The sequence below is a fragment of the Platichthys flesus genome, chromosome 10 (genome assembly GCF_949316205.1).
Source record: "Platichthys flesus chromosome 10, fPlaFle2.1, whole genome shotgun sequence".
Taxonomy (NCBI): domain Eukaryota; kingdom Metazoa; phylum Chordata; class Actinopteri; order Pleuronectiformes; family Pleuronectidae; genus Platichthys; species Platichthys flesus.
Window position 1 is genome coordinate 21,485,147 of NC_084954.1, and position 144,179 is coordinate 21,629,325.

A 144,179-nucleotide genomic window follows, 5' to 3' on the forward strand; every position below is an offset into this window, starting at 1 on the left:
GTTTACATGAAAATGAACACGGACATGAACAAGCAGGTTTAACCTTCACGATTGTCATTCCTTTCGATTATATACACTCAATCATTTGTCAATCACCACTTGCTACACAGAATTCTTTACAGGCTGAAAAGAAACCACAGTTTGGTATGTTTTTCAATCATGATAATACTAAGAATGATAACAGTAATTTCACCCTGTATGTTTTTGGCTTCTTCCAGGTACAACCTCAGATGGGGGAACATTCAATATTCCTAGCTGCTGTGCTGACATCCGTGTATCAAATGTGTAAAGCTAACCTAACCAATGTTCTGACCTAATCAATAATTATTACATTGGTCGGTAATGCTTACATCTTGAGTGTGATTTATTAACTTTAATGTCAATGTTATTTTTCACGCCTGAAGAACTTTGTCAGCTGCTTAATTTCCACTTCACTCGACCTCTTCATTTTGTAAAACTATGCAAGCAAAACAAAATCAAAATGATTGATTTTAAGTGATGCTCTAACGGGATAAACATACTTGGATTTGGGAATGAAATGTTAAAGGGGACATATTATGCCCATTTCACCAGAGTTGATATGGCTCCATCCAGATAAGTGTCTTACTTGTTTGCACAAAAAATAATAGCGTCTGCATAAGGTGACACAAATGACTCATCACAAGGCAATGCATTGTCACCAAAGTTATCTTAATCCTATTTCTTTCCAACATATCAAGATATCTGCAAGGAATTTAAACGATAAAAAGAACTGTTCATACATTTTAACTGAATAATATCTTTATTTTGTTAAATTCAATCAAAAAACTTGCACCCAAAAATAATAATATTGGAAGAAAGAACTACCTCTGAAAACTGAAAGAGCATTACCCCAAATATAAAACAATTCTAATTATATTCAATCCAAGAGACTAGTTGTAAGATTTCACAAGACATGACAGTCACAGTAGCATTGTACAGTACGTGTTAACTACTGTATGCTAACATTATTGCTAAGAAGCTGATAATTAGCAGGTATAACATTTACCATACTCACAATCTTATTTAAGCACGCTAGCATGATAACATTGGCTAATTCCCCCTGCGTCGGACACATATTACTGAATCGTATTCATGAAATTACACTGTTTACATGGACACCAATATTCCGCCTGTTGACCTTCATACAGAATAAGACATAAGGTGATTAAGATTAAGATGCATTTACTGTATTAGTCCCAAACACATGCACAGACATGCAAAGGCACACTCATGCAGGTAGGGAAATGTAATCTCTGCCTTTAACCCATCTGGTGCAGGACACACAGAGCAGTGAGCGACCATGTACGGCGCTCGGGGAGCAGATGTTGGGGGAGTCAGGTGCCTTAATCATTTTGATATAATGTTTACATGAGTTGCTCATAGAATTCTATTCCTGTTTACATTTCACAGAACAGTCTGGTTAGGACTCATTACTATGTCCACTAAACCATTATGTCCAATGTCAATCCAACACTTTTAAAACCCAAACTTGAAATAGCATCTTGTTTACACCCATGCAAAAATGTCATCAAGCAGTTGGTTACTGCCGTATGCCGATGTCAGGAAATACACTGAAAACTCCAACAGGACCTTATAATGTTATTAAGACCTGATTTAGCTTGGAATTCTCCACATTTCTTGATTTTAATATTGCTTATTCTGAGTAGGAACTTATTCAGGTTAAGTAATCAATAATTTATCTTTATATGACATGCCTTATTCTATTGTCTTGATCAGATTAATATTGAAACTTTGCTGTCCATGTAAACATTCACTGTTAACAACATAGTAATCATATAGAGACAAAGGTGGAAGATTAGAGAAGTGATATGGCTTCATGGGTACCAGTGATACATGCACATTGTACATTAGTACATTGACTAGGGGTGTAGCCATGATGCACGCAGTGTATGATTAGACCTTTTATTTGCCAGTTTTCAGTGTAGCATTTGTAAAAATAATAAAATTCAGAGTATCTGATAGCATTACTATGTGTGTATCCCATTTGTTCTCCCACTCGAATTGCAATGGAGTGAAAGAAAGGCACTGTAGTTCAAAAAATAAAGAACAGCTTAATTGAAAAAGAAACTACTTTGTTTGTTCTTTTATTCTATTTGCACATTGTCTGCTGCAGTTGTTCCAAATGAGTCCTGCAGCTCATCTTCTCTGTCAGTTTAAGTGTACATGGAAAGGTACATCCACTGTAAATAAACATAAGAGATTATTTATTTGCTTCTGCATTTCTGCTAGATGCTCAAAATTCAACAAAACAAAGGTGATTACCAATAAGACATTTTCAAATCAACACATGTGCAGGATATGAAAAGATGAAACCATTTTGAGAAACTCTCAAAAACTAAGTAAGAATTCTATAGAGCTTGTGTTACCTCTGATTCACGAAGAGTCATGGCCGATCCATCAGACAGCTGCTTGAAGATTTCTATTGAGAAAAAGCAACGTGTTATTACTTTAGGCTTCCCATGATATAATCATAGCCATTAAAATGCAATGGACAACGGTACAGAGCAACTCTGGCTTGCTCAAACACTACAATTTCTCCAAATGGTAATAAGTGAAACAACTTATTGGAAGTTATTGGACTGCTGACAAGTAGTTGATAAAGTGGCTTAGGGGAAGGTGGAAGGACGAGGGGGACTGGGGGGGTCAACTTGGTTGGAAAAAATGGAGAGGATTCTTTGGGGGGTTGGAAAATGAGGATTGTAAATCCTGTTTGGTAAAAATAGCTTTTGGCTGCAGAAATATTGGCAGAAAAGGAAGAAAGAAGAGCTTAATAAGTGAGCAGGTCATCAGAGTTTAGAGTTTCGCCATTTCCTTTCTGATGGTCGCATAATGGCTTTGTCGGCTGTCCAAATGCACTTACGGGACATGCATTCGAAGCGAAGGATGAGGCTGATGAAACTCTCCAGTGTCATGTGTCCAGAGGAGGCACCGTAGCGCAGAGCCATCAAATTCAGCATGTCATCGCTGACACGCTTTCCTGAACAATAGACATCAGACAAGAGTTCAGAACATTATTTTCCTCACTGATTCATCTGCAGATTATTTGTAATAGGACTCTCATACTGTTGCATTTTGTTGCAAGGAGGCTTGAATAGAACAAACCCACAGTGAAAGGGAGAATGTTTAAAAATTTGCCAATTTTTTAATTCATAAATACAAATATAGGGGGCAGCATATTGCTAAAAAGCTAAGTTCTCCACTCGGTTCAACAGGATAATTCAGTATCTGGATATTTGCAGCAATGGAGTTAAATTCATTACTTTAATGAAAGAATGTGCTCTGCATACATTAAAAGCCTGTTTGTATGTGTTGCTGACCTTGCAGTTAAGAAATTAATGAACTTTTTTAATTAAAAAAGTAATTTGACAAATAGAAACTAAATAAAAACCTATATTTGAAAAGCTCAAGAAATGTAGCTCAAAACATTTTACAACAAATGAATTATATGGGCAAAACATGCCCTGACCAGCAGGATCCCTCTTCAATTCTTCACTATTTACTGTCCTCATTCCCCTTTTCTCTGCCGCTGAATTTCCTGTTTTCTCCATTGTCTCTACCAATTAAATACACAAAGGCCCCCAAAAATAACCCATTAAGAATTAACTAACCATTGTAGATACTGCTTATTTGTTTTGAGGGATGCTGGCGGGCGGATCTTGAGTCACCCCTGCTGATATCTGGCGAGAGGCCAGGTACGCTCTGGACAAGTCGCCAGTGTATCACAGTGACTAACCACTATTTACTCTAAATTAACTATTCTCACGGTTAATTTAGAGTCTCCATCTACCTATTCCCAATCTGAACATAAAGACCACAGCAAAACTGGGATCTGAGCCAAGAACCTTCTTGCTTTGAGACGACAGAGCAACCTATTAAACCACTGTGATAACAATGTGACACTAGACGGAAAATCCAAGTTGAAGTGTACTGCTTGGTGGAAAACGGTGAAACCCCTTTCACATGTCACAGTACTTTGTCAACATCTGGTGGATACCATATTTATTAGGCACCTGGTTTCCTAGCATTAATTTGTGTTAACATTTTTTGGGGTATTTTCTGTCTTTGTACACAGTTCATTTGTTTTTAAACAAGGGGAATTTCTCCCACAAGGCAGTGACGTCTGCCCACAGGAGACACAAATTACAAGTTTATCATCCACCTGAGGCCATGACAGCATTCCTGAGCTCATTCAGAGACAGTGTTCCTGTAAGTGAAACGTCTTTTTGGGTGAAAATGTCCTGTGTAAAAAAAACAACAGTTTTGTTAAATCATGAGGTAATCAGGTAGAGCACACAATGTTCAGAATATAAAGCAAGATGTATCCTAACCGTTCATTAGAGTAGTGATGTTATTATTATGATGTAACCAATCGTTGGGTCCTTTTACCTTGTACAGGATGACCTTCTTCCACAGACGGAGAAATTCCTCGCCATTCAGTTTGCCCGTGATAGACGTCTTTAACCCAACATTAAGGTATTAAGTCAGAATGCTGTTTCATGTCTACACCTGACTTTTAAATATATTCATGACTGTTAAATGAACAAAAGGGCAGACAGGTCTCTGTAAGTGGACACCGCTTATATCACTACATTCTAGTGTAGCATAAACATCACGTAGGATACGTCCATCAGAGAAATCATGCTGCGACAGGCATCGATGCTGAAGCCTCCAGATTTCAAATCTCCTGAACAAAAACAAAAGATAGCAAGAGTTTCAGTTCGGCCTAAACTCAGCAACTAAGCAATGCAACAAAAGATTATTACATTGGAATATTTTTAACCAAAGTTTTCAAACCTTTCAAGATTCGGTCATTTAGAATCGTCTGGAGCATGTCAGCATCCACTTCTTCATACTGGAAAATAAATCAAGTTCTTGGAAAGAAAGCAAATACAATTTCTCACTTTGTTTTGCTATTGCCTGAAGACACATAAACTACCTTGTCAGAGTATTGACGGAAAAATTGTCTCTTATTTTGGTCATCCACTCCATTTTGGTCTGGTGTTTTCTGAAAAAGATGCCGTGTAAAGTTCAAGATGGCTGAGGTAATACGTATATATATATATATATATATATATATATATACATAGATGTGTCATATATGATCAATACAATCAGTAAAGAACATGGATCAAAGCACAAACACCAAAATTATATTAACACAGACGGTCAATTAAAAAATCTTGTGCACCTCTTCTGTTTTGTTGTGTTCATGGTCATGGCCTCCAGAACCCTCACTGAAGAGGAAGAACATAAGTCGTCAGTACTCCTGGTCATTGCAGGGAATTATCACATACGCTACTTAAAACTTGAGATTAAGTAAGTAATAACTACAAACATTCACACGAGAAAAATAAAGATGTTCTTTTTTCAAGATGAACAATATTATTTTCTTATTTCAGAAGGAAAAATTGCAGTTTTCTTTTCGGTCACCAGATCCTTCCTCACAATCGCAGAATAATCTTGAATTTAGAATAGTTGGAGCAAACATGTCGCACCTGTGTTGAGTGGTCCTGTTTGATTTGGGTTAGGGTTCAAGACACTGGGAGATAATTGTCTCTTAAGTAAAATAGATAGAGAGCTTCTAGCAGAATTTTGAACAATCTTGTTAATTCACAAAAACAGAGGAGAATTTATTTCTCAATTGAGTTAATTACGTCTCAGTGACTTATGCCAGTAAAGCCATTTTCAGACATGAACCCCTTGAGAATGTCTGTAAAATAGCGTCCAGACTTTCTCCAGATGTTGCCTTAGATATCTTAATTCATATTTGACCAATATCCTTTGAGTCCAATGACTTCATTCACTTTATCACTTGAGAAGCGTTTTAGGTAGCCTCAGCAAGAGAGGACACACATGCTACTCTTGTAGAACTGCTAATAGACCAGCAGATGTCTTTGTGGTTGTGCTGGGAAGATCAATAATTGCTTTTATTATTAATTTGTTTTATTTTAAGTAGCTTGCAGGAGAAACTCCTCAGAACATTCAGAGATTCTCAATTTTTTTTTAAAGCAGCATAATATTAGACAATAGAAGGAGCAGACATTCGATTGAACGTTGACATCAGTTTGGTCTTTGCATGTACAGTGTTCAGACTGGCCCAGGACTTACTTATATGCACATGCCATTGTAATGTCTTGTAGGATATGCTATGTGGCATAAACAGATAAACTGTACATCTACAACACCTTGAAAGCTAATGAGTGAGATCTAAGTGACTTACTGCACTTCGGTCTCAGCCTTGGACAGGATGGTCAGGATGAAGGAGGCCGTCTCATTGGGATAGTAGGTGGACGGCACAATCAGGTATTCACCAGGCTTCAACATGACGAACTCCGTCACCTCACGTGCGTTCAAGTAGGTTTTAGTTTTGGCCACAACTTGGTTTCTGCCGAAGAAAGAGGCTGGGAACCTCCCTTTGTGTGCCTGGTACTGTAATGCCAATAATAAGTAGATGTTTAATTTCTATGCAGCTCAGCTCAATCTCCAGTATGGACAGGCAATGTGTGAGAAATGTAACTTACTTCTTCAGTCACCTTGGATGAAACCAGAGGACAATGAAGTTTTTGTTGAGGATAAAACAAAACATTTGACATTATGAAGTAAATAAAGATAATGCACACCATAGAATTTAATTTCCCACTGGTACGTTTAACATGATGACATGTAATGGCTGAACCCACAGAACTATGAAATGTTTATCTTTACATGACTATTTTCAACTTAGTTCAATGCATGAACTATTTCAAGTTTAATCCAAATGTGACGCAAACCAAGAAACAAATCTAAACTTACCTCAAATACGTTGAGTCCAATGTGGAGATTTTCGACCAGGCGTCTGTTCCTTTTGTCGGGCATTTGCATGAGAGACATCAGAAAGTTTTTTTCCCCCTGGTTCTCTGAACACTCACTGAATAATTTGCCGACCTTGATCCGATACTGTGGATTAGTTGAGAATTTTTCTGGAAGATTTAAGGAGAGAAAAACATAAAATACAAACTTAAAATTTGAAATTTGGAACGTGATCTTTTAACTGACAAATGATTAGAACCATCTCTATTTTCAGTCTTGTTGCTGTTATAGTATTCCATCTCACATTTGTCTCTGGTTTTACTATTCACAGTTTCCATTTGGAGTCATGTTTGTCTCTTTTAGAAAGAACAGAGCAGAGAAGTGAAACTGTCTCTGTATCTCTGCAAGATGCAAAAACAGTTAAACTTATTTACAGATATTTGGAAAGTACCAAAGTTCTGCATGCATCCTCCAGCCGTGGTTCCTGCAACCCATCTGCCCTCATAGAATGACGACTTCCAATGGCACGAGGAGCTTCCATCAAGGAAGTCTGGACACAGGCAGCAGATGTCAAGATCATTGTAGAACTCACAGAAGTCTTCCAGTGTCATCCTGTCCAAATCAGAAATGAACTTAGTTAATTATCATCATTGAATTATAAGTATGATGGAATTATTATTTAATAACACTTTGATCCACAAGAGAACAAATAAATAATTCTGTGGCTGTCACTTGAGCTTGATCCAAAAATATAATGTATCAAATTACCATTTTTGTTAGAACATACAACACACTTACCAAAACTCTCCATCATCTTTCACTGAAAGGCACATTTCACGATCCTGAAGACTCACAGTTTGCCACAAATGCGAACTTTAGTGATAGTTTGAAAATAAGAGAGAACGAAAGAAACCGTTATGAATTTTATTAAAAGATGCATACACACACTGACACGTGTCTCTCTATATTTGTGAGGACACTCATTGACGTAATGCTTTCCCTAGCCCCTTAACCCAAGTCTAACCATCAAAACTAAATGCCTAAGCCTAAACCTAAAAACCAAGTCTTAACCCTCAAAAAGTCAATATAATTTGTGACGACCAGCCAAAATGTCCTCACACTGTCAAAATGTCCTCACAATGATGGTATAGAACCAACGATTACCCTCATAACATATATGAATTTATTGACATAGATTAACATATACATATAAATACATATAAAATACAACTGCCTCCAAGGTATTAAAGCTAATTAAAGATACTAATAGAAAGGTTTCTTGTCTCTTGTTTCAGATACCCTCAATCCCTTCATATGTGTCTAACAAAAAAAGGTGACAGTGAAAACACAGGCAACATGTTATTTGGTGAGGGGAATATAAGTTCTATCTTTATAAATCTTCATAAAACATTTGCTGGGTAGTCATTCTTACTTATCGCTCCACTGTCCGTTCCACTCTGTTTGGCCCCAGGGGTTCCACAAACGCACCAGGTTAACGAGTCTCCCTTGGCTCATAAACTGACGAGAAATGAGCAGCAGACCAAAAATCAGGGATATTTATAGAAACACAGACTTCTGTATGCTGTCATGCCTTCAATGTAAATATGACTAGTTACCTGTTTCACACCAGTGACAGTATAGGCATGGCCTTGGACCAATCCATTTGGCAGCACATTGTTGGCAGATGTCTTCTACAAGATAGATGTATACAGTATAGAGAGATGTCACTGAAAAGGCATTGATAGACTCAACATATCCTGAAGGTACAGTTCTGAAATTTATGAGCAAACACTATGTAGTAAAAACTTATTTGCACTTGTCAAATAACATTAGACCTGAACTAAATTAACCTGTTAACAAACACAGCAAGGTAAATGCAGAAGCCTGAAAATAATGTACTCAACATCTAAAGGGAAAAAGCTAATTTGATGACATCAACAAGGAAATGATGTGAACTCTTGAATTGACAGCTGAATTGACTAGAATAAATGCTTTCATGCATTATCGGACCCATTCAAAACCCTGACCCCACCCTCTCGCTCAACCAAATACTTTAACTACAGCTTCGAGGACATAGGCTGTTAGTCAAATGCCAAAGGTAATTACATACAGTTGAACTGTTCTTATGTCCTACAAATCATTTTCTGAGTTACTGAGCCTTGGGAGCCACTGCTGGCCTTTTACGTTGGGGTAGATTATACTGGAATCTGAAGGGATCTATAAGGGATTGATCAAACTGTAAATGAAGTCAAACTACTGTATAATGAATTTAGCTTCCTGAAATGAAAAGATAAAATGCTGGAAGCTAGACAGGTCAATTAATTTGTCCATCTTAGATACTGCTCGAGGACAACCTTAGATTATCTAAGCCTTGAGATGCTTTGATGTTATGCTGTCAACACTGTGGTTTTGTGTTGTAAATAAATGCTTACCCCCTGAGGAGTCCCACAGCCCATCAGGGAATTCTTTTGTCCAGCTCTCATCATCAGCTCCCACAGGTCCGGAGGAGGTTCTGTGAGGTTGATGCACATGTGGACACCACCAGTGAAGTCCACCAAAGCCTCAGCAGGAGTTCCAGCATTCATGTCTGCGTATGAACCACACACCCTGACAGCAGGTGTTAAATTACTTTCACAAACTTTAAGAAAGTAAGATCAATGTCACTCTGAGACTATAAGGACTGTGTGACTGAGAAATGCATTGTCTTTCATACTTGGCATAGGCTTTCTCCAGCAAAGCAGGCCAGAACTCAGTTGGAGTTTTGGATTGGACGAAGATTAATCTGCCATCAACTGTTGGTAGCTTGTCATCAATGATAACATCCATCCATTTCCCAAACCTCCAAAACTGAATAGTTGACAATATGAAGAGGGTTATAGCAAAAGGAGATATATATATAATTGATCAAAAATTTTGGATGATGTTGGCAATATTTACCCTGAAGTGGAACAGCCCGCAGTAGTCCTCATTAAAACTTTGTTCAAGAGGAACAACTTGCTTTAATATTGAATCCTGGAATGTCAGAGCTCCGATAGATGCAAGGAACCAGCAGTTTCCTAAGTAAAATAGAACCGTTGAGTTGTCAGGACAGTATGTTAAGCAGACAAGATAGTAATATTTGTTTAATCAGGTTTACATCTAAGAAACATTCAAGTATGCTAACACAGCCAAAGGCAGAATACACGTTGGTACAGTGGTTAGTGTAGGTTCTTACTGTCCCATGAAAACAGATAATGCATAACCACCATTATCTTTCAGACTCGACTTGTTACCTTTTGATCTCGAGGTACCATGATTCATTGAGCTTTCATTAAATAAAAATTCCCTACTTCAGTATTACAAGTATTTTTATAAGTACATAATAAGTTAAATACATTATGTCGCTCTGCGTCCGTTCCACAGAGATAGAGAAAAAGTAGCAACTATTAAATCTTGAAAAGATTGTTGAAGGAGAGGCTTGAGGATTTTGGATTTGTTTTCTTCCCATCTTTTGAAGGGCTGTGCTCTGCGACATATGTGTCACACATGCTAAAAAAATGTGCAATGGACACAATTACCGCTGTTGCACCTGTGCGATAAAATTGTGTGTGTGTGTGCACTTTACACAAGTTTGTGTACTTGCTTGTAAGGGAGTTGGCTTGATGACACATCACTATTTTTCGTGCGATTTAAATTACAATTACTTGGCTATAATGCAACAAGTCATTGCTTGTCACATGCAGTACCTGTATATGGCCGCTACACCTGTTTTCAGATACCGATAACAGCACAACCCCTTGCCGGTGACAACATGGGTGAACATGTTTGAAACTGAACTACATTGGGCTTGTTTGGGCTCATAGTGCTGTTTTCTACAATTTCCTGAGGATGCAGTTGTGCCACTTGGCTGTGTGGGCATCTCTTAATGACACTGCTGTAGAACCAAAGTTTCCTACCAATCAGGCCTTGACCAAAGTCAAATCTGGAGACTCCATCGACAATAAAAGATGGATTGGAAACTATATTCTGAAACAGAGGAATTATTTACATGTTATTGTTGAAGCTTTTAATATATCAGCTGTGAGAAAATAATATTGCAATAAAATTATTAATTATTATATATCATACTAATATTATATTGCAATATTATTTTTGTCAGGTCGGTCATTCATCTGAGCTCTCTATCCTTAAAAAGTATTGGCAATGGGACTCTCTGCTACACGAAAGCTAACACAAGCTAACAATTAACAAGCGACATAGTAAAACACTTAACAGGAGAGAGACCAGGAGGTGACAGACCAAAGCAGGTCACAATAATTTGTAACTACAGTATGTTGGCCTGTTATTGCTTTGTCAGTAACGTGCCATGACAAAATAAATGATCACCAAAGTATTAGTGTTATCTTGTTTTTTGCCCTATGGTACAAAATTCCCATCGCAGCTTTTACCAGCCGTCACGTGAGTTTGCCTTTTTAACGACATGTTCATTTAACCATAAACTTGGATAACTGTAAGCTTAATCCCATCTTTTCAGCTACCACACAACTCACCCCTGGTCTCAGCCACACCACACGTTCCAGGTCAGAAGGTGTCAGTACCCCTTCGCCGATGGTGTTACTGTCAGGGGGGAACATCTCATCAATGTACCTTACTCGTCGGCTGAGGCAGTACTGTTTCATCTGCTCGTAGTCTTGGTTGAGGAAGCTAATGGGGTTTGTGATGGTCCCACGGCCACTTTTCTGATGCCGGGCATTGATGATGTTCATACAAACACCAGAGGTAGGCATTGCTGCAGTGGTTGAGCTCTGTTCAGAAAAAAAGATAAAATATCATCTTGGCATAAATCCAACTTTACACAAAGAAGTTTTATCTTACCACCTCTATGCAAATATAATTACAACAGCAATCTCTGATTCTTTGCATTAGACTTTACTCTTCAATTTGAACATGGGGAGGGTTCATTAAATCAAGTAGTATACATAGTTAAAGTACATCTCATGTTAATTTAGTATCAAGTAATGGGATCTGTAAGAAATGGTTACCACATTTAAATTAAGTGTGGGAATGGTATAACCTTGTTTTGGTCAACAGCATTAAGTGGTTAAGAAAATAGAGGAAAACTTATGTCCAGAAATTATGGCATGAAGAATACAGGTCCAGGCACTCAAAGTGGTTTGAAAAAAGTAAACAGCCTTTATTTCAATGGGCTTGAATTATTAAAAATACACTGCTGCATATCGGCATCAGGGTTTACGCAGAGACAAAGAGGGATTATTTGCATTTGATTTTGTCCCCACTCCTGGCATAAGAGTTGATTACTTGACACTTTTAAAGTTGTGTTGCTCCCATGTTGGGCTTCTATAGAGTGTTTGGTCATAGGATAATTCAGATTCCATGTATGTTGGCCACTCTGTCCCTCAGCCTCCTTTTAGTGAGGCCTACAATGAAACAACCACAAGAACATCAATTTGGTACTTAACTTGGTTCGTGTTACATTTTATGAAACTGGATACAGCTCTAAAAGGGTTTTTAACTAAATTGTTACAGCAGAGGTTGCTCTTGAGTTGGCGAAGCCAAGTGTTGGGTTTAGAAGCAAGAAGGTAACTCCTGACTAGTTTGTCCTTGGTAGTTGAGGCCCTTCTGAAACTGACCCCTGGGGTTCAATGAATACCTCCCGTAATGAATGATGTCCCAATTTGTCTTTATGATATGTTTCCTCTGGATAGCTTATTGGCTATATCGTGTAACAAAGTAAGTGTTAACCCTTTAGATCAGCGGTCACTAACAGGCCGACCACGGTCCGAGTCGGGACCCAGATGCCCTCTCGTACGGACAAATACCTATAGCCAAAACAGAAGGTTCTGATATATAACCTGACGGCGCACTTCTATTTGTAGCCGGTGCAGCTTTTGTAGTCTTTACGGTAGTTGTTTGCGGATAAGGAAACAACTTAACAACGGTAGGATGCAAGGTTAAGCCATCCCACGTGATACTACTCAGCCAATCAAGTGTTTGCATTACAGGCAGTTAACATTGCGACTCTACAGTGCAGACAGATGAGACAGCTAGAGGCAAGTTACACACGAAAAGACGGTAGAAAGAAAAAGAAAGACAGCGATACAGGTAGAGAAAACAAAGGGAGAGAAACAGATGACTGAGCCAGGGAAAGTTGAGATATAAGAGGGGAAGAAAGTGATTCTAAAACATTTTCATTTGTTAAGATGGGTTGAGATTTATTATCTGTAAAATCGGGTGAGATTTTTTAGTCAAGATGTGAAACAGAACACTTTTGCTCCCTTTATTTTTCTGAAGTTAAGTCCTTTATGTGAACAATTCTCACATTTTATTTATTTTCTCTTATTTTGAAATGCAACCCTATTTTATTTATTTAATAAGAGAATAATATACATATCTGGATTCATACATATACGTTAATTTCTATGTTATGTGACAATACATTTTGTCCAAACGTTTTTGAAACGTACTGAATTCATTTGATTTGACAGTCAGGTATTTAGTACATGCAGGTGTTGATACAACTACTCGGCTACTTAAATATATATCACACTAAATAATTAGACATTATGATCTTATGGACCTTTGCTTCAAGAAATGTTCTCCAACTGGACCTATTTAAATTTGAGTTAAATACCCCTGCTTTAGATAATAATCTTAGACGTCTTAAGTGTTCCTCAAATTAAAAAGTGGAAAGCAATGCATTAAGATCTATAACATTTGCCCATCTTTGTGATTAGATGAATCTTGGTAGTAACAGATGCATTTCTCAGCCTTTTGAATGCCCCATAGTCCAGAATACATAATATAGAAAAATACAGGCAACAGATTCAATTTCGTTTTTCATATTATTAAATTGTGAGGAGAAGTTGAAGAGCAAAGCTATCTACTATTGAGGTCACCTCATTTTTTTTTCAGTATAGGTTATTTAAGATTGCAGTAGAATTAAGTTAATTTCAATGTCTCCTGTGTAACAACAATTGTTCAATAGAGAAACTCAGAATGATAACACCACAAGTTACGTAAGAGACATTGAAATTGGCTTCTTACCTCAGCATCCATAAAGAGAAAGTGTTCGGGTGGATCAAAACATATGAGAGAGGAAGCTCTCATTCTAAAAACACGTGCAAACGCTTGAGGCCACCCATCTCAGTGTATAATTACGTCTACCTGCATTTTTACCTGGAGTGCAGACATGTATTTTCAGATCAAACAGATACAGAGATAGATTAACACCTGAGTTGATGATTGCTATTTAAACAGTCTTCTTAATGTGTTGTAGGAAGAGAATCGCTTTAGTCTGCGGCGGATGATATGTACATTTTCTGCTGTCCTGATGTCTATGGGGAGCTAATTCCACCACTTAGGAGCCAGGACAGCTAAACAGTTGTACTTCTGTTGAGGGATTAGCTCGCAGTGAGGGAGCAACAAGCCGATTGGCAGATGCAGAGCGGAGTGAACGGGCTGGGGTGTAAGGTTTAAACATGTCCTGGATGTAGACTGGACCCACTCTGTTTGCAGCACGGTACGCAAGTACTAATGTTTTTAAGCGGATGCGAGCGGCCACCGGTAACCAGTGAAGGGAGCAGAGGAGCGAAGTAGTGTGAGTGAATTATGGTAAGGTTAAGACCAGTCGAGCTGCTGCATTCTGGATGAGCTGCAGAGTCTGGATGGCTGGTTCTGGTTAGAAATTAAGTGGAAAATGTTTTACTTTTCTTTCATAAACAACTCGAAACGAGGTCATTTACACCGTGTTTTAGGCCTAAGTGTATACTGTAAGTAGACTAAGCTAGCAAACGTGGCCACACAATTGCGTGTCCGAGGGTCTGTGAATGCATCTCGTAGGAAGATATCAGAGAATATTTTGGCTGAACACATTGGCAAATGAATTTGAATGTCACGGCTTACGGACAGTTGGGTGACACACAGGAGCAGTATGGAGGCATGTTAATTATATAGTATCGTTTTTTTCTGTTGTTTTATTACGTCTAAAGTGTACGTATGTCTCCATTAACTTTAATTTTGTATTGGATTCTGGTGCCATAAAGTTTACCCCTGAAACTCCAGAGGTGTTTTGTTGACTTAAACAAATCACCCACACCTCCATTGGTATAGTGGTGAGTTTATAATGAGTGCATTTTCATTTTTTGGTGAACTATCCCTTTAAAGGGCTCATATGGTGTAAATTACATTGTCTGGAATTTGACTAACCGTATTTACTTTAAAGGGGTCAGTAGGGACCCTAAAAGTATGAAAATAGTCACTTTGCAGAAAAGCAGAGGAGGGGCTCAAAAGGCAGGTGAGAACAGCCTGTTCTGTCTGCAGCTCCAGAGAGAGGCAAAAGAGAGGACATGGAAATACATATTGCAGCAGTTCATTTGACTTTAAACCACTGACATATCATCTTAGGGGTCAATACCTCAAATTAAATCCAAGAAAGGTGTAAAATATGGGGCCATTAATGTCCAATCTTTTGTCGGGTTAGAAAGTGGAATCTGACACTTTCCAAGTTCCCAGAGAAAGGGCTTGTTTACGGTTAGCAGCAGCCGCCTGACTGATCTCCCCACGGAGAGGGGAGCGTTGACAGTGCGTGTCGCAGTGAGTGTCTTCAACTAGAAAAGCTGTTGTTTTGTTTCGGTAATTGACGGTGGCATGTAAGCTAGGTGGCGTTTGCCTCCTAGCAATCAGTGCCCGGCTTGCCGGCTGGCTTCGGCGGCAGCGGCAGGTACATGGGCGGCTCACTGCGAGGCTGGCGATGCTCCCGCTGACTTTACACACCTGAGAGCCGGACACGTCTCACCAGCTCAGGGTTCCCCACGTCTGCAGGGTATGTCTCATTTTCATCATTATTGATCTGTGACAAATCTCCAGCCTGTGTGTCCCCTGTGTGTGTCCCGCTACGGTTAGCAGAAGCGGGCTAACGCAGGCTTTCTGTTAGTTTGTGTTTAAAGTTGCAGCACTTTCTGGAATGGCTGCTTGTGAATGTATTTACAGCAGTATTGCATGTGGAACCCCGGCTGGGAAGCATCGGACTGGGAGGTGGGGGGAGATATCTGTTGCTTCTGTGTGTGTGTGTTTTGGCCCGGTTAACGCAGCACCTATTAATAGAAAACAATGCCCTCGGAGGCTAACCCGAGTCGTTGCTTCTGTGTGTGTCGCCCGGTTGAAACAGCAGGTATAGCTTAAAACAGCTGTTTGTGGACCTTTGTTAGAAAATAGCCCCTCTATGATCTCTTTGTCTATAGGAGGTCGGGATATCCGAGTTACCCTGATCGCAGCACAGCGATGTTGTTAGCAGCTGAACGGCTCGGTTTCATGTCCGCACACGGACCGTCAGTCCCCGCGGAGGAGAACCCGGACAGACCCGGGTCTGTGTGACCTTTAGATATGTGTGTATACACACACATATCTTTGTGTATACACAAATATCTAATGCATGTATTTAAATAATGTACATCTTTATCAGAAGATGTAGTAGTTTGAAAATTGTAGTTTGAAAATCTTAAAATGATTATAACAACCTTAAATAGGCTAAGGGGTGATTTAAGATGTGTGTGGATGTGTATCTGTGTCTGTGTGTGTCGGGGCGGGGCGGTGAGAGGGGGGTGGGTTGTTGGTGAGGGGGGGGGGGGACAGGGCTCTCAAAACAGGTCAATCTGAGGAGGGCTGTTTTAAATGATCCTTGTGGTATTTTGACCAAAAAATGTTAAAGACATTTCATTAAGACCCCAAGGAGCCATATCAACTGTGGTGAAATGGGCATTATATGTCCCCTATAATAAACAATCTGATGAAATGACACATTCTTTCAACATTAATAAACATCATGATATAACCTCTACCTGATAAACCCACTATGCTTTACATGAATATTAATTATGACTTTGTTGTGTACTTCCACAGAGATACACAATTTAATTGGTGAATAACAAAAAATAATACATAATAATCATAGGACACATGGGGCTCAAGAGAAGGATGACTTACAATTGTATCCATTCTCACCTAAGTGCTTGTTAGATTTCTATATATATATAGTGTATGCTATAGTGCCAGCATATTATAAATAAAAGCATTAGATGAATATCAGAAATAGTCATTGTAGCCTATTAGGTACTCAAAAAATGTCTTGTTATAACATATTAACAATCACACAATGTCACACATACTCACACACAAACATTCATACATTAAAAACTAAACATGTGAAGATCAGCTGCCTTGCTTCACTGCACTGTGCAGGATTAATGCTTGTATGCAGTCCAAAATTTTGAAAGTCTTACCTGATTGGCTTGGTGAGAGGCTCTGTCATGCAGTAAGAAGGACAGGTGGATCAGGAAGTAACAGAAGACAGGCTTCCACACTTATATATTGTCTGTAAATGCCTCCAGCTACCTGGGTTTGGTTGGTTGGAGTCCCTGCGCTTCTGACCAATCTTGTACAACTTAAGGCTGCTGTTGGACAGATGCCAAAAAAGAGAAGGAGAGTTTCACTCTCAATGAGGGTACAGCTGCGACACTGACAGCACTGGTTGCTTGTAGTATAATGCAGTGCAATGTTGTTTGATTGGACATCCTCAGTCACCAAGGCCAGTGCTTATAAAAAGTTTGAGATCCTCATAAGAGTCAGGCTCATTTATCTCTATGTGGGCCATCTGCACTGTGTTGTCATCGATAAACAAAAAGCATCAGCTTGGGGGAAAAGTGATCATAGTAATGGTAATTTACAGAATCTATATAATCTATTTTAAAAGTTATGTGCATGTGTATGTCTATAGAAATAGATTATTAATGATCTAATATACAGTGTTTGTCGTCTCTTTTGTCTCTCTGTGCAAAGAGGTAATTTTGTCTAATGGTTTCAAACATAGTGACCAAAATAACATGTAAATATGTAAAGATTGTCAAATAATTCTAAGAGAACTCAACAGGAAAAAACAAAGCTCTGCTCCATGATTTTTATCCCATAATATTAGCTTTCCAAGGTAATTGAAAGGGGCATATTAGGAAAATTACACGTTTGTAGTGCTTCTACACGTAAATTTGGTTATCTGGCATGTCTACCGTCCCAAAAACTCTGGAAAAAAAACAGCTGTTTTAGACAGGGCAAAAAGGTGCGGTTTTAAATGATCCTTGTGGTATTTCGACCAAAATATGTTGCAGACATTTCATTAAGACCCCCAGGAACCATATCAATTGTGGTAAAATGGGCCTATGCTTGGTCCTTTAAAGATATGGATACACATTCTGATGAGCCTCAACCCAAAACTAGATGGTATATAGTTTATTATATTAATCATAGTATCACAAAACTAAGTTGTGAGGACAAATACCACTTTATTCATAAAAGTAAATGTTCCCTCTAAATACAGAGCACTTAAAAAGGGATTACAGTGACTCCTCCCTTCTTCTTTGTAATTTTAGTCCCTTATATAACTGGGACCATCCGTCCCAGCATGTTTTTATCTGTAAAGAATGAATTGTAGACTGTGGTGATTGACAAATGATTGAGTACATTCAAATATAAAGGAATGACAATTATAAAGGTTAAACCTGCTTGTTCGTGTCCGTGTACATGTTCATGTAAACTGCTAAGTGAACCTTTTGAAGGGGGATGAGTTCCCACGTTCCCTGGGCGATACCAGTATATGCAAATCAGGGAGAGCTGCATGTGCTTGCCTTGAGTTAAAAAAACATGGTGACATGCCCCTGCACCCTGGTATTATATTTTCAGATTTGCTTGGTATAAAGAGAGAGAACACTTTCTGCAAAAGGAAGCACTTTCACTTTGTGCACAAAGTGAAAGTGCACACGATCTATTAGACCAGGGGCGGCCGGCCAATAGAGGGCGATAGGGCGCCGCCCTCCTTGAGTCAAAAAAAAAAGATAATATGCCTAATATTTTTTTTTAATAATATATCATATGTATATATTTTTTAGTTATAATGATGCTAACCAATACATTTTGTAAAAAATTAAGATGTTTTCCATTGAGCAGTTGTGTTTCATACCAACCGAGCGCTATGGGCGATTTCAGCCTGGCTGGAAATCGCCCCCAGCGCTCTCATTGACTTTCATGTAAAAGCTTTTTTTTTCAAACTGCAAGCCCTGCAATGCATTCTCTATGGGTTCCGGGAGTGCTTGCACTAACGTGATTCCGTCATATCATACGTACACTACATTGAACGTCACGTGGTGCTTTGCTGCCGCTGCAGTCACATTCACGATCGTCATGGCGAATATTACAGCTCAGAGCAACTCCATCATTTCATTTAGAGAATTACCATTTAGTCGTCGAAGCAATCAGGAAAAATTGGCTGTTAAACAATTAGGACCACCCCGACCAAATTTAAATATAAAACAAATATCAAAGTGTCAAGTTCTGTGGGTTTTCGTGACCACATCTCTGCCCAAACTTGAAAAACTGCTTGATCAACCATAGAAGGGTGCAAAGGACAACTCAATTCTTCTTATTCTTCCACTTTTTATTTTCTTGATGTTTGATTCTTTCAGTGGACATCAGTAAATCAAGGAATCGAATAGAATGAATAGGTTGATAACCTTTGAAACAGAAAAAGACATGCATTAGTCTCAAATAAATTAATAAACCAGTAAACATTTTCCTCTCAAAATGACCCCAGTTCCTTAGTTCTTAAACAAGTTCAGAATTAACAAACAATTCCAATTAACCTAAACTCTGAGTTACATAAAGTATCATCATAATTAATTAACCCCATCTAAAGTTTTCAACAAAGTTCAAATTAGCATGCTAAGGTTATTCAACTTATAACTGTAATTTAATAATAATAATAATTAACAACAGTCATGGAGAAGCATGATCTTACTGCACCATCCACATCAAAGCTGTTCTTTCCTACCAGTTGCGTCTTTCAGATTGATCAGGAGCTGTGGTCATTCCTTCTTCCCAGGAGCAAGTGCCAAGACTAGTTGACTGCATCCAAACATTTTGTGCCATGCCTTCCCAGTGGGTGCGCAGGCAAATATGGTCCCCTTTAAGAGTTCCTGTTGGGCTTGGGTTCCACCACCATCTGTTGTGTGGACGCCCTCTGCAGGTTTGGAGTGTAGAGTGCTTTATATGTGCTCTTGAAATGAATTGGGGTCTGACACAACACCTCCCACTTGACCTCCTGGTCCTTCAACCCAAGGAGGTCACACCAGTTCCATAATGTACTGGATTCAGTTGTTCCATCTTCAATTTTGTTGCTGCTCTTCAACTGGAAGCAAGACAACTATCCGTCTGACATCCCTGTGAAGAATTGTCGCAGGTAATTTTGATGATGGTTTTTTCACCTTTTGCGTGACTTTCACCGTGGAGACTGGGTAGCTGGGGAAGGTTCTGACATGCACATCCCTCACAATTCCTTTCTTGTCAGTGTTGACATCAACAACTCTGCCAAGCCTGAACTGACCTCTCAGGGTGTTCTGGTCAGCTAGCCAGACAACATCTCCAATAGCCACATTCCTGTGTGCTGTGTGCCACTTGGTCCTGACAAACAGGTTTGGTCCTGCTAACTGGCTCCATTTCCTCCAAAACCGGTCAACCTCTGTTTGGATGGCTCTTAGTCTCTTTTAAGAGTAGCCTTCAAAGTCAAAGATCCCTGGATCTCCGCTGGGTCCAGCTCTTCCAAGCAGAAGTGAATTTGGGCTGATGTATTCTACACAGTCCTCTCGGCTCTGAGTCCTGGCATCAATAGGTCTTTCATTGGCGAGGTTGGAAGCCATATAAAGGAAGGTTTGAAACTCACCCCATGTGAAGACTCCATTACCTCCCAGATTGTGCAAAGCACGCTTCACAGTGCGGACAGCAGCTTCAGCGGCTCCATTCCTGTGAGGTGAGTCTGCTGGATGGATTTTCCAGCTCCATTCTGTACCGTGTTTGGAAGCTTCATTTTCAAGCTTTGATTTTTCCAGTTGGTCCAGAAACATGTAAAGCTCTTTGAGGGCAGGTCTGGCTCCAACAAAGTTTTTTCCAGGATCCGACCACAGTTTCCTCGGATGCCCTCTCAGTGCTGTGAATCGTCGGTAGGCCAACAGGAAGCCTTCAGCTGACTGGTCACTGACGAGGTCTGTGTGTATAGCTCTGGATGCCATGCAGCAGAAGACAATTCCCCACACTTTGAGCTTCACCTTCTTTTTCACCTCATCTTTGACTTCGTAAGGTCCAAATAAGTCCATTGTTGTGTACTCGAATGGACTGGCTGGTGTTATTCGCTCAGGTGGAAGGTCACTCATGATCTGCTGGCATCTTCTGGCTTTGGCTTTTCTGCATGTTACGCAGTTGTCAACAATCTTTTGAGCTAGATGTGGACTTCTGAATCTCTCCCACTCTGTTTGCAAAAAAGGTTTGGAACCCATAGCTGTCCCTTTGGATTGCTCCTAGCACAGTTTGACTGTCTAGTAGATGGAGCCAACGTTCCATTTGCATCCGACTGTGCTTTTCGATGTATCTTCGGAGTCTTGCAGCGAAGACAGCACCACAGACCTCAGCCTTCACTGGTTCTCCCTTTTGGTCCAGTGGTGTGAGCTTTGCTTTAGACTCGACAAGCCGGACTAGGATGCCTTGTTCAGTCTCCCACCTGACATATGCAACAGCTCCATAGCTCTGGTCACTTCCATCGGAGAATGTTATCCCCCAGGGTCCTCCAATCCTCTTGACTGGTGTAAGGCTTCTGTGGAAGGTTATTTGGTTGAGACGTGTATATTCCTCAAACAGGTGGATGGCTTCTTCCCTCAGTCTTTCAGACAGAGGTCTGTCCCATGTGTCTCGTGTCAGAGATTTGCCTCCAGCTTCTTGAAAAGCTTTTCTGACCAGGATGGCTCCCTTTTGTTTGGCAGGTGTTGCGAGGCCTATTGGGTCATATAAGCTAGCTACTTGGCTAAGCAGTTGTCTCCTAGTCAGTGGGTTTGGAGTTTTTTCTCTCACCTCTTCTCCAAGGAGATTTTTGCTGACTCTCATCTTCTTTTTTCTCTTTGAGAAGTTGATTGACGTCATGAGGTACAGTTTGTCTGATTCAACTAGGTAGCCAACTCCAAGGGCTTTGTTGTCACCATCTCTCCTTTGGTTGGGAAGAATGAGGATTCGATCTGAAGATGCTGGATGTTCTGCTGCATCTTTCTGCCTCCCACTTTGGCCTGACCGGACCCACGGCTTGAGGAAGAATCCACCTGCCTTTAGGATTTCTTCAACTGTTTTGGTGGTTTTGTCTAGTTTTCCCAGGTCATTGTGAGATGTCAGGATGTCATCTACATAGGAATCCTCATCAAGGATCCTACGCTCCTCCTCCAGGCGAGTGAAAATGGGCAGCTTTGCTGTCTCTCTCATGGCCAGTTGTGCGATACACCCTGCTGGTCGATCGCCAATGTTGACCCTGGTGATGGCATATTCCTCAATTTCTCCATCTTCACTATCTCTCCAGAGAAATCTGTGGAGGTGCATCTCCAGGTCTTCAAGCCACACAGAATTATACATTTTCTTGATGTCACCTAGGGCAGCATGGACTCCTCTCCTGAACCTTAGTAGCACTGCTCGGATGGGATTCAGGACATCAGGCCCTTTCAGAAGGAGGTCATTCATGCTGATCCCTTTAAACTTCTGGCTGCTGTTCCATACCAGTCGCACAGGTGTTGTAATGGAGTGTGGGTTTGGCGCCACCAAGTGGCTGACGTACCATACTGGGCCTTTCCACTTGGCGATGGTCTCCTCAGTGAGTTTCTTTGCTGCCCTCCTCTCCACCATCTCATGGACTTGAGTTGTGTATGCCACACGCCACTCTGGTTCTTTCTTGAGCTGTCTCTCTGTCCTTAGAAAGGTGGCTTCCACTGCTCTCCTGTTGTTGGGCAGGGAACTTGGGACTTCAATCCAGGGATATTTTGTGTCCCAGTGAGGCTCCTGACTGTGAGCATCCGCTTTCACATAGGTGAGGCCTTGCCTGATAATCTCCAGCTCTCTTTCCTCACTCAAAGTCATGTCTTTGCCTCCCGGTTGACAGTTACCGCACCGGCATCCACCACACATGGGTTCGCAGGCTGCTCCAATGCTGTCCCACTTCCACCAGTCTAAGAACTCTCTGCCAGCAACTGTGCCTTTGGTTTCAGCTTGTTTCTCTGCAATTTCTTGATACTTCACTGCTGTGGTTCTCATCGATCGTGCAAAGTGAGTCTCAGAATTGTGCAGAGCCATGTCAACTACTTCACAGAGGTCTGGATGCGCTCCGCCAACAGTCTTCCCTAAAGGGCCCTCCCAAAGGACGAGGTCTCCTACTACCTTTACTCTTTGTGGAGCGAGTCTTCCTTCCCGGTGGCTGATGAGAAGCTCAACGTGCTCTGGTCTTTGAAGGTCTTCCAGGTTGGTGTTGGGGAAGAACTTCTTGAGCTGTTGTGGTTTGATTACTCTCTGCACTTTTGCAATTTCATCCAAGCCATAGCAGATAAGCTCATGAGCTCTCTCTGTCCCTTTAGGTGTCTTGACTCTCACCTTGAGTAAATATCTTTTGGTCTTCACCTTAAGGGCCATGCCTCCGACTCCATGGACAACAAGCGTGATCTTTTCACTCCGTAGCTTCAGACTCCTGGCTGCTCTGTGAGTGATGTAGTTGGTATCCGATGCCAAGTCAATGAGGGTTCCAATTCTCTGTCCTGCATTGGTGGTTACTTCCAGAAGCATAAGAAGAACTGGTAACTCACATGTATTTGAGTCCATCACTCCAGGTAGTTTTTTTTCAGTGCAGTATGATTTTGCAGCCATGTTGGTGAAAGCTTTCCTGAATTTCTCTGCCATGACTGGGGTGAGTTCAGATATTAATCTCTCTTGTTCCTCTGTGAATGCTTGCCTTCTGGTGCTGGATTTTCCCACTTTGTCGGATTCTTTCCCTTTGAATCCTCCCTTCAGGCAAAGAAAGAAATGGTGGTCTGAGGAGCTTCCTCTCTTGCAGTCTTTGTTCCTGCACAGGTAACTGTCCACACATTCCTCCTCCTCTGCATGACATAGGAGGCATCTTCTGCATGCTCCCAGTTTTTCAACAGCAATTAGCTTCTCGCTAGGTTTTAGTTCTTTGAACCTCTTGCAAAAGAAGATCTTCTCACTGTGTCTTTCATCTCCACAGACAACACATCCTCCTTTCCTTGTGGACTTTGTGAAAGCGTACTTCTTCTCCAGGTAAGTAGGCTTCTTCTCAGATTTTTCACTTACACCCAGTTGGTCCAGTCTCTCTAGGATATCCTCCTGAGTCTTTAAGAATGTGAGAAGGCTGTCGAAGTGGTTGTCAGGTGTGACTCCGTTTCTTGGATTGACCATGAATGTGAGCCAGTCTCTCTTCACATTGTCCGGCAGTTTGCTCTCTATGGATCTGATCACCAGGGGATTCTTGATGGCTCCAGTGCTTTCAAGCTCGATGAGGTCATTCAAAGCCTTTTCTACTGTTTGAATTAGGTCAATCACCCTCCTTGGCTGGTGTGACCTTACAGGTGGGATCCTCTCCAGGTCCTCAATTATTTCCAAGGCAATCGCTGGCTTATTTCCATACCTATTTTGAAGCACTCTAAATATGTCTTCAGCACTGTTGTATGTTGATAGGCGCAGGTCTCTGCATATTCTCTCGTCCATGCTGTCAAGGAGTTGGAACTTCTTCACTTCCACTGAGCCAGTTGGCTCCCCCTGCCTCTGCAGGTTCTCCCAGTCTCTCCTCCACCTGTGGAAATTCCTCTTGAACCCAGTGAATTTAGGTAGACTGGTTGGCTTTATCCTCATCACTGGTTGTTGAACTGTCACAGGTTGAGGCTCTCTTTCTCTTCTTTCCTCCTCTGTGACTCTTTGTGCAGTGAGGAATTCTGCCCTTCTGGCTTCGAGCTTGTTGCCCCATGCTCTCAGGTCTTTTACTCTGCTTTCCGGGTGTGCTGTCTGACCAGGTGGGATCCATCTTTCCCAGGCTTTCAGGCTCTCACTTGCATCATGGATCAGCCTCCTCACTCCTTCAAGCTGCAGTTCATAGCCGTCCCTATTGATAGCAGTGATGGGGCATGCCTGAGCTGTTTCACAGGCTACCCCTGCTACTTGAATTGCAGAGCTTACCTCCTCGTCACCATATCTTCGCCAGAGGTTGGATTGGACTGCTTTCCGAACTTCATCCAGTCTCGCATCACACTCTTCCATTGTCCTTTCAAGCTCATCCTGCTGGTGCTTGCCAAGCTTGACTTCTCCGCCCTCATCGGTTTCAGCTTCATTATCTGCCAGTAGGCCAGCCCTGTACTCCTCATTTGCATCGCTGATGTGCCTTGCCAGGGAACTGAGCTCGCTGAACTCCTCTTGCAGCTCATGCTTGATCATGCTATTTGCAGCTCTGCTCAGGTAGTTCGCTTGCTTGGTGAAGGCGGTTTTAGCTAAGGTCCTCTCTTGCTTCAGTTGCTTGACTGTCTTCCTGGGAGTTTCCTTTGCCATGGTGAAGGGTTTCAAGTTCTTTTTTATCTTTTCCCTCTGCGTCGACAGCTTGACTTCAGGCCTTTGATCCTAGTCTTCCTGCCACGCTGGTTATCAACTGTCAAGTTCTGTGGGTTTTCGTGACCACATCTCTGCCCAAACTTGAAAAACTGCTTGATCAACCATAGAAGGGTGCAAAGGACAACTCAATTCTTCTTATTCTTCCACTTTTTATTTTCTTGATGTTTGATTCTTTCAGTGGACATCAGTAAATCAAGGAATCGAATAGAATGAATAGGTTGATAACCTTTGAAACAGAAAAAGACATGCATTAGTCTCAAATAAATTAATAAACCAGTAAACATTTTCCTCTCAAAATGACCCCAGTTCCTTAGTTCTTAAACAAGTTCAGAATTAACAAACAATTCCAATTAACCTAAACTCTGAGTTACATAAAGTATCATCATAATTAATTAACCCCATCTAAAGTTTTCAACAAAGTTCAAATTAGCATGCTAAGGTTATTCAACTTATAACTGTAATTTAATAATAATAATAATTAACAACAGTCATGGAGAAGCATGATCTTACTGCACCATCCACATCAAAGCTGTTCTTTCCTACCAGTTGCGTCTTTCAGATTGATCAGGAGCTGTGGTCATTCCTTCTTCCCAGGAGCAAGTGCCAAGACTAGTTGACTGCATCCAAACATTTTGTGCCATGCCTTCCCAGTGGGTGCGCAGGCAAATATGGTCCCCTTTAAGAGTTCCTGTTGGGCTTGGGTTCCACCACCATCTGTTGTGTGGACGCCCTCTGCAGGTTTGGAGTGTAGAGTGCTTTATATGTGCTCTTGAAATGAATTGGGGTCTGACACAACACAAAGAAAGGAGGCAAGTCGTACACCAGGGGATTTTCGCGGTGCTGGTACGAGAGGAAAAACTGGCTAGCAGGATGCGAGCTAGCCAACGGACTCTTCTGCTACCCCTGCGTCCTCATCCACCCTGATGGCTGCACCACGGAAACACCTTGGACTACAACAGGTTTCAAAGATATGCATCATCTGTCCGAAAAAATAAAAAAGCATGAAACATCGAGGATCCACATTGACAGCTGCTTAAAACTGTCAGCGTTTGGGAGCGTCAACATTGCTACGCAGTTGGACGATGGCTACAGGCTAGCACTGCGTCGGCACAATGATGAGGTGGGAAAAAATCGCCACATTCTGGGCCGCCTGATCGACGGTGTTAAGTTCTGCGGTGTATTCGAGTTGGCCTTGCGAGGCCGAGACGAGAGCGAGGGATCCAGCAACCCCGGAATTTTTCGAGGATTGGTACAGTTAATTGCATCCCTAGATGAAGTTTTTGAGGAGCATTTAAAAACGGCCACCATCTTTAAAGGCACATCCAAGACCGTCCAAAATGAGCTGCTCGACTGAATGGCAGCTGTGATTAGGGCACGCATTACGGAGGAGGTGAAGTCGGCCAGCTTCGTTGCGATACAAGCTGACGAAACAACGGACGTCTCGACTCAGACTCAGATGGTCATGTAATTGCGATACATTGATGGGAGCCATGCTGTTCAAGAGCGTTTTTTTGAGTTTGTCCCCCTCTCGTCTTCAACGGCTGACTCGATTGCCACTGCTATTATGGAGAGACTGAACAGTCTATTCACCGAGGAAGAGAGGGGTAAACTCATCGCGCAAGCATATGACGGGGCCAATGTGATGAGAGGAGAGAAGGCTGGTGTGCAGCAAAAAGTGCGAGAGCATTACAAAAATGCACATTATTTACATTGCTATGCACACAAGCTGAATTTGATCATGCAGCAAGCCACTTCTCAGGTCCCAGCAGTGAGGTTTTTTTTCTCGGATCTGAATGGCATTTCTAGCTTTTTAAGTCGGTCACCCAAACGCACCACCATCCTCGACCAGGTTGTTGCACGGAGGTTGCCAAGAGCATCGGCCACAAGATGGAACTTCAACAGCAGGGTCGTGAACACAGTCTATGAGAACCTAGATGACTTCATAGAGTGTTTTGAAGCCATCAGCACAGACGGCTCATTTGACTGCACCACAGTGAGGGAGGCATCTGGCTACCTGAGGATGCTGCAGGACGATGACTTCAAGTTTTTCCTGCATCTATTTCATCAAATCATGCCTCACGTTGACATTATGTACCAACAGCTGCAGAAGAAGGACATTGATGCAGTCTTCATCAAACGTGCTCTGCAGAGCTTCACAAGCAGTGTTCAAGCCATACGGTAAGATAAGTTACACTTTATTGTCACCATGGGGAAATTTGTCTTGGGCACAGTGAATGATTGATTCATTAAAAACTATTAACTATAACTATTGCACTAGAACTTGGGAATAAGGTGCAGGTGCTAAAGTATGAGTGCTAAAGTTAAGTACTTACCTATTTATTGCACATTATTCTATTGCACGTTCTATTGCACCAGCTTAATGGATGCCAGAACAAATGATCATTTTAAGCGATTTGATTTGCATCTTAATACACATTCTTCTGCCTGATGGCAGCGTTTCATATTCAGGGAAACTATATTATTTGCCTTTTTCCTAACTGCCTTTTAATATAGGCTCTGTAATGGCTCGTATAGGATATCTTAAAACAGGACAAAACATACTATTATTACTGGTTTTCTAAGACAGGAACTGTAGGTAATTGCATTGACATACTGTATACGTTCATATACTAACACACACTCTCCTTGTCTGTCTGTTTCAGGGACCAGAGCTCATCTCCAGAGCAGCAGCAAGTAGCAGCAGGAACTACAGGAAAAAGGAGGGCCTTCGGAGAGCAAGACAAGCAGAGGCTGTCTAAGGAGGTAGATGATTTTGTAGTTTTGTTTGTTTATTTTCTTTTTTTGTTCTATTTTTCTCTCACTTCACTCTACCTTACTGTATTGTATTCTAAAGTCATGCAGACCTCCTTTTTAAGGCCTCTGGAACCTAGTGTTAAAAAATCACCCCTTCTGTATTTACAGTTACATTCAAGGATGGATGGTGGCAGTGTTTTTAACTCATAGTGTACTTCCAATTTGTGATATACTCTCTTTATTTTGACAGGTCTGTGACACCATCTTGGGCCATGCAAACGAGAGGTTCTCTTTCACAAGCCACCTTGTGAGTGCAACGCTGCTACAAGGAGACCTGTTTGAGCAGTACTGCCATGTTTTCCCTGATGAGGCTCTGAACACCACTGCCAAGGCATACCCCATGCTGAATAAGGCGAAGCTCAAGACTGAACTGTCCCTTATCTACGAGAGTCCAGATTTCAAGGGCTGCAGTGGTGCATTGGCACTCTACCAGGTTCTACAGAGGAACAACCTCCACGAGACCCTATCTGAGACTGTGGCTCTGTTGAACATCCTCATAACCACTCCCATGACAACTGCTGAAGCTGAGAGGTGTTTCTCGACCTTAAAGAGAATCAAGACATTCCTGCGAAACTCAATGGGACAGGATCGTCTCAATGCTCTGGCCATGCTTTCCATGGGGAGGGAACTAGTCAGGAACATGCCTGATTTTAATGAGAGGGTCATTGATCACTTTGCTGCTTTGAAAGAGAGACGAGCAAAATTTCAATACAAGTGAGAAATGTTGTTTTAATGTTGTTGTGTTGTTGCACTACTCAAATGTTGAATTGGAAATAGCTGTATTAATTGCATATCATCAGCCAATTTTTTTGTTTGCTTTGTAATGTACATGTGTCTTATGGGTAAATTCTTGTTAAATAGCACCCAATGTTTTGATTATCACCTTGGATCATTCTTGTGTTAGGAATACTGTAAATATTGCAATGAGTAGGCTATGCCACTAGTTTTTATATATGCTGTCATCAAGTTGTGTGATGAGAACTGTAAATATTATAATTACTAGGCTATGCTAACATCCATTTTTTTGTTAAATCAGAACACAACTGCTGCACTTAAAATAAATGTTATCAGATGGAGAAAGAGTATTGTGATTTACTGTAAAGCAGTCTCTTTTAACTTTCCGAGGTATTTAAGGAGGCAAAATGGTAGATGAAAATGTACCGTTAGATGACCACAGTGGGATAGTTCATTCATCAGCCAAAAGCATGTTAACATTCACTATGAACTTGATTTAGCTGTATCAAAAAAATCATATAGAACATGCAGTCGATGTCTGATGTTGCCATTTAGCTGTTCGATGAGGTAAGCAGAAAACAATCTGATTGTACCGTGGATCTAAGCCATCATCGCAACAATTGCCCCCCCTGAGAAATTTGTCAGGAGCCGCCACTGTATTAGACTGTAAATCACACATCCCCCAATTTGGGGTTCGGTCGTGATTGTGATGTGGAGCCATTGTAGCAAGGTCCCACAGATACTGTTGTCGAAAATTCTGTACACATTTATTCTTTGAAAGCTTATGTACTAATACCACATGTCATCAGAAACTGCAGGCATCCTGCCCTGAGACAAGATCCAAGTTGAACAGTTCAACAGGCTAATGAGGCTATAAATGACGGTGTGACAGCTTTGATTCTTCTCTTTGTAAAAGAATGAACTCTAATTATTTCGACAAACAATACTCTTAGTATCTGGCCCAGTATTAGACTTTTATCTCACGCAATACAAATTTTTGACCAATTATGAGTCAGTCTCAGCTGTCAATCATAACCTGCCAATAGTGGTCTTCAGCAGTAGTCTTCTTGGTTATCAGTCACTAAAAGTAACCACATACATTTTTTCGACTTCCCCTATGAAAATGTAAGTCTTTGTGAAATAAATGATTGATGCGTTTGAATACCCTAAATTTCCATCTTCTGTTCTACAAAGACAGGCTCATTCGTTCGAGAACAATACTAATTTCAACATCGATGAGTGGGGCTTTGTACTAGAAAAAGCACAACAAGAAAACACACCCGGCAGAGAATGGCTGTGGATGGATGCTTGACAGATTCTGATGACAGATGCTCAGTGACTCAGGAAATCAAATCCTCATTGCGTGACTCAGGTGCCTGAATGAAAACAAAACTCACATGAACTTCTTCTCATCCTCTGATTGGACTGGATTTTTAGCAAGGGATCTATCTCATCTCGAAAAGAAGAAGTGCGGAGGAAAGAGCCAGTGTGAGTGAGGGACGGGGGGAAAAGAGTGTGAGTTGGTCCAGCACTGTAGAAATGTCTGATTTAGTATGCTATCAGCAAGCGCTCAGGGGAGCATGAGCAGAGATTACTGGAGCACAAACACACATACACACTCACACACACACAAATACACAGTCATGAGATTCTTCATAAACCAAGTGGCAAAAGTGATGTATAGATATTCACGGTCTCCAGAGGCTCAGTCCTAATCAGCGCACACATTCGTGGTCTTGGCTAATACTGGTGCCTCATTGACTTTTCATCAAGCACCATCTTTATGGTAAAATAAAGGTTGAAATAAACCTTTATATTCAATGACATCACATTTTTAACGGGTCTTTGTGCCGATTAGAGTTGGTTTGTAAGTACTGTACTCCAGTGCAAATACCATGTACTACAGGCACAATCACCACTTAGTTGGTTCTGGTATGACCTTGATGATTTTGTTGGCTTCCATCGGCCCAGCTCCTCTTTTACTGCTCTAAAGAGGGGGATGGGGACTCTGTGTGCCGTGATCACTGCATAGGGCTGAGCCTTTTCTTTTCAATTTACCGGCTGCTTCACGTTAACGCTCCTCATCTCATTGTGTAACACTCTGAGCGAGAGAGTGGGGGCGGGCCCCCGATACGATGACAATTTGTGAGCGACGTTTACGCACACAGCTTATGTATGATGAAAGCACTTTAGTGTGTGCCCTGTCGGAAATTAGTGAGATTGCTATTGCAGTGCCTGCAGATGGAAAAAAACGTTCTTAGTCCGAAAGTCTTTGAGAGTATGGTTGATTTTCAACAAGGCTGAAATAGCCCGGTACTCTATTGAACAGGACGCGACGCTGCAGCTGATTGGACTAAAATATTCAGAGGCAGCAGGCAGAAAAAACATCATGAGAATTGTTATAATTTGAATAATAATAAAGACGATTATAATGATAATTAACTTAATTGATCAGTATAATATCATATTCCTTTTTCCTTTGGGAGGGCGGCACCCTATCCCCCCCTATTGGACAGCCGACCCTGCTCCACACGTATGGCAAACGTACCTCTGGTTTTCGCGTTGTACAACCACTTAAGTCAGTAACTGTCGTAAAACACATCTATGCAGGACTTACGTGCACTTAATTTTTGTTGGGAACAAATCTAATGTGTCCATAGAGATTCCATTGAGGTTGGCTGTATGTGTGTGTGTGTGTGTGTAAGAGAGTGTGGTGGAATGTGTTACAACTGCTACTTCCTGTGATTTAAGTTGGGGTGTATCCTCCTTTATACAAATACAGGAAACGTCTGCATGATGTACTTCACAACAACACAGGCCACCTAAAAACACAGCTCTTGGGTGATTTGTGATTCTGAATCAGTTTTTTGCAACAAACTAACCAGATAAGAATAAATCAATATCAATATATATATATTGTATTATATTATACTCATAGAGAAACTACAATTCTCCAAACACAGTCAGGACAGGTTATCCGTTCAGTTTAAAACACACACACACACGTTTGTACTTCTATTTTAGTGAGGACACTCATGACATATAAATGCCCAACCCTAAACCTAATTCTAAAGTCTTAACCCTCAAACAAACATTTGAAAAAGAGAGGACCAGCCAAAAATGTCATCAATGAAATGAGTGTTCTTAACATTGTCTTCACAAAGATATATAAAGAACACACACCAACATATTGTCCCATTTACCTCAGCTGATTTCATCCATTCAAACATTGAAAGGTTCAGCTTTTTCAGGAAATGTATTGTTTACGTTGACATTCACTTATTTTCAAACATTTATTATTTTATAAATATTACTATTAATATTTCTGCAGAGTTGTTTTCAACTCTTCAAAAACCATCAGCTCCTTGAACTATACCTATTTCTTCATACTTTTCGCTATAAACTCTCTCTCTCTCTCTCTCTCTCTCTCTCTCTCTCTCTCTCTCTCTCTCACACACACACACACACGCACACTCACATATACATTTTTGAAGCTATGCAAGTTAACAGCTATGTATTTCAGTTCATTCTGGAATTTATTTAAACTTCTTATTTCCAATAACTTTCAACTTTCACTCAAATTTGAATTCTTTTTGGTCTTCATCTAGTTTGCACTACACCTACATAACCTCCCAGGCTTGTCAGTCTATCAATGCTTTTAAGACCTATTCATTTTACAGCGTGCCAAGCTGTCAGTCACTTGCATGCCTGTTCAAGTTCACACAGGTCTGAGAAGAGGTGTAATTAAACTAGAGGCTCTCAGTGAAAGCGCCTGGGAAAACAGGTCTGAACTGAAGCTGAGGCATATTGCTTATCCTGCTGGTATTCCTGAACAGTATGTTCAAGCTCTTTAATAAAGCTAGCACAAATGTCATCAGACGGCTAAAATGCTGCAGCTGCTGCGGCTGGGAATCCTGTGAAAAGGGGTTGTTAAAATGTTCTTTGTGGCTATTTATCGTGCGGTGGACTAGTGGCACAATATTGGACTATGGCCAGAAAAGGTCTCTGGTTTCGTCTCTGGTTCGACTCCACGGAGAAACAACAAAAAGACGAACCTGGATTGATCTGTCCAAAAATCCAAGAGGATTCTCCATACCCTGTCTAGTGCCCCTGAGCAAGGCACCTTTCTCCCCCAACATCTGCTCCCTGGGCGCCGTACATGGTCGCTCACTGCTCTGTGTGTCCTGCACCAGATGGGTCAAAACCAGAGGTTACATTTCCCTACCTTCATGAGTGTGCCTGTGCATGTCTGTTTATCTTATATATATATTATTCTGATTGTTTTTTGTTTTAAGTCATTTAGTTTTGCTACTGTTGAGCTTCCCTACAAAAAGTCTTTCAGATTCTTGATATTGATAGACTTATGTCACATAGACATCTTGAATCTTGAATGAAGTTTACAAAAGGCACAACTTTATTTGATCACTTACAAACCATGTGAACTTAGGAAGGCAGTGTTGGAGCAGAGTTACTACTCCATCTGATGGATATTAGGAGAATGCTGAACTGCAGGAAGCTGGACTGCACACTGTTATACGAATAATGAGAAGAATTTGTAAAAGCAGTAAAAGAATAAAATATTGGGTTTCATTCTACAAGGAGATAATGACCCAAAACCTAAGAGGATATTCAGACAGAGATGTAAATCAAACAGACAAACGTCCATTCAAGAGACAAAAAAGTGATAGCAGAGCAAGTTCAACTCATTTATGAAAACTTCTGCAACAGCTGAGATGAACTTTTTGGAACAATATTATGGACTGCTAAATGCGTCAAACATTTGGATCAGGTTATATTTAGGATTTTAGATCCAACCATGATTCCTTTTTTTTTTTTATCCTTACCTTAAATCCCTAGTCATGCTTGTCAATAAAGGTCATCAATAAGTATTGCTGTTTATGAAGCTTTCAATATTCTCTGTCCATAAAGAAGATTTTGAACCACAGCCTTCGCTAAAACATCTGTCTTTACTGTGCCCATATCGCCCGGTTACAATTCCTAGTGTTCCTAATGTTTCTTCAATCTGTTCTCTTTTAATTTAGAATTATATTTTAAATTTGCATCTACATTGTATGTCCATGCATTTATACAAATAAAGATTATTATTATTATTGTTATTGGTGTTAACATTATTCATAGTAGTAGTGTCAGAGCACACATTATACTATGTTAATTTCAATAAGAACTGGAAAAATATCGAGAGTGTATGGAAAACATTGAACACATAACATGTGTCATTGTGTGAGTTTTCACATGGATGATGTCCATCTTGTTAAGTGTTTATTGTATGACTGTGATGTAGGATTTCAATGACATGGCTGTGTCTTGGAATTCCTAAAAAATGAAACCAAGTAATAAATCTGCAGATTAACTTTTTTAAGTAGATTCTATTTAACTGCCTGTGGGTGGAGAGTGTCTTTCACCCTTTCCTGTGATTGTAGTTGAGGTACTTCCTGTGATTAAAAAAATACAGAAAATGGTTTTTGGACTCACATGAATGTCCTTGGCAGTTATTGCCATCTAAAAACAGTGCACACAGAAAACACAATTTCACACAAATGTGTCCATGTTGCATTGTGAACCATCATTGTTAATGAGGTTTCCTCCCACTCATAGAAACTGTTTAAATCCTCATGAAGAAACAAATAAAAAAGTGACAAGAGGGATCTCACAGTGTAAATGTCAAAGTATTGGCTCAAATAATGGACAGTGTTTGTGTAAATTAAGCTGGGTGTCTGTGTTTTTTTATTGGAAAGTTCAACTGAGGTTTGCCCATAATTCCCACAAGTCAGGTCCTGTATCAGTCTTTGTGCAAGCCCCTCATATCTTACTTCCTACAGAAGAGACATTCACCATAAAATGAACCAAACGTATATTTTGTATCTTTACTCCTGATCACAACATTAAAGTAACTAATAACATCGCAAATTAAACTGTTAAGTGCCTGGCTATTAAAAAAAAAATGTATGGATGACTATCATATGAACACTACCTTTATCAATAATAATAATGTGTTTGTCATGGGTTCATTTTCTGCAGCAGTTTTTCGTAATGTCACTGTGTCTCTGAGGCTCTGACCCCTGCATGTGCATGTATTGTGAGGCACAACAATTAAGGGAGTAACTGCCCAAAGCCTGCTGGGGCCGGAGACATCTGGCGAACCAGTCATAACACTGTGGAGCCTGCCATTGTTATGTGCTCAAAAAACAGAACTGGAAAGAAAAGGGCAGGAAGGAAGGACTTACAACTGCTGCTAAACATGATTTCCGTCTTTGGTTTGTGCTGCAAACAGGATACTGGAGCTTGACGGCTAGTCTCAGAACCACATGACTTGTTTTTTTGGTTACGAATGGTTAACCACATATGAGTCTAATTTTTCTGCCAAACTTGCAGGGACCCTCTGGATATCAGCTAATTTCCAGTTCATTTAGTTAGCTAGATCATCATTTCAACAACTATGTTGTGGATTTTTCTACTGCAGCTCATCAACAGTGTGAGAGGTTTATCTGGAGCGGACCATGAGACTCTGTGCATGTCTAACACCTGCTTCACCATACATATGGACAAGGTGAGCTTTGCGATGGCCCAAGAGAACTGTGTGCACAACGGAGGTAATCTGATGACGATCAGAGACACAGAAGAAGAAAATGTGCTGCGTTCGCTTCTCTCACAGATCAAAGAACAACGTCGGGACAAGGTGCTGGAATTTTGGATTGGATTAAAACTGAACAGAGGGAAGTGTGTGTTGGCTGACAAGACTCTCAGGGGCTTCATGTGGGCATCTGGGGAGGAAGATTCCCAGTACTCCAACTGGGGAGAAGAACCTGTCTCCACCTGCACAGAGAGATGTGTGAGGGTTAGCTACATGGTGGGTCAGAATCAACTGAAGTGGACAGCTGGAGCTTGCAAAAGCCTGAGTTTCTATGCATGTAAGTTTTACTTTAAGGGAATGTGCAAACCTTTGACTCTGATGGGCTCTGGGGAACTAAACTACACAGTGCCCTTCTCACAAAGGCCAGAAAGAAGTGACCTGAAAATATTTCCACTGGGAACATATGCTTTTATTATCTGCAGTGACAAACAGCTTCACTACTCTGTGTGTGAGGGGTCTCGATGGACAGTCCCTGGTCCATTTTGCAAAAAAGGAGAGCAGAATTGCGCAATCAATAATGGCGGATGCAAAGATTCATGCCATCAAGATGGAGGGGAAGTTGAATGTTTTTGCAAAGAAGGTTATGACCTAGATGAGGATGGACTCTCTTGCAGGATAAAAGACCTGTGCAGGGTCGCTACATGTGAGCATCAGTGTGTGATGGAGGAGTCTGGATATTCCTGCAAATGTCCACATGGGTTCAAACTGGATGAAAACCAGCGCAACTGCTTTGACATTGATGAGTGTCAGTCACAAGCCTGTGGGGATCATTTGTGTGTAAATACACTGGGAAGCTTCACATGTGAGTGTAAAGACGGCTATGAAATGGTTGATGGTGAATGCATTGATGTGGATGAGTGCGTACAGTCAAGATGTGAGCACGGCTGCTTGAACAATATTGGATCGTTTTCCTGTTACTGCAATCAAGGTTTTACTTTATCCCAGGATGGCCACTCTTGTGTAGACATAAATGAATGTATCAGTAGTCCCTGCCACTACATGTGCATCAACACTGCAGGCAGCTTCTCCTGCTCATGCCCAGGGGGCTTCCATCTGGAGACTGATGGATGGGCCTGCGCTCCAGATGGGTCCGAAACATCGGCTGCTCCATCAGATGACCCAGCTGATGAGGGAACACATGAGAACTTCACCCGGTCCTTGACGAGAACCCCAGTGGAGCTCCAGCACCAGTCCCCTCATACCGACTCACCACTTCCAGACCTGGGGAACGTTACACACAGCGGCCAGCAGAGCAACGTGTCCCTGCCGCCAAGCTGGGTCAAGAACTTCAACTCAAGACTCATAGTCTGTGTCCTCGGCTCAGTCATCCCTCTGGTCCTGCTCGTCACAGTGACATTAGCTGTTGTAATTTTTCGATGCAGTCGCTCCAAAAAAGAAGCCAAGAACAAAACAACAACAGACGGTTACTGTTGGGTGTCATCGGGCCTAGATCCACGTCTAGAGAAACTATACGAGTCCATCTCCACTGATGACCTATGACCTCATTGTTTCGGAGAAGACTGTGTGCATTATGGTTATTTATCTAATTTATGTCTTTGCACTTTCTGTAAGTTAGGCGGTGTACTGTTTTTGTATTGATTACATATCAAATCACAAATCAGAGTAAAAAGATAGCAAGACAGAGTATAGAGAGGAAACAAGTTGGGTAAAAAGAAAAGTATGAAAAACATGACACAAAGTGTAAATACATGCAGGTTTTGCTTTAAAGGGTATGTGAAGGGCTCTGTGTTACCAGACTGACTATGTAGAGAACTGATGGATTGGTATGGCTGTTTGCTATTTGTTTACTGACATGGTGTAAATGTACATATGGTTTTAGGTCAGAGGACTTTATTTAATGCCAAAATCATTGTGCTTCTTTTGAAATATGTCTCATCATCAGCAGCCATATTTCCTACTAATTACTCTGATCCCATCGAAGCCCAGTAACAGGAGCAATATTCAGATGATCCCCCTGCCATTGTTATATCATCACACGTTTGGCTATTCTCACTAAAGCATTAAAATGTAAGCGTTACATTAACGCTGTCGCTGGTTGAAGTGATATAGTCCTTAGTAGTTCAATCTATAATTAGTAGTTTGTAGATGTTATGTTCCCATTTACATCTGCAATTTTGTGAAGACAAAGTGACAAAATGATGAAGTAATGTGACTTAAATACTGCCCTTGGGTAAATACACATTTAAATTTCTAAAAAAAAATGGGGCATTTATAGACAAAAGCAATCAAACACATTTTACTTAAAGGGGGGAGGTTGCACAGGTGATTGTGTTGCTGTAAAATAAATATGATGTATGATAAATGCACGCTGACTATCAAACCTGTGTATGTTGTATAAAATGAAGTCTCCACTGAACCCAGCACTGAATCCAACTCCAACTCTATCTCAGTTCCTTCCTGTCTTTAACCCTGAGGGGTGTTGCTTCCGGAGTTACTGGACACAGAATCTACTTCAATGCTTTTAGTCTGGCGACGTTATAAGATGATCTTCTGTGCGACATCATGGACTTCCTCAAACGGCCAATGATTATCATTATTTTAATGTCAGTTATTTTATTATTGTTTTTAAAGGCAGGGTGTGGCATGAAGCAGGCAGGAATCTGTAGGCCTGTTTGTACTGGTGGGGACTGTATTACTGTTAACCAGGACAGAGTTGACTTCAGAACAGCTGAGACAGCATGTCGAGATAGGAGAGGAGAACTACTGACATTTGATCCTGAGACAGATGGGAGCTTCCTCCACACTTTGAGTCGGGAGTTGTCTGGAAACTTCTGGATCGGACTGCGTTTACCAGCTAGCACATGTAGCAACCTCTCATCTCCACTCAGAGGCTATGAGTGGATCTCTGGTAGCACACAGAAGAGCTTCATCCCATCCTCCGACACCTGGAAACACAGCACTGAAGTCTGCTCTCCGCACTGTGTGTCACTTTCAAACGATCAAAAGTGGACAGAGAGACTGTGCTCAGAGGAAACTGATGGATATCTGTGCAGAACACAGCACAAAGACGCGTGCCGGACACAGGAATTATCAGATCCAACTTTCTTCCGAAGCTCTGAAGGCTGTTCAACAGGCCCTTGTGAGCAGGATTGCAAGAATGTAAAAGGAGGCTATATATGTTCTTGCTTCACAGGATACATCCGAGACAGCAAAGACCCCAGGCAGTGCAAAGTGCACTGTGGCGAGAGGAAATGCCCATGTGTAGGACATAGTGTGGACCAGTGCTTCTGTCCTGATGGCTACATCAAGAACTTGAGTTTCTGTGAGGACATCAATGAATGTGAGGAACGGCCTTGTGATCAGGAGTGTAGAAACGCATTAGGATATTTTGAGTGCTACTGCAGAGAAGGATTTGTAATTGAAAAAGGATACCAATGCGTCAAAGCAAAAGACAGAAAGATTGATTTCACCACGACTCCTGTAACCGTGCGTGCTACCAAACCCGCTGTTGATAATAACCTGAAGACGTCCTCTGCACCTGCTGGAGGGTTTCTCTGGGTATGGGTTTTTGCTGCTGCGGCTGTGGTGGTGTTAATCTGTGTGGTGAGGTTTTATGTTGTGAGGCGTCAGAAGCGCAGAGAACAAAACTCCACTCAACAGTCCCCTGCTCCTGTGGATGATAATGAGTGTTAATGGTGAGTCCACCAGATTTAAGTTTTTATTTTCTGAATAGTGCACCGTAAGAAATTTACGTGAGGAAATATGTTAACATGGATACATTTTAAATGAGAGCAGACATATGCATCATTAAAATAACAATAATAACGGGAAAGAATATTTTGAAAATCAATTATTATTATATAATTATTATTATATATTATATTCAGATTAAGTGAATTAATACAAATATAAGCAATTCAATTCAAAAACTGTTGGATAATTTGCAGTAGTTAACTGTGTTATGAAATGGTGATCAAATCTGATCAACTGGAAATCATCAAGGGTTAGTTCATTAAAATGACCCTGAAATAAATGTACCATGTTTCTTATGGCATTTACAGTAAATAGAGTAATCATTTGTATATGTGCATATCCATTCAATTTAATGTAAGATGTGAGTATTGACATAAATGTTCTTTAACCCTATTCCTAAATGGAACACAGAGGAGGTGACTGTACACGTGGTCATTCATGAGACATGTTAAATAATTAAAATCTGAATTAACGAATCAATGCGCTATTTCCTTCATCATGCATGCTCTTAGAGCGCCATCTACCGTTTTGCTCAACAAATTGCATTAACAGTTATCAGTTTTAGCTTGAAAGAAACTTTGCTTGATCTTTTTGTTTGGCTACCTGCTGAATGAACAGTACTTACTTCATGTTTTGTAAGCAACCAGTTTTATGAAGAAAAGTGGACAAGTTGTAGACAGAAAATATATATGTGTGTATTAAAACAATTTTCCATTGACCCTCATGAGGGCAGTAGTGTACACTTCTTCCTCCAGCTCTGTTCCTCCACCAGGGTCCTGGGAGTTTGAGGGTTTGCCCCGGTGTCTGAGCTGATCCTCGGACTGTGCTCCTCTAGACAGAGACTTCAGATACAGTTTCAGGAATTAGGGCTATCACCTTTTCTACATACACGTTTGAATGTAGTGGAATACTCGCCTGCGCCTCCTCCACTGCCTTCTCCATTTGTACATCACTGTCCATACTTGTTCTAGCTTCTCTCTCTCTCTCTCTCTCTCTCTCTAGTGCTTCAAACACTCCAGCGTCAGCGTGTAGTTTGACATGCTGAACTGGTTCACAGTCTATCTGGATTGATCAAGCCACAACACATGAACAGACAATAACATCCAGTGTTACTTCATGGTACATATGTGTCTTCTAGTTTTATGCTGAAACCACTAGATGTTACCAGAGAGATGTGCATGAATTTTACTGATAGTACCTAAACTCAGGATTGACCTCGTCCTGCCTTTGTTCATACATACACACACACACACACACACACGCATACACACACATACACACACACACACACACACACACACACACACACACACACACACACACATGTGGGTTTGTGCAAGACATGCTAGGACAAGTGAGTTGAGTGTTGATAAAACTGGGTGGTTCAAACCTAACCCGGCTGGCACCGGTTCTGGTGGAGGCACTCTTACCTCACCTGTGCCAGTAAACAAGGATGGCCCTCTGAGAACTTTATCAGCCAATCACAACAGGAGGAGTTCACTTTATGGGAGGGAACAGAGACACAGTGTTTTTTGCCAATGTGTGGGGGACAGCCTCTGAGAGAATTCTTTCATGTTGCTCATACCTCATTTCAAGTAGGCTATTTAACCAATCTTATATGTATTGATTCAAATGTGGGGACAATTGTTTATGATATATATGCAATCTGTCATTTACTATTCTGACTCAGGGTCCCTATGTAATCCAACATAATCCCATGGAATAAAATACATAAATCCACAACAAATGTTGTTTTGTTTTTTTCTGTCAGTTTTTGAAATAACAATACTGCGAATTAAGGAAAATACAGTAAAAAGAACATTTATGGCTGTTGCCCTTGCAAATAAATTATTATATTGGTTGAGCAGAACTTTTACACACATCATTTCTTTCATGCAGCTGTGGGACCATCTTCATGATGAAATGATAAGTTTCTCTGGATAAGTATGATAAGTAAGTCTGGGCGCTTTAGTCATTGAGTAAAGTCTTAAAGTCAACTGCTCTCTCTAAGGTCATTCATAAAGAGCCACATTGAGCAGTATTTGAATGACCCCATACATGTAACTTATTATAACGGCAACCATTACCTTATATACAATAATGTGTAACTGTATTATCTAAGAAGGCTGATTAAGGTGGGAAAGACGATTTCCGTAGTCAACGCTTGTTATGTAAAAGATGAATTTGGGGATGCATCTCTACTTTAATCCAATAGGAAGTAGGCCTCAGACCAAGCCAAAGCAGCGCGACCAGACTGTGCCATTCCTCAGGCTCCTTCAAATGCAACCTTCCATCCGTGAGAAATTAAGGCTCCAATATTTGAGTATCTGGCTAACCCTAACCCTAACCCCAAGCAAACAGAAAAATAGTTTAAAAATAATTAAAACCGAGGGGCAACTTCAGCTCTGTTGCTAGGCAACAGCATTAAGGGTGGGATGAGCTGGTGATGCCAGACCATCCCATTCCTGGTCGGTCTTTAAAGTCTCAACTTCCCAAAAAGTAGATGGTCTTTATGACCTGCGTAGACAGCGGCATTTTGAAGGATGCAGCCCCTGAATTGAGACCCTGCTCTGTGGTATTGGGTCAAAAACATTTTAAATGCATGGACTAGTATTGTGAATGGACTAGGTCTCTTATTAGATTCAATGAAGGGAAAAAACTATTCAAAAGTTAATTCACACCTGTATTCATTACGTGCATCTTAATCCAAAATTAAATTAGCAATATTAAGATACAGTAAATATTTAATGTTGATGTGCCAGGATGAGCTGAGGACTGTTTGAACATCCTGCCTGGTTGTTCCAACATAGTAACTATTGTCATTTAGTAAGTAAAACCTTCATCCAAACTGCAATCACATGATTTCAACTATCAAAAATATTTACTGTTTCTTTTTATCCAACGCTAAATGATTTGTTTTATTCTGAAAAAAAAAAAAAAAGAAGCAGGTTCCACTTCCTGTACGTAAACATTAACTCGGAGGTGGTCTCTCTCATCCAATCAGAAAGTAGGCGTCAGTCCCCTCACTGTCTCATTGGGTCAAAGTTTCTCCGCCTATAAATAACAACAACCTGGATGTGGACCCGCACGTGGACAGGACGACCCGCAGCCCACTCACTGAAACACTCGGAGCACTCACAGCGGCAGCAACATGTCGGTCGATAGCGTGTTCAGGACCCGCTCCCTCGGTGTTGCCGCCGAGGGTCTTCCTGACCAGTACGCCGATGGCAAAGCGGCCAAAGTGTGGCAGCTGTACATCGGGGACACGCAGAGCCGGACGCAGGAGTACAAGAGCTGGGTGGTGTCTCTGCTGAGGGAGCAGGGGGTGCGGAAGGTGCTGGATGTCGCTTGCGGAACCGGGTAACATGAGGCCGACTCAGCACTTTCACACTGGCACGGTTCACTGGTGGTTTGGCCGGTGTGGCGGTGAACGCCTTACCAAACCGCATTCAATGTGGCCTCATTTTGAAGTGTAGCCGTGTATAACAACAAATATAACACACTTGCTTGAATGTCACGTGGATTGCCTGAATCTCTAGCTTCCAATGGGCCATTCGGCTATGAAATAAAAGGCCAACTCTGTTTTCATTCCATAAGTTCAAGTTGTATTTAGTCCACCAGCCGGAAGGACTATTCTAAAACCATCAGGTTTGAGTCAGGGTGTGACGCGACAGTGTATTTATAAAGATGATTTGTCACGTGTCAAATATGAAAATATAACTAATATTTCATTTATTCCCACATGCAAGTTGTGATAATTCAACATTTTAAAGATATGAGAAAAATGGAACGAATACAAATGAATAAAGACTGATAAAAATATATGAAATATCTTACGTTTTGGACATTATGCATCCTCTAAGGCAAATAGTTTGGTTTGACTCTGTGGAATTCCAGCCGACTGGCCCTGTTTTACCCTGGAATGAAATCCGGATTAGGTCAGGGAATAATGAAAGAAAGTGCAGAGTTGCACAAGCCAATGTACCAGTTACTGCTTAAAGCAGCAATCTGGGGGCTTGGATCACAACTTTACTGAGTTCATTCAATTTTCTCGTATGTTATAATATAGAAGGCTCATGTGCAGCTTTTCAGCCACCAGTTATCCACGTTTGACATATGTTCTGCCCCACATAGGGCCACTGAGTGAGAGCTGGGGGTTGGGGGGTGTACTGTTTATTCAGCAAAAATGGAAGCGCACTGTCTCTTGCGGAGGAGCAGCTGTAGGGTTCAGTGGTTGTGCAGCTGGTGCCGGCTTGTTGCAGTGGGTTTTGACTGGTTCCCTGCAGCGTGTTTACTTCCACTGATAGTGTATCAGGGCTCTGGGACAGCAACAAGGCCATTGGCTGAACTCAAGACAACAACACCAAGCCCCCCTTACCCCCGCTATACTCAACTGGCCTAATCTTAGAAATGTTGTGCAGGAGATGCAACACTATCACCTATAAGACGAGGGTCGACCTTTCCTCTTTCAGCACGGCAGTCATATACATTTCAAAACAAACATTGTGAGGCTCCATATCTCACAGAACACAGGTGGTGTGGAGAAAATAAGCACACTAACTTTGACCCTGTTCCATAGTAGCATTGCGTATCACTGCAGCACAACCATCTTGGGTGATGTAAACACGATCATAGTGGAATGAGGTTACAAACGGTACTGCTATTTTTGGCCAAGTGTGCGTCTGATGCCAGGCTTTCCAGGTCTGTCATCACAACTAGCCGCAACTTATGGAATAGAAGAAGAGCCTGCAAAGTGCGAGATGCAAGTTATTCCCTGAACGTCAAGACCTGTATAAGTCGAACCATGGAGGACTTTTAGTTTTGCCTTCAGATATTAGCTGCACAGTTGCACGTGAATCAGAGAGCTTTTTTACAAGCTGTGCTCAAGCATGAGGTTTAACTTGAGTTTGAGTCATAAAATCAAACTCTGCATTAGTCACTGTCATCATACAACATATACTTTTAAATTCATTAAAATAATCATCTGGGTGCTTTGTAATCTCACTTTACCTTGGCTGGCCTCATGGATTCATTAGCTAGTACTTAGAAAATCGTCCGTAGCTGCTCTCAATAAAACTAAAGTCGAGATAACTGTCATCATATTTTTTCCAGTTTACCTGGTTGGGGCTTTGCATCACTTGATGATTTGACTGACTTACATAAATCTGACATGATTGCTAGCTAGCAGGCTACTAAGCTTGAAGGCAGCAGGAGGGGCACACAAGTGCTGCCTGAGGGAAATTTAGGTGATGTGTCACAATCATATGTGGGAGGTAATAATTGCCACAATATGCTCCTTATATTGGTACAGTGGTACTTATCTGTATTTGTGCTCTCTTTTAATGATGTGGCTTAATTTTCAATTGATAACAATTATTACAAGAACCTCCAAGCTATGGGCCGTGGTCCCCTGCGGGTCTTGGATCCCCACTTTGAGAAACTCTGTTATAGTTAAATGATGGATGGAGGTACGCTGGTGGTGAACAGCGCCTTTTCCACAGGTAGATAATGTAACTTATGACTGATGTGTATCTAGAGAGGGAATGTTCAGGTTATTGTTTCGGAGCTAACTCGACTGAAATCCTCTCAACGTTGAAACTTTCTTAATGTTATAGAAAGTGTAAAAGGTGATTTGTGCGTCAGCTCCTTTGTCCATAACCCCACCAAATTTAACTTCCTGAGCACGAATCTATCTGCTAACTATCTGACAGACAAACGTATATAAAACTACATTACTTTTCTTGTTGGGGATAATAGCTTCTACCACTGTTGCAAGATTCAATCCTATCAGGCAAATCAGTAGATAGTCAACATCAATAAAGATTTCACAAGTTCTTCTTTCGCTGAGCTTGAGAGGTTATGCTGTTCTTTTTTAAATGCAGCACTTGTGTTTACAGTGTTTTTTTTTTTTTTTTGCAGAGTGGACTCCATCATGCTGGTGGAGGAGGGCTTCAATATGGTGAGTGTGGATGCCAGTGACAAAATGCTGAAGTACGCGCTGAAGACAAGATGGGACAGAAGAAAAGAACAAGCTTTTGATCAGTGGGGTAAGAAATATTTTATGTTGTCAAGATGGAAATGAGACTTTTGAATATTCAAAACATTTGAATTTGAGCATATGTGCCTGTGTCCTTCTTCTCTGCAGTTATTGAAGAGGCCAACTGGCTGTCGTTATCAGAAGATATTCAGAAGCCAGGGGATGGTTTTGACGCTGTCATCTGCCTGGGCAACTCATTTGCCCATTTACCAGACTTTAAAGGTACAGTCAGCTACTTTCATTCCTTTTTCGAATTAGGTCGGCAAAATACAGACGTAATCTTTTAATCACAAATTTAGGATTTTGTGATACAAATTTCACTGATAAATAGATGTGTCAACAAAATGTGAAAGTCTAAAGTGTGCTGCACTTTTTACCACACCCATCGGTGCTGTGACAGTGTACTGACACACTCAAGAGTACACTTGTACATCAACACAGCAGGGTGAGAAGTTGTGGGCAGCAAAGTTCCACTTCCAGTTAAAACTCTTATTCCAAGTATGTCATTTGAAGATTGTTCTCTTAATTTCTACCTGATCATATTATGGATTTGTGTTGTTCTCAGGGGACCAGAGTGATCATCAGCTGGCCCTTCAGAACATTGCCAGTATGGTCAGACCAGGTGGGATCCTCATCATTGACCACCGAAACTACGACTACATCCTTGAGACTGGGAAGGCGCCGAAAGGCAAAAACATTTACTACAAGGTACTATAACATGACTCAAACAGGAAAGTAAGAAACTAATCAATGACTAAAACTAGCTGCCTGAAGAGAACATAGATATGAAACTTTCTTCATTTCTCTGTAAGGAGGACAGACACTTTTGACAGACACTACTGTGTATGAATGCTTTACTGACACAAACACTCGCAGCTGGGTTTAAGACCTTTAAGCTCACCCAGAGACTCCCGGATATTGAGAGATTTTCCATGAAACTGGCACTGATGAAAGAAGGAAATGTGCATGAAATAACAAACCTGAGAAAACCAACACAGATAAAGTTTGAACATGCAAACTCAACATAGAAAGACCTCGGCCGAATGGGGATTTGAGCCATGAAATTATTTGCTGTGAGGCGTCAGTGCTAACTGTGTTGAAAAGCAGGTGATGTCCGAAGCACTGACTTACAAATGATATTTTGGAGAAAAAATGCATGGATCAGCCGACAACATTAAAACTACTTTTTTTTATTTAATAGTATAATTGCATTTATTTATTTTTGACGTGTTGTGTATGGTTTATGTTGTGGTGTGTATGCATATCCCATTTTAAGTGTGATACATATATCAGGGGTTGCACTTTTGTACTTTTTTTCTCTCATCCTGAACTTTATGATTTGGATACCTTTACATAAATAACAAATCCTCGAGGAAATATGAGCTCGAAAGAGACATGACAGCAGGTGCTGACGGCAATGAGCCATTTTCAATTAGCAATATTTTCCTCATAAAAAGAACCATATTCTTAAATCCAGCCAAAGCGAGGACTATCCAGCTGGAATGCCTGGATATAAATACTAAGTCAACAGCAGCGTGTTAAGAGTCAAATCCATTTCTGATTCCCCATAATCCCAGTGTCTGCTCTCATGGTCCAACTCAACAATCCACAACAGTGAGAGCAGCTTCCTGGTGTTTTTGAGTCGCTTCTAAACTGCTCACATTTGGACATCACTGAAGAGTTATTCACCAGCGTGCTGTGTAATCGCGTGTGTGTTGTGTTGCAGAGTGATTTAACTCAGGACATCTCCACCTCGGTGCTGTGGGTCAACAGTAAGCCTCATATGATCACTCTGGATTACACCATCCAAGTGCCCAAGGCAACTGAACAGAATCTCCCTGAAGTCAGGTATGGCTGGTTGTTTTGCACAGATGTTTTAATGCTCACTGTAGGGCTAATGTGAACAAATATTGGCTGTAAATAAGGACTAAAATACATTTTCTTGATTAACCAATTAATCATTCGATCCAATTACTTAAATTCAAGGAGACGTCATCAAATTGCTACTTTAGTATAAGTGAAATACCGTCCATACAGATCACTGTCGCATGAGACACAGGGAATGACCCAAACAGTTATCAATTATTGATGTTGTGTCTGAGCAATAGATCTTATTTGAGCGTTAACTGCATGTATAGGTACTTTTTGTCCTGAAGGTTTGATGAGAATTCAAACTTTGGTCTCTCGTCTGTTTGCTGACTAGAAGCAACAGTCAGATTTGAAAAAGTTTACACAACTACACGTGAGATGACGTAACAAGCACTTCGGCAGAAGATTTTAACATGTTCAGTAGACGACACCAACCCTGACTCACTACATGTCTGCTATGCTTGAAGACTGCGAGACAAACTTGTGAGAGTGATAACCCTGTATGAAATCAGAAAGAGGGAGAAAGATTCATGACCCTGTAGTGACTGTCACATAAAGCATCTATGACACATATTGTGTTTTCAAATTGCACCAACTCATAGATATCAGTCCTATTAATATGTTGCATTTTTCATTTAAACTTTTTTTTCTGTCAAGCTTATTTTCTTGGGAAATCTATGAAAATGTCAAAAGACAAGATAGGTGGATAAGTCGTTTTTGAATGAAAGTATTTTTGAAAAGGCAGCAATGAAATCTTTGAGCATATTCTTCATGTTACAGTGTGTATTGCTTTGTTTCACCCTGATGACCCTCTTATGCTTTTGTGTGCTATCCCACACTGTCAAGGTCGAGAGACTCCTTTCCAAGACATGGTAGACACATTGGGGAGAACATTTGTTGAATGATTGTGGGAATAGTAACTTATGTGTGCTCTGTTTGTCTTGACCAGTAAATTCCGTCTGTCCTACTACCCTCACCGTCTGGAGAACTTCAAAGGGCTGCTGAACAAGGCCTTCACCGGCAAAATGGAGCACAGCGTCTATGGAGACTTCAAGACATATGTCCCCAGCCAGACCGAGGCTCCCTGCTACTTCATCCATGTCTGTAAAAAGTCCGCCTGAGAGTCTTATACCCCTAAAAATGAAACAGTTCTGTTTTGTCAGCGACAACAATTACATAGAGGCTAGTAGATCGGATATTAACCCAATTAAGCAAATATTCTGAATAAGACACTACTGTTCTGATTACCTTTAACCGAATAAGGTCATATTCAGAATAAGTAATATTTGAATTAGGATATGAGTAGTATTTCCTCCATGTTCACATTATCTAGACATGTATACGTCTTGATCGCAGTATAACGCCTTATTAGAATTTTTACAGCATTTTGCGACATCAACATTTGTAGCTATAAAAAAATTAGGAAGAAAACACGTAGCAGACGGTAGCATTGTACATTCAGGTTGGGATTTTAAAACCAGAGGAGCATAATCGGGAGCATAATCGGTTTCTGCTATGTGACATGGAATATGTATGGAGAATTCTCTTAGGAGCTCATGTCAACATCAAAATCGCAATAATGTCTTATTCAGAATAAGGTGAATTGTCCGAATTTTGGTGTCCATGTAAACGGCGTCATTGACGAAAACATAGAGACTGTACATGTTCCTGTTAGACTGTGAATTATTATTGGATAAATAATATGATTGGCCTTTTAAGAAAATGTATTGGTACATTTAATGACCTTGAAATTTGTTTATCGTAGGTTGTTTATCGTACAGCCGCTAAAAGTTTCCATTTTCTCTAATAACTTTTAAATTATGAATCTAAACTGTTGGAGCGGCAGAGCCTTTTTTCTTTCCAAGGAGCAGCTGGTTGATTTTCATCTCAATATGTTCTCACAGCACAAGCTGACACATCCTGGAACTGTCTTAAACAGGTCAAACCTACTTTGAAAAATTGATTCAATATGTATCGGACCACTGTTTTTGTCCAGATGTGCTATTTTCCCAGAATGCAGTGCTGTGTCTGCTGTGGCATTTCCCCCATTTCTTTTTGCCCTTCTGCTTCTTGCCCTTCACAGCTTTGATATTGACAATGAACATAATTTCTAAATGTTGCTGTACATTAGTGATATTCCTCTTGATGGAATACTTGATTTTTGTTGCAAATAATGTTCAAAGTTCTAAGATTTACCATATACTTAGTCATTTGTATCCTGTGAGTTCATCACACGCGTCTTAATAACACAGGTGAAGCCTTTATTGTCAAGCTGATTTCATTCTGTGTTCATTTCTCAGTTCATTTTTTCAGGGAACAATCACAATGTCAGAGTACAGCCAGTGAGGCCTGTGACTCAAATTAGTGTTCGACGCCTTTCAGACGTGGTATTAACATCCAACCTGAGAGCTGCAATCTCAAGTGGTCAGTGCTAAGTTCAGGGGTTAACAGACCCAAATGTGTCCTGAGATCTGATCTCCAGAGCTATTTGACCGCTGACCTTTCATGAACCTTTCATGACCTTTCATGAAAAACACTTGCATTAGGTGAATCATTTCAGTCTTTGTTTCACCGATTCTAAATTTTCTCTTGTATTTTTTTCTCTTATTTTGTGGTACTGTTAACTCATTTCTGGTTGTTACTTGCAACAGAACAGCAGTGAGTCTCTTATGTTTGAGGTAAAAAATAAATCTGAATTCCTGCTGAGGATTCAATCCAAAACTACTATCTGTTTCATTTCAGGAAAAATCTGCTTGGTTTAGTAAACTCACAATATATTGCATGACTCAAATAAATCCAATAACCCCCTTAAAAAACATTTTATCAACCAAAGATGTTAAAAAAAAATTGTTTTGCTCTATCTTGTAATTTTTGTGTGACAGATTTTTTTTGCAGGGTCTCAAATAATTGAGTTTACCCAAATAATGAAGGGGAACGTGATGGATGAATAGTTTATTGTGTTTAAAAAGTGTTTTACTTTGAAACTTAATTAGAGTTTTTTTGATTAGAAGTAGTCAAATATTATCACTGCCTTTGACTTTGCTGTGAGAGATAGTTTGTGATTAACAGCATCAGAGAGGTAGAATGTTTGAGTAGGTTCATGTAGAAATAAAATCATTTCAGAACATTCTTACTGTTATATAATTATTTTAAGACGTTAATGTTAACATTTTATACATTTTATTGCTGATACAATTATTGGAATTCTTTTGCATGTCATTAAAGTTTTAAAAAAGTAACCTTGTTTTCATGTGTCTTTAACTGTATTTGAAATGTAGAAGCCTAGACGGACTGATTGATCCGTGGTACAGAGTCACCGAAATCAGTTATTCATATAGTCAAAGTAGCAAAGACCAGATTAGTTGAGTTTGAACTGGAATGTTTGTTGTTTGCACAGTTAGTCATTCTTCAAGACAGACTGGCTACAACCAGTGATAAATAAACACATGTCGCAAATGTTTGTTCCCTTACCTACAAGCTCATAGGTCCGAGCATTGAGGAATGTGTCGATAAAGTAAAACTGTCTCACAATACTGTGATGTCCAAATTCTGCCTGGTCTGCTCTAGTTGACCTTTGACAGTCTTTGTGTATTCAGTGGTTGTCTTATGGTTGCTCCTGAACCACTTGGCCCGCCTTCATCATGTTGGTGATTTGCAGTGACACAGGGGTTTTCTAAATCCTCCTGATTAAATTACTAAGGGCTCTCAATGAAATGTTGGTCTTTCTCTTGTGGCCAAGCAGATTTGCAGCTGTGCAATACGTTTTAAACTTCCCTGTACTGCTCCCAATGGTGTCTCTTGGAATGTTCAATTTTTTGGAAATCTTCTTAGGTTTTAAAAGCATCATTATTAGGGGTGGAATTGAGATATGGCCATGTTAACAAAATATCCTGTTACATCCGCATACTACACAATTCATTTCATATATCACTCAACTGATATTCATCTAAAGTTAAATCAAGCTCCCTTGGTTGTATTGTATGTTTGATTGAACTATGTATAACACACATTTTCTGTAAATTATTTTATAAGAAGTGCAACAGACCCTTCAGTACATAACAAAATATTTCCATCCTCCCCTGTTTTTTCCAAAAGTGTTCTATCACTGACAGAGGTGGGTTTGAATCTTAAATGCACCTCTAACAAAATATGGATGCTTTTTATGTATGTGGGATACGCTCGGACAGATGCAACTAGATACACAAAACAATTAAAAAACAGACAAAACCATGCTTGGAATACAGCTAAGGTAATATAGGTAAAGATAACTAACCTGTCAAATGCACAACAATTTAGAACTTTGTTGATTCAACCTTGGTAAAAAATTTAACTGAAGGATTTAATTCAAAAGTACAGAACTGATCATTGGTTACATGAAACATTAAACAGATATTGAACTTTAAAGTAAGAACCAACAAATCTGAGCCAGGTCTCCGCTGAAGTACATCGGGACCAAGTTCCAAGGGTGCACTGCTGGTATCAGAGTGGTATCACCGCCTTTGAGAGGCGGTGGTCTAGTGGTAGAAACTTGGACTATGGGCAGAGAAGGTCTCTGGTTCGTCTCTGGTTCGACTCCATGGAGAGACAACAAAAGACGAACCTGGATTGATCTGTCCAAAAATCCAAGAGTCTCCCTACCCTGTCTAGTGCTCCTGAGCAAGGCACCTTACTCCCCCAACATCTGCTTCCCGGGCGCTGTACATGGTCGCTCACTGCTCTTTGTGTCCTGCACCAGATGGGTTAAAAGCAGAGGATAAATTTACCTACCATTGCATGAGTGTGTTGTGCATGTGTTTGGTATGAATAAACGAATCTTAAGAAGCTAATAGTAGAAAACAATGCCCTTTTTTTCTTTAAGCTTATTATCAAGGATTGTACAACATTTTTGGATGTATATTCTTATTAAAATTGGGATAACTAATATTGAGTTTTACCGTGATAGATTAGTTAAATCTGTATTGAGGTTATTTCCGTTTAATTATTCTTAAATGTTTTCCATGAGACATTTTCATTATTTCCGAAGCTGAATGTTCCTATATGTGCATAGTGTGATTGTCTGTAAATGGTCTGTATATTGTATTTATATCTAGTATTGATGACCACTCAACTTTCACTTTCACACACATACATACAGTGCATCTATGTGCAGCAATTTGGGGTTCACTATCTGGCCCACGGACTCCTAGGCATGCGGAATGGGGCAGAATGGGATCGAACCGTCGACCTTCGGTTCAATGGATCTGGCTATTGGAAGTGTGGAAATACTCTTGTATTGGAAATTAAGTCAGTAATGGTTTCTAGAAAACAGAAAAAAGTGATTTCTTTACTGCTGTTGTCCTAAAAAAAACACTTTAATCAATACGTTCAGAGAGAGACTGATATGCCTGTGTTCAGGACCTCTCTGATTACCTACAACCTGAATATCAAACATATTAATTGTTTACATTAAGATATTTGTCAAAGTAAAGTCCAACATTTTTACTGTATAGATTATGAGATTTTTCTAAGTAAAGCCCATTTTCACTGTGGAATCGATCATTAGAGGATACTTCGAAGTATTTTAAAAACACTTTGCTCAATAAGTTCAGAATGAGACTGATATGCCTGTGTTCAAGACCTCTCTGACTACCTACATACTGAATATCAAACATTTTTACTGTTTAGATTAAGATATTTTTCAAAGCAAAGTCCAACATTTTCACTGTGGAATAAATCATTTCAGGATACTTCAAAGTACTGTAAAACACTTAAGTCTATAAGTTCAGAGAGAGACTGATATGCCTGTGTTCAGGACCTTTCTGACTCCCTACATACATGAATATCAACGATTTTTACTGAATATATTTGGAGATTTTTCAAAGTAAAGTCCAACATTTTCACTGTGGAATAGATCATTTCAGGATACTTCAAAGTACTGTAAAAATACATTTCAACTGTTGAATATATAATTTCTGGATATATCTGGTATAGATTTGGAGATTTTAAAGTTCTATAAAAACTCTTTGCTCAATAAGTCCAGAGTGAGACAGATATGCCTGTGTTCAGGACCTCTCTGACTATCAATGTATTGAAGACCAAACATTTTTACTTTATACATTTGGAGATTTTTCAAAGTAAAATCCAACATTTCAAATGTGGAATATATCATTTCTGGGTATTTCAACGTACTATAAAAACACTTTGCTGAATGAGTTCAGAGTTAGACTGAAGTGCCTGTGTTCAAGACCTCTCTGACTACCTATATACTGAAGGTCAAACCTTACCACTGTATAGATTTGTAGATTTTTCAAAGTAACGTCCAACATTTCCACTGTGTAATGGATAATTTCTGGATATTTGAAGTGCTTAGTGTTTAGTACATAATCCAACTAGTATTGAAGGAAATGCTGGAGATAACCCTACAGCTGGGCCTTATAGCGGACACACAGCGCGTGTTAATAACAGAGTACCGACGTAGTCAGTGAGTCCAAAGAGTAGGTTTCTAATTAATTAACGAACAGTTTGAAGTTAAATTGATGGTCCAAAGCAGTTTTTTCAAGTTAAGGATGATATCTGTCTCTGCTTTCCTCTGTGTGTCTGTGTCTGATGATGGCGGGTTAAATTCACTTCTGAGGTGTCACAGCCAGGTTCAGAGGTTAGAGTGGAAGGAGCAGAGTTCATACATTTACACTTAGAAATTTAATTGAAAGACACTTGCTTTGAAACTCTGTTTTGACACCAAGTACATGACAACTGAGAGATAATTGTAAGGGGATTGACTCGTTCAGTAAAAAAGGAAAAGGAAAAAATTAAGATAATTAAGATTTAATTAAAAATTACCATACGGAGTCAATAGTGGCGCTCAATGCACTTGGCCCTGGCACTTAAAGGAATCATTGTATGCCCATTTTACCACAAGTTGATATGGTTTCCTTTGGGTCTTAATGAAATGTCTGTAACATACTTGTCAAAATACCACAAGGATCATTTAAAACAGCACCTTTTTACCCTGTCTAAAACAGCCCTTCTCAGATTGACCTGTTTTGAGGGCCCCGCCCCACCTCTCACGCAGGCGTCTCCCTGCGCTGGCTGACTATGCTGGTGTCTGCCACTTCCCCGCTGTAGCCGGGGAAGCGGCAGTGACACGGTGCTATGCAGGGACGTCTCGGATCGCACCGTGTCACTGGTGCTCCCCCCGTTGCTTTTGTCGCGTGTTAACTAGCTGCTTACCTTGAGCCGGATACAACGCAGGGAAGTCTCCGATGCTCCCAGTGAGCTGCCCTCGCGTAGATTTAGATCTAAGTTGCTGCAAGCTAGCGTTAGCTTATGCTGCTACCCCTCAGGTATCGAAGTGGCCACATAAACATGCCGATCGTCGAGGCGGAGACCCCCGGGACACTAAACGCTTTTCGCAGGATCCGAGCTTCACCCTAATGCAGTGTCGGCAGTGTCAGCCCGGGCTCCGTCGACGGCATCTCCCCGGAGCCGGTGAGATGATGGTGGGTGACGTCAATGTGGGTCGTAATCCCATTCGCACCAACTAGCGTATCGTTTCTGACATAGAGGAACCACAACAAATCGCGGGACGGTGGGCATGTCAGATGGAAAGATAGCCTTTCCAGACTGACAAGGAGTCGTTAGCTGCAAATTGTTGTTCCAGCTTCTTCAAGTAATCTCGTTTGTCCTCTTTAATCTCCTTGTCAATAGAGTATTTAGCCAACCTGAACCTATCTTAAGGGCCACCTCCTTCTCCAAACATGGCTGTTAAACAAGGGCTTGTCGTCCTTATAACTCATCCTGGTGCGTTTTGGAATACATCCGTCCTCACAGAAGCCGATGTATGACGCCACATCCTCTGTATATACTCATTCGCTCCGAGACTCCAAGTGCGCAAAGTGGAGCAGCATGTGCGACATGCAGCTTCTGCGGGTGTTGTTACATGAGCGGATCAGCGCAGCCGTTGAAGACTTTGTGCTGCAGGTGGAGAAAGGAGGAGAAACGGCTCAAGTCCCGGCGCTGAGAGCGATGGTAACCGAGCGGCTAGTGGCGGCGGATGAGGAGATGGTCTCATTGTTTGAGGAAACCGTGGCGGTGTATAAAGACAAAATGGAGCGTTCAGAGCGTGAGGGGAGGCTCCTCGATGCCGCGATGAAGCCCGAACTCCGGCTGCACAGAGTTGGTAAGTCCATGGAGGAACCGCTCACAGGCTAACGCTAGCTAGCATCGGCTAACACGAGTTGATCAAACTAACACTCCTAAAAGGGAATGACACGTTTAAAATAGGGATGGGCGTTCGATTAAATAGTCTTCATCGATTGTCGGGAGAATTAATGACGAATTTTCGATTAATCATTAATATATTCAAGTTCAAAAATTCACTATTTATAGGCTAAATTAAAATGCAGTGAAAAAACAAAGCGTGTTTCCTCATTGAGATCTTTATTACAAGATGAACAAAATATGCGCTACCGTAATCTTAAAGGGGACATATAATGCCCATTTCACCACAGTTGATATGGTTCCTTGGGGTCGTAATGAAATATCTGTAACATTTTTTGGTAAAAATACCAGAAGGATAATTTAAAACAGCACCTTTTTACTCTGTCTTAAACAGCCCTCCTCAGATCAACCCGTTTTGAGGGCCCCGCCCCCCTCTTACCCATCCCCCTTTCACCCCTCTCATCCCTCCCCCTTCTCACCCCTCCCCTCTCTCATGGAGGTGTAGGACATAACGCTTTTACCTCCATTAATTAGCCTGTGTGTTTGAATGTGTTCTCACTACAGAATGCATTCAACATCTATAGGGCAGATTATGGGCCTTTATGTCTAAGAGGAATAGAGCAGTAAGTTTTGTTTTATTTTATGCATGAGATATCAGTCATTTCTGCAATACAAATATGACTGAGGAATAAAATACATAAATTACTCTACTTACATAATATAATAAAATACTTAAACTGCTCAACTTACACAAGTCAATTGTTGACATGTTACATATCAAACATTAAAAGTACACAACTGTTTCTATAAACTTTTATGTGTCAGAAAGATTGCCACAGAGCCTATTAATCATAGTTATTAAATGTACTGGCTGGGACAGAGGTAATAAATACAAAAAATACCAAGTATAATAAAAACATTGATTACAAAAATACAATTTGTGCCATCAGTAGCCATACTGTAAACAAAGAAACACGTTATATTTGTGTATCACCTTTTATTCTCTAAATACAATGTGAACTTTGCTCAGCCGTTACAGGTATTTGGCGTACAGAAGCTTTGTGAGCTGGTGTTGAGGCCATCCTGGCCCGAGAATCAGGGTGGTCCTGCCCTCCTGATACGCAGAGTGTTCCCTGATGCTCAGGGAAGTTATACAGGGATCAGACCTGACCTTGATTGAAACTCGACACATAGCTGGCTATAACTTCCTGCTTGTCAGGTTTATCATACTTAGCAGAGAGATCCTCAGGTTTTGAGATCTTCAGCACCTATTCAAATATGGGGCCGGGTCCTGAAAACCTCGTGAAAGATGAGGTCCAACAGGTTATCCACGTAATCTGTAATACAAATTGGGGGGAAAAGTTGGACATTTTGCACTTTTTTTGTATTTATTATTTTCTTTTTATAATTATATTATTCTATATATCGTGCAGAACGACAAATAAATGGTCTTTAAATGGTGAAGACCAATGGTGAAGACCATTTTAAGACAGCAGTTAATTGATATGTTATTTATGTTTCACATACTGTTTGTACATTGTTTGGATTTTAAATAGAGCCTGTGAGAATCATGGAAGATTCTATCTGCTTTCACCGGCTTTGCTTTGCACTCGCCCTTCTTATATATTACATCTGTCCCCGGCCGACACACAGGACAAACCTCAAACAGCTCCAGGAGGCAGTTTTCATAGACAATATATGTGGGTTACTTATGAACAGGGTTGGAAGATTCCATTCTATTAGAAAGACAAAGATTTCACCCAAAGGCTGCAACAGCTAAAAAAGTGTAGGATGGTAATCCATCTGATTATTGAAATGTTTAGATTAAATATTGAGTCACTCACGTCACATCTGCTGACTCAGTCAAGACTGTGATCGAGTCATCAGGATCATAGGTAGCATCCTGTGGCTCTCCGAAGTCCATACTTGAACAAATTGGGTTGTCCTCTCCCTCCTCCAAGCGAGGTCTCTTACAGCTGAGGTCCCAACACCGACATCAGTGCAGCACAGTTTTCTGTGTGCCTATGATAAAACAGACACAGTATCCATGGAGTCACAACAAATGAGATGCTGTTACAACTTTAACACGGAGACACAATCAATGACATGACGAAGTAACTGAGGGTAAACAAACCTGTACTTTTGTAGTGAGGTCGCAGTGTTTTCATAGAAAGCTGCGTTCCATGTGTGCGCATCTTTGGTGGGTCCGTCTGGCATGCTACGTGATGTAGCCTAGCACCGTGAACAGATGTGCTTGCCTGAACACCAAAAGCAGCAATGTTATTCATGTTTGTACTACTGTCATGCATACAAAGATACAAGGACACATTTTCCCTAACTAGGGCTGGTAATGAATAATCGTTCTAGTCCCGCACATTATGACAACAACATCCTCCGGTATCTTGAACGAGCGGCTGTAGCAGCAGCTGTAGCTTGAAGTTAGGTTTGTGAGTGTTGTGCTCTCCACGCTCTTTCCCCCCCTCCGCTCGAGTGTCCACCCGTTAGTACTGTGCCGCTGATTTTTTCCCACGGCAGCACTGGGCTGGAAGTTCGCTACGGCAGACGCTCGTAGCGGCTGCTACAAGCATCCGTAGCTAACTTCAAGCTCCAGCAGCTACAACCGGAGCTCTTGGCAGCTGCTACAAGCATCCGTAGCTAACTTCAAGCTCCAGCAGCTACAACCGGAGCTCATAGCAGCTGCTACAAGCATCCGTAGTTAACTTCAAGCTCCAGCAGCTACAACCGGAGCTCATAGCAGCTGCTACAAGCATCCGTAGTTAACTTCAAGCTACAGCAGCTACAACCGGAGCTCGTAGCAGCTGCTACAAACATCCGTAGCTAACTTCAAGCTACAGCAGCTACTACCGACGCTCATAGCAGCTACTACTGGGCTCGTAGTAGCTGCTACGGCCCCTCGAGCGGAGGGGGGGGGGGGGGGGGGGGGGGGGAGCGTGGCGAGCACAACACTCAAGAACCTGCCGTGCGATCACTGTTCACCGTAGACTCTCGCCAGCTGTCCTCGACTAATGAAAACTCCTGTAAAGTCTCTCCCTATCCCCCACCACTACATACTAGCCCCCCACCCCCTCACACACACAACACAACCTGCTAACAGCACTAGCCTCCACACAAAATGTCTTTGCTGATAATATAAGATTTTCAAACGAGTTATAACTACCTTCAGGTCTAGGGTTGATCGATAGGTCCGATTTACAGATTGCTGGTCATTTAAGTGTTGTGCATGAATGTGTTCAACAAAAAAAATCGTGTATAGGCCATCACGTAAAATACCAGGAGCAAGGGGTGTGTGTGTGTGTCTCATAAACTCTGGAGAGAATCAAACAAACACAAATTAAAGTTCAGTTCTGTTCAGGTTCTCATGACTTGTACTGAGTGTTGGATTGCACTTGTGTCTAAATGTGTTACCACACTCTCAGCAACTAAACGGGTTATCTCCTGTATGAATCCGCATGTGATCAGATAGATTGCCCTTTTGTCTAAATGTTTTACCACACAGAGCAACGAAATGCTTACTCTCCTGTATGAATTAGGGATGGGCGTTTGATTAAACAGTATTCATCGATTGTCGGGAGAATTAATGAAGAATTTCATTAATTCATATTTTCAAGTCCAAAAATTCACTATTTATAGGCTATATTAAAATGAAGTGAAAAAACTAAGCGTGTTTACTTAATGAGATCTTTATTACAAAATGAACAAAATACGCGCTGCCGTAATCTTAAGCAGCGGAGTGGCGGAGCCGACAGCTAGAAGGTTTTGCCAGATCTGGTTTTGCCAGATGTAATTCAAAACTATCAAACAAGGCACCGAGTCGAGAAAGCTTCATAAAAATAACCAGTAACTTACACACAACCTCAGCACCAGCCTACGGGTTTTTGTTGAGAAAGATGGGCATGTTAACATGCTCTGGGGTCAGACGCGACGCAGCCTGGTGACCGTCAGTCCAGCCGCCGAAAAAACTCGCTCTGAGGGGACTGACGTCCCTGTGATACACAGGTAGCTCCGTGCTAACTTGGCTAGCCGGGCCGTGGCTCCGGTGTTTGGGCTCCCCTCGTCCGTGTCAGACAACGCAGGCTCCTTGTCTCCCCCAGTCTCTGGGATGGCTTCGCAGTATTGGCAGTGAACCAAGTCATTTTTAAACTCAAAATGGTCCCACTCTACACTTCGCCGTGACCTCTTAATGTTTACTTTGGAAATGGAAATACACTTTATCTCGGAGCCAGTCGCATGTAACTGAGTAGGCCTGTGGCGTTTTTTTCAAAAACTGCCCCCGTGGTCAAATGTGTAATTAGCGAATTTCTTGATGAAAAAATAATTTCCTTGACGAAATTCTTAATGATCAATTAATCGATCCTCGATTAATTATGCCCAACCCTAGTTTAAAACAATGTCTGTTTGATACAAGGATTAGGAGCTTTGACCCTTCACTGCAGCCAGGGGTCACATGCCCTTGATAATCATCTGCAAGATGCTGTTAGAAAGCTCAGCACACATCTGGGGTGCTCCTAATGTGTAAAAAGTCCTTCCTGCTTCGTCTCATCCTGAGAAGAGACACATATTTTGTGAATATTTATGATATTAGCACATTTTTAAATTAGTATAAATTTCTACATCACTATACTGTTTATATTAATAACAATATACCCTTTTTGTGAGATGCTTGATTTCAAACGATTGGTGTGACACATGGATGACTAAAATCCCTGTTTGTCATAGCAACACTTTTTCTGAACTGGAGAATCTGGGTTTCATTTAAGTACTAAAACTTGTTTACAAAGTAGATTGAATCAGTCACTGGAGTTGTGCAGTTAAGGAGATCCCTGCTATTCCAGTCTATTCCTATTCCATTCCACGTGTTGATAATCGTAATATATTACACTTGTTCCTTGACAAAAAGTAAAACTTGCGGTTCTGTCCCGCTCCACCTGTCATCTTGAGAAATCTCCCCATGATGCTTCAGCTTCAAGTACTCGTGCATCACGGTCGTGCTGCTGTGATCATTTTGGCTTTGCAGAGTTTACAGAGAAACATGTTGTTTGGTCTCTGTCTTAAAAAACTCCCAAACTACTGATCTGAACTAGTCCTGTTCATGTGTGAACCACAAACCCTGGAGAAACTCTGGAGACAATTATCTTGTTTCAACCCACAGGTCGTGTCTGCAAATAGCTTAACCAACTAACTAACATCCACTCTGCTCTGCTCGTGCTGAAATTGTTTATTTGGCCTCAAAATATAAAACTTTTATCCTGGAAACACTTGGTTTAATCCAGCTAACTTAACGAGCTGCCTCGTAAGACCAGCTATGAACCATCTCCACATCTCTGCTTCCTGAATGTGATCACTCAAAAATAATAGAAGTCGACATCGAACATAACACAGGTTTTTTAAAACACAAAGAAGAGGTTCCCCCTGAGCAGCAGCAGTGGAGCCCCCTTGGGGACCAGGAGGACCCAGAGCCCCCCCACATTAAAGAGGAACAGGAGGAACCGTGGACCAATCAGGAGGGGAAGCAGCTTCAAGAGCTTGAGCAAGCTGATATCATGTTCACATTGACTGCTGTCACTGTGAAGAGTGATGAATATGAAGAGAAACCGGAGTTGTCACAGCTTCATCAGATTCAGACGGAGGAGAACAGAGCGGACAGTGGAGGACAAGAACCAGCCAGGATCTCAGGTCCTGATGAACATTTACAACAAGGTACTGAGGACAAGACTGTAGACAGTGAAGATGATTGGATGCAGACCAGGGAACCTCAGTCTGGTTTAAATACAAAAAATTACAAACAGCCTCTAAGTGATTTGAAATGTAAAACTGGTAAGAAAGCATTTAGTTGCTCCGAGTGTGGTCAAACATTTAGACATAAGAGCCATCTAACTGAACATATGAGGATTCATACAGAAGAGAAATCATTTAGTTGCTCTGAGTGTGGTAAAACATTTAGACAAAAGGGCAATCTATCTGATCACATGAGGATTCATACAGGAGAGAAACCATTTGCTTGCTCTGAGTGTGATAAACCATTTAGCCGAAAGTGCAGTCTAACTGAACATATGATGATTCATACTAGGGATGGCCATAATTAATCGACGATCGATTAATTGATCATTAAGAATTATGTCGATGAAATTAGTTTTTCATCGAGAAATTCGCTAATTACACATTTGACCATGGGGGGCAGTGTTTGAAAAGAACGCCACAGGCCTATTCAGTTACCTGCGACTGGCTGCGAGTTACCGTGTATTTCCATTTCCAAAGTAAACATTAAGAGGTCATGGCGAAGTGTAGAGTGGGACCATTTTGAGTTTAAAAAACGACTTGGTTCACTGCCAATACTGCGAAGCCATCCCAGAGACTGGGGGAGACAAGGAGCCTGCGTTGTCTGACACGGACGAGGGGAGCCCAAACACCGGAGCCACGGCCCGGCTAGCCAAGTTAGCACGGAGCTACCTGTGTATCACAGGGACGTCAGTCCCCTCAGAGCGAGTTTTTTCGGCGGCTGGACTGACGGTCACCAGGCTGCGTCGCGTCTGACCCCAGAGCATGTTAACATGCCCATCTTTCTCAACAAAAACCCGTAGGCTGGTGCTGAGGTTGTGTGTGAGTTACTGGTTATTTTTATGAAGCTTTCTCGACTCGGTGCCTTGTTTGATAGTTTTGAATTACATCTGGCAAAACCAGATCTGGCAAAACCTTCTAGCTGTCGGCTCCGCTGCTCCGCTGCTTAAGATTACGGCAGCGCGTATTTTGTTCATTTTGTAATAAAGATCTCATTAAGTAAACACGCTTAGTTTTTTCACTTCATTTTAATATAGCCTATAAATAGTGAATTTTTGGACTTGAAAATATGAATGATTAATCGAAAATTCTTCATTAATTCTCCCGACAATCGATGAATACTGTTTAATCGAACGCCCATCCCTAATTCATACAGGAGAGTAAGCATTTCGTTGCTCTGTGTGGTAAAACATTTAGACAAAAGGGCAATCTATCTGATCACATGCGGATTCATACAGGAGATAACCCGTTTAGTTGCTGAGAGTGTGGTAACACATTTAGACACAAGTGCAATCCAACACTCAGTACAAGTCATGAGAACCTGAACAGAACTGAACTTTAATTTGTGTTTGTTTGATTCTCTCCAGAGTTTATGAGACACACACACACACCCCTTGCTCCTGGTATTTTACGTGATGGCCTATACACGATTTTTTTTGTTGAACACATTCATGCACAACACTTAAATGACCAGCAATCTGTAAATCGGACCTATCGATCAACCCTAGACCTGAAGGTAGTTATAACTCGTTTGAAAATCTTATATTATCAGCCTCATAAATCCAAGTCTGAAATCACATAAACCAATTCATCTAGATATCATATCATCCGCCTGCCCCTTACTCTGAAGTTTTATCTGAATTCTCTGAATTTCTATCTGAGCTAGTTCTTATCACAGAGTCATTATTATCTGTGATTTCCAGTGGTGGGAGGTAACGAAGTACAAATACTTCTTTCCTGTACTTAAGTAGATTTTTCACATATCTGTACTTTACTTGAGTATTTATTTTCCTGACGACTTTTTACTTTTACTCGCTACATTTGAACACAGATATCAGTACTTTCTACTTCTTACATTCTCAAAACTGTCTCGATACTTGAGCAGCAGAGGTTGGCGCAACGTGCGCCTGTACGCGCGGCGCACCTCTCTCTCTCTCTCGCTCACTCGCGTGCCCGCTGCCTCGGGACATGTGCAGGTCCGGCGGCGTGAGGGGGGGTGCAAGACCCCCCTCCGCAGGTTCACCATCAGAAACACTGTTACGAGTTTGACTTCCTCTAGAGTCCAGTTTGATCGTCTTCTCGGCGCTCCGCCAGGGCCGTGACCGACTCTGGCGGGGCCGATCCGAGGACCTCACTAAACCCTCCAATGGGGAGTAGCGATGTGTACAAACACCAGCACATTCCCCATCCATTTATTCCCTTTATAATGATCCAGGTTCTCCTGCAGGAGCTCGGTTCAGTTCAGTTTTTATTATTCGGTCTGAAATTTGGCAGCAAAATGAGACTGTGTCCAGTGAGTTTTTCTTCTCTGTACTAGCAAAGTGCAGCTGTTAACAAAAGAGAAACTACATTTTTGGTAGTTTTGTGCCTGTATAGACTATAAAAAGCACTTTAGATTTTTAATTTTGGTACTTGTACTTTTACTTTTGATACTTAAGTAAATTTCAACACCAGATGCTTTTAATACTTAAGTACATTTAATATGAGCTAATTTAAGACTTTTACTCAAGTCATTTTCTGACGGGTGACTTTTACTTTTACCGAAGTCACTTTCAAGTAAGATATCTGTACTTTTACTCAAGTATGGTTTTCAAGTACTTTATACACCACTGGTGATTTCAACATTCATGTAGATTAACTCAGTTCAGCATTCAATTCATTCATTCAATTCATTCCTTCAAGCTAAGTTTTAGCTGATTATTGACCTATATCAAATCTTCATTTCCAAATTCCTAGAAAAAGCTGTTTCTAACCAGCTGTGTGATAACCTGAACAGTAATGGTTTGTTGAAAGACTTTTAGTCAGGATTTAGAATCACCACAGCACAGAAGCAGCACTGTTAAAAGTGACTATTGACCTTTAATAGCATCAGATAATGGACTTGTCTCTATGCTTGTCCTGTTGGATGTTAGTGCAGCATTTGACATCGTAGATCCTAACATTCTGTTAAATAGACTTGAACAACTTGTAGGGATTAAAGGAACGTCATTAGGCTGGTTTAAATCATATTTATCAGATCGATTTCAATTTGTTAATGTTAAAGATGGCTCCTCAATGCACAGACAAGTTAGTCATGGAGTTCCACAAGGTTCTGTCCTTGGACCAATACTCTTTACCTTATATATGCTCCCTTTAGGCAACATCATCTGAAAGCATCACTTACACTTCTAGTGTTATGCAGTAGACACCCAGCTCAACTTATCTATGAAGCCTCATGAATGTAATCACTTAGTTCAACTTCAGGAATGTCTCAAGAGCATCAAGGCTGAATGACCCAGAACATCTTACTTCTAAATTCAGACTGAGGTCATTGTAGGTGGCCCTAAACATCTCAGAGAAACACTGTCTGACCAGATAGTCACCTCGGTATGAGTTTGGCCCCTAGCTCCACTGTGAGGAACCAGTTTGCTCAGATCATTTTACTGAAGTCTGTAGGACAGATTTCTTGCCCCTGCACAATATTATGAACATTGGGAACATCCTGTCTCAAAGGATGCTGAAAAACTCATATTTGTTCCCTCTAGACTGGATTACTGTAAATTTGCATTATCAGGATGCCACAGATAGTGAAAATCCTCCAGTTGGTCCAAAATGCTGCAGCACGAGTGTTCCAGAAGGAGAAATCATATCACTCCTGTCTTAGCTTCTCTGCATTGGCTCCCTGTAAAACTCAGAATATAATTCAAGATCCTTCTCCTCACATATAAAGCCCTTAACAATCAAGCCCCTTCATATATCAAATGGGTTATAACACCATTATCCAAATAGATTACTATACTCCCAAAGCACAGGTTCTCTTGTGGTTCTAGAGTCTGTAAGAGTAGAACAGGAGGTAAAACCTTCAGCTACCAGGCTCCTCTCCTGTGGAACCAGCTCCTACTCTGGTTTCTGGAGTATGTAAGAGTACAAGTAGAACATTTCTGCGCACATGTTAGGAAACCAGGCCCATTTATTTTTATGAATTACTGCAGATTAATGACTTGAAAGAGGCGGCTTTGTTTTGAAATTTCTCTTTACAAGGGAAAACTTCCACATTGCACAAGCATTTCTTGTGACTAAGACTCTGCCAAGCTCATAGATGTCGTCAGTGAAGTGTAATTATTTCATGCTCCGTCTCATTGGCTAACCTGCATCTTTACACCAGAGATGACATAATGATAACATAATTATGTCACCAGAAAGCTGTCGTACAATATCGCCTAATAAACGTAAGGTCCTGACCCCTGTGAATCACAGGTGACTTACTGGGTTTCATAAATTACTGTTTAATCAAAGTAAGCAACATTTTTTTGGTGTTATTAAGTTATAATTTAACAATAATGTTTCAGCATAATGTAAATCAAGGGATATGAGAGAAAATAATACTTCTGCACTTCCACTAGGAAGACCTGGCAGGAGACTTTGAACAATCACAGGGCAGATCAGTGAACATGAACATCCCGAGTATGAGACTCTACGATCAGCTCATTATTTAATTACTATTACTTACTGTGGTTGAGAGAGAGCACAAGCTAAAGAATTCCCCTCACATCCTGTCACAAGTTTTCTCACCACACGAGCACACAACTTTACCTGCACCTTCATTCTCTGAGACAAAAAACCAGCAGTGAGTCACACTCCTGTTACTGTAGAAACCTACTGTTACATTTGACAACAATAAAAAACAAAAACAACTCCTGATTGATCCATTTTATTCTCCAGGTTTTTTTTTACAGGAGAAGGAAGAAAGTGGGACATGATTTGATTAAGATATAAAATAAAAATGTCCTCAGAGGGGTACCAGAAGGACTCAAACAATGATTGTACACACATACCTCACAACTCAATCCAATACAATAGTGCATCTACAGTACATTTCACTCAATAAAAACAAAGCACTGTTCAATATTGCATCCAAACCGTTCAGCATATACACTATATATAGAGAGTATAAAATATAAACTCAAAATACATTTCAGAATATAAACAAAACAAATATATTTATATCTGATTCTGCATATAAAAGTAGTTAACATCATATGTTATAACTACATTGAGTGTATCATCCAACATTATAAGTATAAATATATTTCTATATATAAAATCTTATAAATGCTTATAATAGAAAATAGTTATTATAATTAATAAAGAATCTATTATCCAAGATTGTTTGGTCCTTTAAGTGCACACGCTGGCACAGCAAAGAGTCCATTCAGCTTCCACAGCATGAAGAACTTTTCACCTCTTCACCAAAACATCACAGCGATCTGCTGAGCAATTATCATTACAGGCCACATTTGCATGCACCAATATTCCAATATCAACCTGTACAGCACTTTCTGATTACCTTAACCCCTATGAGGTCACTCTATTAAAAAAGCTGAGCATACACATGCAACTTTAGAAATGATGTTAAATTCACACTAAACGAGTAGATTGTCTGAGATGGAAAGTCACAGCTCACAACACTTCCTGACTGCTCAGACTCTACGTTGCATCTCCGTTTTCACAAGTATCTTGGAAGACAAAGATTTGGCCATCTTTGCAGAAAGCAAACAGACTGCATTTGAGGCAACTATATTGTAAATTGATCATGATCTACAATAATGACTGTACTGTCAGAACCCCTTAATCTCCTTTTTCCTTGCTTCTGTTCAATTGCTTTAGACAATTTCCTACTATTCTGTTTTCCCATTTCATGCGACTCAGTGAGGGTAAATGTGCTGATTATGGAGAAACCAACGTGAGTGCAAGAGCAATTTTTCGGACATGTCAGAAATTCTTCTGACTGCCCGAAAAATGGTCAGGAGCATCTGATCGCTTGTCAAACCCCGCACCCTTGTAAACAACACAACAAATTCTCAAGACAAAGCTGAAAATTGCTCAGATTCAAAAATATGTCACGAAACTCCGAAATCTGGTAAAAATTTTGCTCAAAACGCACAATATATGCCAGGCATGAGTCATGATCAAGACATGTGGAGTATTCTGACTTGAGTCACATTATATAGACATATTGAAGTATCAATCGCTACATGAACATATGGTGGCACATGCCCTGGGTTCAAGTGTAAACACTAAGTAGTACGTCTCACTGATCAGACTACGATCTGTGTAAACATGAGTATGAATGGAATTTTCTGTTAGTAACTCAACATCACAACTAGAATGATGTCTTATTCATAATAAGGTTACTATATTCCTACTATTGCTGTCCATGTAAACAGAGTCAATGTTGAGACTATCAAAATATGTTTGCTTTTTTAGCCAATGCAAATGGGCAGAGGAAAAAGGTTAAAACCTGACTTAATACGAGGCTATGTGTGGTTCCACCTGGTAAAGGAGAGAGTCTGTGTCCAGTTGAACACAGCAGTGGTGGATGTGAAATTTGCAAAGGTACATCGCAAACAGACTTTGCTCGAGTCCTAGTGATACCAACATCCCTAAACCCAGCACGTCCTGAACTCATTACATTCATGGACAATTTGTCTTTAAAAAGCCTTGGAAACTATGTAAAAGCTTCAGCTTGCCATGATTATGTAAATAGCAAAATATGGATGTGAGAGAGAATAAGCTGCATCATTTCATACAAAATAAAGATGATTTCCAACAAAAAGGCACTAAGTACTGATTTTGGCCAGATGTAAAGAGTATTGGAGCAGTAATAACGCAATAATGTAATAATAAAAAACACTTGTACAGGAAGCATTATAAGCATAAATGTAGTTCTCAGGAGTAGAAAAAGATTTAGAGATTAAATGGACAGTTGGATTGGATCAAAAGGCTGGTCGGTTAACAGGTGAAGGTCTCTCTACTCTCCCACTGGTGCTTGTGCTTCCACGCCCTTCATGTTCACAGGAGATTAAAAGCTGGTCCTGCCAAGAAAACATCATTGAAAACACGCCACAGGAGTACAATGAGTGTTATTATGAACCCTTTAAATACCTCTATCGTCTGAAGTAGATCAAACCAACAAGCAGCACAATAACAGAGGGAATGAGGATGATGACAGGAATAAATCGGATGCGGGATGTGGTCTTCTTAATATCTGCAACATAATCTCACAAGAAATACATGGGAGGAAAATGGGTTTAGCTCAATTTAAAATCATAAAATCCGCAGATTTAAGTCACAATTATGATATGAACTGGTAAGACAGGGTGTCTACTACCACGTCTCATACCCACAACAGCCACATAGTTCCCTCCACCAAGCAGGTTATGTTTTCACCCCTGTCTCCTGCTATAAACAAGATAACCAAAAAACTACAGGCCGGATTACCACGAAACTGAACTGGTGAACAGATGTGCTTTGTATCAGGGAAGAACCCAATGAATTTAAATGATAGACATCTGGAGAGCACATCACCCAGACAAGAAACAATTTACTTCTTTCTTGTCTTGACACCAAACGTACTCAAGTTTTTACTGGGGGGTCAGCAGAAGGACATTTGCGTTTACATATACAGTCGCTCTTGAGAATGTCCTGAGGTTCTCCAGAGTTCTGTGCATGACTGAAAGCAGCTTTAGACTGTAAACAACTCAACGACACAAACAATGTAAGTTTAATTTATTGCCTTTAATACATCCTCACCTTCCAAAGGCACGACTTTTTCACGGCAGACAACTGTAAAAAGAAAACATTCTTACATCAGAACAGTTGATAGATGGAAATACACCTTTTAAACTAGGGCGACGTTGTAGCACTGGCGGGCCCGAGCACCCGCACGTTGAAGGCTGTTGCGGTTGGTGGAGAGAGCGATCGATGAACAAGCGCACGTCTCCGCGTTGCATCCATTTTGCACTCTGCGGCAAGATAAATGCTTCACTTCCTGCGTCTGTCACGTGATGTCGATCCTTGCCTGCTAATTGCTCAATAGAGTCCAGGCTATCAAATAACACATCACACTGTGAAAATGTTATGGGAATTGAATGATAGTTGTAAAACAAAGCTTACTTCCTTTTGCCAGAAGGTGGCGCCATCACTATTATTACACACAGACATATAAATCTGTTCATGTAGGCACTCTGATGTATCTTGAGTAATTTTGTGTTAATTGGACAATGTTAACACAACTTAATTTTCACACTGATCAGTAGGTGGCGCTATGACCCTGAACTGATATTTATATCAGAGGTGCGGTGTGGCGGTTCTGCAACAAGAAGGTTGCCGGTTCAAATCCCACATTGTGTCCTTTGGCCAAGGATGACCTTTCGCCGCACATCAATGTTTACACGGTTTGAGGAAATGTCAGAATTCTGATTATGATCCAATGACTTGACTGAGCTCTTTTGAGTTGTATATTGTAAAGCAAGCAGTAGCAGTTCATCAAAGGATAAAACAAGTCATAATTTCTGTGTAGATGTCATCAGGCCGGGACTCTTGTCTTGCAAGGTGGCCTAGGGAATAGAGCGGGTTTTCTGCAACAAGAAGGTTGCTGGTTCGAATCCCGCTCTTTCCCATCTGCATGCCTAAGTGTCCTTGGCAAGATACTGAACCCCTAAATGGCCCCTCATATATGTTGAGTGTAATCAAATTGTATGTTGCTTTGGACAAAAGCGTCAGCTAAATGACATGTAATGTAATGTAATGTCTTACATGTCTAGTTTGGACTCCATTGGACCATGTATGTCTGAGATACAGAACCTCGTGTTTTGATGGCGTTTAATCAAACTTTGACCCAACGCCACGGTCACACGGTGTGACAAAAAATCTTTCTCTAAATCAGTTTTTATCTCCATCTTGTTGTGATGACACTCATCTGAATTTTAAGTTGATCTCATGAAAGCCCTGTCAATGTAAAAATGTGGAAAAAGCCCAAAATGGCCACTAAATAGAAAATGGCGGGCTTTGTGTTGCGTTTTTCATAATGCCCCTTGCCACGCCCATTTCAAATTACTCCAGTACAGTAAAATATCCGTAGGTCTTGAATTTCCTGCAAAGTTTCATAATTTTTTGAGCATGTCTAGACCCTGAGAAACTCCCCCAAAGGGAAGTAATAATAAGAAAAATCTTTACAGTTTCAATAGGACCTCTCACCATTCGGTGCTCGGGCCCTAATTAAAAGTATAAATACAAAGAATACAAATGGAATAAAACACAGAACCATTGAACTTCATGAACAGGTCTGCCAGGAAATGATACTCACTGGTGCAGTTAGATGTGTGCTCTTCTTTCTATGGAGAAGAAACAAAGGGACAATACAGTGACAACAGGATTTTTGGTCGCATTATCGGGAGGCGAAGGTGGCACAAAATCTCTCTATGCAGGAAAAACTCTGGATAATGTTAATGTCCTAGTCTGAGCTCACAGAATAAAGTTTTCACACCTGTCTGATGGTTAACTAACTAAAAATATATTTGCAGCAGACTTGGAGGAGGGATTGGGTCGCAGCTTGAGACTGAGTAGTCTGTCACACAAACCAAAATCAGGACAAAGGTCAGATCCTTAGGGGAGAGCGGGGTAAAGTGAGACATAGGGTAATGTGAGACACCCCCTGTATCTAGGCAACGGTACACATTTGTGGTCATGTGACCATTATGTTTTCAAGCTCCTCCCATTCCCCCTTGGCCATGAAGGAGAAGTATGTGCTGGTGCTGTGGTAATTATTTTTTTTCGGGAAAAATGTTTTTTGCATGTATAAGTACATTTTTATTGCATTGAACTTAATAAACTCCCTTTTTTCTTTAATATGTTTACTACAACAAAGTTGTACTGGATTGTTCTTATTCTGTACCTTATATTCATAATTCTGAGAATAAAGTTCATTACTATATTTCTTTTTACATTTGAAACAATTTCACAGAACAAAACAAAACATTTAAGCTGTGATACCTCTGATAGACAGTTTCGCGTGTAGATGACCCGTGGGAAGCATTCTGTGCTGATGAAGGTGCTCACGTTCTTACTCCTGAGTAGACCATCCTCCCTCCCTCTTTCCTCATGCGCGAGCACGGTGTGCTAATCTCAACATACAGAAGACAAAAGAAAAAGTCTGTCACACAAACCATATACACTATGTTAAACTCATCAAGATGAGCTCAACCATCATACTGATGAGGTTATAACAAATGCATGCAAGAGTAGCTGATGAGATGACCATTTTACAAGATTTTGAATTGGGAAATTAGTTGGTAGATGAAAAGACTAAGAATAAAAATGATCTGGTTGATTTCACTTACACCTGTGTCAGTTGCGTTGGCCCATGAATAGCTACAGTCTGATGCCCCCTCATCTGGGACGCTGTAGGTGGTTTGATCAGCGCCCTGAGTGACAGTACAGGGGACTTTCCCTGCCCCACAAACTTGTAGAAGACAATCTGGAGGACGGAAAGACAGGACGATCACCAGAGGCATGATTTGATTATGTAGTACCCTGAGGTCTGAGTTGGGTAGACTGTAACAAACCGAAAGACTTTAAAAAGAAAAAGATCAGACAGCTGCAGCTCTACAGCCTAAGTCTTCACTAGCACCGAGACAGTGGATCATATCAGTCCAGTTCTTAGGTCCTGACACTGACTTCCTGTCCATCAAAGAGTTGACTTCAAGACACTGCTGTTGGTTTATAAGGCACAGAGGTCACTGCTGCTGCTGGTTGTTTCCAGATTAAGGCTAAATAATAGAGATGACCAGGCGTTGAAAAATATTGCTGTTGGCCTATAAGGCACTGAATTGTTATATACATTTCTAATCTACTACTATTTTAACCATCCAGTCCCCTCCTGTATTCTGGGATGGGTCTACTTTCTGTCCCCATCAGTCCAAACTAAACTTGTATAAATAGCACCCAGTTCTAATGCTCAAAGCATCTGGATCAATCTCCTCACAAACCATGTGGCTTCCAAGAAATATAATCTAAGTGCGACAAATGTTATGACATATTTTAAAGTTCAGAATCGTAACACTGACTTCATAATGAACTTGTTTTGTATCTCTGACTGACAAGCGAACACGTTTAGGCTCAAAATTATTTTATTTTATTTAGATTAAACATTTCTCACCTCCGACAAAGAGCAGAACCACGACGTAAATCCTCCACTCCGCCATTCTCCTCCGGTAATGCCACAAGCGGCTTCACGAGCCGGTGTCTGCTGCAACATTCATACTTCCTGGTTCCAACGCCCGCCCCGGTGTTGCTGCAGCCGCTCCCACCGGTCCGTTTCACACTCCACGTGTTTGTGGGAGGCGATGTAAATAAAAACTGTAACTGATTTGTAAAGGCATTTGCCAGTTGCCACAGCGGTTTGGGGGAAGTTTACCTGTGGGTCTCACTGTTTCTCCGTTGACATTGTGTCACTTTGGTTTGCTCTAATTTACTTTAATTGTGAGTAAAGTGCCGCTCAGCCGAAGAGGGGAACGTGTCTATGGCTGTGATGTCAATGTATGATTAACCATTTGATGTCATGGTTTGGTTCAGGTAATGGAGCACTGCATCAGACAGAAAAATGCGGACAATACCAGGAGAACCTGGAGGACGAGAAAGAGGGGGAGGCAAGTCAGGAGCTGACATAGGCCAAGACGATCAATGTTTATAGATGCCCCTTGGTTTTAATACTTGTAATGTTAGATTTTAGTAGTCAGAATATTTGTATCCTCAGAAATGTTCAGTGCTGAAAAACAAGTTGTCACCATCAATAAAGATGATCAGTGACTATATATGAAGACCATCACTGAATGTATATAAAGATGACCAGTGACTGCATGTGAAGACCAGCAGTGATTGAAAAAAGTAAGAGTATTTAAAGCATTGATTGGAATAAACACTGTGTAACTTCATAGAAACCTATGAGTTATTGTCAGTAATGGTATCTGCGTAAACATATTGTATATGAAGCAGTCTTGTTGTAATCATAGTCCATGATCAGCAGCCACCACGATCAGATGCCAACATAATCCAAAATCCATCGTCATGATCCACTGCCTCCATCAGGGTCCACAACTGCTACCTCCATGGTCCAACAGGGCGGCTGTGGCTGAGGTGTAGAGTGGTCGTCCTCCAACCTGAAGGTCAATGGTCAATACCCATCTGACCCATCTGCAAGGCGAAGTGTCCTTGGGCAAGATGCTGAACCCTGAATGGCCCCCATACAATAAGAACGTGCTGCGATTAGATGCACTGTATGAATGTGTGTGTGAATGGGTGAATGTAAACTGTACTGTAAAGCGCTTTGAGTGGTCATCAAGACTAGAAAAGCGCTACATAAATACAAAACCATTTACCATTTACAACCACTTTCCACAATCAGATGCCAACACAATGCAGGATTCCGCCCTTACGATTATGATCTTGGATTCGCGATCAACTATCACACACCACGATAAAGCACAGGGACTCTTTGGAAGAAGTCAGGTCAGTAACGTGTTGATGAAACATTCATGTCTTTAATGTGATAGAGAGGAAACAGTAACTCCATATGTCCCCCTACATTCTGGACCTATAGCCGCAGAAATACGAGCAGGTCCAAGAAAACAGAATGTAACATCAGGTCTTCTTTCTGTTAGGTTCCTGGAGTATGCTTCATGAATCTGTGTTTATCTGTGGAACTGATGTTTGTTGGTCCCCTGTTCATTCATGCACTTTCCTTTCAGGCTGCAGCACCTACGGATGGAAAGCTTTAGTTAATGGTGAATATGCAGAGTTTCACTGTTACTCTGTTTTCACAGTCAATGTGGATGGAAGGTAAAGGGTTTTAATTATTTAACTGTTTTAGATGAGGTTAAAGGTTCTCCTAATGAATATTAGAAAGGTTTTTTTACCTGTCGTCACAAAACGTCTAACTTTTAACATAAGGTGATGACAAAACACTGACAGTAAAAATCAGAGATTGTAAATAAAGATGGACAAAATGAAAGCTCCCAAAAGGGAAGCCAAGTCATCTTGATCGTCCACTGCTGACTGGCTGCGGTATAGGCCATGTTTCCTCCATGGTAGCAGATGGGACTTGAACTAAAATATCAAAGTAGACAGTAAATAAATGTTGATCAACGATGGTTTCTGCGAATATAGGTTTAAGTATAATTTCTAAACCGGATAGAAAAAAACATCAGTAAATGCAGAGTGGAGCACTAACTGCGGCCAGAGGCTCACTTAGTAGTGAACAGGTGTTTGAAGAGTTCCAGAAACACAGCGTTGCAGATTTCTGTGAAGATTCAGTTCCAGAGGGTGGGATATAAAAACGGGCTGAGACTTCATCAGAATCAGAATTCTTTAATTGTGGTTTATATTTCCACATACAGGAAATTAACTTGGTTTGGTTTACGAATAGAACTTCAAACAACAATATATACAAGTAGACAAAGGATTAACTGAAAAGCAATGTTTTATCAAATAGTCAAATAAGTTGCATTTCAGTGCCAATACTATATAAATTAAACTGTAGTGCATTTGTGTGTGTGTGTTTGTGTGTGTGTGTGTGTGTGAACCAGAGTTAGTGTGATGCAGGGGATTGTTTGACTGCGGTCAAGCCAGCCGAAACTCGCCCCACTGTGGTCAAATCAGCCGACACAAAAATTCTACTACGCGCATGTACTGACATTTATGGTAAACGCATCCAAAGCGTTTTTTCAAAAATAAACTGTTGACTACTTGGAGCATATACAAAATGCATAATTGAAAAATTAAATGGATTGGATGATATTCACAAGAAGTATATATCGTCTCACGTGTCATGTTATGAATAGAATTTTGACTGTATAAATTTAGAGATTAAAAAAAATAAAAGTCACACATTTTTAGCATCAAGTAGCTAATTTCTGGATATTTCAAAGTACTGTAAAAACACTTTGCTCAATAAGTTCAGATAGAGACTGATATGCCTGTGTTAAGGACCTCCCTTACTACCTACATACTGAATATATCAAAAAATTTTACTGTAGAGATTTGGAGATTTTTCAAAGTAAAGTCCAACATGTGTACAATCAAATCAGTTCATTTCTGGATATTTTCTAAGTACTATTAAAACACTTTGTTCAATAATTTTAGAGAGAGACTGATATGCCTGTGTTCATGATCTCTCTGACTACCTACATACTGAATATCAAACATTTTTACTCTTTAGATTTAGAGATTTTTCAAAGTAAAGTCCAACATTTTCACTGTGGAAAAGATCATTTTAGGATACTTCAAAGTACTATTAAATCACTTTGTTCAATAATTTTATAGAGAGACTGATATGCCTGTGTTCATGATCTCTCTGACTACCTACATACTGAATATCAAACATTTTTACTCTTTAGATTTAGAGATTTTTCCAAGTAAAGTCCAACATTTTCACTGTGGAAAAGATAATTTTAGGATACTTCAAAGTACTATTAAAACACTTGGTTCAATAATTATAGAGAGTGACTGATATGCCTGTGTTCAGGACCTCCCTGACTACCTACATACTGAATTATCAAAAACTAAAGTCCAACATTTATACTGTATAGATTAAAGGATTTTTCAAAGTAAAGTCCAACCTTTTAACTGTGGAATAGATCATTTCAGGATACCTTTTTTTTCATAATAATGAAGTAAAAGGTTGTCGATGGTTCAAAGTTACACAGAGGCTCAAAGTATTAATGGTCGAGTTATTAAGATACAGTTATTAGTTAAGACTAATGCTGTTAATGTTTCATCAGTCCACAGCTGTCACATATGTTCTATATACCTAGAATAATTATAATAATCCTATTATTATTATAATTATTACTCATTCTTTATTATATTGTAATAACCTCGGAAAAAGCACAAAATCATCAGTTATCGCTATGGTTACAGTTCATAATATAAGTCTGACACTAGAGGGCAATGTGTCATTACATGTAACTACACAGATACCACAGATGAAGACCAAGCTCCATTATGAAACAGCTGCTTTTGTCTCTCTCTGCATGATACATTGATCACTCTTCTAACCCTTTAACTTGAGAAAACAAAAACACTGAAATAGAAACAAATTTCTCATTGGATTTTAATGACACTGGACTGGTCTGCATCATGTTTAATTTGATGCTGAGCAGAGACCCAAGGCCTTCAAATTCAGTTGACTTTGTTTTTACTTCTTTGTCAAACATCACAGTCCATAATGTTTGTTATGCCCTGTTCTCTTTCTAGTAACTGCAGCTGCACATTACAAACCTTAGAAAATTCTGATCCCAGTGAAACAGACAGCTGTTTTACCTTCTGACATGTTGTCAGTGAGTGACATTTCCTGCTCCGTCTAACTGACCCCTGCACACCAACTCGCTCGCTGCCGTCCAGAATGCCCCCCCCCACCCCCCGTTGTAGAGTGTCTGTAGCTCATCTCGTCTCATGTCTCTGAGTTACACTATCAGACTCTGTGGTAGACGGCCGTGAAAAGGAGCTGATACACAAACCAGATGTGAGAGCCGTTTGCCAGATGTGGCTGCTCCGCTTTGCTTTGCTCTACTTAGGGGAGTCAGAGTGGTCGACCATGACTGGCCTCACTGGGAAGGATCGCTTTCACAGCACGTCATTGGCCAAATCAAACAAAAACAGAGAGAGCAGAGCGGGACACACTGACTGGAGAGGAGATGAGTAATTATCATGAATAATGATTACACTCAAGTGCCTTTTAAGGAGAGAAGAAGAGAGGGAGTGAAATTAACTATTCATCCTGCATGTTCTTGATGAAGAATTGATTTCTCTTGTCTTTCAACTGAACATGATCGTACTATTTAATTTGATATTTTCTGATCCCAGGATTTGACAAGGAGGCGTTGAACTCAGCCTGTTTGCTAAATGCACCGTCATGAATTCAATCAGCAGTCAAATTATTTCGCGTCTCCCCACGTATGATCACTCTCTGGCAACATTTTTTTTTTTGCATTACTTTCAGAAAGTGAGGCAACAGCAGCTTGTTTGTTAGTTTGGAGTAAATTTCCTGTGAGCAGACATGCATCTTTTAAAGCTCACAGATGTCTGGAGAAATGCAGGCATATTTTTGGGAACAGGGACAGAATAGGCTGTTGTTATGGCTTAAAGCCATGAAATAAAGAAACAGAGAATGTGTTTTGTATCCAACAAAACATAAAAAAATGATCATTTGTACAGTTTCTAGTAGAAAGTATTTTCAAACTTCATAAAACCTCTGGATTTGTAACACTATTCAGATTTTATGTGACGAGCGTTTTCTCTTGTATTTGATATAAAGACAATTTCAATTTGATTATCCACTATAGTAGCCGTGTAGTAGACATACTATTTTCTCCACAGTCGCCAAAGTGCCTGCTCATTGTGGGAGCTGTTGGGTTTGTGTATAATTATGAAGAAATTGTTTATATACGGCCTATGGTCTCGACGAATATGGAAAGTGCCTTGATGGTATGATTTAGCACCAAACAAAACTTTTTTTTTAGTTGAATCGATCAAACCCATAATCCTCTGTTGTGTATTTTTTCTTCCTTCAATCAGAAAGACCATGCTAATTTAGACATTTAAAGCTGCACTCGTTTATTGTACATATTTTGTTAACAGTTTATCAGATGAGTGTATGTGACATGAAAAAGCGTTTTACTGACAAACCCTCAGAGAAATGTCACTCAATTCTGCAGCTGGGTCCCAACAGCTTTCAGGTTCTCTTGGTTTTACGACCCTCGACTTGACTGTTAGGTTTAATGTTACTGCTCTCATCCAATGACAGATTATCACACAGACAAAATGGGCACATACTCAGGGCCCTGGAGCCAATGGGGGCTCTTGGCCCAATGTATTACTAGGCGTATCTGTTTAATGTGTCAGGTTTAAGATATAGGATATGATTATGAAATAGGTTAAATGTTTTTTTTACATTGTGCATTACATTATACATTGTGATGGAGAGGGGTCCTTCTCGTAAATGTCAGGAGTTAAATTAATTATGATTTATGGACCAGGATGAAGCAGCAACTACTTAACATGCTGTAAGTCATGATCATTGAATCGGAAAAAGTGCTTTAGTAAGGATATCATTCACTCCAGTTTTGAGTAGCCATATGTTAATCTGTATTACACATGACGTTTATTTATTTGTGTAAACTAGAATAAATATGGACAATACATCTCCACTTCCTTTACTACCCAGAAATGAAGCCCAAATCACCCAGATATGAACAATCTGAGACTGCAGTGATCGGGGGATGGAGCCTCCATAGAAAGGTCCCGTTGGTGAAGACCAAAACAGAGCTAAAAGAAGAATGACAAGCTTTGTTGAGTCTCAGCAGTTTGCTCGACCACCTTGCCGTTTGACATATTAAACCACTTAATTGCTTTTTGTTATATCTTCAGTAGCTATACAGTTTTTTCCCCCAAAATGTCAAATACGTTAAAGTTACTTTCCTTTTTGTTTTCTGTCAAGCTTTGTACAACAAAAGTGAAAAATACGTAAAGCTCAAAATAGATAAAAATATAGAGCAGAGTTTAAAATAGAGGTTTAACTTTGACGACATTCCAAGAATAGAAAAGGACACTTGAAGATGAGAATAAGGTGCAAAACAAAAAACAATAAAACTTTGCCAACAGAGGCGTAGATGATTGATGACATTGACAGAAAGGTGAGGAGAGTGAAGCCGTGTAAAGACGTAAAACTGTTGAGGTGAAAGCAGGGGGAAAAAAGATACAGGAGGAACCTGAAGTTGCTGAAAGAGTAAAGACTGAGGAGGGAGAGAAAAGTCGGACAGTATCTACACTGCTTCCACGTGAGCTGCCAGATGATGATTTTCCAGATGTGAGAGGAAGGGGGAAATGGTGGGATGGGATGTGGAGTGGGGGAGGAAAAAAACCAACAGATTTTTCACTTCTCTTTTTTATTTGACAGTCTGCGAGTTTCCAAGGCTGCTGAGGGTTAAGTGGCTCGAAGCACTACAACAAGGTGAGGGTCTCTGGAGGGTTTGATGGCCGCCATTAGCCTCGCACAAATGACAGATCCAGAAAGAAAAATCGGTCGAGCTTGACGTCTTCCTTTAAACTCACTGAACTGCTTTCTCGGCCACCTCTCCCCACTTTTCACTTGTTCCTCCCACATCTCTGATCATTTTCTTTCCAGTGTGCATGTGAAATGATGTATGTGTGTGTGTGTGTGTGTGCATGTGTGTGTGTGTGTGTGTGTGTCCCAGCTGTCTTTTTTTACCAGCTGCCGCTCCTTGACTCCTCAGGAGTAAAGTGGACACAGTGAAATAATGTATAGTCCCTGTGTCAGTGTTTTCATGCATCTTCACCTCTTCTGGGAGTGGGTTTGTGTTTGTGTATGCGTTACTGTGATGCATCATGCGTGCATCTTGTCTCTGTGTGTGTATGTGTGTCTATGTGTAATGGGTCTTTATTTTAAAAGCCCCTCCCCTGGACAGGGCCAAGACGAGGGTCTGTAAGCATTTATTGAGTCGTTATAATAAAAGAGTGGGTCACACCAAAAACTCAGCAGCAGCTCTGGGATTTTCCAGCCTCCACTCAGCCTGTGCCAAGATACTGTTTGGACAGAGAGAGCAGGGGATATTGAATGCCTTGTCTAGTGTTACGCAGGGGAATAGCCTAATCCAGACTGGGCCCATTCTTTCCCACATGAATGGTGTGTGTTTGTGTGTGTGCATGTGTGTGTGTGTGTGTGTGTGTGCATGTGTGTGTGTGTGCGTGTGTGTGTGTGTTTGCTTGCGTGCATGTGTGTGTGTGTGTGTGTGTGTGCATGTGTGTGTGTGTGCATGTGTGTGTTTCCTTGCGTGCATGTGTGTGTGTGTGTCGAGAGGGGCCAGTAGGAGAATCAAGAAACAGACAACATCCTCCTGCTGTGGAAGGAGAGAGAGCCTGAAGAACAATAAAGCCTGCTGAGTGAAGGAAGCGTTCTGGCTCGAGGCCCAGGACTGGACAACGCTCAGCTTGTTTTGGGGTTCTAAACAAATAAACGTTCCTCTCGGTTTTACAAGCTCACACACACACATATGCAGAGGAACACATAGAGAAATCAGCGTGGTTTATTTATGACAGGAGGGCCGCATAAGGACAAAACAAATTCAAGCTGCAATAAATCTGCTCGGCGAGATTTGAGAGGAGCCAGCGACAGATTTGTCAGTGCAGTAAAATCTGCTCTCATATTTTTCTCCTGATGCTTTAACAGGGACATATATCAAAAGAGCTTAAATGTAATGGTTAGGGTCTATTTTTTCCTCACTCACTAACGTCTGTGGGTAAATGACCACACTGGAAAATAGTGGAGGCGGACTCTAACAGGATGACTCATTACCTCCAGGTCAAACCCAATAAGTATCTCTTATTAAAACACTGCAAGAAGTGAAAGCCTTCCAGCTCTTTTCTCGACTTGTGTTTGCTCATGTTTGTATAATGCTGATAAAAAACACAAATATGCACTTGCACCAGGTCACATGTCTCAGTATTGTAAATTCCTCAGGGCTGCCGACAACAAATACACAGCATGAAACAACTAATCCTCCTCTCCACATTGGCTGCATGAGATCTTTATACCTTTGATTGAAACTTCACTTTCTGTTCTCAAATGTACAGCATTGGCTTTTACGTTCTTTACTTTTTTTTAATGTTTCTGTTATATTTTCCTTTTGAAATTAACTTGTAGTAAGTACTATTTAGCTGTTGTTGCTATCATTGTATCAATTAATTTGTTGTCTCTGATGTTTTTATAGTTTTTTATTAGTGCTCTTTGTGAAGCACTTTGCAGTGGCTGTTTTTAAAGGTGCTACATAAATAAAGTTATTTTTATCAATATTATGAAATAATTTCAATGAAATTGGATTGGGAAGAAAAGCATGTCCAGTCCCCAAAATGACGGTGTTTCAATATCAAAGACGATTTGTCTAATAGTCTCTGTCTTGGAGTCAAAAAAAGTTTGTCTTATCATCTTCACACTTGGCACGTGTATTTTTAATGGCCCAATGAAGTGCAGTGTTAAATTTGGTGAGATTTAGACACAGATTACATTCAGTATTTAAACGTAGCAGTGGCCAGGATCACAAGAACGAGTAGGTTCATGACAGCTGATTCTCCAGTTTGGAGTTTTGAGTACTGAGTCGTGATCATGAGTTGCCCAGCAGTGGTGGAGCAGCTCCAGAGTTCTCTGGAATGAGTAGGACCAGTAGGTAGGTCGGAGTTCATATCTGCGATCGCACCAACATTGACAATAATCTGCATTTCCTTCTGTGAATTTTGCATTATGTCACGCACGATTTTCAGCCAAAGTGCAAGTTCCACGTTATGCAGAAATAGACTGAGGCTGAGCACCACAGGCAGCTGCACAAGTTACTGTGTATCTATATGCACCATGGCTTGACCTGGTTAAGTGACTAAGTGGAATTTTGACCTCAGTAGGGATTTATCATTGACAGGGTGGGATTGCGGGAAGGTGTAAGTTATGGAGGAAGAGTTCCTTTTGTGTAACTTTGTAACTCTACTCTCTAAACTTCCCAGGACTTCAGTAAAAAATGTCAAGAATGACAGAGGTTATTGCAGGGGAACGAGATGCCAGGTTAGAAAATACCTACTCTGATTTTTTAAATTCCAATGTCTTTAGCAAATCCTGTTTCTGATCCTCTTCACTCCAGGTACTGGCCTTGTACAATTCTCTCTCACACATTTGTTTTCATTTATCTATTGGAGGACATTTTTCTTCTCACTACAGAAAGCAGGAAACATGCATCCCTGCATTGGGTTCTCTGATGGTGGAACAACCAACCAACTGCTTCCAAAGCAGGGGAGTCGCTCTTTATCTTCTGACCTTTTTACTTTATCTCCTGCACTTTGTCTTATTGAACAGATTTAGCTCTTAGTACTCCCTTCAATATTTTCCACTGTACTGAGGCTTTAGTGTTGTCTCTTCATTGTAAGATACTTTGGATAAAAGTGGCTTCCAAATGTAAATGTAAACCTACAGTTATAGTTTTGGATTTGAAGAGTCATCATGATACTGAGCTGTTTTCAGACGTGACCTCCAGAATACAGTTTGTATGCACACTGTGGTCCAGACGCTGTCAGGACTTTACAACACACACACATTGTGTATATAAATTCCACTGCAGAGATCCTCAATGCACCCACTCCCTGGCGGTGAATCCTCCAGAGAATCTCCTGCTGTGTTCTCACATGGGCTTATTCAGACATTATCTGAGTTTTAAATTGACCAGGCTGGTTGGAGAAAGTCCACAGCAATCGACTCAGACATTTGCGTTCTCACACACAGCTCCTCTGGATAACTGCAGGAGATTATCCGGAATTCAGTGCAGATCAGAAAGTGGCTTTCTCAGATTTTCTCAGATTTTCTTTGACAAGTCAAATGTTCCCTGTGGCCCTTCAAAACTGCACAAGGCCAAAATTGTGAGCAAAAGGTTGAACTTTGTGAAGTTCATTAGTCACCTAACCTGAAGGGTAAGATGATGTCAGTCGCTCTGCTGACAGTCCTAACCTGAGGTGATGAATACGTTCAGCCATTGTTAACACACACAGTGTCACTTCATGGAAAAATCTTCAGAGAATTTTTGTGTACACGGTGGATTTTCTGTCACTGTACAAACTTTAACTTGTAAGTTGACCCAGTGACACTTTTTCGATTGGGACCTCAGTTTTGTGTAGACCACTTCCTATCAGTGCGACTTTTGTGTGAGTAGAGTGTGTCAGCCAAACCTCTCTACTGTAGCTCGTCTGGCCAGGTCTCCATTTATAGCTCAATAAACTGTGCTTTGGTGTTACTGTACGTGAAGCTGCCGCTCTGTATGCTCATTAGCACATACACACACACACAGCTTTTATGTACACACGTTTGCACACTCACATGGAAAAACATGAACTCACAGAGAGATGCAGTCATGACACCCGTGGCTCTGAGGCCTCTTTACATCACCCTGTTTGGTTTGTACTCCTTCAGCTCGACTCTCAAAACTTCTGGTGTGTGAGGTCTCCCCCCCCCGTTTGTGTCCATCTCTCCGCCCAGCTTCCCATTCATGCCCTACACTTGGTTTTCCTCCCAGGGGTCCTCCAGGTCCATTTCAGAGAGTGTTGCAAGCTCGCCACAGGTTAGACAGGAATAACAGTCAGCCTCTCCAAGTTAAACAACGACCTCGTCATACCATCTGAAAGCCCCTGTGCTTCCTCTGGGCCGCCCACCGCTCAAAGAATGTGTCTTCAGTTCTCTAAGAAATTGCACAGTCTGTGCACACACATGCACATGCACACACAACCAAACAAGCCGGCAGGCATGCAGAAATGAACACACACGTCATTTTAGCACACAAGCATGCACGTGGAAGGTGTAACTCTTGTGTGCACAGAGCACACACACACACTGAGGGCAAGCTCTCGCTAAATTCACTGACAGTCCAGAGTACACTGTGTCTGTTGTTCAGAGGCTTTGTGGGTCCCAAATGGAGCGGGGAAGGGGGAGTATTTTTTGTGTGTGTGTGTGTGTGTGTGTGTGGGGGGGGGGGGGGGGGTATCCATTTCTACTCACCAGTCAAACAGTATTCATTCTACATAACTACAGCCACATGGTGAGCGCTCCTGCAGTACAGTACAACACACACACACACACACACACACACACACTCACACACACACACACACACACACTCACACACACACAGCTATTCCTTCTGGCAGCTGTACCTCTGCAGAGGTTCAAGGTTTCCACAGGTTTTAAATGTTAAGGAAGGATTTAGGTACAGCCCACACTCTGAGCCATTAAACACTTCAGAGTCAAGTGCTGAACTCTCCATGAAGTAAAGACAATTCATACTCTTACGTTTCATATTGGTATTTGTATAAGTAGAATTAAATGTCTATAAAGATAATTCGTCATTACATATACACTTGCACGGTGTAGTTGTGTAGTTTTAAAGGTTATGAAACCACTGTTCCTATGGTTTACATACATGAGTTACTATAACTGACCACATGATCAAATGTTGGACTGACTTGATGAACAGTTTCCTCATTTTGAGGATATTACAGCTGTCAGCCATGAAATCCAGCTGATTAGTATTGCCAAGGAAGTACCTAGCATGGCATTAGGTCATGTCAGTGTGAATGAGCACATGTAGTTTGTGTTATTGGGGATTTTTACCTCTGAGCACATGACGCCACAATGACAATTTTGTTTGAGTTTCGGTTAGGGCTGTTGTTTTAGCTTAAAATAGCACATTATGTTTGTTTGTGGAAATGAAGAGGTGATAGTGGCTAAAGGAAAGGCCAAGGAGTCACTGCGATAACTGGACTGTAAGAATTTGTTGACAGCACCAGAGCAAAAGTCATGGGACTACCAAAGTTATCAGGATTCATCCATTAAAGAGCCATGAATGTCTGCATCAAATTTGTTGCACTCCATCCAATCGGAGATAAGACATTTCATCTGGCGTCTACAGAGCCAGGTCACATGTGTGCCTAAAACGCTGAACAAAATCATCATGTTATATAATTCTACAGTAATAGCTTTAATTAAGTGTAGGTCAAAAGTTGTTGCATAGTTTTCCCTCATTGGGCCTTGAAACAGAATCGGTCCGCAGTAGTTAGTGACTGAAGTACTAAAGTCTGTAAACATCCTCTACTCCTGCGTTTAAGTGGACTTTCATAAGTGTGTGATTATCAAACTGTTTTGCTAACAGAGGAACGTTTTGTAGTGGTATTTTGGATGTTATTTCAACTACCACCAGCCATAAATTTAGCATTGTGGTGCCGTCTTTTGCCATTAAATGGGACAATTTGTGTTTGTTTCTGCTCCGGGAGTTGACCCCACTCACCAAGATGAGAAGTTCCCCTGACATTGGAAATTAAAAGGACGATTTGTGTTCCCAGAATGGCTGGAATTTGTTTTTGATTTGAGTGCATTGGCGCTGAATTAGCAGAGGACGTTGTCAACAAAGCTCCCCTTTACTGTACAACAGTTTGTTGATGCATTTCCTAAAGCCACTGGAAAATCACATTAATGCTGTGATTAATCTTTTCTTCAGCTTACATCGATTGTAAATGCTTTTAAGTGCTACATTAATATGTGAGGTATTTTTACTTTTTTTGTATTTTTACACTGGTTGTGAGTGGGAGTGATAAAATGAAACATATTTTAATGCAAAATCTGACTTTGCATTGAAATTAGATTAAAGAAAATTAAAACTGGAGGAAGATGCAATATAATGGGAGCTTTGTTGAATGAATAAAGAGAAAGTGATCGTATCATGTTTGTCCGGACTTTAGATGGTTACAGTGAGAACCATGATTTTTTCAACTCAACCACAAAAACACAGGAGACTAAGAGACCAGCTAATATGAATTTAGGTTTCGTTCCAATTAGAGTCTGTGTTTTCTCAGAGTTTTAGGTTATTTGAGGCTGAGCAGCAGAAATGACTCAGAGGGCGATCTGAGTCATGGCTTTAATATGATAAATGCTGGCAGACTCACAGATCCGACTGGGTCTTTGTTTACTCTTACCTGGATACAGTGTGTGGTGACTCGGGTGAACCAGTGTGAAATGTATAAATCGTATGTGAAAAACATCTTCACGGACATTTTTGTTATAAATAAAACTGAGAAACAAGTGGAGCTTTAAGATGCTTGAGGGTTGGTTTCATTGCTGTTTGAAAAGCTCGGATTTGGGATTTACTGCCTAACGCCTGGTCAACACAGAAACTCTGAACCTTCTGTGGAACACCATCTCCAGGAAAGTTAGATTTCATTCACATAGCTTAAAAACTACAAAACAAAACAGTACATAAGGCTGCAAATGAGCCATATGTATAATATGTCATTCAACATTTTGGGATTTGCATGTAAATAGTTTCTACACTGGAGACATAGCATTAGCAGCATGTTAGCAGAGCAGCAATTTCGGTGCTCTAAATTAAGATGCACTACTGAATGTTTAATACTTCGTCTTTGCAGCACACAGAAACCTTTTATTGATTAAAATCCTAGATAATACATTTCATCCAATATGTGCAAGGTAGACTATACATCTGAGATGCCTCCTGTGTAGACATACTGTGACGCTGTGGCTCCACATGAGTTTTAATCCAAGTCCACAGTAGCACGGCGGGAAAAAAAGCATATCAGGTGACTACTTACGTACTCTGGGCATGCGTATGCCGCTATAAACAGGAAAGCATGTATGTACTGCCAGACAGTGGCTTGAATAGCTTGTGTCCTACACAGTTAAGCAGTTGTATCATGTAAAATGATCCATGTTACGTTTTGCACTGGTAGCCGGGGATAGTGCCGGTTATTTTCTTCCGTAATGGGGTCATGTACGTCATGACCAAAAGATCCAATCAGCAAGCAGCGATGAGTTTCTACGTCATTGTTTAAATACCTTTTTGTTTCTGCCCGGCTAAAGCTTAATATTTATTGTACAGATTTTCAAATTTTTTATTTTGTCCAGAAAGTGAATGAGAATATTTTCCCAAAGTGTCAAACTATAACTCTCTAAGGGGCCATATGGACATATCACGCCCCATGCTGCTTGATAATAATGCAGCATAAATAGGTTTATCACGGGCATGATGAACAAAAGATCTGCTCATAATCAAGTTCTTCTTTTTAATTTGAGTTAAAAACTTGAAAAGGTTTACATGCTATAATGTTCAGAAAACACATCACTTTCCTCATACTGTTCATTGCTGCAGCTCCTCTTTCAGCCTCTGTCTAAAACACTCTCTTTAACCCCCCCATCCCGATAAAGCCCCTTCTGCTTTGATTGCACAGCTGGCCCACTCTGTTGTGATTGGTCAAATGCTTCCGGTGTAATGGAAATGTCGACCCCTGCTCTTGCTTTACCTATTTTTGTTGGGGGGACGAATCGAATATATAAAAAAACTGGAGAAAACTGAAAAAGCATATTTTGTCTTTGAGTCAGGCTCTACTTAGTAGCTTCCAGAAAAAATATGAAACTGCTTTGCGAGTTGAGTTATTTCTCCTGTGGGAAGAGTGTTACCACTCTTACTGCTCAAAGATTGCCTAAAAAGTCTAAAAGGTTTTATCTGCTGATTTGATTGCAGTGAGATTTGATTTAGATTTAGACAGTTCATGCAAAAGACAAACATAATTTATGCGACAAAACCTAATTCAACACGTAGATATTACACTTTGTATTGTGAATGATCTGGAGTTTACAGGTGTTTAGGTCATGGTTCATATGGCAGTGATGGGGTTAAAGGCGATGTTTAATGCTAATGGTGGACGGTACGTGTGTCGCTCTCAAATGTTGTCTAAAATAACTTCACTGTTGCATGTTGATACAATGTCCTACTGAGGCCCTTCTGTCTGCAGTGGCTGTCAGCTCGGTTGCACCACACACATGCGCTTCAAGACACACATTCACTGCATTCCGACTCAAACTGAGCTTTGTGTCGGAAACAGCGAGCAAAGAGACGAGGAAACCGGTTTTTAATCAGACACAGACGACCTGGCTGGCCTCGTGTGATAAATGCAGCCCAGATGGAAAAAGAGAAAAAGAAAGGAGTTGACACTTTTAGAGTCAGAAGTGAAAAAGTCTGATACAAGCAGTTGAAGATTTAGACGGTAAGATCAAAGCTAAGAGCCTCACACTGAGGGTTGGCCAGGTCTGACCCTATCACCGGATTCACCCCCCCCCCCCCAGATTTGTTTTACTTCATCCTCTCCTCCCTGATTCCAAATCTATTATTCAGTCAGCTCAAAGAGACCATAGTGCAGAGCATGGAAGGACATGACTTGAGGAAATAGGACAGTGGGCCAGGGGTGGAGAGATGTGTAGCTTATCATCTGATCCCAGGGGTTGTACGGTTGGTGTGGAGGAAAAAAAAAATCATGGGACAGATATAGAACAAGGTTAAAGGAGGAGATGTTGTGGATGCTCTCAGGCCATACACTCTCCTCCTCAAATACATAACCTCGTTCTTCCTCTCAGGACTGTCCCTGCAAGCCGAAACAAGGAGAGTGATTCAAGGCCTTGCTGAGAAAGTTGAAAATTGTTGCCAAAGACATCATTCTTCAGACAGGGAGTGGCCTTTCTCTGCCTGCTCTTACTCATACTACAACTAACACTCAAACCTCCCACTTGGATCCTGTAGTTCTCACTCTGCCTCTTACCAACATTGACTGTGTCCTGAACCGTGGTTGACACAAGATGTTGGATTTTCTCCACCCAGAAGCTGGAATGCTTATCTGTGGATTTATCTTGTGGCGTCTGTGCAGATGCTCCTCACGGAAACGAACCTACCGGTGCCATCCTGCAACAGTCTGTCAGAAACTGATGTTCCTCTGGTAGCCCATTCCCCAAGTGATCAGCTCCACATTGACTGTCAGGCAGTCTATTCCCAGGAATCAAACTGTCAGTGTTGTATGTCTGGTAATATGCTATGAGCTTACCAAGGGCTCAGGGGTTGATATTCAGATATTTTCCTGCTGTGGACAATGTCAGTGAGGCAATTGGTTTTGATAGTCATCCCACCTTGTTCGAGCATTCGGACGAAGAACTGCAACAAATTGAAGAGCAAAAGAGCTAGAGAGGCAACAAGCAGAGGAAGGACAACTAGCTGCTGCATGGTTGAGAGTGAGACATGTCTTTTAGTTAGACCTGTTCTTCTAAAAGGTCTACAATAGTACTTAATCATAATGGGCTCTTTTCTCCTATGAACACTCTTGTTCTTTATGCTTCGTTTTTTCTTTGGGGCAACTCTATTGTTAGATAACTTGTTTGCGTCACTGACACCATTAATCTACAAATTCAGTTGTGAAAGCCAATGCAGTGCATCTCTGTAATCTCCAGTCACAAGTCGTGGGCAACTTGGTCTTGGTAGCGTGAAAAATTCACAGACGGGGTAAAGGGAGTGTGTTTCACAGTCAAGGATTGAGGAAATCCTCCACATTGCAAATGTTTATCAGATACCAACAACTTCTTCCTGCATAGAAAATACATTTTTGGGCCTGTGTCTTAGTCACATGGATGAAAATCCAGGCATATTAAAGTGTAAGTGCTTGCAGAGAGTAAATCATTGCTGTAGCCAGTGCTTGTTGTTTAATATCACTGTGCATGAATCAAATTTCCTTCCTCATAGAAATATCGGATAATGTCCAGAATTCTTTGCCTCTGCTGTTCCCCTTACATTTGTAATTTTCTGTAATAAAGTAAGTTATCAAAAAAAAGGCTTGTTACCAAAAATATGCAATATTTTTTACATGTTCTAAGAATGAGGAACTCAAAGACACTACCCCAAGTAAACGTGAATAGGGAGGCAAGAGTAACAGATTCTACTGTTATCATTATGAAAGATATCATTATTATGCAGCAAGACAATTCAAATCATTTTTCATTGATTGGATCATTATTGGCGACTGAATGCATTTCTACCTGCACTAAATCAGAATCAGGCACCATGCTTTAGATTATGGCCAAGTCAACCTTAGATTTCCCTTTGACGATCAATTTGTGAGCTACAACATTAATTTGAACAATAGTCTTCTACGTTTTTGTTTTGTTATTTTCTTCATACCAATTACCTGTAGATTAACAAATAACGAGATAAATTAGTTTATGCAGTCCTATCTATCTATCTATCTATCTATCTATCTGTGTACCAAGGGGGTGGGTTATTCTTACAATATGTCTGAAGCAGTGAGAGATGGAGGTGAGTGGGGTGGAGGAGGGGTGGGACCTCTGAGGCTTTGGAGCCAATTTGAGGACCTTGTGATGCAAAACCAGTCCTCGGCAACAGACAGTTCCCATGGCAACGGTGAGCTGCCAAAGTTCCTTGTTGACAAATGACAGCTCCCCTCTCCTCAGCAGTCGGCAATGTATGTGTGTGTGTGTGTGCGCACAGGCGTGGGTGTGTGTGTGTGTGTGTGTGTTGGCAAGTACCCATCTTTGCCTTATGTACAGAGGGACAGAGACAGACACAGAAAGAACATTGTTTTCTGTATGCAGACATGCAAACAGTAGTCACACACACATGCACATCTCTCTATAGTTGTGAGGACACTCATTGACATAATGCATTCCCTAGCCCTTTACTCTATCACAACTAAATACCTGGACCCTAACCCTAACCTCATTCTAACCCTAACCCTAAAAACAGGATTTACTCCTCAAACAGTTCAGTGAGGACCAGCCAAAATGTCCTCAAGTCAGAATGTCCTCACAATGATGGTATGGAACCAAAATTGGCTCTCATATCTATAGACTTGCATACACACGCATACACATATATTCAATACCACTATCATTTGCTTAACAATGTGATTTTAATGTTGTTCTGTAACATTTCAGTATGTACAGCTGTATGTGCACTGAATGGTAAGAGATTGAAGAATTTGAGGATGCTGTGATTGTTTTTAGAGAAAGAAATTAGAAAGAAAGTCAGTTGTATATACACCTGAACATTTGTTATTGCAATTGAGTGTGTGTGAGTCAGCAGAAAGGTTCTTATACCTCTGTAGTCAAAACATTTACCCTAACCTTAACAGTTAACTTAATGTAGCAAAAGCAGAAATGATAAGCTGAAAGTAACGGATGAGGGTGAATAGCTAAAAGTATTGTATAAATGTTTAAGAATGGTATCTTAAAATGGAAAATTGTTTACCAACAAACCGTACTATATGATAAATGAATTAGGTAGTTAGTTGAAGTATTTAATGGGTGGTGGAAAAACTGAAATTGTGGCTAAATTGTTGAAAAATAAACATCTGACAGTGCAATGCATTGTATAATTATGTAACTACAACGTAACATGATCAATAATGTTGAATAGCATCCGATTTAAATTTAGTATTACAGAGCATGTTTGGAACAGGACAGGTGGTCTGACAGGGCTGTACAGCTGATGAAATAATTAACTTTTTTATATAGCATGTGTGTAATGCTTAATGGTGAATCTATTAAAAGGTTGTTATCCAGCCATTGCAAGAGAAGTGAATGCGAGACAGTGATACTGAGCGATCTTAAGTAGAGGCAGAGAAAGATGGGCGCTGAATGAGCGGCAGGATACACCCCTGTGGAAGAGGTGCCGTGAAAAGATGATCTTCCATCCTCACCTCGCAACAGTGCTGTCAGGATGGTCAGACCCTTGATTTAACCTCCCCACTTCACACTCTTACATCCTAACCACACACACTCACACACACGCTTTTTACAGTGTGTGTTTGCCAGAATGGCGTAGCAAACCCAGTAATGCCAATGGATGACAGTGCTGTGTAAGCACCGAGTGCATTATGCTCAAGGATAGGATATGGAAACGAATATTTCCAAATAGTCTCTGGCTTATCTCTAGGTTGTGTGATGCAGGCGAAGGGGTCTTTTTTATGTTTCAACATAAGTGAATATTGCGGGGACAATAGATATGACAGCGGGTGCAGGGAGGAGTGTGGAGGTGACTGCTCTGAGCGTAATGTCAGGAAGATTAACAAGAGTCGAGCAGCGAAGTGACACCTGAGAGACATTTGGCGAGTGCAATAAGCTGCAGCGCCACACTCCACTGAACAGCAGACAGGAGGGGAGGCAAGACAATAAAGAGGAATCCACACACGCACATGAGCGTGCACGCACTCACACTGAATTGTGTTTGAAAGCTGCAAGGATCAGCATGGCTGTAATGAGAGGGAATAAAGGAGGAAGCAATATGTTTTCAACATTTCTTTTACTGATCTTTACACTTGTCACAGAACATCACATAAAATTATCCGAGCAGAACTTGCTCTTTTGTTGTTTTTATTAACAGACAATGCAGTTGTACACATTCTTGTCTCAGAAACAGATATTGCTTTGTCAAATCCTTTTATCAAAAAATTAAAATATAATATGAGACACAGATAATCATGTTTTACAGAATTAAAATGAAATGGGCTGGTACTCCTACTCGTCCTGTTGTAGTGTCACTGATGCAGTCAGTATTAAACTTCAGAAAAAAAAAAGAAAAAAGGATCCACCTTGTAAATCAAAAGATTTACAAGGTGGATCCTTTTGTCTTAAGGTACATCACAAAAAAAGTAAGTAAAAAAAGTAAAGTAAAAATGAAGAAATAAAAATATTAATTCTGACTGATATAGTTCTCCATTTTTCACTACTTTGGTTCGTCATCAGTGTGAGGACCCTAATCTTTAGAAGAGGGACGCCATCAAACAAGAAACCACTGATCATGCTATTATGACAGAACGTCTCACTAACGCAGACATGTGATTGCTTATTGTTTTAATCAAGTTCAGCATTTCGGGAAATATGTTTATTTGCTCACTTGCCAGGTGATAAGATCAATATCGGTTGCATGTCTGTTCTGTAAATATGAAGCTGGAGCGAGGCATCACAGCGTTAGCTTAGCATCAAAACTGTTAACATGATGGAACAGCCAGCCTGCTCTGATTTAGGGAAACAAAATCTCATTAAAGAAACCTCTAAAAAACCCTAGTTAGCATGTTATATGTTATTTACTTAATCTGCAGAACAAAGGAGTGTTACCTGGCCTATTATTAAATTGTTCTAGTCTTTAAGATAAACTAAACTAAGTCTTCATGCTAAGCTATGTAAATCGTCTCCTGACATTGGCTTCATAATGTATATATAGAAAAAGGGGTAATCTACCTCTCGGCAAGAAAGGTATTAAGCATATTTCCCAAAATGTTGTACTATGACTTGTTGCTAAATGTGGCTATTTTTGAAAAACTTTAAACAGTTTGTTAGGCAGATCTCTAGCCACTAGCTATTGAATTGGCATTGGCAAGCTATTGGCTTTTATCGAAAGTAGAGTGTTTATGGCTTGATAATGAAATATTTGTGGTCTGAAATTCTTAAACAAATGATTGGGAGGAAAAAGCTAAACCGACATTGGTAAAATTGTATTAACAGTATCTAATTATATGTTGCAATTTAAAGGAGCTATATGTAAGTCTTTGCTACAGCTACAGAGCCAACATTAGCATTAACAGCAGTTTACTTCTATAATCTAGAAGAACCATTTGGGAGATCCGCATCAAACTTTGTGCTTTTACTAACAAAGACCTGCCTCCAGTGGAAGAGAGACAACTCTTGTTTTGCTTCTTTTTCTATCACTTCTTTACTTCTACCAAAGTTAGTATGCTAACAATTTAGCTGGACTTGTCAATTTCCAATAGCAAGCTACTGTAGCATTCAGTCTGCCCTCAAGAAGCAGCGCTGCTCTTAGGTCGGATTATAATCTCTTCCAATAGTTAGAAAGGCTGAAGCTCTTCGAAGACGACCACCCTCTCCCAGCAAGAGAAAACTTACATATAGCACGTTTAAATTGTTGAAATCAGCTATTTTTAGATTCAAATTGTTTTAAGAAATGCTCCTCAACAAAACCATAACAAGCCTTTTCTGCTTTAAAAAAAAAACGTGAATGAGGTTTTGAATAGAAGTATCTTTTCAAGGCTTTTGCAACTGGCCTTGAAGGTTGGCTTTACATTTGTGCATTGTCAATACAGGCAGTGCTAGAAAACATGCATTTTGTATTTAAAACAAACAGAGGGTGTGGACATTTTGTCAGATTCAAAACTTTAACCAACATTTGAAAGAATCCCTGCATTTAACTACATGCCCGGTTTTAGTCAAACACATTTGGAATGCAAGAAAGCTACTTAGTAACAAGAACAATTACATTAACACAATACACATGTATCTATAAAAACACTAAGGCACTTGAAATTGTGGTTTAACATTTCAAAACAATGTTTATGATTGTTGTCTCGTAAAATAATTTGAAGAACACACATTGTGCCCGCGCTGAAGCACAGTCACTTGCCATTGCCTGAAGACAGCATCAAAATCAACAGGCACACACACTCAGGTGTAACCCGTGTTTCATAATGAAAAAAATAGCTTAAACTCAAGTTTAAAAATGCTACATCATATCTTGCAAACACACACATACAGAAGCACACACTATCCATATCCCTTCTTTTGATAGGCTTGTTTAGGGTCCTGAAATGAGACCGTTGCACCAATATAAAGCCCCATTTGAGACTTAAGTGTTGTGCTGTGGGGCTTTTACAATGGTCTTGTAGACAGTGCAATAGCAAGCTTCACTTCACCTTTTGGATTTCAGATCCCACCTATGTGACATTAGCATTTATACTTGCTAGAGAGATGTTTCCAGTGCTAAAATAGGCCAAATATTTATTTCTATACATTTTTCATCTAACCAAAACACTAGCAATTGTGTGTTGTATTGAGCTTTTCTGTGTATATGAGACCTTTAAAATGAAGTTGACTTGGCATTTTAATAAGGTAAGTAACTTGCACCTTCATCTGCGTAATCTTCAACTAATGATAGCTGTCGTCATGATTACATCTCTGATGTAGAATGTGAGTTGAATCTCAGAAAGTCCGGTCATTGTCTGTGAGCCCTGCGGTGCCAGAAGCTTAACTTGTGGAGCTCTCTTTCTGAGACCCACTGACATGGTCGCATGACCTGCTCCTCTTCCTCCCCCTCCCCCTCTTGCTCGTCCTCTTCCTCCTCCTGCTCTCCCTCCTCCTCATCTTCCACTCTATCTGTCATGCAGGTGTCTTCCTCTGTCCTTGTGTGTACATGACCAAGCAAAGTCCTGGTCCTTTTCTGACTTGATTTGTCTTTTACAACATCAACGGATGGCCCTGGTCTTCTTTCATCATCTTCTTCTTCTTCTTCTTCTTCCTCCTCCTCCTCCTCTTCCCTTTCATCTTCTTCTTCTTCTTCTTCCTCCTCTTCATTTTCCTCCTCCTCTTCAACATCTTCATCCTCATCATCACGCTCTTCCACAGCAACTGTCAGCCCTAACTTACTATGGCTAGCTAGCTGAAAAAATGAGGAGGAGTGTGATGTGGACGGGCAGGTAGAGAGGGCAGCATCATACATGGAGAATGGGAGATGGAGGTAGTGTCCTGCAGTGGCGGCCGCTGCGTAAATGCAGCAACATGTCTGGGCACAGTCAGGGCGAAGATTACCCTGTCCTGCGCGGACCATTCGTAAGCGTTTACGGAAGGGTGGTCCGGCTTGGGGTGCTAGGCAAATCCGGGGTACTGCTCCATGGATTGCCTGGTGCGCTGGGTTAGTGCCGGGTGGAAGGACGCAAGGGCCAGTGGCGAATGCTGGGTTTGGGGGGAAGCACCAGTCAGTGCTCTGGAGCAGGATCTCAGCTCGCAGGCGGCGAAGGAGGTTGTTAACGAGAACGGAGCGACGGAGGAAGGCCTCAGGGTCGTCAATGAATCTCATCTTCTCCAAGGAGAGACGCAGCACGTGGGCACGCTCCTCCAAGACTGGGGCCACCTAAAGGAGAATATCCTGTTAGATCTATGTAACCTGATCAATTACTTTAAGCAAAGTTCGATAAGTATACATTTACCAGCCAATTTTAATCAACTTCAGTTAGCAAAGGGTCAGAGTAAGAGTTCTTCACCTTTCAAAATAAGATACAAATGCAAATCTACAGATCAAGCGAAAGTGAACATAAAAAAGACAACTGCAAGCAAGCATAAGTATTACACTTAAATTATAACATCAGTCTTCTGTTTTACCAAAGGACATTTATATAAATCTGTTCTGATTGAGGTTTGGGGTAGACAACAGTACCTTCAAATATTTATACGCATCAAAATTGGCTCTTAAATAAACAAGCTTGAAAATTAACTGCCTGGACTTCCATAAGGACTATACAGTCATTGTCCTCAGCATGGGACATGCTTATTAGGATAAGTGGTGTGCTCTGAAATCATAACTGTATAGTTACTCACAGTCTGGCAGTATGTCCTAAAACTGAAGGACGGCTCATCATCATCATCAACAAACTTCCTCTTGAAGTATGCAATCCTTGACACTGACACATGACCAGGAACTCGCCTACAAGGGGGTTCTGCAGAGAGAAAAACACGACCATAAGTCACTACAATGTGGAACAATGTTACCACAGCTTGGACATGGAACCAAACATTACTGTCTGTTTTCAAAATCGACACTTATAAGAATGCTTCCGAGTTACTATAGGTCACAGCACGATACATTTAAGGTGTAGAATCCATGAATTATCTGAAGTGCCATTCTTTGAACAACTATGCAACCACAGCCTGAGCTTTCTCTGTGGAACAGTATCTGATCAACCTAAATAAATGATAGAGTGAACATCTGTTTTTGTTGCGTGTACCTTGAGTAAATTGCTCGTCCGAGTTGCATGGCGGGGCCGGGTTTGACTGGCAGGTCTTACTGCAGCGCTCCGATTCCCATATGGGCTGATATGCAGAGAGCGGTTGGTCTCCCTCTGGGTCCAGGAAAGGATTCATGGACAAAACGAGGGTCATCTCTCTCCCCGACTTCGGTCTGTAAAGCAACAAAGCACTCACATCACGATCATGTCCCCTTCTTATCATAGACATATTGATCAGTAGAACAGGGCATTTCCACAGATTAATAAACAGAATAATAAACTAAGGTTACTTTCATTTTATTGCATTCTTCAAAATGAACACATTTATCTTGAGTATATTCTGTACCAGTTCGTCAGCTAAATGATATATAATGTAAAATATTGCACCACATTAACGTGGTATTTCCTATCAACCTCACAAGCATTTAGTTGAAATTTGTATTAATGATGTGGTAAACATTAACAAGATGCTCATCTTTGATTCTGGCAAATACGTTGTTGTTTCGTGGAGGAGTAACCAGCGTCTGTGCAAGCTGCGTGACGAATCTGAACAACAATAATGGAGAGCAGGAAAAATTGGCAGATGGCTGGCAACTCTGTGATATGTGACAAGTGGGACACAGATGGAGAGATGACACCCACCCACACCACGAATTCCCTATTGATTAGGAGGTAGGAGAGTTAGTGAGATGTTTGACACCAATTTGTTCACTGAAACGGATCCCACACATGGAAATGCCCTGGGAAGCTGGGTCAACAGCATGGTAATCTGGGAAGCAGAGGGGATGTGTGCTGTGCCAGTGCACAAAGCAAACATCTTGACAAACGGAATCCAACAGACACAATACTTGTTTTGAGTTCATGTTAATTTTGTCCGTTTTTAAATAATAAACATATTTGAAGCTATATCACGTTATGTTTCAAATAAGTGATGCAGATAAAAACATTTATCTGCATCAAATCCTGATACAGGATTTGACGGGGAGACGTTCTCACCTGCCAACAGATCTTTTTTCAATCTGAAGACAGAGCCCTACTGTGAAGACGCAGAGGGTCCTAAGAGCCAAAGTCTGTCTGTGACTCTCTAAATCCACAGTGAGAAACTTTATCGTCCTTTTGATCACAGTGGAATGGCTGTCATTTGGTGCGTTGTTGTTTCCTCCCCTTCATGCAGAATGCAAAGCCAGCTGTTTGAAGCACAAGCGTCTGGACCGCCTCCTCGAAGCGTCTCCTGCCCCTCCTCAACCTGCCCGCAACAACAGACGTCATGTCCCACAACCCATCTTGACAGACCAAACTGGGGCGGCACCATTTCAACCTTACCCCCGTTGGGTGGCTGATTGAAATGTCCGCTTCAATAAGCTCTCTGCTTTGCCTGGATGAATAGTTTTATTTCCATGAGCTGCTTCTAAACTGTTTGCTTTTAACAGAAACCACAGACACATCACCCTGGACTCGGCTGCTCTTACCAAACGTATCTACCAGCAATGAGGAGCAATAGATTATGGCTTTACATTTAATATTTGCAAGGATTTATTAGAGTTAAGATCCACAGTCAACTCAAACAGCCCAGTAGTATTTCTGCATCATTAATCTGTCTTTTGTTAATTTACACTCAATCTTGTTCTCACACATGAACAAGATGTGTAAAATGATACCCTGTGATTTACCAACTTATTAAAGTGACAGGACAGTTTCTATGTGCGAAGCCAGTTGTCACCACTGCAATACTGACAAGTGGAATACTATGTGTCGACCAACGGCAGGTGAAAAGACAAAGCTGGTCACTCTGTTTAGATCAGAGGACTCATTAAAGAGGTTTGTGTTTCTTCTCACTGTCTGATGGAGCCTGCAACTCAACTACTCCAGTTTTGGTCATAATCCACTGTGTTACATCACAGATTATTCACATTTTATTGCGTGTTGTGTTGTGCTAGATTCCGCTGCTGAGGGCTCCACCACAAACGACCACCAACTAGGGCCAATTATGTCAATGTTATTGAGCGCGAGTGCCATGGTTAATTAGCAACTTTGGCTTTTCTCATTTCCCCCATGAGCTACTTTTTTACCCTCAGCTATTTTCCTCTCCATCACCTCCCCTCACTGCTGTTGTTGCTGCGTTTGCTCGGGCACAAAGAAAGAAGCATGCCATCACTCCCTCTGCCCTCCGCAGGGACCTCCATCTCCAAAACTCCCCCTCCCTCTTTTACCGTCTCTTTCATCCCCAAGTCTCAATCTCTCTCTCTCAACCCCTCTGTCTCCCTTGCTGACATCCTTTCAACGGCGGTCACAGATGACAGCTCTCTGAACCAGGGTGGTGAAGAAAAAAGCAAAACAATGAGAATATCGACAGAGCAGCCTCTCTACATGTACACCAATATTTCTTGTTCTTCACAGAAAAGGAGGAGGAGGGGAGACTGAACATGTGTGTGTCTGGGTCTGTGAAAGAGGAAGGGAGAAGAGGATTGAGAAATAAAAACATGGAATGAGGAGAGAAAAAATCTCCTGGGGGATATCATCCCTCTCTTTTTCTATTTCTGTCTGCGACTCGCAGGAATGTGAGACCGAGTGAGAGTGAGCTGTGTGTGTGTAGAAGTGTGTTTGATTGTGTTAAAAAGAGTGTGTATTTTGAGGGGGGAAAAGGAACCTGTGAGTATGTACAAGTGTATGCGAGTGTGCGTGAGTGTATGCGAGGCACTGCTTCACCTCTGTTCAGTCACAGCTCCTCTGGCTTCATCCCTCTTATCTTCCCTCTCTCACAGCTTCCCCACCTCTGACTGACTCTCTATCTCGCCTCCGTTTTCATTACACCCTTTGATGACGAGAAGTTAATTGCAGTGCCAGGGCACAAGACAAACCATGGGAGGGATACAGAGTGGAAGAGAATAGGAGGAGAATGGGAAGAGGGCTAGAGGGGGGGAGCCGAGGGAGGGATGGAAGGAGTCAGGGAGGGAAAGATAAGTGCCTTAGGAGCCTTGTCATGAGTGGAGACAGATCGCCCGCAGGGATGATTTCTGCTGCTGTGATTGACTCACTCCCTCCAGCGCTAAGATAGACAGGCGCACACACACTCGGCAGCATGTACAGCTTGTACTGTCCTCAAATATGTTGGAGGGGAAGTCAGCTAAGGCCATGACAGCCAACCAAGGTGTTCCTGGACCACACTACCCATGTCTGATTCTGGCTTTTCACATATACTACAGGTGCTGTTTTCTGTTTTAATTAGGGGTTTGCATTCAATTCTAGTATTGATTGGATGTATATATATATATATATGCAACATATGCATTTAAACAAAGATCCATTTTACTTTACATACTACAATCTTCTTCAAGACCAAACTGGTCTGCAGGCATGACCTCTATTGTTGAAAATAGATCTCTGGTGGAAGTGGTGCAAAAGGCAATACAAAGGCACACAACTATACGGAACTGCATAAATACTGACTACTCTCGACACATTTGTACTTACCTTTGCGTTCATTGGATATTTATATCTGACTGGTGATGGCTGTGGCAGAGTGCACAGCCATATCTGTTGCTCTCACAAGCAACAGATTCCACTCAGACTTTGAGTGACACGCGACCAGGCCTATCACTGGTCTGATTCTGGCGCATTCACTCTGGTAAACACAGCTGAAAGTCCTGTTGTTATGTTTTCAGCTAATGAAGACCAGTCACATATTTACAGTCGGTTACAACAGAATGTTTCTGAAAGGGTAGGTTACACCGTCCTCATGTTTGTTTAACTTTTAGCAGGACAGTCGGCTAATGTAGGAGTAGCGTAACAGAGTTTCAATACGGAGTATAAGTTGTTGTGGTTAGCCTGTGGTATCTAACAAGCTGCTACCTCAGCAACAAGTCTGCTTGGTGTCACGATCGGTGCGGAGGGGTGTTGGTGGAGTTGACGGGGAGCGGGGTTGGTGGGTTCCGAGGCTGGACTGGTACCGGCTGGGGCGGAATGACGAGGGGCGGAATGACGAGTGTGATCCTGATTGACTCATATGGGGGAGGAAGTCTGAAACAAGACGTTTCAATAACATATTTCTTGTTGTAATGACTGAGTGAAAAAGTCCACGGAGTGACTGTTTTCATATTTTGAGGGTACCAACTGAATTATTTATTTATTTAGTATTTGCAAGTTCTATCTACTTCAACTGCTCATTTAATAAAAAAAACAGTCAAAGAAAAACTGATATACATGCCATACATGGGAGAAGATTTACTTTCTTACAGAGATTCAGAGGGAGTATGAAACGCCTCTAATAAACTATGTGCTCTCTCTATATTATAGTATTTTTCTCTGCGGCCTCAGTATTTCTAATTGATCCAGCATGTGTATGTCAGTGTTTGCTGTATCACTCTACATGTGTGTGTGTGTCTGTGTAAAGTGTTTACTCCCTGTTCTTTTGGCCAGGTGTTTAGTAAGTGTTTCCGAGCCTTAGGGAAACAGAGAGCGCTGAAAGGAGTTCATGTCTGTGGTTTTCTATTCAAAATAGATTCCAGTCTGACTGAAAGGGTCTCTGCAGCACACACAAGCAGCATGCTCTGTGTCACAAAGGAACAACTGCACAGAATCAGGAAGATAAATGGTAAAACGGGGAATTGTATGGGTGTGTGAGCGTTGGTGAGATTTAGTTCTGCCATTTACCATAAGCATCAATGATTGACACTCCCAATTCATCAAAATCCCAAATCAAATAAAGACGAACAATGCATACACACACTATGTATTTATTAGGTGTGTATCGGTACATGTATCTTTACCGAAAATGTTCGGTACAGGCCTTTCAGTTTGGTACGCACGTGTACGAAAAGAATGCAGTGACTCAAAATGTGGAACATATGTGGGTCAATACGGGTCTCAAATTCCGAGGGACGACTTTAGCAAAGGACCGGATGTGCTGTGGGCTAGTGTTCATGGCAACCGCAGAAAAACAGCCGTTTAAACAGTCTCCCTCGTCATTTGAGTCTGCTGTGTGGGAACTATAATGACGACTGACCAAGTGGATCGCTGTATGCCGACATTGTGCAACGACTCGTTTGAACCGGTACCTCCAGTGCGATGTGCCACTAACAGTGGGACAAGGAGAAAACTAGTTCAGTGCAAATCGAGCACCCCATGGCATATAAGCAGCAAATAATTCAGACTGTGTAAAAGCAGTAAAAATCACCATAGGTGTTTGTCTTACAGCAGGTATGCGTCCGTTCTCTGTTGTTGAGAACGCAGGGTTCAAACATACACTAAAAGTAATTTAACATACGTTACAAAGATCCCTCTCAACCGCATTGCAGTCAGCAATTCATACCAGCCCTTTATAAACCTCAGTCCCTAATGTAAGAGTGTTCTCCACAGAGGGAAACATTGTTTGTGCCAGCATGGTCACCCTTTCTGCAAACAATGTTGACAAGTTAATAAAACCCAACAAACAAACATAAACCATATTTATTTGAGAGACTATTTACTTCTAAAAAAATATATTTGTGCCTTTTAGAAAGAAATAGCCATACTCCATTCAATTAACCAGTGTTTAATAAAAATAAATAAATACAATTTGTTACATTTTCTTTCCCCTTTTTCTACTTGACCGAACCGTGACCTCAAAACCGAGGTATGTGACTTTTGTGTACCTAGCATTTATGATAACGGTTGTAGCATTTCGGAAAATAGGCCCAGAAACTGTGTAGTACCGAGACAGAACTTCCACAACGTTGCAATGTCACAACAATATAGTCACCATCAAACCTTTGTTATTTAAACTATTAACACAAAAATCAAGCCTGACAAGCTACAAGACAAATTAAATGTCGCCAGATATAATCTAATGTCTGCTTTCTGGGGTTGACTTGGCTGTACTTCACCCAGAGAACTGTTGGCCAATCAGATGAGAGGCTCAAAGATCGACATAAAACACTATTTTTCTTCCTAGAGCTCCAAAAAGCATCGAGGGAAATGTAAAACTATACTGACATTAAAGAACACAAACATATCTTGGTAGAAAAATCCAAACCCCAAGTAAATTTCCTCAAAGAAAAACACTATAAAATGTCATCTTAACCCTAGTGTATTTCGATCTGTGTTCTAAACCCTAACTGGTGATGACAGTTGACATCAAATGGCAAGTTTGAGGAAGCAAGAAAGTCAACTAAAATGTATTCCATATGTATACAGCACTGGTAAAGGCGTCAACAATAACCTTGTGCATTTGTACGAAGTGAAAAAAATCCTTTCACATGTTACTGTTGACAAGGTCTTTGTCTGAGCAGCTCTTTTGTATGTCAGTGTGTATCCCTGTATAGCAATGACAGTTGCGTGGTGGACCAAATCTGAGTAATACATCTACACAGTGAGAAAATACTGCAAGTGGGCATTGCCTTGAAAGAGCTGGCTGTGGTTTACGTTGACAGGAGATCCAACAGCGAGCTTCCTCAGAGCTCTGTGATGTCACGATGGACAGTTTGAATCTCACAGGAAGAGAGAAAACTTGAGTACCGTCACCGTCTTCCCTGCACTTTTGTTTGATGCCTGCTGCTTATGCCCACATACTCAGAAAGTGACTGTTGAAGTGTTTTGACAGGGATAGGACCACTGAAATGTGTAACATGTTGAAGTACCTGTTGCATCTTTATAGCGTTAACTGGTCCCACTGATGCTTAGGCTTTTAAATCCTTTTCTTTCTTATATTATTTGCACACATGAAGACGGGAAAAGTACAAACGGCAAAAATCTTGGTGCTATTAAGATAGTTGCACTAAAATCCAATTATCTCGAGCAGGGTTATTAAACCATTTTTAAAGTCAACTTGAATGCTTTTAAAGACCTTTTTAAGACCTCAATAAATGTAATTAAAGAGTCCAAAAATGGCAACACATGTTCCTTGATAAAGAAGATTTTATTTAGAATTTATTTAATGATTATGAGAACGATAACATTGAGTAGGGTTAACTGTTGTAGCTATTTACAGATTTCTTTACTGTTTAAAAGCTAAACATTTGTTTATTAAACTTTTTGCTTTGTTTAATATAACAGGTTAGATTATGTCTTTAGAACATGAAAAATAAAAGATCAATATTCATATTGTTTTTTGGTAGTTTACGCTTTTGTTTTGAAGGTACAGAGCACCAGGTTATATTATACATATGGTTAGGAAGGGTTCATGTTTTTTTACCAGGGCAAGATTGAGAGCAAAAACTGAAAAATTAATCACACAAAACATGACGCCTGCCTGGACAATGGACTTATTCCCTGCGAAAGAGTTTTTACTATTTCACTTTTTCTATCAAGTTTGAGGACAAATAACATTTACAGTATCAGGACAAATGTCCTATTAGTCTTAAATGCACACTGCACAGCCTGCAATTTTAATACTTTCCAGATAATGTATTTTGTTGATTTCAATTTTAGACTTTTAAAAGGAGCTGCGGCAACCCGAAATCTGAATATATCCCAATATAAGCTTTATACTTGCCGGCTATGGACAAAGTGCAATGGAAGCTGATAGAATGTAACTTTAGCTTGCACTGAAGACACAGCACCAATAAAGAGAATGCTACATTTCCCATAAAGCACAGCACGCGTTACATTTTTTCACCATATTTTCAACATTTTTCTATTGTTTGAATAGCCCTTTAATTAATTCATCTTGTTGCACCCTCATCTCCTGCCATGGTTTAATGACAACTGGTGAATTAGCGCTACCAGCTGTTTATTTAAGATCTTTTAAATATTTGTGTCACAGTAGAGGATGGAAGCATATTAGCATTTTCATCAGTTTCCTGGAAATTCTGTTCATGTCTGGGCTTTGATTGGATGGAAACTACTGAATGTCAGGTTTAAATAGGCCCAATTGAAAATCCTCAATCTGTATTCTATAATATAAATATATTGTATTATTCATAACAACTGACGTATTATTCATGACAACTGATTTGTTTTACCCTAGGTAAGTGTGACGTTTCATGTGACGTGAAATATCTGGGTCCGAACCGTAAGGTGGCAAGCATACAGGAATGGCAGAACCTTCTAATTTATTCACATTCTTAGGGAGACATCAATAAGGGTAAAAAGAAAAACTAAATATATTTCAGATTATTCTACAGACGAGCAGGAGAGAACGTGACTCGATTCATTTAATATCAGTATTCACAGTGATTACATCTGTTTGACCAGCTATATCTAGCTTGTTAACATTAGCTAACACAACTAAAAGACATCATTTGTTGCACATTGTATTTAATCTATTCCACCACCTGAGATCTACAATTACTGCAAGGGACACAGCAATGTAGCCGCTTTAACATAGCAGAGCTTGGACCCCGAGAAAGATTTCACAGATGTCACAACTTAAGAACCAAATTTCCTCTTGACCTATCAGCAAAGTAAGCCACCATAATTAATTTGTTTGGCTACGAAAATATAGGACATCTGAAAGCAATGGCATCCTGAGTTTGCTGTAATTTTATTAATATTCAAATAAATGTCTGTGTGTGTGACAAGCCATAATGTTATGAATTTTTTTATTGCCCTAAAATCTGTATACATCTACTTTCTGTCTTCCTCTTAATAACTGGATTTAGCAACTATCCACCTCAAGGTAAAAACAAGGCAGAAAATGGACTAACGGCTAATCCACTGAAGGAGATGTTGCTCACCATAATGCAGCTAAAAGCTCTAAGCCAAGATACAGCCCACTTCTTCTCAATATGGAGAAGCTTCACTCCATCAATATGGCGGTTGGCATGGGGGTGGAAAGTGTGAAAGTGCTGGCCTCAGACAGTGCGGCACACAGCAAGACAGAACAGATAGAGAATAGATAATTAGCTTTCATGACATCAAGTTCTCTTTAAGAGTCGCAACAACCAGGCGCTGCACTGTACACCATGAATCCAAATTGAAACGCACAGAGCGAGCTATTAGTCCCCTGCTGGTGGAGTGGACCACCGTCACACGGAAATACTGAGAATAAATACGCTGGGCAAGTTAGCCTTAAAAGCTGAAGATGCTTTGCAGAGGCTGGCAGTAAATAAATAAATGACAAAACGCTTTGTAAGGGCACTGAAAACCTCCAAGGTCTTCTCCTTAATATACTTGTGACAATACGATCCTTTCACAGGATATTTGATGCATTAAAATTTGTTTTACCGGTTTATTAATGGGTTTGTTTTTTACAAATCTATCATCCTAATTTGGATTACCCAACCAATAGAATTTCAACTGTAGATCGTTGTGTGTGTGTTAGCTTCAGGTACGACCATTGGTTTGCTTGAGGGAAATAAATTGCACCTTCATGGAGCAGGAGTCCAGCAGATCCCTGGTCAACATGGATCAGCAAAATCGACGAACTCAATATAGTATTTTCTTCCTTGTCGGAATACTGTTGCTAGCAATGATAAAAAATAAAATATATGCCACCTGTTTCTTTTCCCCCTGTATTTATGGGAACTGTGCCAACAACAAAAGTAACCACCACAAAGGCCAGTTGATTCATCATCACCACACATGGCATTCTATTGGTTGGGGAATTTTGACAGATTTGTTGCCCAAAATGCCCAGAAGAGAACAAATCTGAGAGCAGACGTTTCAGGTACATAAAGGCAGCATGAGGGCGAGGAGCGGAGCTGAAGCCGGAGCGCAAATGGTCTGTATTTATATAGCTCTAGTCTTGCTGACCACTCAAAGCACTTAACAGCACAGGCTATTGCCATTCATACAGTGGATCTATGGGCAACACTGTTTTCTACGAGGGGCAATTCAGGGTATTAGAGTGCCATTGCAGGGTTTTGAGTGAAAGCAGTACAACATCTGAACAAGAACTGGACATGTCCTGCTCTCAAACTGAAATACCACGCTCTTATTGAAAATGGAAAAACCTTAATTTTTTATCTGCCTTAAATAAGCCTCATTCCGATTGCTGTTAAACAACCTGGCTCCCAACAGTTCTTCATTCTTTGAGAGAGAGCAACACTTACCTCCTTGTGCACACATCAATTGTTTTTTGTTTGTCTTAAGGACTCTGTTCTTGGACAAAAGAAACAGTCTGCCAAGCAGCAGCCTCCTCTGACATTCCACTCTCCTGCTGTGTTATATTGATGTTTTCTCTGTTTTTATTTGGTTGCATCTCAGATTTTCTGTTTGTGCCAGCTTGCAGCCTGTCAGAAGGCATCAGCGCAGTGTGCAAATGGTGGTGGGGCCGTCTTGGCCGCGGTGGCGTGACTAAGCTGGGTTCAGGGCCCTCAGGGTTTCAGAGTTTGCTGAGTGGTGACACATGTGTTGTGACAGGGCGACTGCAAGGAGCGGCATTATGGGCTATCTGGGGATGGCTTGTTGTAGCTGTGAGGGTTAACAGGTCGGCACTGTGTCGGTATGCTAGTGCCAAGCTCCCAGAGGTGGATGCAGCACATTAAAAACTGACAGGGGCATTAGCATGTGCTTATTAAAAAAAACATTGTTATATTACAGTATCCCTGAATAATCTCTTTTCGCATTTTAAAGCTTTATTTAAAGAGTTATTTTTATCAATTATTTCAAATTGCATTAGATTAATTCACATTCCTGTGCAGATCTCAGTGCATTACAGACACATTTAAGAACGTACTGAGAGGAAAGGCTATAGAAAATATATATATTATTTTGCAGGATGGATCTTCAGGTGTAAACAAATTTTTTCGGGGCAGGTGAAGTAATAAGGCCTTTGCTATAAATAAAGGTCATTTCACACCTTCCTCTATTTTTACACTTGTGCATAAACAAATGTGTGCGCTCCTTCCCTCTCGAGTTGTCCACCTTAGTTGTGAGTATTTCTGGAGCACAAAGGCGTATTCATGGTCGGGAAGCAGTGCCTTGGGGGAAGAAAGAAGTCTGGGGCTACACCCTGCAGTCCTCTCTCCCTCTCTCTCACACACACACTCACACTCACTCAGTCACACACACACGAAAGCAGCTCAACTTGTCTTGGCTGAAACCTTTTACACAGAACAGAGCAGCAAGAGAGAGAGAGAGAGAGAGGGACAAAGGGAATAAGATGTGAAGCCAGCCAGCTATCATCACCACTGACTGTACTGCAATATGCATTATCCTCCGCACTTCCAAACATCCTCTGCACCTGCTTTATTCTGCCTTTTTGGCAACAAACCATTAGAGGTGTGTATGTCTATGAGTAACACACTTCATGTGCTGCTAATTTTATGCCTGGCACTGCGTCTCCTAAACAGGCAGCCTTTAAAAAATGTATTGAATCCATCAGTGTACACTACGTGTCTGCTGCTGAGAGCCGTGTTTTGAAATGCTGTTCCAGATGTGAGATCCCCCCCCCCCCCCCCCCCCCCCCCCCCCCCGCTGAGAGAGATGAATGTCTAGGGGGGCTGCAGGCTACCTACAGGTTCACATCCTTAATGAGCAGAGGTGTCTGCTGAGAGCAAGATATGATTGATAGCGCCACGACAGAACTGGAAGTGGGGAGTCGCAGCGAGGGCTTTTGATAAGGGAGATGGGATGAAGGGGCTTTGGCAGGCTGGGAAAGAGAGGGAATCTGGCATCGGACGACTCACCCGAGCCAGATGCCAGGAACCCGTCCACCGTGCTGCAAAAGCCGGAGAGCTTCCTCTAGTTACAGCCCCTCCTCTCTGGTCTGTGAGTTCAATCCGAGCTGGATGCGCTCCCCTGTTGCATGCCTCAATATATTCCACATAACACACTTTTCCCCTCAGGAGGGAAATAAATAGCAAAGGTACGAATTCCTGGCATGTGACTCCGGATGTTGTTGCCAGTGAGCAGAGGTGATGCGCATCCAACCCTATTAAATACCAGCTGCACTACAAGCCTTTCTTCCACCAAACCAGCATTTAAAGAAGATTATAAGAAGAGCGTGTACTTCTATTTATTAACAAGACATGTCGGACTTGTTTTTTAATCCCGTCTGGGGCCAATAGTGTTAATCGTCCACTATGAGTGGAGGCGGTGATTGTGACACTAAGTCCAAGGAAGCACAGGAATGTCATGAAGAAGAGAGAACTACAACAGAAGCTCAGACTTCAGCTGCACACGTTCAGGAGGCAGCAGTGATACAGGCAACCACCACTTCAGGATTTCGCAGTCCCCGCAGACTAATGAAGTGAGGCTGGGTGAATGCCAGGAGGGTGGCCGCTTATGTCAGCCTGCATAATGTGCTCCGACCAGGGTCTCTTGTCATGTCACACTTGTGATGTATTGACTCCTGCGATCCTCGTTAATCCGCCAGTGTCTGAGCCAGTCAGCCTGATACAGTTTCATCCAACAGTTCATAGGACATCATGTGCATGAGCCACTCCACCAGACAAGTGAGCCAAATCAGCTTAATTACACCCAACGTATTGGATGTCAGCCAGCTCTGACTGTGTTGAACGTGCTCAGGTTTTTTACTGTCACAGTTCACGTGACTTAAAGAGAACTACTGTGGCAAAAAATAACATTCAAACCGGAGTGAATCCTGGTTTCCTCTGAGCTTCAGCTAAGTGAAAGTCGTGTTAGTGTCAGTATGGGTGGCAACAGGGGATGTGCAGAGTGTACTCAGACTCCAGATGGGCTGTGAGCTCACCGTGGCACTGGGGAAACAAAGACACATACACTAGAAGCCATGCACGGTAGCTCGAGTCAATGGGCTAACTTGTCCTCTATCGTACTTTTCGTGAAGCAGGCTCGCGTGTGCTAGCTGCAGGGAGCGTAGCTTACCTGTCTGGAATTGTGTTGACGTCGTCCTCGGCTCCACACTTGCTTTGTGGTGACGACTGAGATCCAAGGTGCGCTGATGAAAAATGTAGAAACTCCCTCAGCGTGGACGAAAAACACGACCGCGTCCTCCTCCGGCTCGCTCTGCTAAATTTAGCGCAGCGCAGCAGACACGCCAACCTTGAACGCTACTTACGTAATTACGACTTAATTATCGACTAAAACACTTATCATTAAGCGCGCGCGCGTTTCTCCCGCGCGAAGCATCCCCGCGCGCCGGCGACGGTACACGGCTGTTTGTCTGTGTACGTGTTGTGTTTGCTTGTTTGTTTTCCCTCAGGTGAGCTGTGGCGGTGTCAGCGGCGAGGTGGTCCGGCTCCATCTGCGGTGAATTCCCGGGCTGAAGGTCCGGAGCAGCTCACGTCGTCACGGCAGAGCTGACACTTCGCGTGTGTGTGTCTCAGTGTGTGTGTGTGTGCGCGAGAGAGTGTGTGTGCGTGATAGAAAACAACACCAGCGTCGCAGATCCATTCCCTCCAGTGAACTACTGCTGACGAGTTCAAGCGCCGCTCGGAATTTACACCACTCGCTTGGACTCCCGTTTATAATCTGTTATTGGAACTATTTTGTTGTCCCTTTTTTAAACCAAGTTTATTCTAGAAATGTCAAATAGAATGTAATCTAAAATCCGACAAAATGTGCACTTACTAAGAATTCAAAAAGACAAAGATATGCTAAAAATTGTATTAACTTAAAAATGTATTACTTGATAAATCAACCAATCCGAATGAGGGCTGCAACCAAAAGTTTTTTTAAGGAAGCTTTAGGGGAAGTTAATTGACAGAAGGTTAATCTGGCTTTGGTTTAGAAAAAGTTCTGTGAGACACTTCGAGGTACAACCAGGATGCATTGTCAGAGATGAACCAGGCATCATAGGTGTTTCAGGTTTAAACATCAGACACCTTCACCCAGGCGAGCCAGCCGGGGAGGATTAGGCCCCGACTTGTGTCTACATCCCACAGGATCCCTTGCTAGATTTCTTTCCTGGGTTGCTTCGAGCTGGCTGTACCCGGATTGAGGAAGCCCTCAATCCGGGTACAGCCAGCTTGGCTTGCTTGGCTAACCACGACATCAAGACCGTGTCAAGTTTGGTAACTGCAATTTATTCAGCTGATCAACCAGCAGCTGCCTATCCCAGGTTGGCAAGTCGCCGACCCTGTGTTTTGGTTTGAGGTTTCACCCTTGCTCGCACAAAGGTGATGGCATGCTTAGTTGGGTGCTGCTGCTTGCTTATTGCTCTGATCTTCTCTTCAAACCCCCCCAAACTATAATTTACAATAATCGTCATGTAGCCATCAAGTGTTTACTATTTTATGTTAACCAACTATGAGCCAAAGTTAATATTAAGCCTGTGTTTTTAATTGTTTATTTAGGCTGGAGTTATTTTATAACATATATTACAACTTCTGAATCAGGGGAACTAGGGTGAGATTTTCTTTATCCTTTTTTTTTAACGTTTTTGGCAGGTCATCGACAAAGATGAGTGTTTGGCTAAGATATTTTCTGTTGACCATCACATTTTGCTTTAAGAAAATGCATCTTGGACTCATGGACTCTTTTTCAACTGCCTCTTTTTCTTTTTTCATGGACAGTAGTTGCTACTCAATCAATCAAATAATTGACAATATTAACTGCAATTTTTTACCTCGTGTCCACTAAGCGTTTCAGCTGTAATTATGATTAATATCAGTAAGATGTAATGTAATGCTTTTTTGCAGGCCCACTTATTGATACTGACAAATCAACAATGATATGCTAATATCCATACTCCTTTGTTCTGGCATGTGCAATGAATATGTAATTGTCATGTTTCCGACAGCACTTGAAGGCATTCCAACACTTCTTTTTCTTTGGGTTGTGTGTTGGATATCTGCTCTGCAGGGATGTGACCGACAAAGAGAGGGGAGGGAGCAAGCCCTCCTCATCTGTTATGCATTTCCCCTTTGATTCAGCAGCAGCCACTGAATCTTATTTTCCAGCATTTCTCCCCCTGAGCACTTTGTTCTGTGTTCAGCGGTGGAATGTGCTGGAGAACACAGATAATTGTAAAGAAAAAAATTCCTCTCATCTATTTCTCTCTCTCTCTTTACCTTCCTTCTCAATACTATAAATTAAAGATTTATCTGAGTATTTCAAAACAGTTATCTGTCTGTATGGTAAACGTGGCTTACCCATCTGGAAGACGGAGTAAACCGGAAATATCATTTTTGACTACTAATTAAAAAATCCAATACCCTTATTTGTTATTTCCGTTTCTGTTTCTAAAATGAACTAATTCCATACCCATCTCTTTGAACAACACTACTATTGTAAAGCTTTTAAAATTTGTAACGGCAAAGCAACTAGAACAGAGACAGTCAGTTTTTTAGGTGAAATGTGCCAACACTATATGTAAGTTAATCTCTCCTCATTAGATCAGAGCCATGAGATAAAAAAAAGTACGTTCCTCATATAAAAAGACAGTGTTGTATTTAACCTAATAACTTAAAAGTTTATACATTTTAGCTATTCAGTTTACATTTGCCACATAAGGAGTAAAATACAATACTTGCTCCACCTGTTGGTTGTTTTGTGGCTATGCAGGGCAAACCACATGTTTGAGACTTAATTAACACCTTTTAAGTTGAGCTGCACATCTTCCACAAATTTACAGAAAATCTGAAAGCTCGCTGTGTGAGAGTCTTCAGAACTGTGTAATAGGAATCCTCCACATACAGAGAACTAATGAGATGTTTGTTCATATGGCACTAATGTGATTCCCTTAGTGCGAAACTGTCTTTATGTAAACACACACACGTACACACACACACAACAATAATTGCTTTCGTTGTTTCTCTTTTTGAAACAATAATTCTTTATCACACATGAACCGTCTCTATCATAAATCCATTTGTAAGACATTTTACAATTAAAACTCAGCTTGAAGTACAGAAGAAAGTACATCTACAAATACATTCAAGGGGACATATTATGCCCATTTTACCAAGGTTGATATGGTTCCTTGGGGTCTTAATGAAAGGTCTGTAACATATTTTCATCAAAATACCACAAGGATCTGGGGTAAGCTGGGGTAAAGTGAGACACAAGACCACTTTTTTAAAAACAATCATATTTTCACTGCCCTTTGTCCTGAAGATATTCTGATCATTTCAATTGCTAGAAAACATCCTGAATTAATGGGAAATGTGTAAATTTTACTGGTATATCATTCTAGCTCGCCTAGAGGGGAGCAAATGTAAAAAATGTCCCACATTACCCAGCTCTACCCTAGCCAAATGAACGTGTAAAAGCACTACAAAAGTGGAATTTTCATAATATGTCCCCTTTAAGACACTGTGACGAAGGTTAGCTTAGTGAAAAACAGTAAGGCACCGATGCCGTCTGTGGCATAGGTCATTTCAAAACTAAAAGAAAAAAATTAAATAAGGACCAGTGTTCAAAAACAGAAAAGTTAAAAACGTCACAAGAAAATTAAAGAAAAAATAAACCGTACTTCTAAGCATAAATATTCTGGTTTAAACATCTTATTAGTGAAACACATTTTGCGGAAGACAAGCAAAACAGGGGATGTTCTTCACATAGCAGGTTTCTGTGTCATGTGTATGGAGGCAAAGAAAGGCCATAACTTATTACTTTTAAGCACTTGGATAACCAATCAATTGCAATCAAATTAGATACTGAACATTAAATAATTACATCAAATTGATAGCATTTGAAATAAATGTACTTACCGTATCATTTAAAAAATGAGTGTGGCCTGAATTTCAATACAGTTAGAAAACACAATAAAAGTACACACGTTTTAATTGACTGGCTGAACATGACTTGACAGGACAGAGGTCCCAGAGGGGCTGAGGGGTATAGTGGTCGTCCTCCAACCTGAAGGTCGGCAGTTCTATCCCCAGTCTGACCATCTGCATGCCGAAGTTTTTCCTCTTTTTCTCCCGTATTTGATGGCAATACCTGGTTTTATCATCTAAATAAGTAAATCGCATGTTAAGCATGCAATAAGACAAAGTGTGATTCTCCCGGGTAAGGTTGGACTGTACATTTTACAAAAATGATTTTTCAATTGCTAATCTTTTCTGGTTTTATTTATTTTCACCATCATGGGAGAAACTGAAATGCACAAAAACATGGCTGCCGTCAGACTTCCATTGATACATGTTCACCTTTCAAGCACATTTAAAGTATATACCCACACACATTCTGTTGATTTACCTTGTTTGCGGAAAAAATACATCTAATTCAGTATGGTCATGTAACAGTGGATTTACAATCCTATCGTGGATGCAAATGATATATGTGCGATCGATTTCACCTTAAGTCTTTCACATGGTGTGTTTCAACTTTGTGCTGTAAAGGCTGTGCTTTTGATTCACACTGTTCCAAAGCATCAATGCTAAGAAGTCTTGACAGATTGGTTGGATATGAGCTCCCCTGATCTCCATCACAGCGCTCTGTGGCTTTTCAGAGAATGTAAAGAGGACCAGCTGCTATAAGACATAATGCGTTACGAGAAGCAGTCCACAATTGTATTGCTCACAGAGTTGGTTAATATTTCACTAATAACTGTCGTGACACAATTTCTTCCCAATTATTGTTACAAAAATAGATAAGAAAACATTTACTGTATATAAAATTTATGACAATCAAGAAGTGGTTTTGTTCTAAATGCCAGCAATCAAAGTTATAAATGATCCCAACCAGCAAGAAAATGAAACAACTACTGATATCACAGCCCCCTAGGCTCCCTTTACTGCAACTTCCCATTCAACACACACACAGACACACACTCACACACAGACACACACACACGCGCGCGCTTGGTAACACTGCACAAAGCTAGTTTTCAACACAGCTACAGGCACAGTAAGGAGTATATGTGTATGTGTTAGTTGTCGACTGTAAATTAAATGAAGTGAGCAAGTGTCCACGCCGAAGAATGCAACCCGTAACCCACAGTCTGCATTCTGAGGCTCCTACGAAAACAGTCGGAACGGACTGGTGCTGTACTGTGTGTGACTGTGTGTGTGTGTGTATGTGTGTGCATGCGTGCCCATGTGTGTATGCTTTCTGCAATCATAGATGCAGGTGTGTGTGCTCTGAGGGTGTGTGTGTGTCCGTTTTTCAACTGGGTCTACTGGAAATAATGTGTGAACTGACTAGAGCATAAGGCAAGGGATTCTGTGTGTGTGCAGCCACAGAACAGACATAGCACCAAAGCAGGCGAAAGAGACTAACAGGTACATTTTCTTCTCACTTGTTAATTTACTCTGTGATGTGTCAATACGTTATTTTTATCCAAGAGACATCTGTAACATCTGTGTCTTGAGATTCCTTTGAAAATGTCCTTGCCATTCGCTGCGGCTGTTGATTGGTCGATGGAAACTCAAGATTACCAAACCACCGCGGTAACTACATAACCTTTCTACACATTTCAGTCTGTGCATCCGTAAAGTATAGCTTTCCAATAAATGACAAAAGTTCACTGACTCTCAGGGATCATGTCAACCATGACACTGTGGCTTTCAGCGATGTCATAAATTTGACTTGCTCGAAAAGTGGCCATTTGTTCGAGGCTCAGACAAATGTTGAGATATTTTGCCGCGGCAGTGTCGACTGAGACAGAAGAATTCGTTGAAATGGCTTTGATTTAATTTGGACTCAACTCTTCAAAAACAATTCTCTGTAGGCTGTAAAGAGCCCCATTATATGTTTCAAATCACTTCACTTTGATGCGCAAAGTTACAATGAAATTAAAGAGATATACTATCTCTGGGGACATATTTCTGGCCGCGCTGCTCTTCTTCAGATTTTTCCTCTGCGTACCTTTCATGTTTCACAGCAAAATAGACTGTGAAAATGATCTGCCACCACAGTTTTAATGTCTGTCGAATATAACACAAACAGTAATATTTGCAACACTTAATGTACCCCTTTCAAAGTAATATGACGTCACACTTTTTAAAATTAAATAATTATAAAAATCTGTAAATGTGTGCTATATCTAGTAGCCTATGTAACATGATCTCATTGGGCAAGTAAGAAGGTTATCACAATTTAAATTTTCATTTAACTGTGACTTTAACATTTAAGTAACTAGGAATTTTGCTCATGTGAGCAATTGCCATTTATTTTCTATTCTGGTTTTTCTAAAGGAAAGGTTCAATCTATAAATGCACAGAACACCAATGATTTTAACTCCGAGACCTTCAAAACTTGCTCAAGGATCATAATTGAAGCCTCTATGAGAAGATTAAGGATTATCCGATGTTTGAGCCAGAGGTGTGGGTACACAAATTTCCCAGACTTTCATTTTCTGATGAATATTATCCAGGACCTGCCTCTAGGAACAGGCTATATCTTAACCAGTTCAAGGACAGAGTGTCCCTTGGCATCACATTTCTCTCCGTACTATTAATCAATGGTTGTGAGTTTAGACACAGTACCATGAAAACTATTATGCTATGCTGTGATTAAAAACTGAACACATGGTTCTGTAACATTCCTCTTTCCCTGCTGAATCCATGTCTCGCTCCTCTGGGACAGCAACTGCTCTGTACAGTTACCCCTAAGAACTCCTTCATCGGACTCTTCTGTTGCTGTTAGGACTCCAGCAAACTGTGCCAGCGGCAAACCTGCTGTCCTTTGGACTCTTTCATCTGTGTCCAGTGGGTGAGCTCCTCCTCTCCAGAGCTGTTTAGGCCAAGTGAAATCCAACCAATCATTTCTTTGCGCTTCATGCTGCGCTTGTTGTAGACGGAGAGGATGAGCGTGACGTCCGATAGTTGGAAAAGGGCTACCTGGAATACAAACGTCTCTTTGTAGGTTGGGTTGGGCTGACCCCGACAGATGGATGTCTTACACTTGGACATCTCGTGACCCATGGAGTTCAGTAAGGTCAGCTTAACATATGTATCTAGACGAGAAACAGTTGGAATGGACAATAAGAGGGAAAATTAAGCAAACCTTTCTGATATACATTTTATACATGGTATGATGGTGTACATTGCTTCAGTGTCTTTCCTAAGCTAAGTATTGGATCATTTGTGCAAAAATCCTTATTGTCTTTGAATCAAAGTATCACCACCTGCTGCAGCTGTGTTTCCTCTGCAGCAGTATGACACATTTCCCCCAACAAAGCATTTGTTCTTGTTAATGTCACTGCAACTGATCCTGACCACATAGGATGTGGTTTCTCTCCTGATCAAAAACAAAGCACAGCTGTGAGAGCTCCTGATAACAGAGAGCAAGAACTCAAAAGGTTTCAAGGAGTTTTATTTTAGTCCTGTTGCTATGCAACTCCCGTATGTCTAACCTGCAGCAGGAGATTTTGTCGAAGATAAAACATAGGCAAGAAAAAGTTAGTAATACTGTGGTTAAAGGACAAGGAGCCGTTTCTGGAACAAACTATGTGGCTGTTTTTATTGTATTTAGAAGCCGTGGGCAGTGTCCCAAGACATGGTCTGTCTAAAACAACAGTCACATATTTTTTATAAGATGCACATATGCTGCAAGCAAATTCACAAACGGAGAGTAACTGGTGGATAATTCCGATTGGGAACAAAAATAATTAAATTAAGATCCTTACAATCAAAGAGAGAAAATGATCTGTGGACAAGTTTACTGGGAGCAGTATTTAAATTTGGCCAACAGCTGTTATGCTATGTCACTGATACTCTGTGTGACATTTCCTATCTTTTTCCCCAGCCGATTCCCTTCTGTTTTATTGTACAACAAAACAAAAAAAATAATTTTCAATAAATATCGTGCCTTTAACCCCAAAAAGAAAAGAAAAAAACGCAAGAGGAAAAACATTATCAATTTTTCGTTATCAAGTGATTCAGCATTCAAGGTTGCCTTATTCACTCTTCATTTCAATGCAGAAATCATGACTTACACCGAAGCCACAAATCCGGCTGAAAAGTAAATGAGGCAAGACTGGCAATCACAATAGGCCTTTGAGAGTGTTTCGCCCCTCGTCTACAACCACACTCTGTAATAATACTGTGTATTATGTTCCTGTCTAAGAGAGAGTAGAAGGAATGAATTGCAGGGGCTTTCATGCTGTCGAGTGCCAGCTGCCTTCCAACGCCTAGCTCACCGCCTTGAATCACACATTCAGTTGCTCTCTTTGACATAAAAGCACAGTGAAAAAAATAGCCTTGATTTCTTTTTTGACTGCTGTTGAATGGCCTGTGTGGAGCCGTGGATGTCTTAAGTGGTCAGTAGCGGTGATGCATGGCTCTTGGGCATTGTTGCTGAATGAGAGGGGCTGCGACTGATGATTAACTTGACTCGTCGGCTTGGTACTGTTTTGAAATGATAGAAAAGGAGCTTTGAAATTGCTCCGCGGCTTTCACCGCACTCCTTCCACTTTGTAAGACGCACAAAGTCAATCAAGGCCTGCATGAGGATTTTGCACAAAGATTTTTGTCAGTGTTACCAGATGTGACTTTTTTTTTTCCTAAATGTAATTTGAAGACTATACAGTATGTGTGTATGCTATTCAGGAATGCACAAACAATATCAAAATCAGATAGTCATTAGTGACAGTCATACATGGATAAACAAGGATCTTGGCAATTCATGTGAAGGCAGCACATGTTTAAGATGAACATTTATGCTACTCTATCCCAGAAGTCCTGTTTCTGTTTCGTATGCTGTAAGCAGAGAAAATGAAATGAAAAATTACAGCCAAAGCATGCCAAAGTGTAGCCCACTGTTTGGATTAAGCCAGCAGTCAGTGACGCACAACATTTGCTTCTAGCTGGCTATCAGCCACCAAGCGAACCAGATTGAATTACCATAGCGTGAAAAGTGTTATTTCTGAGTAGAATAAAAGACTTCCAGGCATCACAGGCACAAACACAGGACAGACATGAGATAGAGTGGAGGGAGGTGACAGTGCTACATGCATAAAATACGCGTTCAACAACTGCAGGGAACAAAGGTTACAACAAGCAATAATCTTCATGGATGAGTAAGTGTGAAAAGTTGCTGGAGTGCCAGACCAGAATAAAATTTAGAATTTTCACCAGAGTATACATGGATACCACTATCAGTTTTGCTTAGCATAAGGAATGCAGCTAGCCTGGCGCTGTCAGTTTATAGTGATTGTTTTACTCATATAAAAGATTAAAGGCATTTTCACACCTAAAAGTCTATATCTATAATTGACATTCGATAGTTGTGCATCTCATCTTTCAAAGAAATCGAAGAAAATAGTCTTTCAGTTTGAATGGAGAAATAAATTAACTGGTTCACCTCATTCATTTCTTTGCCACTGCAAATTAAACAATCTGGTTCTAATATTATATTTTCAACTACTTCTTTCTTTTGTTCTTATTCTATTGTTTATTGCTGTATGCTTAACTTCCTGTGATTGGTCCAAAGGTCCAAACAATGCAAAAAAGCTGTTTTCACAAAGCAAAGAAACAAACCATGATTCCATTTTATCTGGACAAAATTATTGTTTAGCACCCTTCACACCTGCTAATTTAGTTCGGACGAAACTCAAAAGTTTGTAGGTCCAGACCAAACAGGTAGGTGTGACAGCACCCTGAGTCGTGTCATCACGGGTACCGAAGGTTTTATGTGAAGCTAAACTAGCTAGCCACTGGCTTTAGGTTCATATAGTGTACATACACAAGACAGGTGTCATTCTTCTCTCGTGAAATTCTATTTACAGCTAAGATCTGAAAGTCAGTTAAATAGTTTATCTTAATTACAAATGATGAGAAATCAACAAATCGTATGCAATAACCTGCATCCATGAAGATAGTATAAAAAGGTCCAAGACTGAACATAAAAAGCACCTCACTTTGGGACAGGGATAGGGACTCACCTCTGATTATATAAACCTGTCCACCTATTAAGTGTTTTAGACAACAGAACAGTCCATCTGACAACAAGGGTTGGACAGCAGTAAGAAAAACAGCGGACCAAGATGTCAAAAAAGGTGGCAGGGAGAGAGAATTTCAGGTGGAGACACAACAGAAGATGCAAGGAAAGAGAAACAGGGTCAACAACATTGCACAAAGCTCAACAAGAGGCTTTTTTTTGTTTGAACTTGCTGTTTGGATCCCTGGAAACTGACTGAGGAGTCTGGTCGGGAAAGGAGGGAAACCACAAAGCAGGTAGTGAAGCTGGGATAGATAGAACTATCTTCTCTACAGAGACGCTATAAGCTTTGCAGTCTCACTGTGGCTCCGTTTTATTTGCACAAAAGACCGCACAAAGTAATGCCAGACACAAAGAGATTTCGAGATTCAGGTTAGTACGTCAGGATTATGAGAAAAAATTCGTCATATTAAGAGAATATATTTGTAATTTTAGGCTATGTGTCATTATAAAGAAGGAATCAGAAAATCCGCCTGTTATCTGCACTCTAAGTTATATGTTTAGTATGTTTTCATAACTACTTTATCTTTTGGCACATCAGCACAACATCATCATAAGTCTCAGGACTTATGATGAGATAAGATAAGATAAGATAAGATAATAAATCTTTATTGATCCACACACCGGGGCAATTCACCAAAAGAAAAGATATGCACGAAATTGTCAATTAAACCACTTGGAGTTTGAAAAAGAGGAGAACTTGTAAAATAGAAGACAACTGCAGGGTTGACACTGGTAACATCTGCATATTATACAGAGAGGTTTCATAGTTTCTCAAGAATCAATTACATTGGTTCAAGATTTTAGATCTCGGAGTTGAAGTCAAACAATCACATGTTCTCCGTGCTACTTATTACCCCCAAATCTCACGGTTGTCTTTATTCTCATAATATTACTTTTTTTTCATTACATTTCAATTTTATTAGGGTTAGAATAGTAAAACTTCACTCTTGTAAATTTACAACTTTTGCCTCATAATATTATGACTTTCTTATCAAACATGACCTCTTTTAATATCACAACCTTATACTCAGAATATAATAGTACATTTAATACATAGATCACGTATTTTCATAATGTGAGTCCAGATTTAAGATGCAATATGGCTGCATAAACACAAATCCCTATGGACCAGCTCAACTTGTCCCTTTCCATTCTAGTATCTGAAACAAAACATGTAATAGTTTTACTGTTAACTGCTCTTTCCACATTGTGCTAAAAAAAAAACGTTTTATGGTACTTACTGGGTGGCTTGTTGGCAGCTAGGTTTTTGAAATGGATGCCTTTGATGATCTCCACAGAGAGACGTCCTGTCGTGGCGTTGTACACCAGGCCCACAAGGATCTCTGGTGTGGAAGTCTGACTGACTGACTGGAATGATGAGGCGCTTTCACTGCATGTCATATCTGAGAGGCTGACCTGGGATTCACCAGCCTGAGAGGGACATTCATAAAATTAACTGATCCTTCAAACAGGATCTTAATATTCTCTCAAGCTGCAAAATAAAACCTTGCTCTGAAAATGTTAATCAACCATACCAAAGATCAATCAGTGTAGAGGAGCAATTAGAGTGTTGCCAACATCTGCTTTCATCGTACTCACCAGGAGAGCACAGCATGGGTCTAGTATGACTGGCACAGACACTCTGCCCTGAAGGTTGAGCTTGGTGAGGTAGAAGACCTTCTCCCCGAGCACCTTCTCCTTCTTCATCCGCCGCATACTGTAAAGGCGGAAGCGGAGGGCGTAATTGCTGATCATCTCTGACTCCACGTGGCTGAAGCGGAAGGTCTCTGTGAAGACGGGGCATGGGCCTCTCTGGATCCCCGTCTTTGCCCTCTGCTTCTTGGTGGGAAGCAGCACCAGGTGGACCTGCCAGGAAAAGTTGCCGGTGCGTTTGTGGGCGGGAAGGTCCGTTACTGCCATGATGGTCAACGCCAGCTGCTGCTCCTCTGAGTCATAGTCAAACACTACATCCAGAGTGCCGTATTTTGCAATGGGATCTGGTTCGTAACCTTTAGGAAGCCGCGCTGCTGATCCTCGGGCTGACATATCCTAAAGAGTGAAATGGTCAATGTAAACATCTCACCCAAAATACACATTTTAACAGTCTTATATTATTATAATATCCCTGGTATTTACCTCTGGGCTGAGGACGGCGGTACTGTCACTGGGTACATCCTCCTCATAGCCCTTGTTGAGGTAACTCTCAGTCTCATGGTCATCACTGTCCACACTGTAACATTTACCAAAGGAAAGGTGGGGACTGCCGCTGGTTTGGGAAAGATCACACTTGGCGTCACCCAGGTCAGACATTGTGCAAGACATCCGTGGAGAGCCATTCTCATCCTGATAGGGCGGTGGCTGAAGCTCATCCAGTGGCGGTGTGCGTCTCATACGCTGAATGCAGTTGACTGGGCAGAAGGAAATTAATAAAATACAAATTATTAAGTATATTAATGTGTGACTTTTTAATGAATGATGTAGAACTATATGCGTGCAGATAAAGTTAAGGATCTGTCAAGCTAAATCAATCATGTCTCAGTCTAATGATAAACAAAACAAAAGGTAAGTGGGTGCTGGTTAATACAGGGTGCTGGGGCTCCACCCCATCCAACATCCTAAGACAAAAAGAACCTATACAGAATTTAAATAGAAAAGTTTTATTTAAGGCGTTGTTGAAGATTTTTTCCGGGACGCAGCTCTCTGCGCCCAGGATGTTTACTTTTATTTATGACCAATGGGTATTCAATTATGGTTTTTGATCACATCTGATGGGTTGAGCTGACTTCAAGTGGAACTTTGCAAATACGGGGATTTCTTTACAGAAACACCCTGATAAGAAAAAAAAGAGGATAAGGAGCTGTTTGCTGTTTCAAAGTGTCGGCACAGAGGCACTGTGGATAACGACTTGGGTGCGAGAACAAAAACATCTCTTTGAAAAATACAAACGGCATGAAAGTTGCCACAGTCACTTAAAACACAATGAGGCTACATTTTTGCGGCAGGCCTACAGGTTTGGCATATTGCTTGTTGTGTTGCTCTAGTTGAGTCTGGCTTCAGTTTGCTTTCTCTGCTACAGCCACAAGTCAGTTGAACAGCCTGATGAGGATGTTAGGGGCTGTAGCTCCATCAACATGATTAAAAACAACCTAAACACCTGCTTAAATCTACTCTGCCCTCCCTCACTATGGTCATGACTCCCCTTTATTCGACAAACATTCTTTAGTGACGTGTTAGTGTGTAGTTTGGTATTAATGTTTTATATTTTCCTTTCTGTACTGTTATTGCGCTGCCAAGGGATTACAGATCCAAATTAGCTGCTAAGGAGCATCAAATGGAGACATTACAGCTGCGCACTGTCCCCTTTAAATATTACATGATTAGAAAAGGAGACAAATAAATTGAATGAAAAAAATGGTTTTATAATAAAAAATGTTACTAGGCAAACTGCATTCCTTCGAGATATGCGTCTTAATAATCCAAAAAAAGGCGAAATGTTCAAAAACATTAATAATAAATGCATCGGTGTTATGAGCAACTTCTCCGTTGCTTTAGCAGGATATCATACCAGGGTTAACATATAGTGCAAAGCATATATTCCCTATGTCAGTGTTTCCCGAACGTTTTATAGTCCCCTGGGGGTACGCGTACCTCAGTTTGTGAACCGATGCCCTATGTAAAGTCATGTTGACACCTATGGGGCAGTCATTATTGTAGGAAGAACATTGCATTCTTATTTTTGCATGTATTTTATAAACAAGACATTTCAAAGTGCCTAATATAAGATATTACATAAAAGTGAAGATAAAAAGGGTTATTTTTTTTTTATTTAAAATTATCTTAAATTTGAACCTATTTTTGTTATATTTTTTATTCTGGATAAAAAAGTAATGAGTGGAAGCAGCTCTAACATTATCTGTAAAGAATCTTAGCCTAAACTTTAGGTCCATTATTAATGTTTCGATTTTACTTGACTATTTAATTAATAGTTATTTTTCAGGTATAAAATATATTCTTCTGAATTGAGATATAATATAATTTATCATATTCATCCCAGAATGTATTTTCACTGACAAATGTAACAGCATCTTTCACATGGGCCTCATGAGCATGATGTGGTCTGTGAGAGGAATCCTCTGAATGCACAACCTACATAAAACATCAGCTGAACTGAATACTTCTTAATCTGTCACAGATTTAATGCCTCTAACCGTTTTAAAAGGCCTCAAATGCCCACAAGGCACATGCAGAATGAGGTTACACTGATCCCCGTGGCACTTATGGAGAACCATGAATAGTGTTGCCAGCTGCATTCTCAAATCTGCTTCCCTTGTCCAATTTGGATTCTCAAAAATTTAGCAGCCAATGCTAATACTCCCATAGGGACACTGGCAAAGAGTGCTTTATACCCGGATTCTTGCAAAAGAAAGACAGAAAACAAAAGATGAAGAGGAAAATAACTTGGAAAAAATCCCCTTCTTATGCTGTCTCCTAACTTTTGGAAAAAGCCAACACTATGATGACGTAATCTGCTGCGACTCATTGTTCCAGCTTTCTCCCAAGTTCTTGAAACTTTCGCTCCTAATAATGTCAGTGAGACATCACCTCAAAGTGGCACATATCAGTGGAAGGATGGAGGCAAAGGAGTCTTAACTAAGTGTCATGGAGGGCTTGATAAAAGAAGCAAATCCATTTTGAGCAGCTTTTTTCCCGCTGAGCCGGGGGCGGTTGATTTGATGGAAGCTGCTGTGCAAAAGCACTGCTCTTTTCTCCAGCCCGCTAATTGGGATGGTTACCATTCCTCCGCTCGTCTAACCCACTCTTCCCTCACCCAGTTTCCTCGCCTCTTCTTCCTTCAGTCGCCGTGGTTTGCCTTCTTGTACCTCTTCACGTGGGGTGCCCGTTTGATATTTGTGAATCTTGACTGTGAGACTCGGGTATGGAAATCTGAGGTGACAAATTAGCGGAGCGACACTTTATTGTTGTGCCAAAGGTTTTAAGGAGGGGGAAACACATGGCCCTTGCTCAGTTAGCCTCTTGAACAATTTATTGTAAGATTTCATTAAACACCAATTCAACACAGTTCCTTCAATCAGATATGATCAATAATGCAAACAGTGAAAGCTCCATCCTGTGTCTGTAAATAGCCTAACCCACTCTCTAATGAAAGTATGTAAAATGATCCTGATTCAGACAAATATGTTCAAGGGGTTGACCAAACAAGTGAGTATAGGGGGGCTTCTCCAAGCAAACATCGCTATCACATGATTGTTTACGATTCAATTGTGCCACTCCTAACAGTCCCCAAGCCACGCTACTCCAACAATTTATTTATTTAGCATTAAGAATGTTTTTCAAAGCTCATTAATTGACACCAACATGAAAATAGTTGTAGCCCTTCCGTGTAGCATTTCAGGCTAAGATTACAATGTTGAGCACTGATGCAATTTTGGTGTAGGTCTTTGAACATTTGTTTATTTAATGTGGCATGTTGAAACCCTGAGTTTTATAATAAGACTTCTCAAAGGCCGGCAGTTGTTTTCTGAGAAATCAGCATCTGAGGCCACCATATGTGTTTTTTACATCTTAGTAGTTAATCAAACAGGACTGGACTTGTCACTCAAAAATATATATATTTTTGGCAGCTTTTCAGACCTTTGAAATAAATGCATAATAAATCTTGGAATACATTAACATGTTGCATTCTAGGAATTCGGAATAAGTTATTGTTCTCTACTGTCAGTAGCCTCATTATTTGGCAAGTTGTTGTGAATTGGATGTTTTTAAGGGTTTCTATAAAAGCCTATAAAGAGCATATCGTTTCCTCCCCAATATACAAAAAAAATAATTTGAACTTCTACCAAGTACCCTCACTTGGGTGGAGGCAGCATTCAATTTTTAAGTTTTGTGTCATGAGACAAAATAAACAAAAGGTACTCTGTGGGCGTATGTATGTTTATGTACACGAACACCTCCTGGTAAAAAAGAGGCTCTAGAGACAGACTTCAGGCAGAATTATAAAATGTGAGGCGTTGTATTAGTCAAACACTTACACAACAGTGTTGTTTTCAGCATGTTATGTGTTATACTGATGTTCATTATTACTAGTTTGTCCAGGGTGAGTAAAAACTGTTGAGAACTTGGCTCACAGCCAACATCTCTATCCTTGTTGCCTTGTGGTCTTTTCTTTACTTAATCTAATATTGTTGATCCTGGGTAACAAGTATCATGGAAGAGCATAGACTGTATATATAAGATAGTGGTAGAGTTCACCTGTCTTTCTAAACTCTGGGGCTCGGGGCAGGTCGTTAACTAGTGTGTGTGATGAGCCTCATAAACAGAACCATAAATAAAGTACTGAGATGAGATAAAAAAAAGATTCCATAGTGATTCATTATGTTGCTAATATGTTTCCAATTAGTATGGCAATGATTCATCTCCATACACAAGAGGATGCATTACCTGCACACACACACACAACCACACACACACACACACACGCACACTCATGAGGACATTTCTTTGACTTAGATTCATTTCATGGATGTTATTATCAGGTATTTATCAGAAAGACTTTGGTAATGATGACAAGTCATTATAATGAACTTTAAATTCCATCTAATGATAAGCGTTTCCTTCTCTTCACTCTGTTTAATGTCAATAATTACATTTACATTGAAGTAGTCATCCTGCTCAGAGATAGGAAGCTGTTTCAGACAAACTGCAGACCATCTTCTCTCCCTTATTACCTATTTTAGGAAGCTTCGTACTTTGAGAGAGGAGCCACAAGGGCAGCACCGTCCCTGATTCTGCAGCCTCTGCACAAGCACCCTCATGTATAATACAAATGTCCTGAACAAAAGCAGTCATGTGAGTTAAGAGGAAATATTCCAGGTCCTTAGAACTTTTACGAAGGCTCGTTTGAAATTAATAAAATAAAGTCTAGCTGGAGAGTAAATGAAAATGGCCTTCAGCCACATCATGGAATCTAAATACTAAATCTCCACAATTTTAATTTTTAGTTTTGAAGAGAAATCGTGATCAGATGTCAGTTCACGTATGAGGCCGCTGCTTGATCATTACTGATCCATGGTGGCTTGCTGTTATGAGATAGTGGAGGAGAGAGCCACAGCTACCATAGCCTGACCACAGGGGGGAGAATAACAAACCATCTTTTAACCATAGGGCAACAATGGATGGACATGGCTTTCCCTTCACTAAATGAAGGTTATGGTTTAGGGTGAGTGCATTAAAAGGAACTTGACTAGAATAATCTGTTCAACCAATACAAAAACAAGTTTTTGAGAATCTACAAATATTCCCTGGATGTTTTCTTGATGCAATCTTTATTATTTTAAGGAAAACAATAATCTGCTTCGAAATCTTAAATCCTCAATATAATCTTTCGAACCTTTAACAAATACTAACTCTTCATAGGTACAGTATTGTCGTATAAATAAACCACATCAATTTTAAATTATTTCTTCCAGGCACAATGAGTCAAAACCCTGCCTCTCTCTTCCTCACAAGGAAGAGAAACCGAAAACAAGTCAGCTATGGCTTTGTCCAAAAGAACAGATGCAGTGTAAACTGCTTCTTTGAAACTGATTCATTTACAGGTTGTATTTTTTAAAGGTTTAAGCAGTTTGTGCTCGATAGAATTAAGAATTATAAATATATTCCACTCTGATATTTAAAAAAATAATCTCCTTCCACAAAATACTGTATATCCGTCCAGACTATAACGTAAAAAGACTATAAATGCTCAAACAAACATGCCGGGCCATTAGGTGGCAACAAAGTCCACATTAATGATCCTTTAAAAATGATAGTATAGACGTATAAAAAAGTCCATGTGTTATTGGGAGAGGCAGACGACCTGTGAATGGAATGCGGTGCAGCGATGCTAAATTTTGAAAGACTTAGCCTACAAACCAAACGTTGGAACGCTGTCATATTGTCACCATTGTTGTTGTTTCTGGCATATGCTCATTACACAAAGCAGAAGTGGGCATGTGCCAAGTAAACTGTGATGTCATCATTCCCCAAATGCTCTGTTTTACGGTACATACAGTTTGTTCATTTGGCAAAACTATCCACAGTAGTATGTAAAGGGCATGAAAGTCAGAGGCATGATAGCATCATGACCAGCTAGAGCCAGGGGCGACATTCATTTGATTATGAGTAATTCACAGCTACCAGTGGAACCTTCACAAGATTGAAGGTTTTTGAAAGAAAAACATTCTACATATCACTTTATTCCCACATGCTATATGTAAGACCTAAATGAACAATAATCAGATTTTGTTCTGACAAATTGTCCCGCTAGAGGACAGCGAATAATTCATAATCTAGATCACTTGTTCTCGCCACTGCCAAAGAACCACTTGACTGACAAGAATAATTGATTAACTCTTATCCTTCAAGCTAATGCAGCGATACGATTTAATGAGGCTGTTGTGAGACAATTCCTTGAAGAGAAAATCTGTAACACCCCCCCCCCCCCCCCACACCAATTCAATATCTGTTTGTGCATTTCAAAATGCAGTGAAAGTCTTAAATAAATAATATAAACAGTCCAAACTTCCTATCTTTTACCCTGTATGTGAACTCTGGCTGAGGATGACAGAGACCATCTAGTGGTTATGAGGAGACACAACTTTTGCAGCACTTGCATAATGACAACCTTTCAACCAGTGCGCTGCTGTCTTTGCCAATGGAGTCAGAAGCATGTCATGCACTATTTATCCCTCAGCAACGAGTTCAAACATTGCTTTAAATAGATGGTGCAATACACTGAGTCTTTGAACCCCTGTCTTATATAACACCGAGCTGGTTCAGACATGATTCACCAGTTAGACCCTGGGAAAGATGAGATTGTTTTTGTCTTTGAAAAACACAGTCAGACATAAACACGAGGGATTCCTGTCTGAGGACGGAGAACAAACTAAACGTATCATGTGTCCAAAGAAGACAACAGTGATCTCCTAAAGCTTTGCACGATCCGTCCAGCGCTTTTATTTTAACTGATTGGATGTCACTTATATAAATGAGTGGTTGAAATCAATGGCTCTTGGAAGCAGTTGTTTCAATCATTATTGTTCCTTGTTTTATTGCCACTCATTTGCTGCATTTCATTTTGTTTGTTCTGATCCAGAGCTCCTGATTATTATATTTTACTCTTTGTAAACATGTAAATGCAACATTTTATTTATTTATCAATTATCTGATTATTTTCCTCATTTGAGGGGATATTTGAGTACTTAGGAATGTCTGTTTTTCACATTCTTGTTAAGATGTATATGAGAAGAGTGTGATATAAACCTCAGCCAGAAGCCTGATAGCTTAGATTAGCTTAGCATTAACACTGGGAATGGAGGAAAACCAGCTAACTGGACTCTTTCTGGCATCCAAAAATGACATCAAATCCACTCCCCCATAGCTCATTCCTTAATTTATTATATCCTTTAGACTGTGAACGACAGCTCACCAAAAGTGAAGCCAAAGTGTCTTAATTACCCCCTGGTGGCTGGCTTTAGTATATCATAGGCCTATAATAAATCTTTCTCGAATATTGTTTCTCTCATTTTAGGAAATTGTTTTTGCACTGTTCACATCATTGGCACAAGTTGGCAGTGATTGCTTCTGGTATATTTTCACTTAGTTTCTGGTTAGCGGGAGAAAGTGGAGATGCCTCGTTCGATTTGTTACCTTTTGTCTAGCTGGTTATGCTAAGCTAAGTTAACCCGCAGATATGAAAGACGTATTTGAGGTCCTTAACTAACTCTGGGCAAAAAGTAAATTATTGTATTTCAAGTGTCAAACCATTTCTTCAAATACATAAACAATACCTGTTCTGTGTCTCACAGTGTTTATACTGCCAGAATGGGTTCATTATAACAAATAAGCTAATATATTATTTGTGGAGGTCACTGAGGTGGTCAAACATCTCCGCAGTGGCAAGGCCCCAGGGATTGATGAGATCCGGCCAGAAATGCTAAAGGCTCTGGGTGTTGAGGGGCTGTCATGGTTGACACGCCTATTCAACATCGCGTGGGAGTCGGGTACAGTGCCAAAGGAGTGGCAAACTGGGGTGGTGGTTCCCCTGTTCAAAAAGGGGGACCAGAGAGTGTGTGCCAATTACCGGGGCATCACACTTCTCAGCCTCCCTGGTAAGGTCTACTCCAAGGTGCTGGAAAGGAGGGTTCGGCCGATCGTCGAACCTCAGATTGAAGAGGAACAATGCGGTTTTCGCCCCGGACGTGGAACTACAGACCAGCTCTTCACTCTCGCAAGGATCCTGGAGGGGGCCTGGGAGTATGCCCATCCGGTCTACATGTGTTTTGTGGATCTGGAGAAGGCGTATGACCGGGTCCCCCGGGAGAATCTGTGGGAGGTGATGCGGGAGTATGGGGTAAGGGGGTCTATCCTCAGGGCCATCCAATCCCTGTACTCCCAAAGCGAGAGCTGTGTTCGCGTCCTCGGCAGCCAGTCAGTTTCGTTCTCAGTGGATGCTGGTCTCCGCCAGGGCTGCGCCTTGTCACCAATCCTGTTTGTGATATACATGGACAGGATATCGAGGCGTAGTCGGGGTGGGGAGGGGTTGCAGTTCGGTGGTCTGAGGATCTCGTCACTGCTTTTTGCAGATGACGTGGTCCTCATTGGATCATCGGCCTGTGACCTTCAGCACTCACTGGATCGGCTGGTGGCCGAGTGTGAAGCGGCTGGGATGAGGATCAGCACCTCTAAATCTGAGGCCATGACTCTTAGCAGGAAACCGATGGATTGCTTACTCCGGGTAGGAAATGAGTCCTTAGCCCAAGTGAAGGAGTTCAAGTACCTTGGGGTCTTGTTCGCGAGTGAGGGTACTATGGAGCGTGAGATTGGCCGGAGAATCGGAGCAGCGGGGGCGGTATTGCGTTCGCTTTACCGCACCGTTGTAACGAAAAGAGAGCTGAGCCGCAAGGCAAAGCTCTCGATCTACCGGTCGATCTTCGTTCCTATCCTCACCTATGGTCATGAGGGCTGGGTGATGACCGAAAGGACGAGATCACGGGTACAAGCGGCCGAGATGAGTTTTCTCAGAAGGGTGGCTGGCGTCTCCCTTAGGGATAGGGTGAGAAGCTCAGCCATCCGTGAGGAACTCGGATTAGAGCCGCTGCTCCTTCACTTAGAAAGGAGTCAGCTGAGGTGGTTCGGGCATCTGGTAAGGATGCCCACTGGGCGCCTTCCTTGGGAGGTGTTTCAGGCACGTCCAGTGGGGAGGAGACCTCGGGGAAGACCCAGGACTAGGTGGAGAGATTATATCTCAACACTGGCCTGGGAACGCCTCGGGATCCCCCCGTCAGAGTTGGTCAATGTGGCCCGGGAAAGGGAAGTCTGGGGCCCCCTGCTTGAGCTGCTCCCCCCGCGACCCGACCCCGGATAAGCGGATGAAAATGAGATGAGATGAGATTATGTCATGTCCAATTAATAACAGGCCTTCAATGGTTGATTCACATTTGAGGTCGAGGTGGAGGGTGTATAGTACTTTTTATGAAGTCAAATAAATAAACAAGCCACCTTTGCAGCCAAGTATTCGAACAGATGAATAAGAGAACAAACTGACTAATCAAAATAGGTCAGTGCCAGTGTTATGCAGTCTATGATGAAAATGAAAAAAAGATTTCCAACCACCATGGTAAATGCCTTGAGATGACACGTCTGGCAGATGGGAGAGAGAGATGAGAAAGAGAGATAAAAAAAAGAAAGAAGTGTGAGGCTGCGGCTGTGCAGATTATGCAGACAGTTGACTGTTTCACAACCCTCCCACGGAGAGTGTGCTGAACAGGAGCTTCGCTTTGATCACCTCTCTGGATTAACTGACAGTGTGTGTCGGTGTGTGTGTTGTGTGTGCGGTGCTTGGGTTTGTTGGTAGTGGAGGCGCAGTAGAGTCTGACTCGAGCTTACTGCAGTGATAAGAGGGAAATATCTGCACTAATCGCACTGCTTTTTCAATGTACAGCTGAGGGGTCTTTTGTGGATGTTCTTCGAAAAAATAGATGAAAAACCTTCGAAGTGACAGAAAGGAGTAATAACCTAAAAACATTTACAGTTTGAATACTGTAAGGAAGGCATTTGAGTTAAATTTCACAGATATAGAACCTACCGTCGTCGGCCGAAGCTTCGCTGCTGTAGCCGTCATATTCTGCACTCAAGGGGCTGTACTTATGTCGGCTCTTCCAGATGAAGCCTCCTCCATGCTTGACAGTAGCTGCTGCCTTGGCTCCTCCCCGGAGGCCCTGGGAGCGGCTGACCGCTTCCTGATACTGACCCATCAGCTCATCCTCGCTGTCTGATGATGAGCCCTGCAGGTTGGCATCACAGTAGGCCTTCTCTGTTTGGGATACAGAAAAACAGCCTGGTTACTGTGGGACACGCTTTGACAAAAATTTCTTTCAAGCGGAGAATTAGTTGTCGATTAAAATCAAGTAGACCTGAAGCTTTGACTGACACAAACTGTGCATTGATAGAATCACAATCTTGGGGTGTTACACAGAGATCTATAAATGCACATTTTGAATAGGTTGAGGATATTGAATCAGTTGTAACAGGATAATCAACAAAACTTCGAAATCTATTTGGAAACTAGAAATTATGCCCGGGGGCTGATGTCTCCATCAAACAGGGTTGTTTTTGTCTAAATGCATTATTTTTCCAGACTAATAAGACTAATACAACTTTACCTTAGCCTTTGACCTTTGCCTCATGAAATCGAATAATGTATCTTTAAAGGTTCAGTTTGTAGAATTTAGTGACATCTAGTGGTGAAGTTGCATTTTTCAATAGTCCAGGCGTGAGATGACCAGTGTCTGGACCAGAACCTGCACCGCCTTCTGAGTGAGAAGGGGGCGTATTCTCCTCATCATTGACTCAAACTGAACTTTGGTACCAAATTTGAAAAAATATCCTTCAAGACATGAGGAAAACTGTGGCCATGCGTGAAGTTATAAAATCCGACTTGCTGTTCTGCACACTCATCCAAGCTTCTTTCTGGATTTTAACTTAATTTCTCTTGCATGACCCTGTTTAAATGATCATTTAAGTGATTTATATTAATTTATGGATCTGGGTAATTTTTCAATATTTAAAGAACATTTTAAGAATACCACGATAACAATGATATCGATGATCATTTTATTCACTATGATCGGGATACAACATTTTCAGACCGTTTCATCTCCATCCCTGAGAGCTTTACCTTTTACAATTTGGATATTTAAAATGGAATGTAAGAACATCTCAGTCAGCTCCTACAAACATCTCATCTAAAAATAAAATTGCAAACCAACCAAATTTTTACTAGTGATATGTCAAGAAAGACATAATATTTTCCAGCACGAGTTATTAAAAATCAGTAGATAGAAAACACTGTATTGGATGATATTATAATAAATGTCTACCTGCTCACAACTCAACTCACTCAGCTGAAATAGTCATAAAAACTAAAAGTATGCGATAATTAAAATAAAGACTAACTCCGATACACAGGGCAGACGTAGCTAGATCAGGTAAGTTAAGTTCAGGTGAAGCGTTTTACACATTTTACAGCAGCCAGACACAAAAGAATATACCTTTGTGTCAAAATATGAGGCAATGAATTTACATGAAAATTATGGTCTTCTGCATTACAGAAACTGATATATATTATTATAATTTTTTGTAAAAAAGTAAAAAAAAAAGTAAATGGAGTAAAATCACAAAGATAAAAAAAAAAATTGGCGTTCAGTCAGTTTATGCTTGAGGATCAAACACGGTGGCTGTAGTTGTAACTCCCTGTTTTTTCCAGCAGGGATCAGTATCGCCTTACTAAGACCCCCTTACAGATAGGACAGACAGTGCCTAGCTGTACTTGCAAAGGGTGCCACTAAGCATAAACCGTTAAGAATTCTAAAACGTAGCATTTATTAAAGAAAAATATAGAAAAAAAATCCTATTTGTGAAAGAGATAGAAGGGCCATCTTCTTTGACTCGATTTAAATGAAATTTAAATACAATCTGTGAAAAATAAATCATATTTTTTTATATTTTTATTAAAAAAATAACTCCAGAAAAAGATTCATTAAAAGATACCGAGAATAATCAGCTCGTTACTTCACACTGCCTCCCTTTGTTTTAACTGAAGGTTTACCAGTTGTACTCAGGGTAGAGCCAGCTCCCTGTGGGGCCCGGGCTCCCTGGGGCCACCAACGTTTTAAACTTCTGAGGCCTCTGGGGCAGATGACAGGTAAACATCCCAACATCTGTCAGTGACAATCACCCCCTCACAGGTTGAGAAAGGCCAGGGCCAGAGGAGAATGGCCTCATGCTGCCGTCAGTGAAATTGTCTACAATTTTTTTTTACAAGTAACATGAGTCCAGCTGATGTAGAACTTGCTGGAACCTGTCAGTTTTTTAGCTTTTCATTAAATTATAAAAATTCTGTCTACTCGACACAAGTTTTTTTTGAAAAAGGAACATAGGTATCTGCCAGGTCCCCGCTGAAATATTTGCAAATTATATCTCTTTTCCCTTTCGGAATTAAATCTATGTGTTTATGCTTCTTTAGGTTTTGTGAAAGAATTTAGAAGCTGCTAATGCTCTACATAAAACATTAAATAGGCCAAATTAGAAGAAAAACCTGAAACCACATCAGTGCTGGGTACAAAAATAGTATTTTAACATTTAAGAAACATTGTCACAGTGAGACCTTTCTTTAGAGGATGCTCAGAAACTGACCCATGATTTATTACTGTCATGCCTAGGTAACTGTAAAACACAGTTTTAAAAAGACCAATTGCAACTTGTGTCTAGAATCTAAATCAAATCCAGAAAAACATATTACATCACTTCACCGGCTGCCCCCCGGATATATGTTTACAGGTCTCTTACGTTTTTAAAGATAAAATGACCTGGCACCATCCTATCTTTTAGATTAGTAAATCTAAATATATAATAACATCTACAAAAATATATATATTTTTTTTTTGCTTTAAATTAATCTCAAAGATGTCCTTTTCTTTCATTATTAAAATTGGTTGCATTATTATTGATTTTACATCTTTTATTGTCTGAGAACGTTCTAATTTTAGGGATATGTTGTTTATTGAAGTCACTTTTTGTAAAGCAACTTGAAACACATTTTATGCTATGAAAAGTGATATATGAATATATGATCTCTCCAAACAGCGTAGGCTGAAGTATCCAGTGTTGCAGCGGATAAAATGTGTGTTGTATACTGGACACTGTGGCTCTCATAGAAAACAGCCTAAACCTGAAGCCAAATATTAAAGTACTATTTTGCACAGATTATTGGGTTTATCTCAAAAGAGCAAAACACATGATTCCATTATAAATGTGGTGGGAAATCTGAGCAGAACCTTCCATAAGAGAAAGATGAGCATAGGGACAGGACACAGAACCATACATGATGTGTATATGAGCAGCTGTACCTTGCAGATCTGTGGTTTTCCTGAACTCATCAAGACACTGCAGGCTCCCTGGATTCTCTAGTTCCAACTTATTGTTGAGGTACCAGAAGAGGAAGGTCATGAGGATGATGAAGAGTCCAATAGCTGTCAGAAACCCCAGCACCTCCGGAGAGACTGAAAAACAACAACAAAAATTCACATCAAACAATAAATCATCTTTGGCATAAAATATGTCAGTAAAAGAACTTGGACCAAGGATGAGATGATGACGGTGTTACTATTGTCACACTAAGGATGTTTCTACATGTAGGTCAACATTTTGGTAAATAAAGTTATTTGATTTTTTGATCAAATGTAGATAATTGTTGCATTAAAAAAAAAAGTCAGGCGATAAGAAGATAGTGGAACCTTCCAGTTTGTGAATCAGTGATTATTAATATTAAAAGCTAATTCGTTGGACTTTGATCATGGGTAGTATGACGTTTTTTTAAATATTATATAATTAATGCAACGCCCAAAAAAAGAATGGCCTACTTTCTAGAGTCTGGAAGACATGGAAAACAAGTGCACAAGGAAGAGATAGGAGAGAGAGACCGAGGTTGTAACACTGCAGAGACACAACCTGTCGGTTGCCATAGCAACAAGTTTAGGGGCAGCGTCACTCCAGACTCCAGATACACAGGCGAGTCAAATCTCATTAAAGGCAACACTGGCTGCTGCACATCAGCAGACACGGTTTGATTTGGAATTCGACGACATCAGGTAACAGCAGGAACTGTTAAAGCAGGATGGACTCTGCTGATGACAACCGTCTGAGTGAGGTTGCGACAGTCGCCTTCCACCTCACGTATGACCTTCCAATGCCCTCATGGAGGCGCTAAGTCGTCATCAGGCGCAGCCACCGGGGAGACATCTCATCTGAGATGCAGTGTTTTCCAGTTGTTCTCTCCTCTGGCAGTGGATCAATCTCGTCTTATCACAGTGAATAAATGTGCTAAAAACACACATTTGTCCTCAACTGCTGCCAAATGTCCCATCTAACCCTTTCAAACTGAAATCTGAAACATTTCCTTTCACCAAACATTCAGCAGCAATCAGTCTTCAGGGGTGACCTCCTGCAGTGTGTTCAGCGTGTTGACATTTTCAGAGGCACAAAATTAAAGAACTCACTCCACCATGCCGTGCTAACAGTGTGTCTCCTGAGTACGAGTTACAAATTAACAAGCGAAGACACTACGTTACTAAAATGTCACTTTCGGGATAATTCCGGCTTCTTTTGCACAACATAATGAGAACTGGCTGAGGATGACAGATGCAGCATTATATTAGCCCAATGAGACAATACACATTAGGCTAATATGTGTGAAAGTGGCGTAGCATCATTGCTAACAGCCACCATGTAATGACAGCATGTGTGTCATATGCTGCCAGAGAAGTTTATTGCTAAACAAGTAGGGACATTTGAGAAATGATTAGCTTACTAGAGAAGACATCCTTTGTAATTGAACTAACTTACTGCACTTTTAGAATCCGAAATAGACCAATACTGTTTACATGATGGACAAGAGGTTTTAAAACTGGATTAATAGAGAAAACACAAAGGTGTGTGCACCACTTTGTTTTCTTACCACCATCCACAGCATTTGGATTGTTATGTGCAGTGAGAAGGAAAAGACTGAGCTCTGAAAAGGATGTGCTATACAGTCAAACTGCTGCCGACTCAGAGTCTCACTGCTAGAAACTTCCAAACAATCCTTTGCATGTGACGGTTGCGTCGGAGAAAAGCAAGTGGACCAAACGTTATGGAACAAAACTCCCACAAACGGTCATGATTTACTTTTTTCACACACTCATTGCACCAAATTTCACACACTCATTAAAATCACTCCTCTAAATAGTCCAGATTGCTTTCAACAAGATCTCCTGATTAATCCTCACAGATCTTTCGACATAAAAAAGTATCTGGAGCCACAAATTAGTCAGGATCCGACCCAAATTTAGTGGGTTATTTTATGGCCCATGTCCCATCCTACCTCCAAGTTTAATGGAAATCCATGGAGTAGGTTTTACATTATCCTGCCATAAGTCAAGGGCCAGATGGGTTCAACGTTTATTGAAAACTTATTGAAAGAACCTTAGTAATATCTAACCTCCCCTTCATTTCTAAAATCTTAGAAAAAGTGGTAGCCAATCAGCTGTGTGAGTTTCTCCAGGAAAATAATATATATGAAGACTTTCAATCTGGGTTTAGAGCCAATCACAGTACAGAGACAGCCTTGGCAAAAGTCACTAATGACCTTTTAATAGCCTCAGATCAGGGACTTGTGTCTGTCCTCGTTCTGTTAGATCTCAGTGCAGCATTCGACACAATTGACCATCAAATTTTATTACAAAGACTAAAACAGTTAATTAACATTAATGGAACCGCCCTTAACTGGTTTAAATCGTATTTTTCTGATCGCTCCCAATTTGTGCAAATTAATGATGAGTCATCTGTGCGCACCAAAGTTAATCATGGTGTTCCACAGGGCTCTGTGCTCGGCCCAATTTTATTCTCATTATATATGCTTCCACTAGGAAACATTATCAGGACATACTCGGTAAATTTCCACTGCTATGCGGATGACACCCAGTTATTATTGTCAATAAAACCTGAACAAAGTAATCAATTAACTAAACTTCGAACATGTCTCAAGGACATAAAAACCTGGATGACCCGCAATTTTCTCTTATTAAACTCAGACAAAACAGAGGTTATAATACTTGGCCCCAAACACCTTAGAGATGCATTATCTAATGATATAGCTGCGCTAGACGACATTGCCCTTGCTTCCAATGAAACAGTCAGGAACTTGGGAGTGATCTTCGATCCTGATTTATCCTTTAATAGTCACTTAAAACAAATTTCTAGGACCGCTTTTTTCCACTTGCGTAATATTTCAAAAATTAGACATGTCCTTTCACAAAAAGATGCAGAAAAACTAGTCCACGCCTTTGTTACATCGAGACTGGACTATTGTAATTCATTATTATCAGGCTCCAGCAGGAAGTCGTTAAAGACTCTACAGCTTGTCCAAAATGCCGCAGCACGTGTCCTGACGAGAACAAAGAGAAGAGAGCACATTTCTCCAATATTAGCATCGCTACACTGGCTTCCAGTTAAATCTAGAATAGAATTTAAAATTCCACTAGAGCACTCCGCTCCCAGAATTCAAGCCTATTGTCGTCCCTAAATTCTCTAAAAGTAGAGTAGGAGCCAGAGCTTTTAGCCATCAAGCCCCTCGGCTGTGGAATAATCTACCACCTTCAGTTCGGGAGGCAGTCACCATCTTTTCGTTTAAAAGTAGGCTCAAAACCTTCCTTTTTGACAAAGCTTATAGTTAGAGCTAATTAGTGCGCCAGAACGTTACTTGTTCTATTTTGTGACACATGACACACAGAGCTTCTCTTTCCAGCTTCTCCTTCCTCTTCTCCATCCCAATCCCCCTTCCCCGGAATCCCTTTGCTTTATCATCCGCAGATCCAGGGCCTCTGTGGCCGCACCATGGATTACGGTTTGTGGATCGCGCACCAGGGGTCGCGGTGTTGGATCCAGTCGGGCGGATTCTGAGTCATGTGGGCTGATCGTGGTGCTGGTGGCGGACCCTGTGTCGCGTTGGCATTGGGCACGGGCGGTGGACCAGGACCGCGGTGGTGGCTTGTGATGGGTCCTCCTGGTGGGCGGCGATGGACGGTGACTGAGGACTGGAGTGGCGTCTGGTCTGGATGCTGGATCGTGGTCTAGATGGTTGCCGAGCATGGACTGTGCTTGCAGCGGGACTGCTTGGCATGTCATGTTGGGGTTGTCCTTCGGGATGTCTACCCTCATCAATGCTGCTAGAGACTTTAATTATTGATGATGTTGTCCTGCACGTGGCATCTATTGCACTTCTGTCCGTCCTGGGAGAGGGATCCCTCACATGTGGCTCTCTCTGAGGTTTCTACATATTTTTACCCTGTTAAAAGGGTTTTTTTGTAGTTTTTCCTTACTCTTGCTGAGGGTTAAGGACAGAGGATGTCACACCCTGTTAAAGCCCTATGAGATGAAGTGTAATTTGTGAATATGGGCTATACAAATAAAATTTGATTGATTTGATTGATAGTACACATATTGAACCTGGAACTAACAAGGCCTATAGAGTAAGCCGATAAAAAAAATTAAATTAAAATTAATTATGAAATAAATGAAATAAATGAAATAAATGAAATAAAAATAATAAATAATACATAAATAATAAATAAATAAATAAAAATAAGGTAATATAATCAGTTTCATTTGCTTATGGCTCTATTTGCAATTGCAAGTGAACAAATTTTCTACAGGCAAACAGTCAAAAATAATTTACTTCAAAGAAAAATCAAATGTCCTGTAGTAGCAAGGGAAAAAAAATTCAAAAATGAAACTGCATTAAAAACTGAAAATGCGTCAAAGCATTGTTTGCTGGTCTGTGAAGCTCACTGGTTTGAGCCAGACACTTGGGGTCTCATCTTGGATACAAGTTCATCAATGTCTGGGGTCAGGCTCTGAGCTGAGGAAATCCTCAGGATTGAGGGAAGGAGCTCATCAGTAAGACAAATCGCAATTCGCCATGTGAGCTCAGCACCAAGTTTGCAGAGAATTTCAGCAAACTGTGTAGTTGGGAAGGCATCGACCTGCTCTTTCATTGTTTGGCAGTGCGGGAAATGGCTCAAGTTTTCCTGCAGCACTTTATTTCTCGGATTACACAGCAGGAGCAACACTCTATCACGTCTAGGTGGTCGTTCACTTCTCGTTATACACACACTTTCAGCATCTTTTCCCACAATACCCAGGTGCACTACGTCACACACTACAAACCTTCTTAGGGGCAGGCCATACCTGCAACACAAGACAACAGCTCTCGGTCTCATATAAAAATGGGTTGTGAAAGCAGAGCACACACTCAGTGACTACATCCGATGCACCTTATTATTATCTGAGAGATTTTTACACACTGTCTGATAAAGATCCCAACAGTAAAGTCAAAGTGAAGTGAAAGATACAGTTTTCTTAAAAAAAAAACAAGTTAAGCCTTTCATTCTCACTTTCCACTTTAAGACACTTTATTATGAAATGAACTGAACTATGAACTAGTTCAGAGTTTAAATGGTGAACTATGAACGTGAACTATTCATGTTTACTTGTATGAACTGAACTTTGAACTAGAGGTTTGGAACTTGCACAACACTGCCGGCGGGCCAGCTCTAATAGTAATTAGATTTTATAATGCGGGCCAAAGATAATTCATTCACAGGCCGGATTTGGCCCACGGGCCTTGAGTTTCACACACGTCTTTTGGATATTTCATGTTATAATAAATAAGTGCAATAGCATCTCACTTACACTGACCTTGATCTTTGACCACAAAATTCAAATCAGTTCATCATCCGTGACAAGATTGAAATGACCTCATAAGAATAGGACAGATAGACAACTTAAAAACATAACGTCTACACAGCTGTCATAACTACTAGTTAATATGAAAAAATATGTTCACTGTGATCAGCCTGAGATGCATTCACCAAACAATATCAGTGAGGCCTCTACAGAGTGAATAGCGGTACGAAATAAGTATGTGGGGATTTATTTGACCTATTAACTTCATGTGTTTGTGCACAAGAAAAAAAAATATATATTTGCTGTAGTTCTGGAAAATGTAAGTGTGTAAAAACCAGAGCAGTCCAGGTTGCTTTGACGATAAGACTTTTACATAATCAAAGTCTCACAGCTTCACATCTAAAGAACGAGGGACGAATGTGACATAATATATTGTTACTTCTTGCTCTGCGAAGAAAACTAAATAAATTAAAAAGAACGTTGAGTAATTGTTTGTTCTCTTGCCTGGATTTGCCTGCACTGAGCTGGGACTATTGTTTGGTAAGTGACTGTGTTCGGAAACAGGAGGCGTAATAACATGGGAATGCCTGTCTGCTCACACCGTACTAGCTTCTCACTGTGGACTGAATTTATCACAGCACAGATGGAGCAGGATCCTGCTCCTCAACAGGCTCAGACAGGGAGAAGAGACTGAATCACAGAAACCCACAGAGACTCTCTCTTTACATTGGACTTCCTGATGTCACAGCACAGTGTATGAATATATGTGTTTGATTTATTTTCTATAAACAGACCGTATTCAGTCTATGAATGGCTGCCATCACCGAACCCTGAATATAATCCCGTTGCTACGGGAAATTGTGGTGCTGTAACATAGTGTTGGGGCGTCTATCATTATTTCAAATTTTCCTGTTCGACATACTTCGACAAATCAACCGGGCTCCAATAAAATACAGATAATAGGTCTTAGATCATGTGTGTGTGTGTGTGTGTGTGTGTGTGTGTGGGGGGGGGGTCTTGACTGATGACTCACAGCAAGACTAAACTATAAAAGACATTGTTTCTTACACAAGAAGCACAGATTAATACGGTGTACCTCATACAGTATGTACAAATATGAAATGTTAGGAATTGAATATTGCATAAAAACACCTAAGCTTTTTATAATTCACTCTTCGAAACATTAGGATTTTTTAAAATATGATAAATACTTACTATCGTTTATGAATAGTATAAATATTTATGTATTTATATATAAGCATCACAGTTAGAACAGATGGAAGAATTGGCAGCTCCCAAAAGTGAATCCAAAGTGTCTTGATCACCACCTGGTGGCTGGCTAAAGTATAGGTCATAAACCCCTCCTACTCTGTGTTAGCAGATACGACATGGACCAAACAATATAAGTCTCAGTCATATCAATAATTATGAAAGATGGTTTCTGTTATTTTAGGAAGTACGCCCCAAAATGCGTTAGTTAGCCCCGTGGTGGTGTCATGTCGTTCCAGTAGAACTTCAGACCCCAGGAAAATCAGCTAATAGGGATCCTACTTAAATCAATAATAAAATCAATATGATAGGAAAGATGTAACAGGAAATGTATTTTTTTTTTTTAAATGGAATAGGGATTAATTTAAAACAAATGTCAATATGTGAAAAACTGAAAAACGTGTGTGTGTAGCCTTCACACGCCGTCTGTGCTGCTGCTGAGAACCTGATATGGTTGATGATGCAACTGTTCTGTGGGGGTTGTTGGGTGTTTTAGGTATTTTTCCTGCTGTGTTAGGCCTGTTAGACCAAACACACTATATTAATCAGGTCTACACAATACAAGTAAGAGCACAGACATATAATTTTGTCATGAAGGGGAACACCTGAAAGATTTTGCAAGAATATATCGATAAAAACAAGAACCTAAAAGTATTGAATACAGAGAGATAAAAGATAAGAAAAAGCCAAGTTGCATTAGAGTTCAGTTATTGATATTGACACTGTTTGAGAGAAAGAGGAGTTATTAAGTGGTAGCTTTACTTATAACAACACTAGGTTATTTTTGTTCCCTAAAATAACAGCTTCAAAATCATTCTGATGGTGCGCAAACTTATAATAGGGAGAATGGCATGTCTATGATTGCCTCAGCGCCACCTGCATGCCTGGAACTTCACTATGGGACTTCAGTGCCCTGTTCTGTCACTGTTAGGGCATAGATAGCTTTAAGGGACAACTAGTTTGCCATTGTCAGTGTGGGAAGGCTCAGACAATAATCAATACATGATGATGATAAGCTAACACTGGACTAGAACTAAAACTGTGAAGTAGGCTATGTGTAAGTAAGACAAATATAAATGTACTTTGGTGTTTTCACTGCTGACAAATATTCATGCTCGTTCATTTTATTCATTGTTGCATGTCTCGTTGTCTTTGTTTTGTTTTGTCCACATAGAAACTGTTGCCATTTTGAATGTCAAAAAGCACCATCTCATCTCAGAAGCATGCAGTCGCCCACACACTCCACAGGCAGCATATAAGCACTGTCATCAGCACCCACACACACACACTCCTACACATATTCAGACAGTGCAGAGTACCTACTTTGCACACACACACGCACACACACGCGCGCACACAGACACACATACACACACACACACACACGCTCACTCACATGGAGCCAGACCATGCAGCTGAATGATCCACTGGGATAAAAAAAAATCTGAATCCACTTTATCATTTTTAGTTTAAAAAACATTAATTTTCATCAGAGTGCCTTGACAAAGAGACACACCTCATACTGAGTCTGAACAATTCTGTAGCAGCACCATCATCTATCTGCATTCACTCAGAAACCACATCATGTTTACTCACTCCTGTGACGTGAAGAGAAGGTAAATTACTATTACAATGACTTTATAATTCAACAAACATACATATTTTGTATATTCAGCTAATGGATCATTTTAATATGGGTACAAACCAGAATGACATGTTTAGATCTATGGTGCCTTATTCTCAGACATTTTTAAATTCTATTCCATATGTTTCTTGTCAGTTCTCTTCCTTGTTGGAATGATCTTTGACCTAGGGAATAATATCGGACCTGCTAATGGATGGGTAAAGAAGGAAGGTTCTTTCACAGGCTTCTTCAACTTTAGGTACGAAACATGCCCTTATTTAATCAGAGGCCCTATGTGTGAAGTCATTTTATCTCTAGTTTTGGGGTAAGTTTCCCCCCTATAAGAATCCCTGTCAGGCATCGGCAAGGCCGACTTTCACTATTTGGCTTGTGTTGTCTCCGGGTATACCATGGTGCCCGTCTGACCTGTGAAACTTCTGTGTAATAAACGTATTATACAGACAAGCACGAGGTCCGCTGAGATTCCTACATCAACATCAACTTCAACAACAACATCGACGTCTCGGCTGCATAGAATATACCATATATTCAAGTGTGGTTTATCCATTAAATACTAAAGATAAAAGCATGTATATTTATATGTCATTATTTTGTGTCTATAAGGTGTCAATAAAATTCTAAGCAAAATTATATAATGAATAAAACACAACAAAAACTATGTTTATATGGCTGTATCTTGTAAAAACTCAAGTGGGTAGTTTTGTAGCAGATACAGGTGAGAAGGTTAGTAAATAAATACCTTGAATTTATAGTGATATGCTACAAATGTATTTATTTCAACTTATCTTTCGAACTTGATCAAGAACAATTATTTAACTTTAAGTAATTTAAATACCCATATTGGGCACAGTGAAGACAAGATAATTAAACTGAAAAATTATTTAATTGTGATAAGTGTTGCCTACTCGTTTTGACTTAGTTTGTCTCTGAATTTCATTCAAACATTTTCGATGTCATCGACAGTTGAAACATGAAACAAAGAGCGCTGAGCTCACAGCACGACAGGAGACTGAAACAAACAGAGCAGAACGAGGACGACTTTTGACGTTGACAGTACAACAGTAACACGTGCTGATGGGGAGGGGGGTCAAAGTTCAACCTCGCAGAGCTCTGATCCGCCCTACCTTTTCTGACGCAGACCAGCTCATGCACTCCACAGTTACGCTCGCCACCTGGAAAGACAATGCAGTGTCAATGAGCCGCACTGTGGTGGAGGGAACGACACGCAACACAAACACATGGAAACACATTAAAACAGGTTTGTACATTTCGACGGACTTTTCAAGCGCAGGAGGACAGACAGGAGACACTGACAGAGACTCAGTGATGACAGTGTGATGTGGGTGTTCAGTGTATAACTGTCTTTGACTGTCTCCTGATAACTGACTTACAGGGCAGTGACTTGGAGTTTAAGTGAATTTTCTTCTCTTAAGCTAGGCTCTGATGAACACAGAGTAAAAGCTGTTTATCTGCTCTGTGCTGTGATATGAAGTTGGTGATAAACTGTATCCCAAAAATATGTACATACATACTTGTATAACATGTAC

At 40.7% G+C, this 144,179-nt stretch overlaps 7 protein-coding genes and 1 long non-coding RNA gene across 10 annotated transcripts; 4 read left to right on the forward strand and 4 right to left on the reverse strand.

Moving 5' to 3' along the window:
* Positions 1–822: 822 nt before the first annotated feature.
* Positions 823–11,590, reverse strand: LOC133962116 (calpain-1 catalytic subunit-like). The gene is made up of 21 exons (XM_062397571.1): positions 11,361–11,590; positions 10,767–10,836; positions 9,769–9,887; positions 9,545–9,678; positions 9,264–9,438; positions 8,448–8,522; positions 8,264–8,349; positions 7,630–7,704; positions 7,283–7,443; positions 6,835–7,001; positions 6,564–6,575; positions 6,263–6,471; positions 5,231–5,276; positions 4,979–5,047; positions 4,837–4,894; positions 4,665–4,726; positions 4,429–4,497; positions 4,202–4,280; positions 2,903–3,019; positions 2,409–2,461; positions 823–2,222 (listed from the first exon to the last, which is right to left on the reverse strand). Exons 1-21 carry the CDS (start codon positions 11,574–11,576, stop codon positions 2,196–2,198), a joined length of 2,079 nt encoding a protein of 692 aa, XP_062253555.1. The 5' UTR covers positions 11,577–11,590; the 3' UTR covers positions 823–2,195.
* A 15,486-nt stretch (positions 11,591–27,076) lies between these two features.
* On the forward strand, positions 27,077–29,201 carry LOC133962096 (uncharacterized). The gene is made up of 3 exons (XM_062397545.1): positions 27,077–27,516; positions 28,002–28,101; positions 28,343–29,201. Exons 1-3 carry the CDS (start codon positions 27,077–27,079, stop codon positions 28,868–28,870), a joined length of 1,068 nt encoding a protein of 355 aa, XP_062253529.1. The 3' UTR covers positions 28,871–29,201.
* Positions 29,202–35,247: 6,046 nt separating this feature from the next.
* On the forward strand, positions 35,248–37,039 carry LOC133962304 (complement component C1q receptor). The gene has a single exon (XM_062397851.1). It carries the CDS (start codon positions 35,345–35,347, stop codon positions 37,037–37,039), a length of 1,695 nt encoding a protein of 564 aa, XP_062253835.1. The 5' UTR covers positions 35,248–35,344.
* A 19-nt stretch (positions 37,040–37,058) lies between these two features.
* On the forward strand, positions 37,059–39,977 carry LOC133962305 (complement component C1q receptor-like). Its single transcript, XM_062397852.1, has one exon. The coding sequence runs from the start codon at positions 38,063–38,065 to the stop codon at positions 39,191–39,193; it is 1,131 nt and encodes a 376-aa protein (XP_062253836.1). The 5' UTR covers positions 37,059–38,062; the 3' UTR covers positions 39,194–39,977.
* Positions 39,978–42,326: 2,349 nt separating this feature from the next.
* On the forward strand, positions 42,327–50,398 carry gnmt (glycine N-methyltransferase). The gene is made up of 6 exons (XM_062396659.1): positions 42,327–42,613; positions 45,173–45,300; positions 45,399–45,512; positions 45,856–45,998; positions 47,017–47,138; positions 48,109–50,398. Exons 1-6 carry the CDS (start codon positions 42,405–42,407, stop codon positions 48,278–48,280), a joined length of 888 nt encoding a protein of 295 aa, XP_062252643.1. The 5' UTR covers positions 42,327–42,404; the 3' UTR covers positions 48,281–50,398.
* Positions 50,399–56,209: 5,811 nt separating this feature from the next.
* LOC133962166 (uncharacterized) lies at positions 56,210–58,233 on the reverse strand. 2 transcript variants are annotated; one of them, XR_009922086.1, is made up of 4 exons: positions 57,734–58,233; positions 57,493–57,616; positions 57,203–57,380; positions 56,210–56,695 (listed from the first exon to the last, which is right to left on the reverse strand). It is a non-coding gene; the product is annotated as an uncharacterized LOC133962166 (long non-coding RNA). The 2 variants fall into 2 exon arrangements; XR_009922085.1 differs by having other exon boundaries at positions 57,493–58,233.
* A 33,467-nt stretch (positions 58,234–91,700) lies between these two features.
* Positions 91,701–109,457, reverse strand: LOC133962244 (SERTA domain-containing protein 4-like). The gene is made up of 4 exons (XM_062397772.1): positions 108,912–109,457; positions 96,207–96,379; positions 95,800–95,918; positions 91,701–95,335 (listed from the first exon to the last, which is right to left on the reverse strand). Exons 2-4 carry the CDS (start codon positions 96,358–96,360, stop codon positions 94,421–94,423), a joined length of 1,188 nt encoding a protein of 395 aa, XP_062253756.1. The 5' UTR covers positions 96,361–96,379; positions 108,912–109,457; the 3' UTR covers positions 91,701–94,420.
* Positions 109,458–111,796: 2,339 nt separating this feature from the next.
* On the reverse strand, positions 111,797–134,492 carry syt14a (synaptotagmin XIVa). 2 transcript variants are annotated; one of them, XM_062398053.1, is made up of 7 exons: positions 134,345–134,492; positions 131,023–131,250; positions 121,014–121,285; positions 120,477–120,926; positions 120,119–120,308; positions 118,819–118,875; positions 111,797–115,890 (listed from the first exon to the last, which is right to left on the reverse strand). In XM_062398053.1, the coding sequence occupies exons 1-7, from the start codon at positions 134,442–134,444 to the stop codon at positions 115,577–115,579; spliced, it is 1,611 nt and encodes a 536-aa protein (XP_062254037.1). In that variant the 5' UTR covers positions 134,445–134,492; the 3' UTR covers positions 111,797–115,576. The 2 variants fall into 2 exon arrangements, 1 of the variants encoding a protein (XP_062254037.1); XR_009922123.1 differs by having other exon boundaries at positions 115,811–115,890; positions 118,819–120,037.
* Positions 134,493–144,179: the final 9,687 nt, after the last annotated feature.

Excerpts from the sequence above, each read along its gene's own strand:
- syt14a (XM_062398053.1), bottom strand. The coding sequence starts at position 134,444 with ATGACCTTCCTCTTCTGGTACCTCAACAATAAGTTGGAACTAGAGAAT. Across the intron at positions 120,927-121,013 it reads CCGCCGTCCTCAGCCCAGAG|GATATGTCAGCCCGAGGATC; the intron begins GTAAATACCAGG and ends TTCACTCTTTAG. Across the intron at positions 118,876-120,118 it reads AGCTGCCAACAAGCCACCCA|ATGGACTGTTCTGTTGTCTA; the intron begins GTAAGTACCATA and ends CCTTGTTGTCAG.
- gnmt (XM_062396659.1), top strand. The coding sequence starts at position 42,405 with ATGTCGGTCGATAGCGTGTTCAGGACCCGCTCCCTCGGTGTTGCCGCC. Across the intron at positions 45,513-45,855 it reads CCATTTACCAGACTTTAAAG|GGGACCAGAGTGATCATCAG; the intron begins GTACAGTCAGCT and ends TGTTGTTCTCAG. Across the intron at positions 47,139-48,108 it reads CAGAATCTCCCTGAAGTCAG|TAAATTCCGTCTGTCCTACT; the intron begins GTATGGCTGGTT and ends TGTCTTGACCAG.
- LOC133962304 (XM_062397851.1), top strand. The coding sequence starts at position 35,345 with ATGTTGTGGATTTTTCTACTGCAGCTCATCAACAGTGTGAGAGGTTTA.
- LOC133962116 (XM_062397571.1), bottom strand. The coding sequence starts at position 11,576 with ATGAACATCATCAATGCCCGGCATCAGAAAAGTGGCCGTGGGACCATC. Across the intron at positions 5,048-5,230 it reads AACACAACAAAACAGAAGAG|AAAACACCAGACCAAAATGG; the intron begins GTGCACAAGATT and ends CATCTTTTTCAG. Across the intron at positions 4,895-4,978 it reads TCCGTCAATACTCTGACAAG|TATGAAGAAGTGGATGCTGA; the intron begins GTAGTTTATGTG and ends TTTATTTTCCAG.
- LOC133962305 (XM_062397852.1), top strand. The coding sequence starts at position 38,063 with ATGGACTTCCTCAAACGGCCAATGATTATCATTATTTTAATGTCAGTT.
- LOC133962244 (XM_062397772.1), bottom strand. The coding sequence starts at position 96,360 with ATGACCCTCGTTTTGTCCATGAATCCTTTCCTGGACCCAGAGGGAGAC. Across the intron at positions 95,919-96,206 it reads GGACGAGCAATTTACTCAAG|AACCCCCTTGTAGGCGAGTT; the intron begins GTACACGCAACA and ends TTCTCTCTGCAG. Across the intron at positions 95,336-95,799 it reads TTAGGACATACTGCCAGACT|GTGGCCCCAGTCTTGGAGGA; the intron begins GTGAGTAACTAT and ends ATTCTCCTTTAG.
- LOC133962096 (XM_062397545.1), top strand. The coding sequence starts at position 27,077 with ATGCAGCAAGCCACTTCTCAGGTCCCAGCAGTGAGGTTTTTTTTCTCG. Across the intron at positions 27,517-28,001 it reads AGCAGTGTTCAAGCCATACG|GGACCAGAGCTCATCTCCAG; the intron begins GTAAGATAAGTT and ends TGTCTGTTTCAG. Across the intron at positions 28,102-28,342 it reads AGCAGAGGCTGTCTAAGGAG|GTCTGTGACACCATCTTGGG; the intron begins GTAGATGATTTT and ends TTATTTTGACAG.